The sequence below is a fragment of the Delphinus delphis genome, chromosome 13 (assembly GCF_949987515.2).
Source record: "Delphinus delphis chromosome 13, mDelDel1.2, whole genome shotgun sequence".
Lineage (NCBI taxonomy): Eukaryota > Metazoa > Chordata > Mammalia > Artiodactyla > Delphinidae > Delphinus > Delphinus delphis.
Genome location: NC_082695.1, coordinates 86334637 through 86477548, shown reverse-complemented (window position 1 = coordinate 86477548; position 142912 = coordinate 86334637). Strand labels below are relative to the sequence as shown.

The following is a 142912-nucleotide window of genomic DNA, read 5'->3' as shown; positions in this document are numbered from 1 at the left end:
ATGGGGTCAAGAAAAGGTTTTGAAACTAGAGAGCCGGTGTTTGTACATCACTGTGAACACAGCAAATACCGCTGAATTCTACAGCTTAAAAGGTTAGTTGTATGTTATGGGAATTTCACCTCCATGAAAACATTTTAATTTTTTAAAAAGAAATGCACCAATTTTTTAAAAAATTGAAGCAACTTTTTTACTCTTCCCTCTTCTCCACATCGTCTCCCTTTTCTATCTGGTTTTGGAGAAATACAGGCGTCCTCGCACTGGGGCCTCCCCGACCCTGCAGCAGGAGGGGCAGGTCTGCGTCCAGGAAGGGGAGGGAGACGCAGAAGTGACTTTCCCTCCCTGAGAGGCCCTCAGGCTCTCCCACCAGCCCGGCCTCCGCGACCCTCCCAGGTCTTCATAAAACTGGAGACCCCTTGCATCTGCAAAGCGCTTGACTCACCCCACCCAGAAGCAAAAGACCAGGGTGCTTTTATGGGAGGAACCTTCAGGGGCTTTCCGGACCGGACCAAGCGGGTCAGGTAAGGGCCAGCCGCCTTGCAAGTCTTGAAGCACAAATGCTGCCAATTAAATTAAATTATGAAACACTGAGAAAAGTGATAAAATAGTGGGAAAGGCAAAATACAAAGCAATATTCTATAATGAGAACGATAAGGGAAGATGGGAAAAACTAAATGTTAATGCGTTAGTAGGATAGAGTTGGATTTCGGATGAATTTTATTTATTGAATTAACGATGAACTTTATGGAATAAATAAGACAGGGATAAATAACTCATCTCATCGGTATATATAGATATTTACTGTATATGGACATACCACATACGTGCACACACACACACAACACACCTAGACACGCAGCAAATGACACAACCAGGAGTTATGGGGCTCATCTGCTTCCATTGTGAGGAACTCTGACCAACAGAAGTTATTGAAAATGCCAAATGGGCACCATGGAAGCGAGGGAGGACCCGCACCTGGAGTTCTGGAATGCTCCCCGGCGGTGGGCCGGCCCCTCCCATCCTCACAAGGATGCAGGTGCAGAGGGCACGAGGGTGTGGGGTGTGATGCGGGGGGGTTGAAGCTTCAAGGCAGGAGGAGTCTGTGCCGAGGTGTGGATTCTGTGGGCACAGGCCACCCTAGCAGTGACAGAATTCTCTGCAGGGTGGAATTTAGTGTTAAATTTGGTGGCTGTCATGGAAACCTCTTCTGGCACCTATGTTTTCAAAAAAGTGGGAAACAGACCAAGAACATCTGCCAGACTTCTTGCTGGGTCAGTCCCGTTCTGCTCTCATTCTAGGGCCCAGCAGCACTTGAATCTGAGGGAGGTACCATTCTTCCGAAGACTCTTCCTGTCTCTCCCGCCCCTTCCTCCACCACGGTTGTTCCTGTCTTGAATTATCCCTCACTGCTGACGCTTCTTGAGAAATGTCCCCTGCCGACATCACCCCTCATGGGAAGAGCCCTGACTGCCTCAGGTCCCTGTGCACCATAGCCCAGGGCACGTTGAAGGAGACCCCCCGCGCTCTGCCACAGGAGCGCCCCTCTTCCCAAGCTTCAGTCCATCCTTCATCCGTTCCACTGCCCAATTCCTCACGGAGCAGAGAATATCAGGGTGGAATCTGAGGGGTGATGGTGCCCTTAGTCCCACAGACACAGATAGAGGCAACCCAGTTGTCCCTCAGCTGGTGAACGGCTCCATAAAATGTGGTTCATCCTTACGATGGAATGTTATTTGGCAGTAAAAAGGAATGAAGTACTGACACACGATACAGCACGAATGAACCTTAAATATATGATGTTAGTGAAAGAAGCTAGACACAAAAGACCGCACGTATGACTCCATTTATATAAAATGTCCACCACAGGAAATCCATAGGGACTGAAAGTAGATTGGTGGTTTCCAGGGACTGAGGTGATGGGAGAGTGAGGAAGGATTGCTAATGGAGCTAAAGGGTGTTTCTTTGGGGAGCAATGAAAATATTTAGAAAGTAGATAGAGGTGATGGCTGTAAATACCGTGAACGCTCTAAACGCCACTGAATTGTTCCTTTATAATGGTTCATTTGATGTTATGTGAATTTTACTTCAATTTAAAAAAAAGCCCTTAGATTTAAGGCTCAGAGAGATTTAGGGGTTGGAGGCTAAGGGTTTAGGATTCAAAAGGGATTGATTAAGGGACTTAGAATTCTAAATATATTTCCTGTGTCATTAGGTTACCAGTCGGCCTCTCTCGGCTGCCTTGGAATCCAACGGCAGTGAATACATCATATTGTCCCGAGTTTCAAACAGCTGATTTACAAACAAACTTTTGGAATAAAATCCTTTCCTTTTTAATTGTTGAGGACCGTCTGTAATCTAGTCTCTGGAATATAGTCAATCTTGGGCTTTTGTCCTGAATTCATCGATAAAAAGACATCATAGTGGGAATCTTTGGGGAAGTGAAATTCAATTTAATCCATGTTTTCTATTTGTTAGGTCCTCCGGTAATTGGTAAATGGGGAAGAAGTTTGAAGTTCTTGGTTAAATAGAGGTTTTCGGATTATCTGTGAATTTCAATTATCCATGCTTCACCTGGCCCCCAATTAGCACTAATAATTGAGTTAACTGAATAGAAGTCATTCCCCATCATATCAGTTTAACTAGGGGCTTATTTCTTGTTTCACTAATGGAGACCCCCAAGCACAAAGCCCCTTTCTCTAACCGGCACCCATACCCCCAGCCCACAATTTGTCAAATTAACGTTGTTTAACGGGCACAAAGTTAACTGTATAGTTAATAGTATGAAACAAATGTTCTTGATAACAAAACATATGTTGCTAAGAAGTGTAACCAGAAATTTCTCAAGCGCTCTGGGTCATCCTGGCATTTACAGCCAGAAGGTACTACACAGCGGATCTGAAGCAGAGTCAGAAACCTTAACCAATGTTTTCAACTGATTTGTATTTTCACTTTGCGTTGAGATGGTTATTGTCTTAATTTCCCCCGTCTAGAATCAGACCGCTTTTCAAAGTGCTAGCTCATTTCAGCACGCTGCCCGTTTTCAGACGTGGTGTTTATGTTTACTCACCACAATCCGTGGGACTTTCAAGGTTTCAGTTTCTCTCCTTGGACACATTTGTATTTATATTAAACACAATAAATATCTCCCATTCCAACAGCCCCCTTTTGACCTCCTTTGATCTCTGAATCCCAACACCCCTAAACGTGACATATAAATTAGCCCAGCCCCTCCCGCGAGGCGGGGAGCTGAGGGCAGGGTTTCATGGGCTCTGGGCCCTCTCTGTCTCTCCAGCATCGTGTTTTTCCATTGCCATGGAGATGCAGTTCTGTGGATGGAGCACAGCAAGCCCAGAGAAGGGAAAAGTCCCTGCTAGGTAGAATTACTAACTAAACAAACGATCATGGTGCCAGGGTGCCGGGGAGGGGTGCCCAGGTTTTCCTTTCCTCCCCACAATCAGATTACAGGTAAAAGTGCAAACACTAGAGAGGAGAGGACGCAGCTGCTCTTTAAAGGCACAGCAGACACGTTACTCTGCAGAAGACACCGCAGCTGGTGGCGAAAACGTGGAGGGTTTAAGGCTCCTTTTGTGAAGATATGGCTGTCCCAAAGCCCATGTCGAGGTCTTCCCGGTGCATGAAGAAATAGAGCCCAGCAGTGGGGACTCCAGGAGAAGCCTGCTCGAACAGACGATCCATATTGTCCTGTGTGGGTGATATTGTCCTGTGTGGGTGTCCTGTGTGGGTGAATAATACCCTGCTCTCACCAACACCGCAAGCAGGCACTCGCGCCGGCAGTTTCTTTCCAGAATTAACAAACTAATGAATAGATGGTTCTTTACTATGGTTTCTAAAATCAGAAAACTGCCTGTGCCACCATCTGAGGAGCAGATAAACAGCCTCCTAACATCTGCTTTTCTCAACAGTATTTGTTTCTTTTATTTGCATTTCTTTTTAATGATAGATTGGATTTTGGTGGAAGCATCACTGATCAGTCTCTAAGGGACGTGAAAAAAACCTGGAAGACATAAATCTATGATGAGGAAGTAAATGGGCATTTCCATTTAAAGGCATCAGTGATTTTTTTTTTTTTTAGGTTGGCAATCTGCAAAGATTTTCTAAATGCAAAAAATATACAGTAGCATCTAAGGATCAATTATTTATTCTGTTACTTTGGTAAATATAAACTGATCACAGTCTGACATGGGAACTATGACGGTAGTTGGGAAATTCTCTCTTCCTCATCCAACTTTTGTGACATGTCTCGGTCACTTTTCTTGCAAAATGTAATTGAATTCTGTGTGCACTGTCACTTTTATATCGTGTGTGCACATTGCTGTGCTCTTACCAACTTCTCATTTCTATTTGATTTAAGGTGTGCAAACCCTAAGTTGTCTCCAGCGATCTCAAGTCAACAAGACACGGGGGCCGAGGTCCTCGTGTCTTATATCAGGCCTTCCAATGCCTTTTAAAAGTGATATTAATTGGCCTGTTAGTCTTAACAATCACTGAGTATTTTTTGGTATTTATTCAATATAATTCTAGATATTGGATTTTTTTTTAAGACAGCAGTTTTTCTCATGCCCAAAGACTGTTTTTTACCCTCATTTTCGACTTTCATTTTAAAGAACTAAAGTGACTTTAACGTCCCTTAGAACTTGTTTCCGGGTAACAGAGATCACAGTAAAAAAAACATGCTAAAGTCCACTCAATTTTCCTTTTCTAAATGCAACATAGTTCATTCTTTCACGTAAGTCTTTCCCCTTCGGTATGAAGACCAGGCTTCTCCTGATAAAATCCTCCTCCCGATGCCAAACCTGGTTCTTTTAAATGGGCTTTTAAAATATCGACTTCCCCGAAATCATTTCAGGGCTTTTGACAGTGCAAAACTGACATGCTTGGAGATCTATTTATAAAAGAAAGGAAGCCTCAGTAGAAACTTCTCTCTGCATGGTCTTGGTGACCTATCATAATATTAGTGCAGGCGCTCATCAGTGGGGATTTTGGGGAGACGAGAGATGCAGAAAGGGTGGTGAAAATTACTGATATTCGACAAATACTCATCTACACAGTTTAAACACCTGTTTCCTAGCAAACAGGAAAGTCCCATCTCTACTCTTGGTGGGGTTTTTTTGGTAAGATATGCATTACAGAAAATAAGAATATAGATTAAGAAAATGGATACGCCATAATCCTTGCCGTTTTCTGTCATCATGGCCCTAGTGAAATAATTATTTTCATTACTGTCAATAATGTAATTTTTAAATGATCTCTGTAACATTCATGAGGGTTTCTGATAAGCATTTTATGTACGTATGACGTGGCCTCCTGGATTCGGCCTATCCCACCAGCGTTCCCAGACGTCATATTCTAGGAATTTGCTTGCTTTCAAAACAAATGGGGGGAAAAAAGCCTCCTGAGTACTGACCAGGAGCTCTTACCTGCTGCCGTGCTGAATGCAATTTCCACTTAGCTCAGAAGCAGCTCTGTGAGCGGAAAGGCCTCCGATTCAGCATGAAAGGCCGTGGACCCCGAAACGCTCAAAAGGCTGCCTCTTCTGCACCCCAGGATCACCCAAACCTCTACTTTCTCCCACTCCCCCCAGACCCATCAGCACAGAGAGAACTCTGGCTGAATGTTCACCAAAAGCAGACTTGTCTTTGTTCAAACACTTCCGAGCGTTTTACTGGTGAAAATCAAGGGTGAGGTCTGAAGGTTCATGTGTGTGTCTCCGGGTTGATAACCTGGTGTCACTCGGTGAAGGCGTCCACGAAAACTTGGCCTCTGTGGCCGTGTATCTCAAGGCCCCGAGAAGAGACTCGGTGAGGTCAGCTCATAAGTGGCTGAAGTTTCTCAAAGGCTATTAACGAGAAATGGCTTCGGATTCTTAGAAATCGGTGGTACCCTTTGAAATTGGCATTGTTATTGGAGTAACAAAAGAAATCCCCTGGGAGCCATTTAGAAACAGTTTGTTATGACCAAAATTCCCGGTAGTTTAATTGTACTTTTCCTGTGAGCCTGTACACTGTGATGTAAAGAATGACCCAAACACTGTGCTGGGTGCGAGAGTGTGGGGTGTGTGCATGATACAGCGTGTGTCTCATGTTACTGCCGTCCTGCCACGGCCAGCGGTGTGTGCACCCTGCCTCACGGTGTGCAGTTCAGGGGACCCCCTCGAGTGCCCTTGTTCCGGGACAGAGGTGCCCAATAAAGCCATGATACCATTTGAGACAATAAGCAATTAAAAATTAAGCTTTAGGGATCACCTGTGTCCGTTATAGCAAAGAAACGGGCCAAAGAAGCCTAAAACCCACCAAAATGGCAGGACGGAGGTGGTTCGAACATAGCAAATCATCTCTGTCAAGTAAAAAAGGGACTTTATTTTGTAGGAGAAAAGTCAGCTGTGAAACTTGTCTTTTGCAAAAATGCAAAGACCTCTTGCAAAAGAAACGTCCCCTCTTGTGGCAGAGACAATAGACACACAGCTCTTTTTAGCCTTAGAGTTTAAAATGCTTTTTCCAGTTACAAAAGTACACGGCAGTGTTTAACCGTGTAATTTGGTGTGTATATAAGTAGCCTCTTAATAGGTTGCCACGAGTGAAAACTATTATATAATTGTGAAGAGCTACTGACAGAGAATGTTATTAAGCATTTAAAGAAAGCAGGCAACCACGCTGAGGTTTTCAGGAAAAATCATCTTTTCCAGTTTTACTCAGAACAAAGGGAAGATGATCTCTTTTTCCTGGGATGTGGAGGCCGTAGGTTTCCCCTCTGCTCTCATTTTAGAGGCTGGGGCCCAACAGCAAGGAGGGATTCAGATTTGGGCCTTGCAGTTCTTAAAGTTAATCATTAACTTCTCTGAAGTCTTGATGGTGTTTCAGTGGAACTACAAATATGCTACTTTTCCAAGTAGCCTTCCTTGTAATGTCCCATTTTACCCCCAAAGTCTAGTTAGAAGCACCGTCCTAATGTGACTCCCATCGAGTGAGGGAAAGACTCAACCTGCCCTTCTAATTTTAATGGAGAATTTGAGTTACATAAGATGGGTAAAAGGACCACCGAATACTCTTATACTGAATACTTAATTTGCATGTTAAAAGCTGATCACTAATCCTATATTTTAACTCTGCAAATGTCAGGAGGTATTATTTTCTGACGAGTCTGACAGTTCTAGGGATAAACTAGACTGTTCTGTTGCAAAGCCCATGAACGGATGTAAGAAGAGTTTCTGTATCAAACCTAAAGACCATTAACTAATTCATGGAGAATAAGTTTGTTATCACATTAAGACTAAGGGTAGGAATCCTAGAACGAATTGTAACCAAAGTAGAATCATAACCGGAAGACGGTGTTTATTAAAATCCAATTATAAACGTAATACCTATACATCAATACTCACCTTCACATGCTCTAGTGTGGCAGGGTCTGTCTGCAGCTTCATGTTACTGAAGTGAAATAAAGATAAGATTTCAAGTGGCCAAAGGACCATTGATTTGTTTTTTTCAATGTTCGAGAAAACCCAGAAACAGAGATCCAGCTAAGATGCCTGGAACGCAGCTAGCCAAACGATGTTTTCAAGTGATTCTAACATGAAATCAATACGACCGGCAACAGCTTACGTAATTCTGAGAAATCAGCAAATCAAATAAATAAAAAAGCTGTCTTTGGACCAAATTGTAGTTTCTAACAAGGCTGCCTACTGTGGGTTACGGGCCGCTCATTAAGCTTTTAAAGCTGGGCTTCGCTAATGCCACTTGAAGCGGGGGTGGGCCGCTCCCAGGCCAAATACGGAACAATGCTCTCCTTAAGCTTATTAAGTTTACGTTTCATACAAATGGCTGTTTGAAATGATTTGCTCATAGACGTGCACACGGCTTTCAAAATAACAGTCTTCATACCCTGTAACACAAAAAGGAAAGGAAAAGGGCAGTGGAACCAGTGACAAGCAATTAGGCTGCAGATTTTGTTTTGAAATAGAACATTTGGATCTGTTCCTCACATCTTAAAATGACTTTTAAAAGATAGTAGGTCTTAAATAAAGCTTGTTGACAAACTAATTATTGGCTGAATGCAAATGGTCGGCCCGAACTCAGGGCAGCAAAATGTAGCCAATTCCCTCCACCTCCAACACTGGATTTTACATTCTTTTAAATCTCAACAGAATTTTCTGATCTTTCTAAGAGACACTTGAAAGGAAACAGGTTATTTGTTTAAGCTTAAGTTACATTCGCTGTGTGAAAGCCAGGGACACACGGTTATCCATCACTGAGCTGGCTGCAGAGATGCAGCGTAGGGTGTAACGAGGCTCCAGCATTTTAGCAGCAGAAAATGGGCCCTATCTCCTTACCCCGTGGAAGGAGGGGGTGGGAGTGGGAGAGCTCACTCAGAAACTAAGGGAAACGCCTAAAAACTCTCCTTCTAAATCCTCTCCTCAAGCCCAAGTTTTCATCTGGGACAAGGCGAAGAGCTGCTTTCATACCTTGTAAATTAAGAGCACCGTTTCCATGTTGTGTGTTAACAAAATCAATCACATCTCGAACCCCGCCAAAGCGCCCTTTCACTATATTTCGTCCAGTTTATCCTATAAAGACGAGAGTCGAGCAGCTCAATTCTGTAGGTGTTTCTAACTTGTGCTCTCAACCAAAATTATTTTACACTCCTCCACGTAAGAAAAGGTATAGCTTTCTAAAATCTGAAATTCAAGATGCCACCCAGGACATTTAAATGGGAAAAACAAACAAACAAACAAAGACTCAGATGGGGGCTATTCTGATTCTGACTCTAAAAGAGGAAGGAGGTTTTCTCAACAATTCTCTCTAAGTTAAGGGTTCCGTGCACCAGAGGAAACGCTCCCACACCAGCGGCCGTTTTTGGCAGGAAAGCCAGCAGTGGTGGGTGGACCACGTAAGAGGATCTCTCCCCTCCTGTCCGCCCAGAGATTCTGATCAGCATGAAAACCCAGCAGAGCCGGGGCAGGAACAATACGCAGTGTATTTCGTGTCGCTCATTTATTCCACCTCTTTCTCTCTCTCACCGTTGAAGACAAGATTTTAGTGTTTTCCAAAGAAACACAAGGCAGAAGCTAAATAATTAAAGTCTGCTGTTACAGGCCCAAGCGGCAGTTATTAACTAGAGACTATTTATGCAGGACCGTCAAAGCTTCTTTTGAAATATTGAAAATGTTCCCAGAGAAAATGGAGTACTTTTTAGCGTTTTCGAAAAACGAAATATATATCAGCTTCCCAAACACTAGGCACATCTGCTCATCTGAAACTCAATACTGCTGTCGTTGTAAGGTTTTGTATAACTCACTTCCTGTCTACATACTTACACAACAGGATATTTAAATAACAAAGACAATGAAGAAGCCAGGCAAAACTACGGCACCCCTGACATCACATGTGCGCTTCTTCCTTTCCTAATCCCAGCTCTACGTGTTCTGAGTTGCAGAAATAATTAGCACACACAAGGACATCTTTAGACTAGTGATTGCCTATAACTGCACACAGTAGTGGGCAAGGAACCAGTGTTTATCTGGGCCTGTTTACGTTGCAGGGGGCTTTTTGCCTCCCAGAGGAAAAGCCACTTGTGGCCCCATTGCTCACGTGCTTCTGAGGTCCACTATGACTTCCAGATCAGTTTTCCCATCATAATGAACAAGCACATGGAGGCACATGTGGGCAGATGTTTCATGTCCCTCCCAAATCCACCAAGACTCTTGCCGTATTTAACAAATTTTAGACCTTCAACCATATTTTCATTCACTTCTTAAAATACGTGACTTTTTTTTTTTGCAAGTCAGTTGGTCTTTAATTAGGAAAACATTGGTTATTTCGACATGTCTTTTTCCTCTTTTCTACCTGAGGTTAAAATACATGACTTTTGTTTCAAGCTCACAGAGATATAATGTCATTTCAAATGTACACACTAAAAATACTTCAGTTAAAGGAAACCTTTTCCGTGAAATTAAAGTGCTCTCTGCCTCGTGTAGATCCCAGTTTCCTGGTTTGGAAATCTAAACTAAAAGGAATCTTCATTGTTTTATTACTTCCTTCATTGGAACGTTACTGAACATATATTATACATTATTTTACCACAGCTTTCATCTTGTCATTAGCGCGGATCTATTGTATGTAATCAAGTTTTGCATATGAAAGTGTAGGATTAAGTATCTTGCTGATTCCTGTGTTCCCTTTTATTGGAAAAGATGCACTAAGGGCCCCCTCTTTCCCTCAGCGTCTGTGTGAATTAAGTCAGCACGAGCACATACATTATGAGAATCAAAGCTGTATGCCAAAGACTATATTCAATCTGAAAACCAAGAACACATTTAAACAAAGAAAACAATTCTGTATAGAAGAATTCCAACTTTGAAAACTCCCAGGGGTTGTAATATCTCCACTCATCACTGGAAAATTACAAATGTCTTGCATCTGTATTTATAGATTTAACAGACTTGTATTTCAATGAAGTTATCACATTTTAACATATGCAATACAACACTTAAAAGATTTTTTCAAATATAAAATTAAATATGCTTGTGTTATGGAAGAATTGAGACACATATGAGGGTAAAACGCTAATCACCCGTCATACAAGACAACCACTGATTCACATTTTGTTACATATTAAAAAACAAATACAATATGTTTTCATAATTATGTTAATATTTACATATGCCATTTTAACTCTGAATCACAGAATCCTAAAGTGGGAGAATTTATTTAGTTCTGACTTCTCATTTTTCAGATGAGCTAAGGCCCAGAGAAGTTAAGTGACTCGACAAAGGTCACACAGGTAATCACGGCAAAGTCAGGGCAAGAAGCCATTCCTTCCATCTCTGTCCTTCAGATGCCAAGCTGTCACTCTTCACACTGGCCCTTCTCTAAATGACCAGAAGCCCAGGGAAGTAGGGCATACTTGAGAAAAAATAACTTGTCATATAACATAATACCTAGGAAGACGCACTGTCTTTCAGGCTATTAAATCCCCTTTTTGTGCAGAACAGACCAAGACCATTGGTAATGACCCCGCCATTTTTTAACAGCAGCTCTCTTGAGATACAATTCACATATCACGTACCTCACTTATTCCATCTGTACATTCAGTGGCTTCTGTAATATACAGAGCAGTGTGCAGTCATCACCTCAATCTAGGACCCCAACACTTCCATCACCCCACATCCATCAGCAGTCCCTCCCCGTTTTCCCCCAAGTCCCCCACCCCCGGAAACCACTCGTCTACTTTCTGTCTCTACTGATTTGCCTCTTTTGGACATTTCATGTGAGTGGAATCTTACAATATGTGGCCTTTTGTGCCTGGATTCCTTCTCTCAGCATACTCTTCTCAGGATCGTCCAGGCTGTAGCGTGTACGACAACTTCATTCCTTTTTTATGGCTGAATAGTTTTTCTTTGTGTGCTTATACCACATACTGGGTTTTTTTTTTTTTTTTTTAATTCTTTTGGCCACACCGCGCAGTATTCGGTATCTTAGTTCCCTGACCAGGGATCAAACTCACGCCCCCTGCAGTGGGAGCGCAGAGTCCTAACCACTGGGCAACCAGGGAATTCCCATATATCACATACTATTTATCCATTCATCGGGGGTACACGTTTGGCTGTTTCCACTTTTTGGCTGTTATGAATAATGTCTCTAGGAACATCCATGTATAAGTTTTTGTGTGGGCGTGTGTTTTCATTCTTCTTGATTATATACCTGAGAGTGGAATGTCTGGGTCACATGGTAACTCTGTGCTTAACCTTTTGAGGGACTGCCTGACTGTTTCCAAAGCGACTGCCTCATTTTACATTCCCACCAGCATTGTATACGGATTTCACCACATCCTTACCCACACTTGTCATTATCTATCTTTTGATTCTCACCATCCTCGTGGGAATGACGTGGTATCTTGCTGTGGCTTTGAGTTGCATTTCCCTAATGTCTAATGATGTTGAGCATCTTTTCTTATGTTTATTGGCCATTTGCATATTTTCTTTGGAGAAATATCTAGTCAGATCCTTTGCCCATTTTTAAATTGGGTGATTGGTCTTTGAATTATTGAATTGTCAGTGTTCTTTATATATACCAGATACAGGTCCCTTATCAGTAGGATACAAGATTTGCAAATATTGTCTCCCATCCTGCGAGTTCTTTCCACTTTCTTGATAGTGTCCTTTGTCAGTTTGATTGGGTCTGACTTATCTGCTTTCTTTTTTGCACGTGGTGTCATATCTAAGAAGACTTTGCGCGTATTCAAGTTCACGATGATTTAATATATATTTCCTTCTGAGAGTTTTATAGTTTTAGCACTTACATTTAGGTCTATGATCCACTTTGAGTTAATTTTTGGGTGTGTTGTGAGGAAGAGGTCTAATTCTTTTGAATTAGACCTTTTCATTCTTTTGAATGTGTGTGATTAATTGTCCTACCACCATTTGTTGAAAAGACCTTGGAATTTTTAATATGAAGCAGGGAAGCATGACTTTTAGATAATTTCAATAAAATGTTTGTGTGTGTGTGTGTGTGTGTGCGCGCGCGCGCGGGGAGTTTTGTGGTTTTGTTTTTTTGTGGTTTTTTTTTTTTTTTTGGCCATGCTTTGTGACTTGTAGGATCTTAGTTCCCTGACCAGGAATTGAACCCAGCCCAGGCAGTGAAAGCTCCAAGTCTTAACCATTGGACCACCAGGGAATTCCCTCCAATAAAATGTTAAAGGAAGAGAATGTAGATCTGAAGTAGGAACAATACTACAGTTGTCACACACTATTTATATCCCTTTAAAAAATCTGGGGTATTGTAAAAACAATGTAAAAACTTTACACTAACTAACTGATCTCTTAACTGGTCCTAATCTTAGCTTTTCTGCAGCCTATGACTGTGATTCATGAGCTCCTGTAGATAGCCTGACAGAATCCTGGCAGTTTAAGTAGGGTGACCTTGGACTTATTCTCACTTTCCATTTTTGATATCTTTCTTTTCCACATTGTGTCCTTCCAGGAAATGGTCTCATTCTTTCCAGTTCTCAGCCCACAGCCTCAGAAAGGGATAACGGCTCATCAAGATTTCGATGGACACTCTGTAGGTATTTTCTTTTTCTTTCTTTCTTTCTTTTCCTTTATTTATTTATTTTTGGCTGTGTTCAGTCTTCATTGCTGTCATCGTGCTGCGTGTGCTTCTCATTGCGGTGGCTTCTCTTGTTGTGGCGCATGGGCTCTAGGCGCACAGGCTTCAGTAGTTGCAGCACGCAGGCTCAGTAGTTGAGGCGCACGGGCTTAGTTGCTTCACGGCATGTGGGATCTTCCTGGACCAGGGCTTGAACCAGTGTCGCCTGCAGTGGTAGGCGGATTCTTAACCACCGTGCCACCAGGGAAGTCCTGTAGGTATTTTCACTTCAGTGAATTACTCGGGGGAAATGAACACGCAGAAGGACTAAATGAGCCCTTGGAGCACCATGGTAGATGCTCGAGGGAGAAAACTTGCTTAATTCCTCCCGACAGGAAGTGCAGGTCGTTCCTGACCTGAAGGAGAAACATGATTAGCAATTCTTTTTACTGAAAAAAAGGTGGGTTTTTGGGGATATGCATATAGTTTTTAAATGGTCAGGCTAATCTGGAAAGTTTTTACTGCGAACTTTGGTTTTCATTATTATTCTGTCACACTAGAACTGATCATTTCCTCAGTGCTGGTGGGAAGCTTGCAGAAGTAACTTGTTCTCTTGTTTCATTTGAAGACTTTTCCCCAGTGGTCTGGCGGAAGGGATTTTTGCAGGTTTTTAAAAGGTTGTCTGCGGGTGTTTATTTCTTTGAAGCCAGGGAAGGTTGAACCTAAGTATCCTACGATCTACTGTGGTACATCCGTACAAATGAATTCTGTGCATCTGTCATGTTAGTCACGTGGGATGACATCATGATATGTGGCTGAAGTTAAAAAGTAAGTGTAGAACAATGTACGCTGCAAGATCTCTTTTTTGTAAATATATATGTGTATATACATGTATATTTTCCTGTTTGTAGTTAAGAGGGTTAATCCCAGGCATTGGAGCTTGGATAAAGGAGGGGGTGGGGAGATAATCTTTTTACTGTATACACCTACATATGTTTGAATATTTCATTTAAAATGAGCATGTATTACTTCTGTAATTTAAAAATTAAAAAATTTTAAATAACCCAACTCCATAAACCATTTAATCTGGTTCTGGTGCCTTTAAAAAAAAATATCCAACTTTATTTTCAAATTTTTCTGAGATTATTTTGTTTATTTAAGGATGCTACTTATCCTTTAAGTCCAATTTGGTAACTTATATTCCTTAAAAATTTTTAGAAAGTTTGTTTCTTTTGGATTATTAAAGTTATTGATATACACACATTGATATAATTACTCTTTTTAAATTAAAAAATATTTTCATATCTTTTATTCCTAATGGTTGATTTTGTGTATTTTCTTTTTGTCTCTTGATTAGACTTGGCAATGTTTATCTGACTACTGATTTTTTTTTTAGTGTTACTGTTCAACTCAATTATTATTATTATTTTTATCTATTTCATTAAGTTGTTTGACTTTTACCGATTTTTTCTCTTCTACTTTTTTTAGGTGGATTTTATTTCATTTTTTTGGACAACTTTCTGAGTTGAAATCTTACTTCATGTAGTTTATAATAAATGTATTCTTATTTAAGACTTTGATATGTAGAGCTGTCTTTTCTTTTTTCCTCTAAGTAGTAATTTCCAATTGGTTTTTCTCTTTTAAATCTTTAAATTTATATTATATTACTTATATATGGTATTTAAAATTTTTGTTCTATTATTAATTACTTTTTTTTTCTAGCAGGTGGTTGGCTATTTCTGTATTGTTAATTTCAAGTTGTTTGCATAGTGGCTCAGAAGAATGCCTTTATGATTTCTGCACTTTGGAATTTATCTGTAGTTCCTTGTGGCTTTTTTTTTTTCTTTATAATGACTATTTCCTAACTATTTGCAGAGAGGGTATATTCTCTCTTCATTAGCTAGAGTATTCCATATTTTATTAACTCAACCTTATTGATTGTGTTATTCTCAACTACTTTTGTTTCTTTAACCTGTGATGTCTGTTAGATGTGTGTTGAGTCCCTTAACAAAGTGGACGATTTATCTATTTTCTTGACATTTTTTAGTGCTTGCTTTATATGAAGCTCTTGTGTTAGGTATTTAAATGTCCATGACTTTAATCTTCTTATAACTTTTACCAGTTTGAACTATCCCTTTTATTTCTTTTCATCATGAATTCTATTTCACCTGTTGCATCTATTATTACATTTAATTTATTTTTATTAATACTTGCCTGATGTCTGTCCTTTTATACTGAACCTTATTGTTTTGTTTATGGTTGTCTCTCATGAATAGCATACAACTAGATTTTAAGACCAATCTTGGAGTCTCACGTCTCATTTATTTTAATTCTTAATACATTTTAACTCATTTTACACTGTGTATTTTCGATTTACCATGATTTCGTTAGTTTTTAACAAATTTTCCTCCTTCTGATTTCTTGTCTAGTTGTTACTCATAAATTGTGAACACATATATTGAACCTTTCTTTTTTCCACCCAACACAAACAAAAATCTTATCATGTTTTTCGTTTTCCTTTTTTGGCCGAGCTGCGTGGCTTGCAGGATCTTAATTCCCAGACCAGGGATTGAACCTGGGCCCCCAGCAGCGAGAGCACCGAGTCCTAACCACTGGACCTCCAGGGAAATCCCACTATGTTTTTTTTTTCTCTACCTCCTGTGGCCTTGAGATTTGGGGCAATTATTATTCCAGATAGTTATTTTTATATTTCTTATAATCAACACTTAAATGCAGCAACATGGTTTTTTTTTTTTTCTGATTTCTTCACTCACCCCTGCTTCTTCTGTCCCTTGTCTTCTTTTAAATTTATTTTTTATTTCCAATTTCCTTTAGTCTGCAGTTCAGAAGAAGAATCCAGGCCCTGAGGTTGGCCAAAACTTGGAGAGGGAAAAACATAAAGTTCCAATTCTACATGTTGAGGGGATTTTCATAAGGGAGGCAGCAGATACAGAATGAGACGTCGTGTCTAGAATTAGCATTGAGACGGGCCTTGGGCCTGAAGGACAGGAGGGCAGCTGCTGGGGTAGGTGCCCTGACAACCAAGACGTGCAGGGCCTCAGCAGAAGCCTGTCGAGAAGAGGTCCAGGAGGCGTTCCTGCTCCCAGCGGGGCAGCCGGCCTGCACAGACCTGGGCTGGTGCTCCCTGACACACACCAAGCAGCCCCTGTTTATAGGCTGTGGCCAGTCAAGGGGCCCCACCGGCTGGGAGCCGAGGGTCATGTCCCAGACGCCTGGGGCCACATGGTGTTTCCCAGCCTCCAGAATCCGTGCCTTCACTTATGACACGTTGGCATCCCATCCAACACTCTCACCTCTGTCCTGCCGTCTGATGAACCACAGCGATAGAAAGGCCGCTGCCTTGACCCCAAGACCCTTCCAAGTAGGGGCTGAAGCCGGCTGGTCTCACGGCCAGCCTCTCCCCATGGTAGCATCCGCGAGGTTCCCGAATCCGACGGGGGTGCAGCGGTGTCTGACACCCTTGGCCCTCCTCTCTTCCATCAGATGGCCTCTTCACCTCCAGGACAGAGGGTACCTGCTGGGGACTCCAGCGGCCTTTCTTTGTCCTTCTCAACCTCCATCCAGGACCCCCCTCTTCTGCCCAGTGTAAGAGGCCTCGGGATTTGATCAAGTTCAGTGAGACCTTACCTCTTAATTGATTTCTCAGCCACCAAACCTTCCTCCTCATTGCAGTCAGAGCCATCTTTAAAAACAAATCTGGGGGCTTCCCTGATGGTGCAGTGGTTAGGAATCTGCCTGCCAATGCAGGGGACACGGGTTAGAGCCTTGGTCTGGGAAGATCCCACATGGCACGGGGCAACTAAGCCCGTGCGCCACAACTACTGAGCCTGCGCTCTACAGCCCACGAGCCACAACTACTGAGCCCACGTGCCTCAACCACTGAGCCTGCGCTCTAGAGCCGGTGAGCCACAACAAGAGAAGCCACTGCAATGAGAAGCCCGCGTACCGCAAAGAAGAGTAGCCTCCGCTCGCCCCAACTAGAGAAAGTCCGCAGCCAAAAATAAAATAATAAATTAATTAATTCAAAAAACCATATCTGATCGTGTCCTTCTCCTGGTTCAAGTGCTCTGGTGGCCACCACGCCTTCAGTGAAGTCCGCCTTCCTTTGCTCGGCCCACTCTGGGCTCACAGACCAGGGAGGGGCTCGCAAAACAAACAGCCAGTTCAAAATCAGATTCAGCCTGCTTTCAACTAAGAGCAACAGAAATCCCTGGCTCAAGGCTGAAACCAAAAGGGACACTCATTTGTTAAAGTCCAGGATAGGGTGTCTGCTCCAAGCCTGGTGGAATCAGGCTGCCCACACCTCCAGGGTGGGAGATGGCCCAAGGCACCCCCGCTGCAGGTGACCGCCTTGAGGGGCAAGGAGGAGAGCTCTCCTCCACCTCTGCGATCCCTTTCATCCACGAGAAGGCCCTTGGCTAGAAGCCACCCCCACCCCAGGCAACTCCCCATCACGCCCCTGGCCAGCAGTGGCATCACCTGGACATATGGAAACCAAACCCCAGCCGGGGGAGTAGGGCCACTGTGTCGGCTTAGACCAAACCGTCTTCCCAGGCAGCATTGCCCGAGCGTGGGCTGGACAGCACTCAGGGTAGAGGAAGGGGCTGGAGTGATTGCTGGTGGGGAACCAGCGGAGTCTGCAACAAATATGGGAACCAGCAGGAGGGCGGCGAGGACAGAGCGCCGTGGGAACATGTGCGTGGGTGTCTCCCGAGAGCGAAGGCTCCCAGGCTCCATCCCGGTGCAACATCTCTGTCGAAACCCCTGAGCAACTTGCAGCCCGAGAAGTGTCCTCACAGCTGGAGACTCAAGGCCGAACACAGTTCCTCACCGCGAACGTGAATTCAATACATATGAGTTGAGTGAATGACGCCTCTGTCTCTGCTCATCTTCTGTGTTTAATATGTTATTATCATTGTGATAATGTCAAGGGCCGTGACGGACATTTTAGGCTTTATGACTTGCGTGTGGTTTTACTGATACTGTGTACATTTAAAGTCAGATGTTCCTTGTATTCTTTTAGCCTCTTAAATTTTGTTTAACATCATTCATTTTTTTCTTTTTTTTGAAGACTGTTAAGGTTATCATCATATGTGCAGTTGACTTTGGCGGATAGAGTTGAGTCTATCCAGGAATTATCCCAAATTTGTGGCACCCCACTGACTGCTACATTTTGCGAGAAAATCTTGGCTAGAGAAAGAATCACCATTCTTATTAAAATTTCTCGGCGTCCGTATACCAGGGAGTGTAGAAATTATACAGAATAGAACAAGGGCATTGTTCCAACTTCAACTATCATAACAGGGCAGAGTGACCCTCACACAACAAGGAGGAAAGTCCTTCCTGTAGTACGTGGGACAAGTGGATTTTAAGAGCTGTACCCTTAGACACATAATTCTTAAAAACATCATATGAATTCAAAACAATTCGGCTTCTAAGTGATGGCACCACAAAGGAAACACAACCACTTTGAGTTTTCAAGTTTTAAAGGAGTTAATAATTTTGAGCCATTTCACTTTGCTGTTATGAGCAGAATTAAACTAAATGAAATAAACTACACAAAATGTAGTATGTGTAGCTATTATGATTCCATAGGACAAACCCTTTACTTCCATTTCAGAAGGAATATAATGGTCATCTGTTCTGGTCACAGCTGGTGTAGGGACACAGAGACTCACAAAAACAACAGTGCCTCCGTCTCTGGAAGATTAGACATTCCACAATTAACGCACTCTTTTTTTTCACTTGTAAGGAATCAGGTATAATTCTTAGTTCCTGCCTTCATATCTGTGGCGTTCTCTAGCTGTTAATTTTGAGTCAGAAAATAGGTATCTCCACACACAAAAGAGAAAAGTAGTTGTGTGGCTTTTATGACTCCACCCTAACGTGTACAAGACCAATACATACGAAACTCCCATCACATTTTGGAAATAAGTGTTCCGTGCAGTGTTCATTGAACAAAATTTGTTTTTTACTTGGTTTCTATATTTTTTCTCAGAGCGTGAGACAACCAAACTTTTTACAGTCCCTTGTATAGGTGTTCAGTATTTATTCCGTTTGGTTAATCAAGACTAAAATGGTACCGAAATGAGTAAGTAGGGTATTTGCACCATTATCGTCCCTGTAATTTTGCACAGCAAGGGAGGGTGAAGTAAGACTGCACGATGACGTGTGATGGGGGACAGAAAGACATCAGTCAACGGAAATAATATCATTATAGCTTCTTCTAGAGCAGAGTTTAATTTTTGGAATCCTTTTGTGTTGTTGGTGATTGAAAGAAAGTTTCATCAAATTTTCAATTGGGGGTACGTGTGAGCACGTCACCGCGTTTGAAAATAAGATTAAAAAAAAAGATGAAATTTCCCGGCTTTGAAAGGGTAAGAGTAGTTGAATAGTTATCTACGTAATACTTCACGAATACAGTTTTGGGTTTTTTTTTTTTTTCCCATTAGGCTTTTTTGTATTTTCTAAAGAAATGTTCTTTACCATGAGAAATATTTGTAAAATCATGTTTTAGTAATGTGTCCTGAAGAACGCAAGCTCTAGGATGGGAGTTTATGATCAGTTTGTCTAAAAGTTACTTCTGTGCTTCAGTCTAGGAAGTCCCAATATAAACTGGATAACCTCAACTGCAAAAAAAGAAAAAAAAAGTGGTGTTGGGGAGAGGTTGGAAAGTGGAATATTGTTTTCCAGCCATTAAGTATGGGGTAATTTATTTGCTAAAAAAAAAAAAAAAAAAAAAAGACATATAGAAAAATCAGTCCATTTTTAAGGATTGCTTTATTTTTACCCATACCCTACTTTAACTGAGTTATGATAACTCAGAAGGAAACTAGAGAGAGAAAGAGAAAAGCCACCAGCCGCTCCTTCTGTAGGCCCACTTTGCCTGCACGACGGGGAGACCCCGGGTTGAGTGGCAGCCCCTCCTCCTTGAATTTCCTCGCTTTTGTAAATTTGTCAGTCTGTCCATGAACTTTGTTTGAACAGAGTTTGGCACTTAATGGACGATCGTATTGTATTGTAACTCACAGTGTAACACATCTTTTCTGTATTTATTTTAAATAAAGGCTTTCTAGAAGCCGAAGGGCTTAAGCTGTAGGAAATAAAGAAGTAAGTGTGTGTCCAGACCTGCCAGAGTGCTGCATGTTCCTCAAATGCCCTGACGTCCACACCCCAGAAGTTTCAGCAAACCCAGGGCAGCCGGGAGGCCTCGCTTGTCGCGGGAGGTGAGGGCCGGTTAGCTCGTTTTTGCCGGGGAGAAGCCAAGAGCTGACAGGTTCTGGGTCTGTGGCCCCAGGGAATCCGATCTTTCTCTGCCCTGGGGAGTGGGCAGGGTGCCTGGCGGGGGAGGAACCTACGTTTCCCATCATACTGGAGAACATCTAGATCAGATATTGAACGGAAACAGTTCTTAAACATCTGCAGTTTGGGGTGTGAATCCCAGATTCGCTTAGGCTTGACCATACCAGTGGCATTTTATGAAAACAAACAAGAGTTTGAAAATCAGTGAGGATGGGGTTAGTAGATGCAAACCATTATCAATACATACAGAATGGATAAACAACAAGGTCCTACTGCACAGCACAGGGAACTATATCCAATATCCTGGGATAAGCCATAATGGAAAAGGATATAAAAAAGAATATGTCTATGTTTAACTGAGTCACTTTGCTGTACAGCAGAAATTCACACAACTTTGTAAATCAACTATGCTTCAACAACAACAAAAATAAAGTGACTTACACAATTGAAAGAAAAAGAAAATCAATAAGGAAAAATCAAATGGTTCTAGAAATGATCCCCATTTCAAGAGTACGAATACAATTTGGGATAACATTTCTGATGCCTTCAGCTGTTTTAAAACAACATATTAAATGAACATATAATTTTATAATATTGATTACATCCCCATATGGTAAGGGAGAACCTGAATATTCAGAAAGGAACTTACATTTGTCCACATAAATACACTATTAAAACAATGTCAAGTGATTGCACATTGGAACTTACATTTGTCCACATAAATGCACTATTAAAACAATGTCAGGTGATTACACATCTTCACTTTTCTTGTTCCTAATAACTCGAAGTGCAATTCCTATTTTGCAGATAAGGTAATCAATGTAAACTCTTACTAAATTGTAGGTTGATAGTTTCACCTCCAAACTACAGTGAGGAACACTGTCTGGATTTTGTTTGTTTGGTAAAAATATCATTGCAAATGCAGTCCGTTACAGACTACAATCGTTTCTTTTGGAGAAATTGTAGGAGAAATTTCACTTAGATACCAGTATTAGGACATAATGTTTTTTGGTGGAAAAATGGACTTCTCATTTTTCAGATAGTGCAAATCTTGTAAAGAATAGTACTTCCCTCTTTGTTTTGGACGCTAGGAAGCTCAGAGGAAGATCCTGCTACCTCTGACAGCATGTGGGATCAACGTGTGCTTATCTTAAGCCTGGTGAGCTGACCTCGACCCTGATTTCATTGTTTTTCTACTCTTGTTTTTCCTAACCCAATTCTCCCACTGCTGACGCTTTCCTTTTGTATTTTATATGTCTCATAAAACCAATTCAAATCCTTTGAGAAACTAAAGATTTTTTCATAGAGGTTCTCTATCCACCAGTGAGCACGTTTTCCCACACAAATATGTAGCACACGTCAGGTGTCCAGAACACAACAGTGCTTCGAGGTGAGTGACGAATGCCGACCGGGGTGACACACATGGTGTGAGTGCAGAGGATGTGATATAACTTATGCACGTGCAAACACCAATACACAGAGCCGGAAGTGGGTACTGGAGCTCATGACAAGTTCCTAAAGCTATTATGAGGAGACACAGATTTGGTTTCGTCCACCTTAGAATCATCTTTAAAGCAGCCGAGGCCATGTGCTCTGGCTGGTGGATGGGTTGGCGTAAGGGTTAGTGACGCGCTGCAGGGCGGCTGCCTTCCCACCCCCTCCCTGGCACTTGCCAGCTCTGCCCGCTGGACGGGGCCACGGACGCTGAACTTGAGCATCTGTAAAATGGGACGATAGTGACGCCTACCTCGTGGGATTATTGGGAGGATTAAATGACATAAAATGTAAGCTCTTATGTAATAAATATTCTTTGTTAAATGAGCGCTTAATCCAGTGCCTGGCTAAGGAGTAGTAAATGTGGAATGAATGAACGAAGGAATGCACAGTTGTGAAAAATTAGGATTTAAAAATATTTTGAACTTTCGTCATCGTCTGCTTTAAATGATGACTGCCTACTTGAAGTATTTTTTAAATTGTTCATTGTACTACATGTTTCAGCGATCTAATATGACTCCCTCACATTCCCAGCTCAGCTTGGCCACCGTGACGCTGGCCACCGTGACGCTGACAAGAAGAACGAAAGCTTTTCGGTGACTCAATTAGTACAATTTAGTGACTCAATTGTAGAGACCCAGCCGTTTGTCTCTTTCAAAAATTCCATCTTGGCCCCCAGGTTAAACTGCATGCCATGGGTTCACTATCTGTTGCGGGCACACCAAAACACCTCCGCGTGCCCTAGAATGGAACGTCTGCTCACTGTACGCCAGTGAGGCCCCAGAGACACACACGCACCCTGGTTCCATCCCGAGAAAGATGGACCCTCTTAACCAAAGGCTTTCCTTGGGGCCAGAAGCCTGGGGTTGCCTTAGTGCCTGGATACATTCGTGAACACATCTCAGGTGCCGGTAGGTCAACTTCACTGTTCCTTTTTACTGATTTTAATTTTTAATTTTCTGATTTTTAATATGCTTCCTCCACTTTGGGGGGATGTAGTTTGGTTATAAGTCATCAATCAGCCGTGAAACTACTAACCAGAGTAGTTAACTCAAGTTCAACGTTAGGTTTGCTCTGTGTAGTTTCAGCTGCACTGGCTTCCATTTGGGAAGAAGATGGGGCTTTTCTCATATTTCTCCTGAAACTTAGAAGGAGGCCAAGACAAGCAAAGACAGCCAGATAAGATCATCATAAGAGAAGATAAATTCTTGAGAATTGTTTTTATTGAGATTGTAGTCACTTGTTAATCAGTTTATTTGGCAAAGTTCTTGCCTGCCTGTATAACTGCTACATCTTTGTTTTTTTTTTGTTTGTTTTTTGCGGTACGCGAGCCTCTCACTGTTGTGGCCTCTCCCGTTGTGGAGCACAGGCTCCGGACCCGTAGGCCCAGCGGCCATGGCTCACGGGCCCAGCCGCTCCGCGGCATGTGGGATCTTCCCGGACTGGGGCACGAACCCGTGTCCCCTGCATCAGCAGGCGGACTCTCAACCACTGCGCCACCAGGGAAGCCCACTGCTACATCTTTTATAAAGAAGGCAAAATCGTACCTAGTTACAAGCTACAGCGTGGATGGACCTTTGGGACGTTATGCTCAGTGAAATAAGCCTGACACAAAAAAACAAATATTCTGAGATCCCACTTAGATGAGGTTCCCTCGAGTAGTCGAATTCACAGTCACAGAAAGTAGAACGGTGGTAGTCCGGGGCTGCGGGGTGGAGCAGATGGGGAGTTGTTGATGGGGACAGAGTTCCCCTTTTATAAGATGAAGAGAGTTCTGCAGATGGACAGCGGCGATGGTTGTACAACCTTGTGAATGTACTTACCGCCATTGTACCGTACACCTAAAAATAGTTAAAATGGTAAATTTTGTGTTATGTCCCTTTTACTGCAATAAAAAGTCACTAAAAAAATTGTACCCGGGCTTCCCTGGTGGCGCAGTGGTTGAGAGTCCGCCTGCCGTTGCAGGGGACACGGGTTCGTGCCCCGGTCCGGGAAGATCCCACATGCCGCGGAGCGGCTGGGCCCGTGAGCCATGGCCGCTGAGCCTGCGCGTCCGGAGCCTGTGCTCCGCAACGGGAGAGGCCACAACAGTGAGAGGCCCGCGGACCGCAAAAAAAAAAAAAAAAAAAAAAAAAAAAAAATGGTACCCAATCTTATTCAGCCATAAAAAGGAACGAAATTGTGCAATTTGCAGAGATGTGGATGGATCTGGAGACTGTCATACAGAGTGAAGTAGGTCAGAAAGAGGAAAACAAATATCGTATCATATCATTCACATGTGGAATCTAGAAAAATGATACAGATGAATTTATTTGCAAAGCAGGAATAGAGACACAGATGTAGAGAACGGACATATGGATACCAGGAGGATGGGGGGAGAGGGATGAACTGGGAAACTGGGACTGACATATATACACTACTATGTATAAAATAGATAACTAATGAGAACCTACACAGTTCCCTGTGTATAGCACAGGGAACTCCACTCAGTGCTCTGTGGTCATCTAAATGGGAAGGAAATCCCAAAAAGAGGGGATATATGTGTACGTAGAGCTGATCCACTTTACCGTACAGTAGAAACTAACACAACATTGTAAAGCAACTATACTGCGATAAAAATTAATAAAAAAAAATTGTACCCAGCCTTCCTCATCAACGAAATGTCTTGACTCCATAGTTATGACAACGACTCACCCGTATCCTGGCCACTTCTTTTCTTATTGTTCTGATTCTAATATCATCAAACCACCTAAATGCCAAATTCTGCTTTCCTTCAAACTGTCTTCTGTGATGTGTCAAATGAGATCTCACGCGAAGGTTTCTGAGCATTTATTCCCTCCTCGGTTTCATTACAAGTATATCTGCCTACCCACAGTGAAAGAGATGTTGCCGGTTCCCTTATTTTATTTTCAGTTCTCTTAGAAAAGTTTGCATCAACACGCACATGTAATCAGTTATGCATGGGGAAACATAATGAGATTTGGGGGCAGAAAAAGTCATTGGTTTTGCTGTTGTAAGAAGTATGGTGTTAGTAACAACCTATCTGTTAAGTAATTAACATACTGTGGGATCCTGTGATAAGAAAAACACTCCCTCCCTTCCCGAACATGGGAAATCTTTCCAAAGAAGAATCCTTCCTGAATTTGTCTTTCCTTAAATGAATTCTGCTCTGCGGCCTACTTCCTTTTATTCTTCCAGCCATTAGGAACCGCATCTGTGGAATTCCGTATCAGCTCTCCCGCAGCCAGCTGCTGCGAGACTCTTTCACTTAGGTTGATATTAAGAACAGATTTGAGGGCCCTCTACCTGCTGTGAGGTTCTGACGTAGTTACCCCAAACTGCAAATGGTGAGAAAACGTGCCTGCAAACCCCTGGGACTGTTAGTCCCATGATGCTTTTGCCTCAATTCTGAATCGGCACGAACGCTCTGACCGAAAGTTATTAAAGATATCTTTGTCATTAACCAAAATCGGCGCACAAGAGTAAAAGAGAAGCCGTGCTGCATTGAGAACAGGAGTAGGGGTCATCATGGAATTTTCCTCTGAGCAGAAAACCAGGACAGATTGTTAAAACGGCTGATTCCCTGGGAAGGTTAGGGTTTCTGCCGTGGGGAAAAATGAGGAAACCATTCTCTGTGTCGCGCATATGGGTCCATTTTGCACAGATCTGGAAGAGACGCTTTGCTGATTATTAAACTATTGAAAAATTCAGGTATGGCTTTTAAGGTGTATTCAGACTCGGACGCCACGGAGAGGTGAAGAAATCGTCACGGAAGTCTTTCAAACAACACGCAGGTTTCCACCATGACTGACTAAGCCTAAAGCCCAGACAGATTGACCCAAATTGTCAAATTTACACAAAAGACGGCACCAGAGAAAGCTGCTCGGTGAGAAGCTAGGAGAATCTGGACATGGATCACATTAGAGGTAATGGGGTGTGTGTGTGTGTGTGTGTGTGTGTGTGTGTGTGTGTGTGTGTATGTTTAGAAGAAACGTATAGTGTCTATTTCACTACTACAGTATTCATCACCTTCCATAGGAATTAAAATTTAAGAAACAACTGAGATAGTTTCCTACGCCACGATTAAAAATATTCTGTTGGTTAACTTCAGATTCAAGCAGCCTGAAACCATTTTGTAAAGACTATTTAAAATATAATCACAACTTTCCCTCTCATCAGGGCAGGGGGTCACCATATGTTAAATTCCATACTGAATCGCTCACGCTGATGGGCTGTTTTCCCTTCCTCCGTAATCTAAAAACAGCGGATTCTCTGAGTCTCCAGCCTCTAAGGAAGGGAAAGAGTTTAGGAAAGAACGGCAAGTTAGGACTGCGGTAACGTTTTTGAAACCATCAGTGACTAAATAAATAGCCAATTTCCATTTATACGTGAGATTGCCACCTACTCCAGACAGTATAAATGCAGCAGCAGCTGTGCTGCTCTTAAACAGCCTTTACCTAGGGATACTGGTTGACAATTTAAATCAAATGTATCCCCAATCCACTCTGAAATCTCTAAATTTAAGTTAGTTCAGAGAGCTAAATATTTTATACCTGGACTTAGGTATATGATGTCATTCTCCTTTCTCAGATATAATTTAGAAAATCCTAAGAAATTCTCACAAAGACTTAACATTAGATATTTACTAATAAGTAGTGCACTTAAAATTTTGAGCATGCATATTTAATAAATATTTTTAGTTTGTCTTAGATTTCACACTATAGTTTAGAGAGTTTCACTTCCAGCTTTCAGACGGACAAGGCCTTTTAGGAGGTTCTTGTTTTTTTTGGTATCTGTTTTTCACTTCTAACTATTCTTTAATGGAATCTCTTAGGAACCTTTCTGATCTAAATGCCCAATAATCACACACCATTGCCTGACTTATGCAGACAAGCCATTCAACACTGTTTCATTAAAATGTCATTTTCCTTAGCTTGAAGGGACAGAGTCCCAAATCCTGAACAGATAATTCATTAGACCAGAACAAGGGAAAATAAGTATTTTTTTCTCCAACTATTTCATTAACCAGAATTCTTTTCTGTTATAAAATTATAAATACCCAATGTATATCCAACCATTAATCCATCAGTCTTGCTGATTTCTCTCCACCCAAATGTTGTAATTTACCTAAACATTTCAAAATAGGAGGACTTCTTTTGGGGGATTTCAGGGATGTATATTTTGTGCAGAAGCAGTGTCCTTAAACTCTAATGGGGACTTTAAATGTCTGAAGATATTAAACAGTTGAAATTTTGACCATGCTGAATATATTGTAGGAGTAGTACGAGAACTCATATATTTTGTTTTGATACCATTTTTAAAATAGTGTGTTGACAAACGAACAGTAATGTAAACACAACCGGCTCACGAAGGGTGCTCTCACCAGTAACAAAACCGAGCTGGTCCTCAAGCTGCCATTCCCCAGGATGTAACTCTTACGGCCTCTCAAGTTACATTCTCAGATTCTGCATGCATTGTAGAGAAACAGGGAAGAAAAGCACACTATTATTGTAGAACCCGCGTGGCCCTGAGTGAAATCACATGTGGGTGATAAGCAGGCTGGAGAAAGAAGGCAAGTCATGAAGCTCACAGTTTTATGTGGAGGAGTGTGGAAGCTTTGCTCACCGATTGTTGGTCTAACTTGTCAATTTTCCACACATGGAAGTTATTAGTGCAATCCTGTAGTCTTAAATAGACCTAAGAACTTTTACCATGGACTCAAATCCATTCCAAAATACTACAAAAAGTATTAAAGTTTCAGTAGGCAAATTTTAATCTCTTTGGGGGCGCATACCTATATATGTGATAGTGCGTCTCTATATGATTTATATCCATGTAATCAGTTGCAACAGGGGCGTACTTTTATTTGTGCATTTTTACTCTGCATTGTAAAGAATTGTGGGCACTTCAATACTTTTCTGTGAATCGGGCTTAAATTTGATTGTTCAAGAATACATCGCACTCAGGCATTCAGGCTGAAACCAGCAACAATCGTCAACGACCTTTACCATGCCTGCTCTCCGAGTTAGTGCAGATCATTAATCATATTTTATGACCAGGAATCCTTCTCGCAGAGGTTCTCGGCCGTCTTGCTCCCTCCCTGTCTCTCTACCCCCCACTCCCTTGCTTCGTGGAACCGCACGCACATGCACACACACGCACACACATCACACCCCCTGCACTCACGTCGCACACATGCAGAATGGCCCACTGGCTGAGAGTCCAGCTTTGCAGACACAACTCCCTTCCTGGGTGCTGGTCCGTAGTGGTTTCTGTTGTAAATGCCCTGAGCTGGAGCGGGCCCCCGAGCTGCTGCAGCAGCCGTGAACATTAGCGAACGTTAGGCTCCGAGAGAAATGCCACCGCGGAAGGTAAGGCCTGGATCGTAGCGCGGCCTCCACAGCAGAGCCACGGCCGTGTCTTGGATGGAATCCATCTCCACTGCAGATCGTCACGAGGTGAGCAGAACACGGCCAGGAGCCTGGTGGGAGAGGGCAGCATTACTCCGCGCAGGCCACCGCTCCCTGGGTCTACGTCACCCCCGGCTCGAGCGTGCGGGGGGGGGGGGCTCCCGCTCCCACAGCCTCCCCCCTTCACCTCTCCTCCTTCCCCTCCATCTGCCCCCTCCCGCCCCTTCTCCTCTGCAGTCACCCACTCCCCGTGAAAGATTTCTGGAGTCAAATTGGGATTTCCATTCTCAGACTCGACTTAGTGCAACTAACTACGGCCCACGGAGAGTAGTAATTGGGGTGAGAAAGTGGAGTTTGAAAAAAATTAAAGTGGAACTTTTCAAGGATAAAAATAAAAAACAACAGGGATTTTTAAATTGCCAGACAGCAGAATCTTGTTCTGAAGTCTTTCCAGTGGGACCCCATCTTGATTCCGGACTTCATCTGCAGATACCCTGTGTCTGAATACCCCCGGCACCTTTATCAGGAAGTTAGGTGAAACGCACACCCTAAGCGGCTTGTAAACCACGCGCGGCTGGGACCACCGGAAGGATACCCGCCTGTGAATCTGGATTCCAGGCTTAGGGCTCAGGTGCCCGAGCCGGCTGAACATGCATTCCCGGCACGCTTGCACGTATGGATGCGTGCCTGTGTGTGTATCCGTGTGTGCGCGTAAACAGCTTCCCGTAACTGGATCTGCGGCAGCGCTAGTCCTTGGGAAGAAGGGGCGACAACTAGCCGCTGGGATCGGGATTCAGTGCTATTAGGGGAAGAATTATCAGTGTCTGAGTCATCGCGAGCCTCCAGACTTTCCCCGCAGTGTGGCAGAACTTTGTGCTGATGAGACAATAGTGGAGCGTGTGCGTTTCCTACAGGGCAGACCATTCCGGGGCTGGGGGAAGCCTCGGGCCTGCGCCGGGCCGCTGGGGCCCGGTCCCCTCCCCGCGCCGCGCAACCCCCGGAGCCCGGCCGGCGCCGGGGTCCCCGCGGGGCGGGCGCGTCCGGGGCGCGCGCGGGCGGCGCGGGGAGGGGGCCGGGCGCGTGGTGGGCCCCGCGCGCCCTCGCGCGTCCCCCGCGCCCGGGCGCAGCTGGCGCGGTCGGTCTAGTGCAGCGCTCGGCTCCGCGCCTCGGGCGCTCGGCTTCACCTTCAGAGGCGCGGGGCGTGCGCGTCCTCCTCTCCGGGCCGCCCGCCTCCCCGCCAAGGTAGGGGCCGGGGTGTAGGCGCGGCGGGGCCCGCGGGAGGGCGGGGGTCGCTGGGACCAGGCCTCGACGTGTGGAGGACCCGGCGTGCGCCGCGGGGGTCGGGGCTCCGGGAAAGGACTCCGGGGCTCGGGGAGGGCGGTTCGCTTTCCCGGTGGCTAGTTGCTCCGCTCCGCAATTCCGGGAGAGGGAAGATGCAACTTCGGGCGGCCCAGCGAGCGCCCGGGAGGTGGCTTTTACCGCAGTGGAGGGGCGGGGTGGGAGCGCGGAGGAGGCTCCGGCTTTGTACACTTCGTCAAAGGCGACGCGGGAGGAGGGGAGCTCGGATGCGCTCTCCATCCATTAGGAGACAAAGAGCAAATTGCCTTACTTTAAAGTAAAACGCTCCGGCTAATGAAGGTGGGTGCTGGGGCCTCGGGGCCCGAGGAGCCGCTTCAGTTATTAAGGGTTTGGTGGATGGGGTCGATGCCAGTGGGCACCGAGCGCTGCTGCCTCGGGGACGTGCTTGCGGGGAGGGGCGTTGTTTCCCCCCTCCCCTGGCTGCGTGCCCATCAGCTGGGAGCGCATAAGTGACCCTAACATTAAAGAAGTGAGAGCCCGGAAGGGAAGTTAGGGCCGGAGTGGGGTTGGGGACGAGGGTTCTCGCAGTGACTGAGGCGGGGTGGGGAGACGGGGTCTGCGTGGCAGGGGCTCCTCGGAGATGCACCCAGCCTGGCGTGACGGGGGGCGGAGGAGGTATTGATCGCGCTGTATACCCGCGTATATACTAGAAAAGAATACTTGGGGTGTGTGTTTGGGGGTGGTGGTGGTGGTGGAGAAGCGCCTCGTCTGCCATTTCCAGGGGGAGCTAACCTACTGGAGTGTTAAGATCAGTATTTAGATCGAACCGCCTCGTCGAGTTTTAAAGAAACTTTGTATGAATAAGTTTGTTAAAAGACAGCCGAGTTGGGCATTTAAAACAGTGGTTCATGAAGGAAGGTTGGTGTGCGGTGACAATCAGCCGTGGTGGGCTGGGGAGCCGGTGGAGCTTTGCTATTAGGGACCCGAGAGACCGAGCCTTGGATCCGAAAAATGTGGGTCTGTAAGTCAGCCTCGCTTATTATCAGCGTTAATAAGCTCCCCGCAGCAGACCGGGATGTGACCAGGGGCTTCTGGGGTTGTGTGTCTGTGTTTTACTCATTCCGCTGGGCTTACTGATAAAGAATTACTTGGTCTCCGGGTGTGCAAAGATCAACTTGCTCAGCTCTCTTTTAAAATATATTCATTCTGAGCCTTATTTAATCCAGATGCACAGAAAGCCATTTGCTGCTTCATTGTTGGTTTACATTTTTTGAAAAGGCGACTGGTGTAACCTGTGGAATTTGAAATGCAAATAAAAGCCTGTGGGAGTCGAGGCAGAACAAATCAGCGTTTATAAAGTGGAAAAGATTTAATGTCTTTGAGATCATTGCGGAGGAAAAAAACTGGAGAGGGGGAGTGATTTTTCAGGGAGTGAATTGTGACGTCAGGTCTTTTTGGAAAAGATGTTATTTTTAAGGTCTGAAACCCGGGTATGTAAAGTGCTTACAGGAAAAACAGATTACAAGATTAACATCTGTTAACATGATCGTTTATCTCCAGCCAAAAATAGGTCAGTTCTTTCTTAAGGAAACACGATTGCTGGCGCATGCTTAAATAATAAAATTAAAATAATGAGTTCATAAATTAGGACCAGCGTTTGTTCTAATCTGACCTGTGAAGAACATTTTTTTAATTTCGAGATCAATGAAAGGTCAGAGTCCCTTTTGGGTGTTGAGAACAGCTTCACCCTGCGTCCATCCCCTCCCGGATGACCCCCTCCTTTTCACCGCGCTCTCCCTGTCCTCCCCCACCCCGATTGCTAATTTCCCCTTTCATCCATTGAGGAAGTACAAAATATATTTAAACGGATATTGTCTGACGCCCCCCCTCGTTAACGAAGGCAAACTCTCTCTCGGCGCAGATGGCTAACTTTCAGACCTCTGCTGTTGTTTTACCAATAAATGAAACGGTAGGGAAGGGGAAAAAAAGGAAACAGCCTTGCGAAGTCTCCCTGCCCCCTGGGTGTGAGTGACGGCTCTCCCGGCCAATCCGCAGCGGCTTTCTCCATCCCGGAGGTAATTTGGGGTGTGAGTGTGTACGCGCGCGCGCGTGCATGCGCCCATGTGTCTGCACACTGTTAAATCCGACCAGCCCCACGCGTCCTCAGGCTCCTGATTTGCACAGTTGAGAGCTGTAGACGTGGACACGCTTTTTTCTGAGTCTTTGAAGCTAGGTGGGCACGCGGCAGTCCAAATGGAGACCCTCCAGCCTCCGAGTGTCCCCCCGTAAAGAATGGGCGTAAGAAGTGCTTTCGGATTCCAGTCGAAACCTGCAGACGGGGAAGAAAAGGAGTGATGCGATTGTGCTCCTCAGAGACTGGGGAATCGAAATGTGTGGTTCCTTCCGTCACGTTCCCACGCGGCAGGCGCGCCCTGCGCTCTTGGGGTCGGAGGGAGGGAGCCCACTCGCCGGGCGCTAAGCGTAGCCAGGTCGAGGATTGTTGAAACTGGTGTTAACTGTAAAAGTGAAGGGCAGCGTGGACCTTCCAACTTCACATTTTATTTTCTCACTGGCAGTTGATCCTTAGTCCATGGCAAAGGCTAGAATGTGACCTGCTTATGGTCAGAGTTCTGCTGCCCACCCGACTTATGAATGCGAAGGGCTGGCCGTGGCTCCCGCGCACAATGGGCACATTCACGGGCGGAGCGCGTCACGGGCCGCCACACGTTTCCTACGGGTTTAACCCGGCACCAACTTCCCTAGGAATACTGGTAGTGTTGTGTGTGGACACATGCTACTAGCCATGTAGCATCTCTGTTCCGTATTGGAGTGGCTGTGCTGCTTCGCCCTGGGACGGATGGTAATGCTGCAGGGAACGGGTTAGGGACCCACATGTGTCCCCTGCTTCCCCGAGACCCCTGGGAGGCACCCTGCTACCCGACCTGGTCCACGCACGGTGTGTCCGGCTGCAGAGCCGCGCGGAGGTCTGCCGGAGGGTCCACGGGCGACCCCGGGCGACCTTCGTCCTCTCCCATCAAGATCCTAACTCGGTTACAAGGTGGTGTCCAGAGCCCCGCGCCTCCCGCCCGGGCCATTTCCGCCCCCTAAATCCGAGTACGACTCGATTCTCTTCCCCCCGCCCCCCAATCTCTGTGAGCTCGCGGATTGAGGAATGGGCAGAAGGGGGAGGCGTCGCTAGATTAAATCATTCCTATTTCTGTTTCTCCCGCTGGTGCGGCGCTGGGCCTGGGGCGCCTGGGGAGGCGGGGGCCCGGCGGGGGCGGGGGCATTTACCTGCCCGCCCCGGGGGCGGCGGCCTCTCGCGGCCCGGCTAACTGGGGGAGGGCCGTGGGCGGGGCGGGCGGGGCGGGGAGGTGGGGGAGGGCCCGGCCCGCCCCCTCCCCCCGGCGCCCGCCCCCCGCCCCCGTCATGTGGAGCGGACGTCACACGCCTGCACTGTAACCCAAGAAGTGAAAGAGACGGGGACCCACGGCCCAACTTCGCACCGTAACAAAGGCGGGGGTCCGTGCGGGCCGGAGAGGGTCTAACTGGGGAGGGATCGGGCCGGCGGGAGGGGGCGGGGATGAGGTTGGGGGTGGGGAGTGCAGGGCCCGGGGCTGCTCTGGGGCGGGAGACTGGGGGGCCCGGCCGGGGGGTGAGGGCCTGGTCTGGGGCGGGGTCGGCGCGGGGCGGGGGAGTGCGGGCCGGGCCGGGGCGGGGGGCGGGCTGCGCTGGGCCCCGGCTGGGGCGGGGGTGTGCGCGGCGGCGCGGACCGCGCTCCGGGGGCCGAGGCGCGGCGGAGGCCAGGTAATTGGTTTCTATTTTAAACTTCACTTTGTCCTGGCGGAGGTGGGGCGGTGGGAGAGGCGTGGCCCCCGGGCGATTACATAAGTGTTCATACCTGACCTGGTGCCGGGCCGCGGGCAGCGCGCGGATTTGTGCGCGAGGGGCTGGTGGGCACCGGGCCCGGGCGTCCCCGTGTGGGGCGTCCGCGCGTGGAGTTGCTGCGTCCTGCTCGTGGGACCTGGTGCGTGTCGGCCGTGGGGACCCCGCGTGCCCTCTGGGCTGCGGCTGGAAGCCCCGGGGTGTCCGTGGTTGGGGGCCAGGCCTGCCGGCGGGGTCCACCGCGTAACAAAGGGCAGGGCTGCGGGACCCTGGGCCGCGCACCGCGCCGACCTAAGGGCAGGTCACAAAAGTCTTCATTAAACGTGCAACAGACCTGCATTTCCCCCATGAACCTGCCCGTAGGTCTCCAGCCTTGATTAAAGATGACTTAAACATTGAGGTGCTCCCACCCCGTGGCGGTGTGATAAATACCATTAAAGGTCTGACCGGAGGAGAAGCAAGGGTGGTTATTCCCCCAACAGGATCTTCGCCAGATTATTTTTCGTGCCTTCCTGTTAGTATGATCGGAGTATTTTGGTTTAGGAATGTAAGTGCTACTTTAAGGAACTAGGCATGCATGCTATTCGGTAGGATCTTTCTACTGCCGCGCAAAAAAAAAGAGCTCATTTTATCATTTGTTTGTTCCTCCTTCATTTTCTCTTGCATTCTTTGATTGTGGCGTCAAAATAGCTGTGTTATTTATATTGACACAGACTGGCCGGAATTAACTATCCCACATACCACTGCCGCGCAGTTTCCCCGCCTGTGTGCGAAACTGGAGGGTGCGGAGCTGGCCGGCCGTGCCTGGGTCTGGGAGTTCGGGTCCTGGAGAAGGACAGACAGTTTCACGAGAGCAATTCCCATGCCGTCTTGAATGGACTCTGGGAGACCCTGAGCTCTGAGCGAGACTCCAGTATTTTGGTAATGGAATTAGAATTTTGATGTGTTAAGATACAAATATATTATGTCTGGTATTTTTCTTAGTTCATTAGTAAGGCTTTATTTTGTTAAATTTGCTAATTTGAATAAAATGAAACGTTTAGAGCACATTAACATTCTAAAAAAATAACAAGCCCCAGGGATGCGCCAGAAAGCTCACTGAGAAGAATGCGAACGTCTGTAAAATGAAACAGAACAGCCAAGGAGCATAGTTGGTAGGCGCAGGATTCAGCAGTGGAAAAAGAGAGAGGAGTTTTGCTTCGTTTCATTTCCGAAAGCTTTTGTTGTCAGCGTAATCTTTCCAAATGGCTTAGTATACTGAAACTTGCTCCATCAAGGACTTTTAACTTTTGGACGTGTAACTGATACTAGTCAGTGATGATTTGAGAATAGTTTTCATCACTGGTCTTAATCCCATTGTTATTTGTAGAGGACCTTGAAAGTTGACTGACTCATTTAGAGACTAAAGTTTCCTTGGGGCTCCGAAGTCCCCACATTTCTAACTTGATGAGACATCTCAGAGACCAACGCAGAGTGAATAGAATGGGAGATGTCTGTGAAAACAGGTCGATGCTGAAATCACCTTGTCTCCACTTCCGTGAATTAAACTTTAACTTCATTTACCTTACTTGCTCCTACGTGGAGATATTTGAGTCTTACAGGTGGAGCGTTCAATGGGGAGATTAAGTTTAGCAACAATTATGTGAAAAAGAAAAGGAGACTTCTTTAAAGAAGAACTCAAAGTGGGGTCAACTCGAACAGATGGTTTTCAGCGTTACTAAACAGGGAAAAATGATAATGTGACCTAGGAATTTAAGTAGAGTTTAGTCATGGATGGTTCTTGAAAAACCAGTGCTCAGTTTATTGGGTTGCTGTGGAGTTTTATTTATTCCTTTTCCAGGATACGTATTGGTCTTATTCATAATTTACCAGAAGGACTCTTATAAAGAATTTTGTGGGAGTGGCTCTAAGTCTGGCTGGAGATTGTGTTTAGAGTTTCAGCTGCATTATACCTTAATGGCATAGAAATAGGAAACTGAAATAGAAGCTGACTCTCTTCAGCGGGAAGGAGCTTGTCCAGACGTGTGTACTTTCCTTTCATAATATATTTGTTTGCAGTGTGCAAGAGACTGCACTCTTTTGGTTTTTATTCCATGTTCGACATTGCTTTCAGTTATATCATTAAAAGTGGTATTTTGCTTATAATGTAGCTGAATAAAGCAACTCTGTTGTGCAGGAAACAAATAACTTTTTCATTGGCGTTTGATGGCCAAATTTAGCTGGAGACAGCTAACCTTTCTCGGTGATAAGGCATAGATTTCAGCTGAAGGCATAGAGCTAATGGTAGAAAGCAGAAGAAAGTGAAATGTATTTGATCAGATATCTGCAGTTATAAATATTTGAACGTAACATTCCTTCTTCAAAAGCAGACATCTTACATGCTGTAAATGTTTATACCTTTTAGCACTTGGATGGACTTATTCTGACGCAGTCAATTCTTTCAAAAAATGCATCTCTTTGCTGCCCTAACCCCTCCCCCTCAAAAGCTCTAGAGGCTGTGGGGAAAGTTCCATTAACTCTCTTCTTACTGAACGCCGTCCAGAGGATACTAGTGGGCCTGTGTGCTGCATTGCCCTGGCCCCGCTGCCTGTGTCCCCCTCGCTGTACTTACACCGGTAGAACTGGCACCCAGCACGTGGACCTGCCTTGGCTTGCTTAGCGCTGGGCACCTTTGATCTTTTCTTCCGGAATTATTAATGTCTAAACAGGAAGAATTCATTGCATCACTGTCTTTAGCTCCCAGACCCTTATGCTCTTGGTAGGAAGCCTCATCTCATTTGGGTTTGCATTTTTCAATGAATAGCGCCGTGTCAGGAGTGGATTTGTTCTGAAGTCTGATCAGGTGGTGTTTGGGATACATCTCCATGTGTGGTGGTGTAGAGGCAGGCTAGCGGGATGGAGCTCTGAGAAGGCAGATGTGAATGTGGAGTGTGGGTGTGCATCCCTGGGCTGCCATTCTGTCTGCTCCGGAGTTTGGGTACCAGCAATTTTTCGACTCTTGTTCTGCGCTGGGCTTGGTGCTAACTGGCGGCATGAGTCACACAGGTGACGGTGGCTCTCTTCTCCTTCTTGTCTTCTCCTTGGGGATGTCACCCCCAACCTTTTCCGTCTGATGACCAACAGTATGTTGGCAGCAGCCTGTTAGGGTTTGAATGTGCCTTGGGACCACAAGAGTGACAGCATTTTTTAGATTCATGCCTTCGCTGCCATCCTCTCTGGACCCAGGAACAAGTGAATTGTGTGTGGGGGGGGGGCGGTAGGGAGGTGGGACATTTCTCTTTGATGGAGGGGTGACCTCTGCCCTGAGGGAGCTGAGATCCCGCCCTACCTCTCTCACCAGAGGGGGGAGTGACTTATGGGAGGGCATATCCTCTTCATCCTCTGACTCTAGCTATGAATACCTTACAGTTTTCAGAAATTTCGACAAATTGTCACGAGCCCATTTTAAGAAAGGGGTCACATCAAATGTTTATTTAAGAAGAATTTCTTAATACAACAAACCTTATGGGAAAAATAAAGAAAAACTTTCACTATAAGTTTAAAATGTCTCATCCAGTTCTTTTAAAAGCATCTTTATTTTAAAATTAATTTTCTTCAAGAGAGGACTGTTTGAGGGTTATGACTTAAATAGTCGTAGGGAGGATACATATATAGGCACTGTAAATGCATTGCTTGTATTTGAAATTTACACTATCTGCTAAGGTACATCAAGTATATTTCAGACAGACTGGTAACAATTAGCAGTTGCAACTGTCTGTTTTGTGTATTCTTTATCCCTTGCGTCTGGCTACACGTGATTTGAACAGCTGAAGCTTTTCTTTCCAAAGCTAGTGCTGGTTGGAATATTTATGTCCGGAATGAAATGTTTTCCAGTAGCATACATCGGAATTGTAACGAAGTATAATTCTGTGGCTTTCAATATCCCTTAAAAGTAGTTTCCCGAAAAAGAGTTGGCATGTAGTCTTCAGTGCCAATGGTACTGAAAGTTACAAAGCGGAAATCATTAGAAACACAACTATTTTTAGAACCCAAACATGTAAATATGTGTAAAATGATGAGTAAAACACCACACCGGTGAGTCGAAAAGATAAACTTAAAAAGCAGCTCCCTTGGGTTTAGATACGTTTTGCAAATATATTTCAAATATACGTTTTACAAACATATTTTACAAGTATATTTCAACTGTGTGTGTGTTCATTCGGTAGATTTTCTTTCTTTTTCTCTCTGTTCTTTTGTTGTTGTTGATGATGCTTTGCTGTCAGGAATGTAATCAAGTCATCGCATTCCAAAAACTGACTTTAAGAGACATGTATTTTATGTGATCGTGAGGTTCAGACACCTCCTCAATGGAGTGTTGGAAGTCGGTTGAGATATTAATGTATTTTATTTTCAAGACTAAAGTAAGCTGGTGTTTTATTCCTTCAAAAGCAGGTAGGCTTGTCTCTCACCGTTTCTGGCACCCGGAGGACCGCTGTTGTCAGCTCAGCCCTCGGGTGCAGCTGTCTTGTTACTTCTTGCTCATTTAGGGTATGGGGAGCTAGGCTAACTTGTGGTGTTAGCTTTCAGGATGTAGTTGAAGGGAGACTCTGAAAAACTGAGGTTCTCTGGTAAAACTCTAGTTTTTTTCTTAGGCTCTAAGAATTAAAGAAAAAGCTTTTTTCGGCATTACTTGGTCTCACTTGAAAAACCCTCCCCTCTTCACCTCCTCCCATGTGAAAAGAAAGGATATTTGTTTAGGAATTTTTGTCCTTTGTCTCAGAAAAGGGCAGCATGCGCCCGTGTTTGCCATATGGCACTGTTTAACCTATGTTGCTCGGGCTGACTTGGGCTGCATGAGGTACTGATTCATTTCAGCATTCCAGAATGTTCTTCGAAAGTGAGGGCAGTGAAGGATGCAACCAGAGATGTGCCGAGGGCTGTTCCTGTCTCTAGCAGCTTCTCATTCTGTTGATATTTGAGGGCTGTGAGCAAGTGTCACTTTTTTTTCCTGAAATAATTTTTGTGGAAAAGAGTTTGACATTAAATGTTGGCTGACTGTGTTGGTTCAGGAAGACACACAGCCCAAAGTGAGCAGTTAAAACTTCTGCTGGTTGTAAATAGGCAGAAAGTTGGGCTAGTGAGACAGGACTTTCCCTGTTTCGTTACTGATTATTCTGGTGACTTTAACCTAGAGCTAAAAAAAAATGTGTGTTTTTTTTTTTTTCCCCTTAAAGAATTAGCTATTCTTTTTTAAATGGATGGATGAACCAATGGACAGATGGGTGATCCTGTTGTATAATTTAAACTTTTGTGGTGCTGTTCTGGGATTATCTAGATGTTTTCACCTTGTTTAGTTTACACGTGTTATTTTGAATTTTCAGATAGATGTGGATTTAATCACAAGGGTAGCTCCTCTGCTAGATGCCACGTCTCAGGAAGCTGTGGACGTGGAGAATCAAGATTTCTGCCTCCATTTTTAAGGTCCCGTATGGCTGTGGGGTTGCCCACCAAAGCTCACGTGTGTCCAGACAGTCTCCTGCTGAATCTGTCTCATTCGTTTTAACCATACAGTGTTTCCTGTTTTAAGGAGAGGAGTAAACACATTTATACTCATGCATGTGTGTTGCCTGTAAAGCGTATGTGGGCATATGTGGATGGGAAGGTGCCTCTCAGAGAATCTGAGTGGTGTGAATGAAGGCTGCTTTGGGTGACATCATGTATATTGACACCGTCAGTGACCCGGGGCGATTTTTGTGCCAGTTGGAGAAAATCATTCACATTGATAACCATAGTCCCACCAGATGGAGATTCATCATACCAGAGCTTTTTGTGTCTTTAGCATGACCGTTAGCAAAACGGTGATAATTTGTTCCTTTGAGTAACACCACGCGTAATTTAAATTAGTGTTACTGTGATGACCCAGCCACGTGCTCAGATGGCTTCCTTAGTTCAGACGTGGCTTTTTATGTTTTAAAACAAGAGGCAAGGACGATGATCTCATTTCTAAAACCAACTTGAAAAACACAACTATGAGTAAATAACTGAATTCCTGATGTAAGAATGCTTGCCATAGCAACGTAAACTTGGGACAGTTCTGCAGAGTCATGGGATTAGTGGTTTAGTGGTAGGATTAAAATTGGCCTCAGTAAATTACCCTGGTGACAGAAAAGCAGAATCTGTTCAGGGTTTTACAGGAAGATTGGCTTATCAGTTATTTTCTAGGTTGATGAAAGATTATGGGCTGCTTAAAATTTGAACTTTACAAAGGAAGGTTAATTTTCCTAATAGCTACACGTTTTCAAGTATCTGTAGGGATTGGTTAAAAAAAGAGGTTACAGCAGTTAGAATTTGGGATTTTTTGTGCGTGTGGGCGTCCATTGACCATCCGTGTTCATTTAGCTACAGACGTTCAGAGGGCAGTTGAGAGTGTGCATTTCAGCCCCCGGTTAAATTAGGTCTTTCCAGTGTCCATGGAGATAGTAGACTATTCTGGAAAGTGCATTAGATCTTTGGGGCCACAAAGGCACCATTTGGACGCTTACTGAGCTGTACCTTCGTGGCCCGAGCAGGTTACGGGGGTGCATCGCTCCAGAGTAGGGTTTTCATGTCTGTCGGGAGTTTTCAATTGATACTACAGGATGACCATGAAGGGAAAAATTCACTTTGCTGGTTATTTACCTTTCTTTGTACATTTATGTTATTTCTATTTGGACTTGTTTAAAAAGGCTCATACTGAGAGTTATATGTGTGTTATTTGCGGCTGACTTAGAGATGATTTGGGGGTGAATCTGGGCATTTTACAGGTACTGAACGGCAGAAGGACTTAGTGATTCGCTGAGGCCACAGTGATGGAGCTGAGCTCAAACCCAGGTTTCCTGAGTCACAGTCTGGTCTCTTCCTGGTACCCCGTGCTGAGCGCACAGAAGAAAGTGCGGTCGCAGTCTGAGGTCAAGAGGAGCTTGTTGAGAAGGTGCAGGGCTGATGGAGCTCTGCGAATGTAGACCCAGCAAAGTGGTGGGTTATTTAGGACAGGAGGGAGAGGGCTCCACTTCAGTTTCACTTTCTGATGCTTAAATCTGTCTCCAGAGAGAAGAAAAAATGTTGACTAAATTTTTGCAGCTCTCCATGGGGATATCGTGTTAGTGGGAGAACTGGATAAACCGTCCTACTTCAAGGCCACCCAGCATCACCGAACTCAGACTGGGAGGAAACGGGGAAGCCCCGTCGTCACCCAAGACCTGGCAGCTGTGGGCACCCGTTCCCAGCTCGGCACGGGGCCCAGGTACAGATTTTCTTGGGAAACCCAATGGTAACACCCTACTCTCATCACTTTTTATAAGAGAGTAAATATAGAAAGCAAATCACCAGCAGGGGATAGAAAGTCCTAGAAGAAAAGAGCCAGCAAAACAGGCAGGGAAAGGGGTCCTCGAGGACCAGCGGTGGCTGAGATAGACCCGCAGTCTCTGGTGGGCCTCCTGTCTGAGGCCGCGGCAGAGGTGAAGCGCACGCTGGTGCAGAGCAGGGCACGTGCAGGGCCAGGCTCTCATCGCGATGGAGTGGGTAACTGCCAGGTGGGCTGGGGAGAGCCACAGGGGAGACCAGAGCAGGTGGGCACCTTCCCTTGTGCACATCTTTGGTGCAGGTGGACAAGATGGCAAGGAAGAGGAAGACAGGTGGGGGAGAGGGGCAAGCCGACCTCGGTGAGACCACACTTCCCTTTTCCCTGTTGGCGATGGCAGCTCAGACAGGTGACCACGGCACCCATGGGACGGGCCGGCGGGGTCTTGCTCTGCTCCTGGATGCTGTATAGGGGATCCGTTCCCTCTGCCTGCTCCGGCAAATTTGGGAGCTGGGCCAGGGTGCAGTGAATTTGTCTTCATCGTGCAAGAGCCGCTTAGAAAACCTGTCTCCTTTGCGTTCTCCACGTGGGCAAACATAGCCAACATTCTAGGTTTTCCCTTCAGGGGAAAAATCAGTAAACTGAGACCCAGATTTTGCATTTTGTTTTCCATTCTCTGAAGAAGTTAGTGCTGAGTACTTCTTCATTATTTTCCTGACACTATGCCCTAGGTAGTTTGCTACCTTTCTAGACATTTCTCAAAATACGTAACGGCCCATGTAAACTCGGATTGTAGAGGTTTATTTAATCGGTGTATGGACATCACCCTGTATTCCCTTCTGTGAGGATTTTGGCAGAGGCTTGTGGGAGAATCTGGTGATTGAAATCCTGTTATTCGTCTGTTGGTAGGAAGAGTTTGCTTGTTTCTCCCCATTGCATAAAGGGTGTGAGGTACACACTTGAGGTCTACATTAAACATAGAGTAAAACTTAAATAAAAGTCAAGAACAAGGAAGTGGGATAATAGGTCCTGACAAGGGGAAAATAGGATTCCATATCCAGATCGTTGTGTTCCCTCCGGTGGGTAAACTTGGACCAAAATTTATAATCTGAGCTTTCTGGTCACTAAAACAAGAGTGAAACAGGGCCATTTACATGTCGAATTGACAATACAGGCAAAACTCACCGGTTCTGTGAAAAAGAAGCCTTTTCTAGCCTGGAACCCTAAAGGAGACTGCTCACGTTGATTTGTGTGTGGACCTCGTTCACAGGCCACGTGTTTTCATGTAGACGGTCTTCAGTGATGCTCTTAGGGTGGGTCTGCGGTGGCTTTCCAAAGGTGGTTCCTTGGAGCTGCCCTGGCACAAGGAGCCGAGGGCATCAGAACGCAGGACCCTGCACTGAGAGCTATTTTTTGAATCACCATGACAATATGATCCCAGGTATTGAGCATTAACAGTTTCTCTCTGTATTAGAAATTGAAGTTTTACTACCAAGGACTTATAGACGTGAATCAAATTGGGCGAATGCCTGAAAAACCAGCCCCCCCCCAAATAAATAGCTCATAAATGCTCTACCAAGGCTCATTTCCTTTCCACAAACATCCATCTCACACCCGCTGTGAGCAAGGCTCGCGCATTCTGTGTGTATTTTGTTTAGTATTCATAACAGTTAGGAAGTCATTCTGGTCCCCTTCCCCCCACTTCCTTAACCACTGAGACTCTCGCGGGTAAGGAACTGGGGTTATCTGAGCAGAGCATCTTCTGGGCAGTCACCTTGAGTTTCACCTTCCTCATGCTGTTGAAGCCTAGAGACTTTGAGTCTTGGTCTGCGCCCTCCGGAGTTGTGTCACTGTGGAGATCATGTCGTGGAAGGCCAGTGTTCCTCTTCCCGGCCCCTCCCCCTTTCTAGGCGGCCAGGGTTACTGATGGATCCCCAGGAGGAGCTGGGAGCCAGTGTCAAGGGTGCCCTGAGCTGGGGCCGGCCACCTGAGCGTGTGGGCCCCCGCTCAGCACATGGCCATGTCTGCTGTGAAGGTGAGCGGAGGCTTCGAGTAATCAATCCATCAAGAAAGAGAGTGGGGCTTCCCTGGTGGCGCAGTGGTTGAGAGTCCGCCTGCCGATGCAGGGGACACGGGTTCGTGCCCCGGTCTGGGAAGATCCCACATGCCGCGGAGCGGCTGGGCCCGTGAGCCATGGCCGCTGAGCCTGCGCGTCCGGAGCCTGTGCTCCACAACGGGAGAGGCCGCAACAGTGAGAGGCCCGCGTACCGCAAAAATAAAAAATAAAAAAAAAAGGAAGAGGGTGGTCTGGGGATTTGAAGCAGGGAAACTCCTGCATCAGCATCCAGCCGTCCAGCCAGCTAGCGGGGCTTGGCCCACCTCAGCTGCCTTCTCTCCTGGTCGGCTTAGTGAGCCTGCACCAGAGCCCAGAGGGGCCTGAGCTTGGGAAACAGGGGTCTGTATTTGCAAATCTCTAGGGCAGGCGTCGGCAGCCTTTTTCTTCCTCCCTCCTTTCCTCCCTCCCTCCCTTCCTTCCTTTCTTTCTTTTTTAAAATTTTTATTAGAGTATAGTTGATGTACAATGTTGTGTTAGTTTCAGGTGTATAGCAGAGTGAATCAGTTATACATATATATATATATCCACTCTTTTTTCTTTTTTTAGCTTCTTTTCCCGTATAGACCACTACAGAGTATTGAGTAGAGATCCCTGTGCTGTACAGCAGGTTCTTATTAGTTATCTATTTTCTACATGGTAGTGTGTATATGTCAGTCCCAATCTCCCAATTTATCCCTCCCCACTGGCAGCCTTTTTTTTGTAAAGGGCCAGATAATAAATATTTTGGGCTCTGTGGGCCAGAACTTCTTGTTAGAGCTAATTCACTCTGCCTTGTAGCAGTTATAGCAGTTGTAGCAGCCACAGACAACACGTCAGTGAGGAAACAAGCTTTCTTTGTGGACACCGAAACTTGAATTCCATGTCATTTCATGTGTCGCAAAATACTGTTCTCCCTTGGATTTTTTTCCAGCTACTTAAGAATGTAAAAACCATCCTCAGCTCACCAGCCACACAAAACAGGTGGCGGGCGGGCTGGCTTTGGCCTTGGGGCCACCGTAGGCTGACCAGCACGTTAAGATAGTGCTGCCTGGTAAATAGAACGCTGCTGTCGTTTGCAATTTTCCAGTTACCCCATGGAAGATGGTTAAAGAAGTGGGTAAAATGAGTAATGTGTTTTATTTAACCCAGTAGGTCCAAAATGTTCCTTGAACCGTAGGTGACATAAAAGTTACTGCTGAGTTAGTCTTCGCTCTTTATTTCACACTAAGCTTCGGACATCTGGCGTGGATCTTACACTAGGGCTCAGCCCGATGTGGACTCGCCCCTTCAGCCCCCGTGGAGATGGCGCGGCTGCGGGGCTGGAGGTGCTGCCCGTGCAGGCCCCCCTGCCGTCAGCCAGGGCCTGGCGCTGAGGTCCGTGAGGAACCTCCGCTCCTCCAGTTCAGCTGTTTGTAGACAAGGACTCTAAGGGGAGATAACGATACTTTGGAAGTATCTCAGTCAAATCCGAGCAGCTTAATTAAGGGAGAAAAAGTTCTTTTTTACCACTCTCAAGCCAGGAGCCGGGGTCGGGGGGCGCTGGGCGCTGAAGGGAGGCTGGGGCCTGACGCCGCATTGTGTCTGTCCCTTGGCGAGTCCCTGGTAAATGGGCCCAGCACGCTGGGAATCAGGAGCCTTCCTGTCTCCCTGTTCCCTGCTGCCGAGCCCCGCCTCTGCTGTTGCATCCAGAAGCTCAGAAGTGTTAATCCCGGCTTGCAGGTGTGTGGGAAGGAATTGTAGTAAGAGGCAGCCTCTGGCTTCCAATCCAACATCCAGTCGTGGTGCCTTTTGGCCGGTTCTGGAGCCGGTATGCCTTTACTTGTTCATCTGTGAAATGGGGTGAGATGCTGGCCTCCTCCGAGGGCCAGTTAAAGGACGATGTGCCTTGTACCCGAAAGAAAGGGAGCGGAAAGCAGACTAAATTACAGATGAAGGTCACTTACCCGAGAATTTCAGAACACGGAAGGGTGGTTCCAGTGTATTCTCTGTCACATCTAGTGGTAATATGTAAACGTATTAACTTTACATCCAGCATAAAAAAGCATTTGGTTCTTCCTACTTTTTGCACATTAAAAAAAAAATCACCTGTTTATGTTACAAAGGAGGTGAGAATTGTGGTCTCATTCAATTAGATCGATGTACCTTATATGGAGCATATTAAACCTTAAACCTGTTTTATCCTCATTTGCCACCTTTTTGCTTTGTTAGCCTCACAATATAAAGAGCAACTTTATAAAATAGAGAAACTGTTAACTTCGCTTGGGGGCTTAAAGTGTATCTGGAGTGAAAACCCTGGGCAGAGTTCATTGATTATTTTGTACATCGTTGTTGCAATGATGGTAGGACACCAACAAAATGCTCTTTGTTGGAGGAACAGAATATTTTCCTGAGATTATGCTTTTGCAGGGCCTCTCCCTGCATTCTTCATGGATGAACTCGTGCCGATCTCATTTCTGCTCCCAGGTCCTGGGGATGTGAAATACGGTTGTTGGATGAGAGCTCAGTACACTTTGAGCTCTGTATCAAAGCTCGTGAAAGTGCTGACGTAGGGGGTTTTCACTTAGGAGGGCCGTGTGGATGGAAAGGCCAAACTTCTTTTCCTCAAAATGGATCTGGAACCAGCGTGTTTCATCAGTCTTTTTAAAGTAGGTCATTTCCATGTAATACTATTAATAATAAGAAAAATGAAGATTCTTTCCCCCCCAAATGGGTAACAATAATGTTCAGAAAAGGTGTTTCTCAGAGGGAAGAATAAAGTAAGTAACTCAAAGCAAATGATCTCCTTTAAAAGATGCTTCTGGGCTTCCCTGGTGGCGCAGTGGTTGAGAGTCCGCCTGCCGATGCAGGGGACACGGGTTCGTGCCCCAGTCCGGGAAGATCCCACATGCCGCGGAGCGGCTGTGCCCGTGAGCCACGGCCGCTGAGCCTGCGCGTCCGGAGCCTGTGCTCCGCACCGGGAGAGGCCACAACAGTGAGAGGCCCGCGTACCGCAAAAAAAAAAAAAAAAAAAAAAAGATGCTTCTTTCAAGGAGCTGAGGGTTAAATACAGTGTCATGAATTTGTGTTCCTTCATGTCAGCAGTATTTTTGACTATGATTTGTATATTATTCATGTGCTGTTAGGTCCTGCCCCGGAGGACTTTACAGTGGGCCATTTTGTGAGTGTTGCAGAGTACGCTTGGGGATGGTTTGCCAGCCAGCTGGAAGGGGATTTCTAGGTATAAAATTGCAAGGGAGTCACATTGTGTTGGGATATTCATTACCTGCCACAGGTAGGCACAAAACCCTGCCGTTTTAGAAGACGGCGCAAAGCTAGTCTGTATCCCCATGTGTCTCAAGACTGCTGTTCCGTGTGGTTATTAAGTTTTGTCACGTTTCGAGGGTGAGACCTGGTGGAATTGCTTCCTCATCCTGGGGCTGGCCCTGTTCTTTGCCACGATGCTGCGGTTTACCTGCTATTCCTGCCTGTAAATCCAGGTTCAGGTCAGCAAGTTTTTTATTTAGAGTGAAGGTCACGTTCCATATCTTGCCCTATCCATCACTGAAATGCTTCTTTGGATAGTTAAATGGTGTCGAGACAGGCTAGAATTCTGTTTACTCTCTTGCTTGTGGACTCGTAGTATCAGTGTTCAGGAAACTTACCGGACTTAAAAAAAAAAAAGAAGATCGACTAGCGTTCAGGTAGGATAACAAAGTCCAGATCGACATTGTTCAGCTCTGATAAAAAGCACTGTTTCTCTTTTTCTGTTTCACTGGCCCAACAGAACAGTGCTTTGGAGACGTGTGCACGTTTAGGCAAAGGGATGCTTCCACTCCAAGGAGAAGTGAGAACTTCTTAGGGTCACCGTTCTTTAGTGTGTGGGCCTGACATTCTTCGCAGAGTTTTCTAAATTCACATGCATCTCGAGTTGGATTTCATAAGTTGGCTCTTACCTAGGGAATGATTGAAGGCCCCAGAGCCAGTCACCCCAAGTTGGCCGTACAGCTGGGGCACTCAAGAGCTTAGGCAGTTTCTACCCAGGCACGTGACATTTATGGGTATTCATCTGCCTGGGGATCTGCTAGTCAGATGGACTTCAGTATGACAATAAATGCAAGTGTTCTGATTAAAGCATCCCTTTCTTAGACAAACCATGGCTGGGTTTGGAGGTTAGTGGAAAACAGACACAGGACTGCAGGCTTACATTGAATCACTCAGGGCAGAATTTCTTTCCTGTTCACTTGCAAGTCACTTTGTTTAATTCACTTTAAGATGTCTGAAGTTGGAACTACGAATATGAGCTCTGTCTTATTTTTTTTTAATAAATTTATTTATTTATTTTTGGCTGTGTTGGGTCTTGGTTGCTGCGTGAGGGCTTTCTCTACCTGCGGCGAGCGGGGGCTACTCTTCGTTGAGGTGCGTGGGCTTCTCATTGAGGTGGTTTCTCTTGTTGCGGAGCACAGGCTCTAGGCACACGGGCTTCAGTAGTTGTGGTTCTCGGGCTCAGTAGCTGTGGCTCGCGGGTTTAGTAGGTGTGGTGCACAGGCTTAGTTGTTCCGTGGCATGTGGGATCTTCCCGGACCAGGGCTCGAACCCGTGTCCCCTGCATTGGCAGGAGGATTCTTCACCACTGCGCCACCAGGGAAGCCCTGTCCTATTTTTAACTGAGAGGAATTGTAGCAGCTGAGCACAAGTGGGGTTCCTTTCCCGTTACCCCTTAACTTTGTTTCTTGTGTACCATCCCATTTGCTGGAAGGGAGGTGATCTGAATGTCATTATTCCAGGGAATTAATATGAAGCTATACCTTTAAATTATTGAACCAGAATTAAATGTGGACAGCTGGGACCCGAGGTCCTATACTGTATTTCTCTTGCATAAGGGGGTAAAGACACACAGTACTTCACTTTGAAGACATAGAGATTTTCAGAAATAAATTATGTAGACGTTCACAAAATGCTACGAAGACACAGCACTTTTCCGTTAGGGGTGGGTGGTGTGGAATTCACGGCAGATAACACGTTAATTGATTTTCAACCACATAGTTGAGTAATTGAGTTATAGCCAAATACTTAGGGTAGCGTTCCACTTGCCTAAGTTAAACTATTCCTTTTCAGATAAGTATACAAAATGCAAAGTTCGTAGACTGCAAAGACTCCATCATCTTTGCCGGCAAGATATTTACCATCCAAAGAGGAAATTGCATTTTGAGAAAAAAGAACGTGTGAGAGATTTCACAACATGAATGTAATTTTATTTTATGCAGGCTACGATTTGTTGAATGCCTTCTAGATGCCAGTTGCTGTATTAGGCGTTTAAATCCAATAATAGCTTAATCAATATATGTAGATTTTTAATATACATATATAAACTTTAACTTAAAAATTAAAATCTGACCATGTTATGTGAGTTTTCCTGCAACTTAAAAAAAATCATTTTCCCAAATTAGTCCTTTTTTAAAAAGTGTTTTATTTTGTAATCTTTATTTATTTTTTTTGCCCACGCTGCACGGCATGCGGGATCTTAGTGCCCCGACTAGGGATTGAACGTGTGCCCCCTGCAGTGGAAGCACAGCGTCCTAACCACTGGACCGCCAGGGAAGTCCCTGCAACTTATTTTTTTTTAACATAACCTCACAACTTACTCTTTAAGGGATGGGTGGAGTACAGATGTTTGCACACCCCGTCTGTGGTTTCCAAATGCCCAGTACCCAGTGTGGTCCACTCTGACCCATCAGAAGGGAATTTGGGGTGAGCATCGGCCAGTGGGAGCGGGCCAGCTCCCGCCAGGTGGATGTCGCCCCGGGGAAGCTGAGCTGTGTTTGTCCCCGTGGGGGACTTTGTGTTGCTACCCATTTCCTAGTGTGCAGTATACCTCTGTGATACACAGTTTTGTGCGCGTGTGAGAATGTTTCTTTGGGCTTAGTTCCCTGAAACGGAATTTTTGGCAGGAAGGGGCATTTTCATGGATGGATGTGGACGCATTTCCCAGCAGGATATCAAAATGTCATTTCACAGCCCCGGCAGCAGTCAGGGACCTGTGGCTTTCTCTTTGTCAGCACTTGGTGTTATCAGTCTAAGTCTTGGGCAACTTGATAGGGAAAACACCGCATTGTGTTTTAAAAATTTAAAGCCACATTTAGCGTTTCTTAACGTTTGTTGACTATTATTTCTCTTGTGAACCACCTGTTCACTTACTCGGTCGGTTTTTCCACTGAGTTATTCATGATTTGCTGCTTTGTAGGAACGTTTTGTTTATTAGGACAGTAGCTTTGTGCTTTGTTGTTGCTCCCCAAACATTCAAATCGCCTACATCTGAGTTGTTTCGCAAAAGGTGTGTGACTGAAACTGATTTTTTTTTTTTTTGCATTTGAGTGGGTGAAGGAGTGTGTAACAATTGTTTTGATTTCTTACCTGATTATTGTAATGGTTACTTTTTCTCTTGATTCCTGGATAGATTTTGGGCATTTATATTTTATTAAAAAATTAGTAATTTCTTTCAATATTATCACACTTGTTAATGTTTTGAAGAACATTGTATTCTTTTAATTTTCCTTCCTTTGGTGGTCAGTAGACCTAATTTTCCCCAGCCCCTGCCTTTTTTTCTTTTGACTAGGCCAGCTTGTCATTTTTCTCCTTCATTGGGCTTATCAAAGAGCCAGTTATGGACTTCATTTATCAGTTTTGCTGTTTTTTTCTGATTTGTGGTTACCTTTTAAAATTCAAATTTAAGGATTTTAATTTTTCTTTGTTACTTTTTGATTTGAATATTTCACTGACGTATTTTCTTTATTTTTAAATCCTGCAGCTGGTTATACTTTCAGCTTTCTGTGTGTCCCATAAATTTTGACACAGAGGAGTTTCAGGAGCATTTTGCAATTGCCCCGTGATCTCGTCCTGCCCCAGCAGTTGTTACAGAGAGTTTAAAATTTTCCAAATGGGTGGACTTTCGTTAGCGTTGTTTTTGCTTTCGCTTGTTAGTTTTTGGTATCACAGTACTATGTATGGAGCCTGGGAGATCTGTGCTGTTTCTGATTTAAGGAACTGTTAGAGCCCATCTTTGTGGTAAGCATGCAGCCACCTTACCTCCTATTGTCACTTTAGCAAAGTGGCTGGTGTGGGGTTTGATACTTACATACTAGATTGAACTCTACTTTTTAATTCAAGGCTTCTATTGTTTTTACCTCTTTAATCTGCCAGGTTTAAGAGAGATTTGTTAATTCTCCCAGATCCATTTTCTCTCTTTTGATCTTTCCATGTATTCACTGGGGTGTTTGCTTTGTGTATTTTGTTCTCTGTTATTTGACTTTAAAGGTGTAGGACAATTTTATTCTTTGTGATTTCTTTTTTTTTTTTTTTTTTTTACCCTTAATCATTATAGTATGACTTTTGTGCAATTGAATGCCTTTTGAACCATGAATTAAACTTTTCGTGATATTTCTGTCTTCACTGTTGTTTTTGTTTGCATTTTTCTGGTATATTTTGTCTGTGTGTCCAAATTTTCTGAGTTCCTTCATTTTGGGTGTCTTCTGCACAGGGCATAGAGTTGGATTTAGTTTTTAACCCTTTCATTGAGTCTTCTGAATAAGTAGATTCATTTATATTTTTTGCTGAAACAGATTTCTTAGGTGTTCTTTCCTAATTTTTAAAAAAACTTTTACCTTGTTTTACGCTTTCTTCTTTGTTCTCTGTTTCTAGGTGTATGAATTACGCTTCCTCTCCTTTAATCCTTGAAATCAGAAGGTAGATAGAAAGTCCAATGTTTTCAGTTTTACTAGTGGTTATATTTATAACTTTTGCCTAAACCCCTGTTTCTCAATGTATCCACTTCAGTAACAATATAATTCGACTTCCTCTTTGGGAAGGGTGAAGAAATGAGTACTTCTGTTACCTTCCTCCCTTTCTTTATCTCTTCCCCTCTCCCCACACAGTATTGTAATTCCTTTTTTGGATGTTGTTTTAGTCTGTTGTTAATTTATTAGTTTACATTGTATATGCTGTCTTGCAAGAAATGTAATAATGACATGTTCATATGTGTGTCACAGTTACTTAGACTTGATTCTATTTATACTTATTTCTTTGCTTATTGGGTTTAGTGATCATTACCAGATATTTTTCGTTTTTATTTTTTTGCCTGTGAGTTCTTTGAATGTTCTTTTGTTTGGCCGGATTCCCTTTCCAAGTAGATGGGAAAGGATGGTTCTGGGGAGGACAGGAGTCCTTGCTGGAGTTAGCTTCCTGAGCAGGAGAGGGTGCTGGGGAAGGAGGGAGCCTCGAGGTGCTCGTGTGTGTGTGCGCGCGCGTGCGCACGTGTGTGAGCACGGCAGGTGACGTCTGAGAGGTTGTTAGGGGCTGTGGGTGATCTCGAGGGTGCTGGGCTCTGTCCACAGGGTAGTGGGCGTCCTGAGGGCTCTCACCAGCGGTGAGGTGATGGGTTCTGGGTGACCCCTCAGTGGTCTTCAGCAGGGGGCTCGCCGGCGGGGGGACTGAAGAGGGGGCTGTTTAGGGAAGACGGTGCAGGGCAGTGCAGAGGGAGGGTGGTGCTTGGGGCCAGACCCGTGGCTGTGAGACTGGAGAAGGGGGACCCGAGAGGGGCATTGGAGGGTGTGGTCCTGGAGACGTGGTGACGGATTGGGCCAGTGGGAGATGGAAGGAGGCCCAGTGTAGATGTGGTGAGTGCGGGACCCGGGCTTCCAGGTCTGGCCCTGGTAGAGGCTGCACCCAGACAGTGTGGTCCAGCTTCCTAAGACTGGCAGTGTCTCCTGTGCTGGGCCAGGATCTCTGTCCAGTTACATCATACAATCTGTGAGGGCATCAAATGTTCGGGAAGAGGCCTGACTGCTCCTGCGGGAATGTTTCGACAGCAGTGGCCTGGGCCTCCCGGATCCCAGAGATACTTGTGTTCCCTGCTGCCCCGACAGAAGTGGGCAGGTGACAAAGCACTCAGTCCACACACGGGCACAGTAAGGGCCAGAGAAATAATGCAGAGGCCACACATCCCGGTACAGAGAAGGGGGCTGAGGCCCAGGAAAGCTCCCTGCGAGGGGTTGCTTCTGTCTCATGCCAGGTGGCGGAGGGGATGCAGACCAGCCTTCTCCCCTGTCCCACCAGGATGCTGGTGGCAGAGCACGCCTGCCTTCTGAGTTCAGGAGGTTGAGGGTTTGACGGCTGTCATAACCTCTGAACTGATGATACATTGCGCATGCTTGTAGAATTATTCTTTAAAAGTTCTTAATAGCAATAGTGTTTTTATCTGATTCTAATTTCTTCTGGCCAGCAGGTTGGTGAGGGAGACTGTAGGTCATGTCTTTGATGTGGGTAGAATAAGGCATCTGAAAGTTGTCTTTTAATTAATCAGCTTGCAAGAATACTTTTAAGAAAATTACTTGGGAAGGAGAAAGGAATATAGAAGGAATTTTAAAAATCACGTTTATTGAACTTTATGGAAACACTGTCAAGGGAAGGGTAAGCCGTTGCAGTGTGTAGGATTTACATAAAATCGCAGAGAAGAAGTTCTTAATGTGAATTAGGTCAGAGCTTCAGTGCTTTCGGCCGAGGATGGTTGTAAAATATTTGTTACCAAAAAATGAAGTGGATTAAAATTCTCAGAATAAACCAGAGAGCACAGAAGAGGATTCGTATGGAATTTCCAGCCCAGGAAGAAGTGGGACATTCCAAAGCTGACTTATAAAAGGGCCCCTTGGATCAGAACACTGCACAGTGTCAGTTAAATGCCGCATCTAAAATAACCTGAACTTGGAATTTCTCAAGCCATTAGTGCAAAAAAGAGTCACTGTGGGAAGCATATTGTGCTGGATAGAAATATACCCTTTATGGGGCCCTTCTTTCCATATTCGAATTAGAATTGTATTCTGAAAACTTCTCATTTGCTCCAGAGCTAAGTTAAAATTGGGGGGGGGGGGGAAGAAAGGGACTCTTTTCTGTAAGTTTTTGGCCCAGACAACTCAGCAGAGAGCATGAAGTGTAACAGGGAGTTTAAGGCTGTCCCAGATTCAGCCCATGAAAACTGGCTGCCTCGTCTAGAAAAAAAATTTTTAAGCAGTTGGTGGATTCTAGTGATGACCTCACACATCTAGAGGTCTAATCCTCATTTGAGATAATACTGTTTCCGGAGCAACGTATTTTAAGTAATTTTAACAATGGATTATTGACCTCATAAGGCCTGTAAATATTATTCACTTATGTCTTGTCTTATGATCTTTAAGCGAGTACAATATTCAAGCATTTTAAGTGATTTTAAGCATTTAAAATCCACATTGTTTTGGCTTTTTACTGTGGTAAAATATATATAAGGTAACATTTGCCATTGTAACGATTTTTAAATGTACAGTTAGTGCCTACGTTGGTTTTTTAAATTAGTGAATATTAGTTGAAAGGAACATAAGACAACACCGTGATGTTTCTAGGTACAGTGTGACTTAACCTTTCAGATTCCAGGACTTGAGAATAAAAGAAGATAAAAATAGACAGTGAAGTCTCTGTTTAGTCCCAACATTAAAATTATATTTCTTTAAATATTAAAGTTTCTGGCCAGGAGACTAAAGTTACCAAAATCCCTTTTATCTGAAAAGCGAATCTCCTCCCTTGGCCCAACTCAGTAATTTTATTTAATTTCTTTTTACATTGAAAGAAAGCACTTTGACCCTGAATGCGGTCGTGGAAACCATTACTAGGTTTTTGGTTATTTCAGTGTGGACGGGAAAATATGTAACCTGAAATCGTGAGTACTTTCTTTCAACTGTCCGCTCTGTACAATACACACATTCATAGACCTGTACTAAAACTTATTTTTAAAGAGCCCTCCAACTAGAAGGAGGTAATGAGTGTAGCTTTCTTAGTAACATAAAAACAGGACAGCAAATCCCTAATAATAATAAGTTTGGGTGTCGTTTTGGGCCGGTGACCTCACTGTGCTGCACAGTTTACTAATTTTACATTTTGCAGGGAGAAGGTACAAGCTTTCTCCAGGGCAAGGGAACTTCAGCACAGCCTGACTTGACTACATCAGCTATTTATTCAGGCAGACGGAGCTAAACCTGTGGAAAGACTATAACTTCGTTTAAGAAAAACTGTTCAGGAATGAACTTTAAATGCCTCTAAAATCGATATGGGAGGTTGGAGGCGTGAGACCTGGACGTTTTCTTTCAGTGCTGTATTCCTTCTTGGCAGTGCTATACTCTGATGGTAAAGGATCTTTCATGGTTGGGGAAGCATAGAAAATGTGAAGCACTGCTGAATGCAATCTGTACACCCCAGGCCCTCTGCTGAGGTCTAAACAGGGTAGGTAACAGGGGAGTGTGGATCGAGGTTTCCATTTATTCCCCCGAGTGAGAGTTTCTGTCTCACAAATACCTAGTGTGGTGGGTTTTCTTATTGAGTGGACGTGGGCCTGTCCCCAGTCCCAGACGCTGAAGGACGCCGCCAGTCTTAATTCTGCCGTCTCTAATTTCAGATAAATGAACACATTTCTGCGAAAGTGGGAAGCGGAGATCGATGGCCCGTTTCTCGACCTTTCTGGTCCACGAGAGCAAGTCTCAGTGTCGTCACATATGCACCAGGAGACCTCCTCCAGCTGCCTGTCAGCATGTCTGGAAGTGGCGCTGAGGCCTCTATGTGCAGATGGGCACGGGCTGGGCTGCGTGTACGGCCGTCCAGGGTTACTCAAGGTGTCCCCTTGTTCTCAAGCTCAGGTCTGGAAGAGGCTATGGTGCCTCTTGGGGAGAGGCTGTCCGGCAGGACAGAGGGAGCTAGAGATGACCTGGCAGTGGCCAGAAGCACTCAGACCGCCCTGCATCTGTTCTTCCTTTTCTGTAGTTGCCCTGAGGGTCTGTGATGCATGTGGTTACCTTATCCAGGGAAATGCATTTCTCTGGTAACAGAAAAATCAGGAATTGAAGGTACTTACAGTTTGAACATGTCTGCAGATGCAGGAAGTTACTAAACTTCTGCTTTGAAAACGAGGCTGCCCATCAGATTGCAAAAGACTTTTGAGGCTCAGACTCTAAATTGATTTGACGTGTCGTGTCTTTCTGAAGATCACAGCCAGCCCCGGGGCCAGGACCTGGCTTCACGTCCCCTGGCCAGCACGCTCTCTGAGCCAGTTGTAGCTTGCAGTCCCTGGCGGAGAGGGGTCACTTCTGCCCCCGGTGCTCAGAGGGGTGGGCCTGGGCAGAGAGACTGGTGGGAGATGTTTGCTTTCACCGAAGTTGTTTGTTCTCTGAGGCGAGAGAAGCGGGACCAGCGGTCCTTCCATTCCTCCCGGCCCCAGGTTCCAGGTGACGCTCCCCGAGACCCAAGGTTGCTTCTCATGGACTCTACATCCCGGACCCCAAGGCCTCACGTCTGAGCCTCCGGCAGGCCCTGAACTGGCCTCTGTTTTAGTTTCTCCTTGGAAATCCAGTCCTCGGGCCCTGCCCCGTCTGCCCAATTGGCGTGTCGCTGCAGGGCCCACGGGCCGGGCTCTGCAGGTTCCCTGGGCCTCCTGCCATGGCCGCAGCACATGGTAGCCTCCTGTGTCCCCGAGAGTCTGACCTCAGGTCCTGCCGGCAGGGAGGGCCTTCATCACCTTTGCCTTGTTTGCCCACTTGCCCCCTGTTCCCCCATGGTCCCCTCCCCCGGGGCCCGCTTCCCTGCCAGGGCCGCCTTGCCAACTCCGGTCCCCAGATTCGGGGTGTTCACCCCGAATGTCTCCCGCGGCCTCTGGCTCTGCCGCAGCATCTCCTTCTGGGCGTCTGCGGGAGCCCCTCCTCCATCCCTGCCGCCATGGTCTTGATTTCCCTGGAACCGACCGCATGCACGGCCCCGCCTCCGCCCTCCCGTGGGCCGAGCACCTGAGCATGCAGGTCACCGGGCGGGGTTCTCTTTCGGGTCCTCCTCACGCTGCCCGGGGCTCTTAGGGTGAAGCCCGTGTGAGGGGGAGGGTCCGCGTGTGGACGGTGGCCGTCGTGCAGGAGACTGGGTGGTCTGGGCTGGGCGGGGGCCAGCTGCGCCCTGGAGCCGCAGGGCAGGAGTGTCCCCCGGGTGATGTCACCGTCCCTGAGTCAGCTGAGAGGCAGCAGGGCCCCGGCAGGGGCGGGGGGGGGGGGCAGCCACACAAACGTGCACTGTGCCCGTCTTTCAGCAGGACCCTAATAGCAATTAATGTAATCAGTGTCACACATCAAGGATATGGAAGGAGGGCTCCCCTGATGGCGCAGTGGTTGGAAGTCCGCCTGCCGATGCAGGGGACACGGGTTCGTGCCCCGGTCCGGGAGGATCCCACGTGCCGCGGAGCGGCTGGGCCCGTGAGCCATGGCTGCTGAGCCTGCGCGTCCAGAGCCTGTGCTCTGCAACAGGAGAGGCCACAGCAGTGAGAGGCCCGCGTACTGCAAAAAACAGCAAACAAACAAACAAACAAAAAGAATATGGAAGGAGCTTGAATTAATATTCGCTCCCAAGGGACCTCGGCAATTTTCAGCAAGGCTTAGACGAGTCACAGGGGACAGGGAAAGTCCGAGAAGCAGCGGTTGGAAGCCCGGGTCTGTTTTGAATGCAGAAAGCCTCTGCGCTTCTAAAGCTTGAATCCAGGGTGCAGTGAGCACAGGAAAGTATAGGCAGAACCGGGTCTCTGCGGTCCTCCCCGCTGCTCAAGCTTGTCACGTGCCCCCAGCTGTGGAAGCCTCTCCCTGCCTGGTCCTCCGTGGGCCTTCGCCCTCCCACCCACATCTGTCTTCTCCGTGTCATCTTCTCTGTTCTGCCGTCTTTATTTCCAAGGTGTCCTCTTAAATATCCAAGTGTGGAGCTCCACCCTCTGCCTCTCCCCAGTCAGAGCGAGACCCCCAGCTTCCCTGCCCGCCCAGCCCTTGCCTGGCCACCTCCGTGCTGTGTGACGTTAGCAATGTGCTTGCCTTCTCTGTGCCCTACTTGCCTTATTTGTAAAGTGGGGAGAATGACCATAATTACAGGGGAGATGGCATATGTGCTGAGCTCATGCCTGGTACCTGGCAAGCCCTCAAAACATGTTAGCTGTTGTCTGTCCACTGAGTGGCAGCCTCCGTGGGGTGGTGTTCAGGTGCCTGCAGGGAGATCTCGGAAAGAAGCCACAGGGACCCTCATGTTGCTCCATGGAGGCGGGTCCATCGTGTGGTTGGCTGGACCACACCAGGGGTGCTCGCATCTTCCTTTGTTTGGAGGGACCTGTGTCTTCCGCCTCTCACACGCTGGCCTTCTCTTTACTCTCTCTCTAATTTGTTTCAGTTATTTATTTTTTTGCAGATAGACAACATTTCATTTAAATGAGACAGCCTTTGTAACAGCATATGCTCTCTACTAAAATGTTTTATTTTGATTTTCATGGGTGATTAAATGGTTTTCTGCACAGCATGCAAGGCAGTGTAATTTTATTTTAAATTTTGGACTAATTCTAGATTTGCAGAAGGTTGCGACAATAGTTCAGAGCGTCCCATCTCCCCTCCAGCCAGCTTCCCCTGATGCAACACCTTAGACAACATCAGTGCTTTTGTCAGGCGGGCAGGAACTGCGGTGGTGTGTCACTAGGGGCTGACTTCCGGGCCCTGTTGGGATTCACAGTTCCGTGAGTGTCCGCCTTCTGCCCCAGCCGGGTTCCCCGCCGCATCTGGTGGTCACTTTTCTCCGGTTGTGACGGTTCCTTGGTCCTCCTTCGTTTCTCCTGGCCTTGGCAGTTTCCAGGAGGACCCGTCCGCTGTCTCGTAGTTTGTGCCTCCGATTGGGTTTCTCTGATCTCCTCCTCCCCGTTAGAGCTGGGGACGCTTAACATCACAGCACGTCAGGGGTCAGTCTTTCAAAAATCGACTCATGCTTCACGGTCTTTCCGGCTCTGCTTCCTTTGTCTTTTATTGCTTAATGGATCTACAGATGAGGGTGCAAAGCGCCTGCCATCAGGGCGCTGGCCCTGAGATTCTCCCCTCTGACCGTGTGTTCAGCCGAATCTGGAACTTTCCTCCCAGGTGCCACGGGGCATCACAGTCTCAGAGCCGTCCTTGATGTGGACTGGCTCCCTTGGCCCAAGGGAGATGCTAAATAAGAGTTTTTAAACGGCCTCTTTCTTCTTTGAGTTTCCTTGACTAATGAATCATAGCCAAAGAGTAAAATCTTTTATGTTTCCTCTCCCTGTTCACCTGCTATGTCCAGGAACAGGGAGTTGTCTCTGAACACATGTGACTTTGAGATATTCAGTTAAGGAAAAACTGTCAGAAAAAAGTTCATGCTTAGTTTTAAAAACTCAAACGTTGAAAACAAGTCATCCAGCTGGTGTGAGATAATGAAGAGCCTCTGGGCACCTAGAGAGCCTGGTCCTGGCCGGGGCCTCTGGGAGATCCCCTGATGGTGAGGCAGCAGTGAATACACCACCGAATGTCGTTCGTACACCCCGTGCTGCTTCTCTGTATTGCTGATGCTGCTTAGACGATATCATCCTTTCTCACTGGCCCTGCTGCATCGTCCTGAGGGGCCCAAGATACATCTCAGGTCTTAAAACATACGGCCACTAAGTAATTTCTTTAAAAGGGGAGAAAGGAAGGGAAACGTCTCAACCTCTTCATGAGTGAAACGACCAGGTCTGGGGTGCAGGAGCGGCCTTGCAGGCCCCCCATCAGCTACCCTGCTGCGGGGCTCTGCACTCCTGGACCCCCGGGACCCTGGTGCCTCCCAGCAGCCCTTCCTGGACGCCAGCCGCTAGCTCGTGGGATGTAGTCTGAGTTCCGGCTCCTGAGCCCGGAGATGCCAACATGTTACGTGATCATGTAAAGAAAGGGAAATTACCAGGAGCTTTTATTTCCAGGGATCCTCGCCTGCCTTTTTCATTTATACAATAGTATGTTTAATTTATGGTTAAGAAGATCGACTTGCATGCACTGCTTGTGGCTCATGCAGCAGAAATACCTCATTTTAGACGTTAAAAGGTGTCTGCGAGTACTGTTTTTAAAGCTCGCTGTCAGCCACCTACTGCAGAGGTCTTTTGAGTGCAGTGAGGACAGTAGCACACCCCAGTCAGACTCCCGATCCGATGCTCTGCCTCATCAGCACGGACGAGCAGGATGAGGTATGGAGATGCCCTGAGAGCCGAGGTCCAGGACAGGCAGCCCCCCGGGTGCGGTGTTTCTGGTGGGGCTCAACCTGCAGGGAAGCACAGTGTCGCCCAGGAAAGCACGTCCTCGGGTCTTTGTTGGTGATGTGTGACAGCCTGCATCGGCGGACAGTCAAGGTTAGGAAACGAAAGGCCCTGTGCATTTGCAGCAGTTTATTTCTTTCTTAAAGAAAACCAATAGCAAACTTTTCTTAAAAAGGTAATTATTGATACTGTAATACCAACCGTTGATCATTTCAGACTCTGAGAGGCCGGGAGAGTCCTGTCTCTTCCCCAGAGCACCAGCGTTAGATGAGGGGGCTTATTACTTCATTTAACACGTTCAGGGCAAGTCAAATTTGGTTCAATTAGAATTCCTTCCTATTTAATCCGTCGGACTTCTGTTTCGCAGACCTGGGATTGAGGGCAGGCTAAGCACCGAGTTGTTACTTTGACCTTGGTGTGGGAACGCTTTTCCCGGCTTAGCTGGAAACGTGTTAAAAGGAGTTTGATGGTAAATAGAAAAGTAACCGAGCATGAACACCTGATTGCGAAGCCCTTTTATCACCTCCTTTTTATTAGGACCAATTCAAGAGCAAAACTCTTCAAGACGTTTTCCCTGAGAGGCAGCTGTGTAAGCAGATCTGCAGAGCGTATGAGGACTTTCACTTTTATTATCTGGGAAGGCGTTGCTGAAGGACGTTAGTTTGCATATGAGTAAGATTTTTTTTTTGCCCACATTTCCACAGCTTGCTGCTCCTGGGACGGTATTTTTGGGCAGAGCGCTTCCGAGATGCAGAGAGCTGACCTTTCCCTGCTGGGAGGAGCCATCTCAGTGCGGAAAGCAAGAATGCGATCATTTGTAGACTTTGGGGTGTTCCTGTTTCCATCTTTGGTTTTTCGGGTGGTCTTTAACGAGAGGAGCTGTAGGTCTTTCTCTGCACCCTGTGTGCCCCGACATGCATGGACTCGTGCCTTTGTGGCTTCGGTGTTTCCACCTAAACAGACATTCTAGACACTTAAGTGTGTTGAGCCTGCGGTTCCTGATAAGGAGATGTGCGGTGGTGACACTCTTTTTCCTCTTTCTCCAGTAATCGTGTGGATTGTCCTTTGATGAAAGTCATGAAATGGTTTGATTTGAATTTGTACGAAGGAGTCTCTGGGTTTGAAGAACGGAAACCTCAGGTGACGTTCCTCCCCCAGGAGGATCCCACGCGGTGCCTGGCGTGGCGATGGGCACGTGACTCCGTGTGGCCACGGCAGGCTCACCGGGGAAGCCTGGATGGCGCTGCTATAAGTTTAGAAGCCCGAAGGAAAATACTAAATGTGATTTTAATATGAAAGATATTACGATGCAAAATAGGAAAGGGAGAGCTCATACGGTTTCTTTCTGGATTTGGGGAAAATCACTGCATTTTCGGTGTCAGAGAAGGAGGGAGCAGACGTGGGATTTGCACGTGGAGCCCTTGGGGGCGGGGCGGGAGGAGGTTCCTTCTGGCGTCTGCGTGCCTGGGGTGAGGGTGTGGGCCCGGAGCGGGGAGCCGGTGAAAGCACCTGAGCCCCTGAGAAAACTGTGGACCCTTGTAACTCAACACGACGCAGATTCTCTTTTTGAAAGTTTCTTTCGGCGTGGCTTTTCCGTAAGTGCTTGTGACATCAGGAATCAGAGCTACAAGGGATAATTCGCTAAATGATCTATGATTGAAGCATCTGGAGAATGCGGTCCTGCACACGTGGAGAAGTGCAGGGTGCACACGTGCTGGGTGAAACTGACCCAACATCAGTGGGTATCCTTTCAAACAAATAGCTGTGCTGAACCTCGGGACTTGAAGGTGAGTGAGAGGTTTACCTCCTCAGAAGAAAAGTGAGATTTCCTGTTTGTTTCCTAGCGGAGCCGTGTTTTCAGAGCGTGACGTGGGGAGGAATTATCCTGATTGCAGGACAGGATGAGCTGTTCTTAGGAAAGGAGCCTCCTTGTGTTAAAACAAAAAACATGTTGATTATTCTTCTGCACATCACTCCTTAAAGAGAGCATCATGGTCTTACTCTCGGTTCTAATTTTGAAGGGTCTCCTGTCACTTACTTAGCTTATTTAGTATAGTTTCCCTTGAGAGACTGAAGAACTAGTTTGAGAAAACGCCCATTAACTGAGAAAGCAGTTAGGGTTTGCTTCTCTAAAATGCAGGCAGGTTCAGTTTAAGGAGAAAAAGCTTAAGTGTTTACAAATCCTGCAGCTCCTTACTGAGACCTTGCCAAGGAGAAAGTTCTAACGTACAAGGAACTTATGCAGATTTTTCTTGGCCCCGCCCCTCCCATGGTGTACTATGCACTTACCTATGAATTCTCAAATATAAGCATCTTCTGTTGCGTGTGTGGCACCTTGCCGGCAGGTCTCCGTAACCTTCCCGTGAGCCCTGCCGGCTTAATTCAGCGGAAGGACAAGTGTAAGGCCCGAGTGTGGTGGCTTTAGCTCCCCGTGGCCTTTGCAGCCCCCGTAACTGGGCACCCTTAGAGCGGCAAAGCCGCTTTGGAAAAAAATAAAAGACAAAACTCAGAGTAAATGTAAAGCAAACCGAAAGCAGTTTTATGGTGTACATCTGTACGAATCACTTGCTCATATGATTTTAAGTGTAGAGCTGAGAAGCCAGCAGTACTGTAGACTCAGAAGTCACAGCCCACGACTTCCCTGGTGGCGCAGTGGTTAAGAATCCGCCTGCCAATGCAGGGGACACGGGTTTGAGCCCTGGTCCGGGAAGACCCCACATGCCACGGAACAGCTAAGCCCGTGCGCCACAACTACTGAGCCCTCGCGCCTAGAGCCCGTGCTCTGCAACAAGAGAAGCCACCGCACTGAGAAGCCGACACACCGCAACGAAGAGTAGTCCACGCTCACTGCAACTAGAGAAAAGCCCGCGCAGAGGCAACGAAGACCCAACGCGGCCAAATAAATAAAAATTAAACAAACAGAAAAGAAGTCACAGCCCGTATCCACCCCGCAGTGAGTCAGTGAGTGGTGACCGCGTGGGGGTGTGTAACTAGGGTATAACTGGTCCATGGTTCTGAGGGTCCCAGTGAAGATGCTTGCACATCCCGGGGCACCCCTGGCTGACGTCACGATATGCCCCTGTGTGTCTGAGGGCCTCGAGGCCCCGGGCTGGTCCCTCGTTCAGGGGAGCGGTGGTGCCTGGGGCGGCAGCTGAGGAACCTGGCAGTTTACGTGACTCGCCACCAGACATCTAATCGTCCTTCGATTTTGCAGCTGACCAGCTTGCACTCGGCTATTTATGGATAGAAAGAGGCTCGAGCTTTGGGCCTGTAGTTGAACGAGACCCCAAATGTGTTTTGTTCCTCTTGCCTATGAGTCCCATGCGATGGTCCAGACCTGGCTTTGGAGCGCGGTCCCTGAAAGGGTACAGCTGCTCGTCGTGGGTCCAGAAGGGTGGAAGGGTGTTTTTGTTTGTTTGTTTGTTTGTTTTGCGGTACGTGGGCCTCTCACCGTTGTGGCCTCTCCCGTGGCGGAGCACAGGCTCCGGACGCACGGGCTCAGCGGTCATGGCTCACGGGCCCATCTGCTCCGCGGCATGTGGGATCTTCCTGGACCGGGGCACGAACCCGCGTCCCCTGCATTGGCAGGCGGACTCTCGACCACTGCGCCACCAGGGAAGCCCCTGGCGGAAGGGTTTTGCTAGATGGAGGCTGGCGAGGCTGGCTCAGAGCGGGAATTAAGGGAGTCGTGCTGTTGGCTGTGAGCCCGCTCCGGAGGGGAGGGGAGCCAGAGCATCTTCCTCCAGGAACGAGGGCCTGTGACTGGCATCTCAGGTCACTGGGACCTGCATCCTCCTCCAGTGAGGCAGGAGCGGACTTCAGTGACCCGCGTGCCCGGTCTCTGGTCGGGAGACGGGAGGTCAGGGCGGCCTCTGATCATCAGCCGTATTTGTCTGGTGACATAACAGAAGCTCCTTCAGACGACTGAGCTGGAAACGCGTACTTCAGAGCAATTGCATTTTGTTTCGTTTCATGTGAATTCTGTGGGCAGGCCATGCATGTCCCGTCGTTTTCTCCCCCAGGTCTGTGCTCACGGGACACCTGTGTGTAGTCACGTGGCCCTGTTGTGCGACAGACTTGTGTTGACCTGTGTCCTGGGTAAACGACACGAAGTTTATGGGTAACTGTCTCTTTCACCAAACAGGTGTTGGCAGGGTTTGTGTCGGTGAACTCTAGGGCCTGAGTAATTGTCCCTAACCTGGATGTCACAGCCCCTGAGAACACGAGAGCCGCCGCCCTGGCTTTTGGGTCACCTGCCTTCACCCCGGCACCTGTGCCCACGCGGCCCCTCACCTTGTCTGTTGCCGCGATGCCTGCAGGGCTGCTCACAGCACCTGGTGGAACGGGGCAAGAAGGGCTTCTGGGGTTGGATGTGTAGCAGCCCGTGGAGGTGGGGGAGTGAAGGGAGGGAGGGGGCACCGGTGTGACGGAGAGGGCGTCCCCAGCACCCTCTAGTACGACCCTGGTTCCGGGCCGTAACCAGACACATGATCCAGCTGTGGTCGCCGAAGCGGGGTCCTGGTCTCTGGGTTCCTGGAAAATGTGCCCACTGTTCCCTCTCCATTCACCGCAGGCCCGCCCTGGGCTCATAAAGCGCGACACTTCCCAAATAATCCAGGCTGGGCTGCCGGTGGAGAAATTCGATTTCAAGTTCGATATCTTTTCTCTCCAGGGACGGAGGGGCCAGGAGCTAGGAGCTTTGGAATTCAGAAATGTGCCTGGTTTTATTTTATATTTACTGTTTCCAAAAGCTGTTTCTGGGTAAGATGCTGTGGCTTAGAAAGAGCCCGTCCTCTGTTCTTGCAAGATCATTTAGGATCACTTCAGGTGCAGAATTTTCTTAGCTTTAGTAGCTGAATCACACAATAATGTTATTATGGGGAATGAAAGTGGAATTTTGCTTGTTTATTCTTTTATCTTTGCAAGGAAAGTATAGATAGTCTTTTATCTTCAGAAATTAGAACTTGCAGTGATGTGTCATTAACTGTGCTTGAAAATATATTTTTAGACAAGCAAGGCAGAATAAATCCTACAGCCATGTGCTATCACGTTCTTGTCAAGAATTGCTCTCGGTAAACATTCTCTGATAGATCACTCTCCTTAAGAGGCTGAACTACCCAGCTGCTTTCAAAGGCGCTGCTTGGGTTAGTGATAAACCAGGTCATGTTACAGTAGTTATTGCTAGTCAGGGATCTGGAAAATTTAAACTGATTATGGTGTGTGCGCTTTATCTAGTAAAGCATTTGGGGAAGAATTTGTCCTTTTATAATTTTGATCCTCTTCCAGTATTGATTGGTGTTGGTACAATGGCAAACAAAGTCTTAAATAACTTCTTGCATGATATATACCTTTCTGCTGTCCTACCAGAATGGATTCAATTCAGTCAATCCCTGTATTCTTACCGGAAATGTTTGGGAAGCTGTTGCTTAGCGTTTATTAAAATTGATTCTTGAAGTATTTATCCGCTGTGTCCTCTTCATGAAGGGATTTCTGGGGCCTGAGTTCTCTGCTAAACAGAACTACCTTGGAGGGTAATGTTTAACAGAACGGTTTATGGTTTACTGCACATAATTACCTCCTTCTGTATTCCTGGACACAATTCTTTCTTTCACTTGGTGGTGGGGACTTCTAGGTGCTTTCACAAAAAGCACAGAAGAAAGAGATACTATTGAATAGGTGTTAATTGCGATCTGTTTTCTTACACTGGGAGAGAAATGTTGGTTTTAGGTAAGAGGCTGGAAAAACAGGTCGGTGTATGCATGTTGGAGGTGAATATTGCCCTTTGCTGTTGATTTACATGAAATGAAATACAGCTTATTTCTAGAAACAGATTTCAGTTAAAATATATTTACCATCAGCTAATACACATTTCAAGGAAGTGTTCCATAGGAAATGCAATGCAGTGTTTCTGCCCATGACTCTTTCGTTTTCACTGCTGGTAATTTCTAAACAACCAAAAAAATTAAAAACAATTTAAATTGGACCCCGAATTGGTGGCGGTTTCTACACGTTTGAGGTTAGGCTGAGTAAAAACCTATAAGCCACTTTCAAACGGGATTTCTCCCTGCCGTTTATCTAAGGCCTTCTGGTGTTCCATGTTTGTTTTAAAAAAGAAATTGATGAGTCTTCATTTTCTCTGGCGTTCCCCGAGTTTTCAGTGTTTCTGAATGAGTGGAAACGTTGGCTTTCATCATCTTCGTGCAGGATGGAAAAAGAGTGAAAGTAAAAACCTGTGCTTTTGTGGTTCCCGCACTGAATAGCAAGTGATTTTCTTCTAGTTTTGTAAAGCCCCTTGGTGACGACAGATTTCATGGAGCCGCCCAGTTTGGGGGAGATGCAGTTCTGAGCTTCTGGAAATGCGGCTCTTAATGGAAATGTTGACAAGATCATTAACTACGCCGGCAGTGCTGGCCCCTCCAGGAAGCTGGACTGCCAGATCTCAGCTCTTTGTGGTGGACCCAGGGCTCCAGCAGGACACCTATCTGCAGAAAATTACAGAGCAAGCCCCTGTTCCTGTGATTTTTCTTTTTTTCAGAGCAAGCCCCTGCTCCTGTGACTCTTTTTCCCGGCTTTGTGAAGTTTCCTTTTGTAAGGACAAATAGATTGATAAGGCCACTACTTAATATGAGACTTAGGAACTAGTAAATAACAAGTGTCAGTAATGTATTCATTTTGGAGAGCAGGAGAAAACGCAAGTAAACGCAAGTAAAAAAAAATCTTCTTTTGAGATTAAACAAAATCCATTGCCTTTATTTTCACGTGGATGCCTCTTCATTAAGTCTCCATACCATTTTGGGTTTTCCAGGATATGGAATCGCACGCCCCCCCGTTTATTCTTGGCCTTTTCTGAATGTGATCAAGAATTCTATTTGTGTATTCATCTGCTTTCCTTGTTCCCCTGTAAGGTCGGATTTGACTACGAGTTTTTGTATTTTAGTAAGGACGTGTGGGCAGCTTATATATTAACGTTAATTTATATTTTCTTGAGCAAGTATCTCGGTGTACTGCCCAGTGAATACATACGGGTTACTATTTATACCGTGAGGAAATGTTCTTCTCTCTGGAGCTGAAGATGGCCTCTCTCTCTGCTCAACCAGGAATTTACTGGGTTTTTGACACATGGTGGTAAACAACTTCATCAAAGATAACCAACTTGTGGAATAACGGTTAGGTCCTCTCTGCATGTCTGCTATGTACGGAGCAATGATTCCAAAGCTGTGGTCTGAGGCACAGAATGGAAGCGAGTCTTGCTTTTAAATGATCGCGGAGTTTGCGCAATAAACCCTTATCATGGACGGCTAGTTACATTTGGGGACTCGTGTTGGCACTCGCATTGATTTATCTGGGGGGCTAAATGATTGAAAGGAAACCTTTGTTTCGGAAGATGGACGTTTGTCACCACTGTTTCCGTGCTTTGTTCACATCACCTTGTGTCCTGAACGAAGCCCTTTTGAGGTTTACCTTTAAAATGAGTGCTTCTGGCAGAAAAGTCCAAGCACACTGTTCTCCGGCTGCTGGGAAACAGGTCTGCCGGGTCCACTTGAGCTTCCCCCATACTCTGGGACAGCGGGTTTGTGTCCTTCTGCCCAAGCGAGGGAGGCGGGGCGGACTCCCCCGTGAACGTTGCGATTCTGGTCGCTCGCGTTCGTTTCTCCTTACGAGATGGAAACGGGGTCTGCGCTATAATGGATTATTGATTGGTGCTGCCGTCAGCGCCCTGGCTCTCCAGGCAGTGAATGCACCACTTCATGGGGCGGCTCGGACCCCGTCTGAGGACTATAAGCCTGGGACTGTTAATCTGGGGCAGATTGGCGAGTGGGGAGAGGAACTCCTCATTGTTGTGGAATTTCTCCCCATTTGTTCACAGAATGGGCTTTTTGTCTCCGCAGTAGATAAGCTTGTGCAGGATGTTAATGGTGCATTTTAATTCATGGCTCATAAGACCACAGTGTCACTGGGAAGGCCCGTTGCATTGTCTGCTGGAGGACAGACGGGCAGTATGTGAAACTGACGGGCAGCACCCACGGGCCCTGCAGCCTCACTGCCTCACGGCCGCCCTCAGGAGGTCACTTCTTAAATTTTATGACCTGCCTTCTGGGGCCAGAATATCCTGTAAATATCTTGCGCCTTCCGCCTGCCCTGAGCTGTTTTCTTTGTAAGGGCGTCTTCCCCACAGCACCGATTCCCCACATTTCCCGAATTCTCCTGTTTCCCCCCCACCCGGGACAGTGGCCCCCCTGTGGGCTCAGCTCAGCCCCCATCCCTCTGACTCCCGGAAGCCCCCCTCTCCCCCGGTGACCAAGGGAGAGAGAAGGAGAGAGACCACAGGGCGTCAGGGAAGCCGAACTATCTCTTAGTATCGTGACGTGGTTAATTAATGAGCTAGAATTGAAGAGACATATTTGACAAACAGCACGCGCATCAGGCTTTGCTTCTGTCGACAGAAGGGCAGCAGACCCAGTGTGGGAAACGCCCCTTCCAGCTTTCCTGCAGCCCCTCGTGCCCCGCTGAGGTCTGCAGTCTCATCTGGGTGCCTTTAAAGAAACTTGCACAGTTGTTTTGTTATGCAGATTACTCTAAATATTAGAGGTTATTTCAAAAAAAATCAGCCTTCTGATTCCCTTTCCAGGACATGACTTCGACAGAACTGAATTCGATGGTTTTGAGGGAATCAGTACAAAACCGTTTGGCTTTTGCTTTGTGTTGGTTTACTCTACAGAGCAGAAAATGCCAAGATTTCCTGTACAGTCAGAGCGATGCTTACTGTGTAAAAATACAGGATGCTACCTTTTCCCCCTGACAACGCCACATTTAGTTGGTCAGAAAATGATCGTTTAAACTGGGGAAGATAAACGCCGGCAGCCTTACTGGAGTTTTGCCCTGGGGCGCGATGGGAGGCTCTCCCCGAGCACCCACGTCTTCATGGCTGCTTCATTTTGGCTGCGATGGCTGGCTTTGCACTGTCTGCACCAAGGCTGGGCCCCATGGAGCTCTGGGGAGATCCCTTGAATGTCCCCGGGGCAAGCCTCTGAAACACCAGCAAGCAACCTCTTAAAATACTGCTTTCATGTGGACCGTTTCATATCATTCAGATGATTTTTCTTTCTTTGACTTTCAAATACTAGAATTTAACAAAAGGTAATTTTCCCAAAGTGCATTCCTTAGAGACTTTTGAGCTTCCTGGGGGCCTGGAGAGGGGGAGGGGAGGGGAGGGATGGGGATGGGGGAGGGCCAACCGGGCTGCCCCAGAGCAGCTCTGCTTCCCATCGTGCTACTTACTGGAATTGCAAGTGGGAGTTATTTTTTAACTTCTTCTGTGAAAAACATTCCAAACCCATAAAAATGGAAAGAGTAACTAATGAACGTCTGTACACCCACCATCTAGCCCTAGCAGTTGTCAGCATTATGATATATCTGCCTTCTCCTCTCTTTTGTAAACCACCTCTAAAATATTTCATTACACATCTCCAAAAACTAAGAAAGTCTCCTGTGTTACAGACCTAACGAAAGTAATAGTAATTCTCAAATATGGTCTAATACCCAGTCTATATTAAAGCTGACTTTGTCTGGAGTCTTGAGCTGGGACAGGTTTGAACTTGTGTGCTGTTCGTGGAATACTTTGTCATTGTATTAGACAACTTCTGTGGTGAACCTTTAGGGCCCAGTGAATACATACGGGTTACTATTTAGCCATTTCTAACATAGCTTCCTAAACTCTTATTTCCTCCTTTTGAGTTTATTAAACCAAACAGTGTCACTGCGAGTGACTAGGTATCTTTGGGTACTGCACTGACATCTCATTCATTTATTTAGCAATTATTAATTTATAATAATACCTACCATATATTGGCCATTTGCTGTGTGCTCAACATTGCACCTTGCACGCATTACTTTAAATCTCACAAAAATACTGTAATATAGTTCTCATTACCATCATTTACATTTTATTTTTTTAAATTTATTATTATTTTTTGTGGTACGCGGGCTTCTCACTGCTGTGGCCTCTCCCGTTGCGGAGCACAGGCTCCGGACGCGCAGGCTCAGCGGCCATGGCTCACGGGCCCAGCCGCTCCGCGGCACGTGGGATCCTCCCGGACCGGGGCACGGACCCACGACCCCTGCATCGGCAGGCGGACTCTCAAACACTGCGCCACCAGGGAGGTCCCATCATTTACATTTTTAAAATGAAGAAATGGACTGGGAAACTGAGAGGTTGAGACACTTGCTCCCAGTCACACAGCTGATCCCAGGGAGTGGCAGAACCGAGTTTGGATCTCAGGTAGCCTGACCTCGGAGCTCACGGTCTGGACCACCTCTCATGGTGCCGCTCCCTGCTTGGCCCTGCGCTGGTGTCAGGACTCAGTGGTACTTGGTGGGTCTGCCTTCACAGAGTAGGATGCCTCACACACGAGTGACCAGTTAAAGAAGCGGTAATAGAAGCATGTCCAGGCATGAGCTGGGACAGGGCCAAGGCTGGGGCACGGGGACCGTGCCTGACCCGGTCACAGGGCCAAGGGGGTCAGGAAGGGTCTCTTAGAAAGGCCACACCTGAGAAGGTGGACGGCGGGTGGGACCCGCATACCTGAGGGTTCCAAGGTGGGAGTGAACGCACGTCCAGCCGGGGTGCGGGGCAGGTGCACAGCCATTGGCTGGGGGCCCAGGGACCCCAGCAGCACAGGGGTTCAGGGCCTTAGAAGCCCCCTCGGGGGAGTTCGGGCCTCACCTTCAGGGTGTGCGAAGCCTCTGAAGGGTTGAAGTCTCAAGGTCGCCCAGCTCTGCATTTGGGAAGATGATCTGGGTTTGAGATGAAGGGGAGCGTGTGGATTCAAGTGTGAATTGGAGGTCCAGCCCACAGGATGATGGGGTTACCCCTGGGTGTGGGTGAAAGGGCTAGGGGTTGCTCTAAAGGCTAGTTGGGCCCACACCCACCTGGGTTTCCCTGGGGAGACCCGGCCACCCTTGGCCAGGGCAGGTCATCGCTTCCCTCCGTGCTCTGCTGCTGTCCTCTGTGTGGTTACGTGTTTCTTTCTGACGCCTGGGTCCCTCGAAGCCAAGACTGTTGCTTAGTTATCCGAGCCCTTAGGCCTCATGAGTGGCCTGGCGCCCAGTAGCTCTCAGAGATTGTGATGAAACCCTCGTTAACTCGCCCCACGACCGTGCCCTGGGGCTTCCACCGTGGGAGCCGTCACGGGAGGGCGTGCGGGACAATGATGGACTGTGGTCCCACGTGGGTTCTTACAGATCTGACAGCTTTGTCACAGGGCTTTTCCTTCTGGTGTGTGTCCTGGATCCCAGCCCTGCAGGGCTTGTTCTGAAAGGAGTTACTGTCGGCAGGTGGAGTTAACCGGGTCCTTGGAGCTGTTTCACAAGGTCACCAGGGATGCTGCAGGAAGGGACTTTTCTGCCTTCTGTTAGGTCCAAGACTCAGTTCCCAGGTCCTCACTTACAGAAGTGATTTATTTGTTGAAACCTTTACCCGCAGATTAAATGTTTCCCAAATCCAGTGAGTGTCAGCAGTCTTGAGAAAGTCAACTTTTTTCATTTGTGCTGTGCAGGCATGAAAACAAAGAATCAAAAAGGAAGAATCTCTCTAGGTGTGGCAGTGCCCTTACATATGTGCATTTAGACCTGGTGCTTTATTTATTTATGCCCTCACGTGTTGATGTCTTAAAGTTTAGCTGCATATTTTATTTTCAAAAAGTTTATATTTTGCCCTCTTAAACCCCTCCCCCATCTCATGATAATGCATTTTATGTTATGAATGCAGATTTATATTTTCTGTAATAAACATCTTACTTTTTCCTGTTGTTATAATTGTTATCATAAAATGATATAGGCAATATATATAAATATTTATGTAATATGAAATTACCTAAATTTTTCAAAAAGAAACTTACTTCCAAAATTATGGAAGGCATTTTACAAAAGTAGCTTCAAACTGTTTGTCACGTCCCTATGAGACACACACACACACACACACACACACACACACACAGAGGGAGAGATGCATTGGAAATCTATTTTAAAACCCTAATCCGCAAGCCATTTTTATGCCTAAACAATTAAATTACAGGCTTGTCTGGCAAGTTCCCAATTACAGCCTTGGAAAAAGTTTGTAATATAATAACAAGAAAACTGTGGTTCATTATGGGCAAGATATGATTCAAATGGGGCTGTGCTCTATGTGTGTATATACATGGGTAGTATGCCAGCTGAAACACACGTGTGGATTTTCTCTCCCCTCTACTTCCTAATGTTTGTGTTGCCAGAAGACTTTCTTTAATCGCTCTGGTCTGAGTAAAAAGCTAGCATTTACTTACACGTTTTGTAAGGCTAGTTATCTTTAGGTTAACGTGTTTCAGGAGAAGTTGGAACACCAAGTCTCACTCGACGTGCGTCTGCCTGTGAGAATAAAATGGGGACAGCTCGGTACCGGAATGCATTTGGCTCAAACCAGGTAGTGTGACACTTCATCGCGGGGCAGTGTTTGGATGACCACCTCTCGCCACCAGAGACCCCTCCGGGCTCACAGAGCCTGGTGGGCTTTTTTTTTTTTTTTTTTTTTTCAAAGGATAGCAGAGTCAGTGCTGTGGATTTTGGGGCTAATAAAGTTCCCCTAAGTCTTCTAACCGGGGCGGCTGCCCTGCTGCATTTTCACATTGGAAGTTCTGATGACACCATCCTTGTTCTTTTGGGGAAAAGGACTTTTGTCTGCAGCTGAAAAGAATCATCACGAAGATCTGTTGATTTGGCCACTGACTAAGGAAAGCCAGTTGTGGGGAATTCCTTTTTGACTGTTTCTCTAAAGGTTTGCAAGAAACTTTGCCAGTCGACTGTGGGCTTCAGGAAGGGGGCCACTTAGTGGCCTCTTTCAAGTGGAGCCGGTTGTGTTGATGTTATGATTTCCTTAAGATAATGGTGTTTTGAGTTTAAGTGGTCATTACCCTTATGGTATTGTTCCATTTTCCCCCTCCAAATATTTTTAAGTTCTTGAAAAAGACATCTCCTGTCATCCTCACAGAGAATGACAGCAGGGCTCAGGGTTGAAAGATGGGGGTGGGCAGAGAAGTGGGGAAAAAAAGAGAAAGAAGAGCTGGTTGTGCTGATTCGTGGGCACCCTGAAGACCGTTGCTTGAGAATTTTCCTATAAATTGCAGGGCTCTGCTGCCTTTGTGAACTTTTAAGCAAGTTTTGCAGGAAGCCCAAATAAGAAATGAAAAGTATATTGTCTAGTGTTCGGGTTTCTTGAGGGGAAGTGTCTAGGCTTTGGCTGGGGGTTTGGGGGTGTTGGGGAATCAGAAATTTTACACATCAAGGCTGTCATGAGGATATGGGATGTGGATTTCTCTAGTAGCAAAGATGGCAGCGCTAAGCCTTTTTAAATGTGCAGAAGAGACTGAGGTCCCCCATGGGAAGAAGGGGGGCTGTGCTCACATCTCATCCTCTTTGCACTTTGCTCTGGGCTCGTTCAGCCGGGCTGCTACCTGGTAGTAGAAGCGAGGCCCCGTTGGGCAGGTGTTTTATTGTCCGTGGACTGTTCGCTCTGCACTGTGACTGGGGGTCTGAGTGGCACTTGGAGGAGGTGCCTTGCAAGGGGTTTTGGTGTCACACGGCTCCCTCATGTCCTTTCCTGACTCTCGGCACCTGACAGGTGAGGGCACGCCTGGGTGTGAAGGACACCTTCTGAAATTCACACGCTGGCAAAAGGGGGACGGGACTCCCGGGCTGGGCTCTGCGCCACACCTGGACGGCACGCAGGTGGGGTCTCTGTGCGGATCCCCAGCGCAGCTTCTTGGCTTCCAGAGCCCTTAACTTTCTACGGCTCCCAGCAGCACACCACATGGCAGGGAGAGTAGCAGAGAAGGAAGGGAAACCCACACAGAGTGCTGTGCCCTTTTGTGATTTGAACAACTCTTCTCTCTTGACAATTTCATTTTATTTCCAGGAGCAATTTGTAGGTTGCCTTTTATGAACCTTAGCTAGCTGAGCATTGGCGGGGTTTGGGATGTTTAATTCCCCTGAACTGGAGAAGTTCTGACATTTAACATCCTTTATGAACCAAGTTAGTGGTCCAGTGAAGTCTGTCACATTACTTAAGAGACACCAATTTCTGGTGTTGTAGTTGTTTTTTCCTCTGTAAATGTATTCTAGACGGTTCTTTAAACTCGGAAGATTTTTGTACCCAGATGAGGTCACTACGTTAAATGTAAATAGTATGTTTCATTTATATTTTTATATATCAACTTCAACATTTGGGGGACTGAAATAAGCCCTGGGATGGCCCGGGATGCATGCAAATCATTTGTCTTATAAAATCATCATGAATAATATGCAGGTCGTCTAAGACCAAAACAGCTTGAAAAAACAAATTAGCTTAAATTGTCATGAAGAAGTCTTCTTGTTCACCTCATTTGTTTATCCAAGTTTAGGGGAGATTTTGTTTATTTATTTTATTGGGAGTTTCCCGTCTCACTTCTCTCTCCCTCTCTCCTGGGGTGTGGGAGTGGCTCTGTACCCCTCGGTGTAAAGAGTAAGGAATATCTGTGAGCAGCTGCGCTTCCTGCTGCTTTCCAGAGTTTGTTGCTCAGACTGAGTTGGTTTCTTTAGGTGCCTGGGAAACTTGCTAGCATGAGGCTTTCTCGAAAGAAGTTTGAGAATACGTCATCTAAATGAGATTTCTGCCTCTGGCGTGGGTCTCTGGGAGGAGGCATTTGGAGAACAGGAGTTGTGTTGTTTTTTCAGAAGGCGTCTGTCCCTCGTGGTGAGTGGAGGAATAGAGTGTCATCTATTGGAACCCCTGGGGATGTTTGGGTGACACCCTCCCGCCCCCTGCCTTCCACCGTCAGCATTCTTCTCTGAGTCTGCTCCGGGGAAAACATGGCAGGTCGGACCACCCAGAGCAAACAACGCGTTGCTGCCTGGCCTCCTCTCTGAATAAACCATGTGCGTTGTACACTGTCTGCTTGACAACCAGAAACACATAGCTTCTTCACATTTTGTTGCTTTTCAAACATGAGTTCTTAGTGTGCATGAGGTTGAAACTTTGTAAAAAATGTGGCTTCCTTTCTACATGTTATAGCTTTTTTAAAAAAGAACATCTGTCCATCTGGGTGCCTCTCTGTGCAAGTCTGGAGCCCCCAGGAGGGAGACCCTCAGAATCATTAACTCAGTTACTTCTGTTTAGAGATAAGAAGGATAAACAGACTGGGCCCCAGGGGCCTGTGTGCCCGGCTGTTCTCCCCAATGCCCCACCCCTGCTTGCTTTTTTTAAAAAAATTTTCACTGAAGTATAGTTGAATTACAGTGTTGTGTTAATCACTGCTGTACAGCAAAGTGACTCAGTTATACATAAATATACCCATCAAAATACAGTTCAGAAAGACACTCTACCTCTCACATCCCTTCTGGACTGTTTTCTTTATTCTCCGTATCGCTGAGTCAGATGGAAAGTCCTGAGATAGCTGCTTGTCAGTGTGTACCGTCTTGGGCCTGTTTGGCGTTTACAGGCATCTGGGCTGGCTTCCCTGCAGCCCAGATCGTGGCCCTACCCGTGCCCGGCACAGCGCTGGGCAACCCCGTCCACTTCCCCTTCGCCTGTGCACAGGTGAGGGAGGCGCCCAGGCGTCTGGAGGAGCAGCCCCGGCCCCTCATTCTCCAGGGGGTGGATAAGCATGAGAGCGACAGTGACCCCACAGTGTGACCCCTGCTCCTGCTGGGCTCAGACCCCGCCTCCCATGTGAGGACCTGCCGGGGTCGGGAGGGTGTCTGCACTGGGGTGGGACTCGGCCCTGCGGCCAGTGCAGGAGAGAAGGGACAGGACCAGGTCGGGAAGGGCACGGTGAGGCCAGCCGAGGGGTTTGGGCTTTATGTTGTGGTGGCAACGGCCCGGTGGTCACACACCCCTGGGAGTGGTGTCCGTCGGGGCGGCCACCGTGGGCCGCCAGGTGCTGGAGCAGCAGCTCAGGCCCAGCTCTGGAAGGACCGCAGGGTTCTGCTCCTGTCCTTCGTTGCCTCTCTTTCACTAAATCATCTGTGCTTCACCAAGATACAAAGATGCATTTGTAAAGCGCCTTTTCCGGCTGTGAACGCCCTCCTCGCAGCTCACGTGTCCTGCACGTGCCCCCGCGTTTTGCCATCCTCCGCCTGGCCTGGGTCTCTGTCCTTCATTCTCAGACGCGCTCCTGTCCCGTCGCCCATGTTCCGCACACTCCCACGAAGTCCCTCACCACAGTCTTTCCTTAAACACTGGATATCTTTGATAAAAAATTATTCTAGTGTGCAGTCATTTACAATGATTTATTTTAATGATTTAGCACACAATTATTATCAGTCATTAATTGTTTAATTACTGATTTTTTAAAGGGAAGCAGCTGCTCGTACGTCTGTTTAAACTTTCGTGGGTGCTTCCTTCCTTTAATTTGGACGGGATTGGTTTTCTGAAGGAGGAGCGTGCAGATCGCGGTCCGAGGATGTTACCGGGCCCCTATTTATGAGGGGAAACCTGGTTCCTAAGATCTCCGTGTCTTTTCTGTTCCAGGTGCTTGCTGCCCTCTGCCATGCTCTCCAGGTAAGACATGCCCCTCCGCGGGGCAGGCGGACTTCTGCAGCCGGCAAGCGGGAGGCTCGCCTGAACATGGAGAGATAAGACGCAGGCCCACGTGACCGAGCGCCGTGCCCCGCCCCCCCGGCCGGGCGAGCCCTCGTCGTCGAGATGGACCGCCCCCGAGAGGCCGAGACGGAGCTGAGAAGGGGCCCCAGCCCACCCAGGGCCAGCAGGAGCCCCGAGGCGGACGGCGACAAGGCGCTGAGCCACAGCTGCTGCATCTGCGGCAAGAGCTTCCCCTTCCAGAGCTCCTTGTCCCAGCACATGCGCAAGCATACAGGCGAGAAGCCCTACAAGTGTCCCTACTGCGACCACCGGGCTTCCCAGAAGGGCAACCTGAAGATCCACATCCGCGGCCACCGCACGGGGACTCTGATCCAGGGCCACGAGCCCGAGGCGGGCGAGACGCGCGTGTCCGAGGGCCTGGACGGCTGCGCCAGCCCCACGAAGAGCACCTCGGCCTGCAACAGGATCCTGAACGGCGCCACCCAGATGGACAGCGGCAAGATCCTGCTGAGGAGCAGCAAGAAGGAGGCGGAGGGGGCGGCGTGCGCGGCGGAGGAGGCCAAGGCGGCGGGGGCGGGGCAGTGCTCCTTCTGCAAGAGCAAGTTCGAGCGCAGGAAGGACCTGGAGCAGCACGTGCACCAGGCGCACAAGCCCTTCAAGTGCCGGCTGTGCAGCTACGTGACCCTGCGGGAGGAGTCCCTGCTCAGCCACATTGAGAAGGACCACATCACGGCCCAGGGGCCCCGCGGCGACGCCTTCGCAGAGAACGGCAAGCCTGAGCTGCCCCCCGGCGAGTTCCCCTGCGAGGTGTGCGGCCAGGCCTTCAGCCAGACCTGGTTCCTGAAGGCACACATGAAGAAGCACAGGGGCTCCTTCGACCATGGCTGCCACATCTGCGGCCGGAGATTCAAGGAGCCGTGGTTCCTGAAAAACCACATGAAGGCGCACGGCCCGAAGGCGGGAAGCAAGAACAGGCCCCGCGGCGAGCTGGACCCCATCGCCACCATCAACAACGTGGTGCAGGAGGAGGGGATTGTGGCCGGCCTGAGCCTCTACGAAGTCTGCACCAAGTGCGGGAACCTGTTTACGAACCTGGACAGCTTGAACGCGCACAACGCCATCCACCGCCGGGTGGAGGCCGGCCGGCCGCGGGCCCCGGTCGGGGAGGGCCCGGCGCCCGGCCCCGCCGACTCCCAGCAGCTCTTCCTTCAGTGCCTGAACCTGCGTCCGGCGGCCGGCGCGCCCGCCCGCGGGCAGGCCGGGCGGCGCGTGGCCGAGCTGGACCCGGTCAACAGCTACCAGGCCTGGCAGCTGGCCACGCGGGGCAGGGTGGCCGAGCCGGCCGAGTACCTCAAGTACGCGGCGTGGGACGAGGCGCTGGCTGGGGACGTGGCCTTCGACAAGGAGCGGCGCGAGTTCATCCTGGTGAGCCAGGAGAAGCGCAAGCGCGAGCCCGAGCCCGGCGCGCAGGGGCCCCCGCGCAAGAGGGCGGGAGCGCCCGGGGACCCCGCGCCCGGGCCCCCGGATCCCCGGCCGGCCGCGCGCCCCAGCCGCCGCGCCGCCGCCCCTGCCGGCCATGGCAAGTCGTCGGAGTGCTTCGAGTGCGGCAAGATCTTCCGCACGTACCACCAGATGGTGTTGCACTCGCGGGTGCACCGCCGCGCGCGCCGCGACCGTGACCGTGACGGCCCCGGGGACCGCGCGCCTCGCGCCCGCTGCGGCTCGCTCAGCGAGGGCGACTCGGCCTCGCAGCCCAGCAGCCCCGGCTCGGCCTGCGCCGCCGCCGACTCCCCGGGCTCCGGCTTGGCCGACGAGGCCGCCTACGAGAGCGGAGAGGAGGGGGCGGCCCACCCTGCACCAGGTGAGCGCGTGCGCCTGGGTGGTCCAGGCGCGGGTAAGGTGGGCTCGGGTGGTCCCGGTCCCGGTAGCCCTGTGCCTGGGTCGCCTTTGCCCAGGTATCCCACGTCCAGCTGGCTTGGGCTCAGGTAGCCCTGTGTTTGGGTCGCCCCGTAGCTACGTGGCCCAGGTCCAGGAAGCCCTTGCCCAGGTAGCTCACGCTCAGGTGGTCCAGGCTCAGGGAGCTCTGTGCCCGATGGCTCTGAGCCGGGGAAGTCCAGGCCCAGTAGACCGCTGCCGGGTGGCCCAGGCCAGGTGGTCCTGGTTCGCCCATCAGCCATGCCCAGGTAGTTGAGGCTCAGGTAGTCCTGTCCCCGGGTGACCCAGGTCCAGCTAACCCTTGCTCAGGATCTCATGGTCAGGGAATCTGGGCTCAATTAGCCCTGCCGCCAGGTGACCCGGCTCCCTGGTTTCCCAAGGCCCACATAGTCTTGGTGCTCAGGTAGCCTCCTACGTAGGTGGCCCTACAGCCAGGTAACCCTGTGCTTGGTGCCTTTTCCCAGGCGTCCCAGGCTCTGGTAGACTTGTACTCAGGAAGTCTGCGCCCAGTGTCAGTTCCACTTGAGGCTCCCGTTTGATGACTGCCCATAGTGTTTGCATAAATTCACACCTTTGGCTATGTAGGTGATGGTCTCTCTGGGGCATCAGACATTTCTGAACAAAGAACAGGTGATGGACCCCCTCCAAGATGTGCCCTTCTCTCCTCGCCGTCAGCTGGGCACACGTGCTTTCCTTGCTCCTCTCCTTGCACCAGACAGCCGAGTGAAAGAGGAACTTCGGATTGTGTGCAGTCATAATTAATCTTCTCAGATTCAAGTAACCCTATGGGTTTAGAGATGGCTAATCGGAACCAGATTACGTTCCAAACTGCAGCTATGTAAATATTTAAAGATGCTTGGCCAACTTTATTTTCATCATTTTCCTATTTTTTAAAAGAAAATTTTAAACATTTTGATATTTTCTTCATAATTTTTTTGTTTTGGGTAATTCTTTTAAGTGTAAGGTGATGTTTCAGTTACAGACTTGTAACTTTCTCTGTCTAGCCAGGAATGGTTTTCTCTTCTCCCTGAAAATTGGTTAATGGATGTTGCTTTTACTGAAAGGTCAGAGGCAATAGCTATCCGAGTGCTTCAGCTGGGCTTTTTATATTCTGTAGTGAGGAAGACCGCCCCTGTGCATGTCTTAAAAAACTCCACAAACATATGTCATCTTTCCCTTATTAAAGATTTAGCCAGTTGTCCTGAACAGAGTTTAATTATTCCAGGTCTATACAACGTTTTGTGTGAGCATCTGATACACTTAAGTATATGTGGAGTCAGTAAAAGTGTAGAAAAAAGTTGTTTCTTTGCTCCTATAAGGGCAATCAGTCTATGCTGAATCTGCACATGTGTGTATGTAGGTAAATGAAAATAACACGTTTTTAAAAATAATTTTAATTTATTTTTGGCTACGTTGGGTCTTCGCTGCTGCTCACGGGCTTTCTCTAGTTGTGGCTCGCGGGCTCTAGCGCGCAGGCTCAGTAGCTGTGGCGCACGGGCTTAGTTGCTCCGCGGCATGTGGATCTTCCTGGATCAGGGCTTGAATCTCTGTCCCCTGCATTGGCAGGTGGATTCTTAACCACCGCACCACCCTTTTTTTATTAATTTATTTATTTTTGGCTGCGTTGGGTCTTCGTTGCTGCTCACGGGCTTTCTCTAGTTGCGGCGAGCGGGGGCTCGTATCTCGCATTTCGTTTCTTAGTCGTTTACCTGTGGGAAAGGAGCAGTGCAATATACCGTTCTCTGCAAATGCGGTGCTAGTTCTGTGAGCTTTTTTGGGTTCTTCTAGCAGCTTGTCACGTAAGATGTGGGGAACCCATTTGTGACCCCCTGGGTGGCATTTTGGAAGATTAATTTTTGTTTTTCCTTTTAAAAAATGTTGACAACTATGGATTTTACTGGTCACATTCCAGTTGTACTATGGCTACTTTTTGGAGGACATTGGAAATATTAAAGCTGCCGATGATTGTTTTCCTACTTTGAGGACAAATATTTTTAATATTTGGAAAAGCTGTCCTTGCCCGCATCTATCATGATGGCAGGTAAATGGTTAGTAATAAGCTAATTCAGTAGTGCTTCTAATGTCACTGTGTGGGAAAGATCAAATTACGTTCACTGTAAGTTGGCATTTACTCTTTCTGTTCCTTCTCAGGTTCATTAAATTTTAGAGATTATCATTTACTTTTTAATGAGATTGTATCTCTTTTCTCTGTATTAATCAACTTTTTGAGAAATGTGAGATCTCAGGTGATTCCATAACAAGATTATATATGGTGTGGATGTAACGAGTTGACAACAGAATATCGTAGCTTATTGAGAGACTAGAAAAAGAAATTTATGGCATGACAGTGGCATAAAATGTTGAAGAACATTGTAGGTCTGCACGGGTCACTTTTTGTAGCCCCAAAGGACAGTAGCTTTCCTCCTAAAAACACAAACGTTATATCGTGGCAGGCCTTTAGTGCTCTAGCTGGCATTAAATCGCTGCTTCATGGATGTCCCGTAAGGAGAGAGATGTGTTATATGGATTTAATACTCACAGAGCAGTCTTGTTAGCAGGGATGGGCGAGGCCTTGGAAGCAGTTACTTTGCAAGAGCAAATGGGTACGTTGAATCCTCTATTTTGATCTGCAGTGAGCCTTGCTCTCGTTAAAAAAATGCATTCAGCTTTGGAAAATACTTGCCTTTCTTGTCACTAAAAGATGATTTAGATCTTTAAACAGTGACATGACTCTAATAAATTCTTAGAACCTTGGTGGGATGACCGGTTAAAATGACGAGAGGAAACATGTAGAAATTGAGGGACGGAATTCTCAGAGGAATGAGTCCCGCTACTTCTAGTAGCAAAGTTGACCTTAGAGTTCAGATCGTTGTGCCCCTTCCAGTAAATCCCCCATTGTGCCATAGTTTCCCCACAGATTTTTTGACGTCCAGGCGTGGGTTTGAATGCCGCTCCTGGATCTAGAGACCATTTGCATTATCAGGTCAATTGAAAGAAACTTGCTTTTTTCATGAAATAGTCTTTGTCGAGTGTTGCGTCTACTCCTTTGGAAAGCTCTGATCGTCCCATTACCTTTATTTCCACATAAGACCGGCTCCCAGCAGCCCTCATTACAGACTTAAAATAGTCTAAGAGCAAAGTTGTGAATAAAATCCAATAATTTACAATGTGTTACGGAGCTAGATTTCAATCTTTATTGAGAAAGTGACGTGGCACTGATAGAAAGGACCCTTTTGGAGTTCACAAAAATTAATCCTTTTAATTAAGAGGAGCACTGAAAGGGCATTTAGTTGAAATTTAGAAAAATTAACATTTTCAAACAAAGCAGGGTCATGGTGCTCAGAATTTATTACTGAAGACGGGTCAACGGGCCAAAGCGCAATTCTGCTTATAAAGCGTTAGGATGACTTAGGAGTGGTAGAAGCCGGCTGACTGTGTCTCAGAGGACTCTCTGCATCAAGTCCCCGTACTGTAAGACGTGGTGCCCTTGGGAGAAGCCCTGCCTGGTGCTGGGGGCCTTGCCTTGACGCAGAACCCATTCCTACTGTTTATCTGCATATATGCTGTTTCGGCTAAAAGTTAGGTGACTACCCCGGGTATTTTTTTAATTGAAGTATAATTGTTTTACAATGTTATATTAGTTTTAGGTGTACGACACAGTGATTCAGTGTTTTTATAGATTATACTTCATTTAAAGTTGTTACAGAATAATGGCTGTTTCCCTGTGTTGTACAGTATATCCTTGGTTTTGACTATTATTTGTTATTCTGATTTCTATCGCATCAAGCGTATTGTCTGTTGAGCCCACCCTCTCTCTATATCTTTGGATACTGATTGTAACTTTATCGATAGTAAAACCCCAAGTTTTGAAATTGCAATATTTGACTTTTTTTTTTTTTTTGCGGTACGCGGGCCTCTCACCGCTGTGGCCTCTCCCGTTGCGGAGCACAGGCTCCGGACGCGCAGGCTCAGCGGCCATGGCTCACGGGCCCAGCCGCTCCGCGGCATGTGGGATCTTCCCGGACCGGGGCACGAACCCGTGTCCCCTGCATCGGCAGGCGGACTCTCAACCACTGCGCCACCAGGGAAGCCCTGTTTTATTGTTTTTGACTGACAAACCCTATGGCTCAACCTAATAGAATAAAACGTTCTTAGAGCAAGCGCCGTAGTGTTGCGTGTAGTTGGAAGAAGTAAGGAGAGAGTTTTCGTAATTTAAAAATATAGTCAAGGGAAGAAAAGACAGTTAGAAGGAAGACATGGATTTATTTCAGAAAGTCTCCACTTTCTCATATCTCTCCACTTGCTGCCACCAGGCCACAGTCTCGGACGTTAGAGCTCATCTTCTTTCTGTCGTCATTGCAAGAAGAGCCACAGTGTTTTGATTATATAAAATGTTAGTTGAGCACGTGCTTTGAGACTGACCGACAGTCCACGTTTGTGTGCGGCGGGTCAGGCTGTGGTCATGCAGCTCTCCAAAAGGTTAACCGGCCAATCTTATTATTTTTTTTTTGATAGGCCGTGGACGGTCATCAGAACAGCTTAGGGAGGAAATGTTACACGTCCTCCCATTGAAGCAGGATTTCGGGGGAATCAGGGACAAAGGTCAGAGTGTGGAGTGTGAGGTGGGCCTGGGAGGGGTGTTCGCAGTGGCGGCCGGGCCTGCTGGGACGGGAGGCTTTTATTGTTGCTTATTCTTAGCGTTTACTTTGCGATCGAGCAGGAGCTCCAAGGGGACGGATTCTCCCCACCGTCCTTCTGGTGCAGGGCGAACATGTTCTGAGCAGGGAAGCTGGGACCTGTTTGCAGCCCCGCCTGGTTCCCATCTCCGATGCTCAGTGATGGGGAAGGACTTTTATCTTAACACAGGGCTTCATCCATGCCTCCCCCCCCGCCCCACCGCCCAAGAGGCTAAAAATGACACCACAAAGAACGAGGGGTAGGAGACCAAGGAGGAGAGAACATGAATAAAGTGAGAGGATGGGAAATAGAATCCGTGTAACTGGGGGAAAGCAGCAGGCACATCTGGGAACAACCCGGTACAATTACAAACCCTGTGATCCTGAGCGGTGTCAGTCCTACGTGGTACCGGGGCCCCCCACTGAACAGGAGCCTTCGGAATTGGTACAGGTGAAATCAGGCGGTCAGCTCTCCTCGGACACCGTTCAGTCCAGCTCGCCGGGCCCAGTTTCCTCATCACACAGGCGTCTTGAGCGATACCTAATAAATGTCCGTACGCAGGCTGGTCGGCCACTCTGGAAGTGCCCCGGCCGTGGTGATGCTGGCGCAGGTGCCAGGCCACAGAGCCTGGGATGCTCTCTGCCATGTGCCAGCCAGCGGCTGGAGCACAGCACCAGGGTGGGGACCGGTGACAAGGAGAGTCCGGACAGCAGAGGTGGAGATCAAGGAAGAGCTGGTTGATTCCAGATTACAGAAGAGGGACCGTAAACGGCAGACGGATGCCTTTCAGCCAGATGTGAGGGTGACACCACCCTTAGTGTTTTCTACTGTCCTGAACATCGAGGAGTTGACTTAGTTGGGAATAAAGTGAGACTTGAAAACCCTCCTATTAAATTCTTATTCAGTAGGAAAGTGCAGTGGATTCTTTACGAAAAGTATCCAGGTGCACTTGACAGCCGACGGCAGAGCGCCCTGTGGTTTCGTCAGCATCTTAGCCACCGGAAGCGTCTCCGTCAGCACGCGCACGGAGACGACGGTGATTATTCACTGGCCCCGTGGTCCCCTGATACGCCTCCGAATTATCCAGGGAGATTGCGTTAGGATGAGAATAGTGCCTTAGAGGTGTGCTTACTACATTCTGGTTCTTCAGACATTGGTCGTCTGTGCCTGGCGTGCACGTTCAAATTTGCTGGAACACAGCGCTGCATCCCCGACCTTCCAGAAGGAACGTATTATGCTGTGAAACGCGTGAGACTGTGGAGATTATATTCCGGATTTTCTTCCTGACACTGAGACAGACACGTGGGATGCACGGTCCTCAGCGTCGTTAAGCAGACACCATGCAGACCCTTTTGTTTGTTAGCAAAGTTCCAACACTTGATTCGTTGTCTCTCTGTCTCCATCTCTCTCCTTCACACAAGATAGAATCATAGAATTTTAGAGCTGGGAATGGTCTGCCCCCCCCATTTTAACAGAGAGGAAACCAAGGCATAGGGGGAGTCACTGTAATTTGCCCAGAGCCTCCAGGTGTGTCTGTTGCCCGAGGACAGCATGGTGGTGGGAGGCACGTGAGCGGGGTCGCCTAGGTTAAGGTTCTCCTTTCGCACGAGGTAGCTGTGTGTCTTCAGTCCTCAACCCCTGTGTGTCTGCTTCCTGGGTGGCACTATGGGGGCTGGGATCGCCACCAGCAGGGCTGTTGCCACCGTGTCCCTGTTAGGTGCCTGGCATGGCCTGGACATCCTGTCCACACGGCTCTTGTTGGTACAAGAGTTAGAACCAGAATCAGGGTCCACAGGGTCCGTCTCCCAGCCTAGGAGAGGGTGTGTGTCCTGGCTGGTCACTTGAGGGGCAGAAGCGTGTGGTCCCAGGATGGCTCAGGCCCCGTCCAGGGCTCCAGATCCCCAGTCTCCACTCCCACCCACCCTGGAGGCAACGGAGATGGAGGTAGCCCTGCCGAGCTCTGTGGAAGCCCGTGCTTGGCGGCGTGCGGTGCCGGCTTCACCCTGTCACCAGGAGGCTGCCTGCCTGCGGCAAATATCGAGTGGGTGCCGTCTGAAGGCAAAATTCCCGATGTTCCTGGAGTCCAGGAAAAACGCCTGCACTGTGTTTACAGAGTCTTATTTGATGTGCCTGCTTTCCAGTCTTTTCCGTCTCTGCTTCACATCCTAAATCCTGTTATTTCTGTCCTGTTGCCCCGCTGCACTTAGTTTTCCCCAGTCTGCGGTATGGGTGATGCTGGCTACGATTTTCCGCTCTTTCCCTGTGGTTCACATGTCAGGAAGAGGAGCTTGGTCTCCTCCAGTTCAGACAGGAGCCTGTGACCTCTCGTGTGAAGCATGAGAGCCCTCCTGGTAGATGTGACCCATCAGTGGTGAGTAGAAACAACGGAATTTGGGTCTCTCACCCCAGTCCCCTGAGGTGTGGCCTTCCATGTGAAGAGGTGGGTTGAACTGATTTTGCTTCTGAACCGTCAGGTGCTGATCAGTGGGGGTGTGTCCCGGTCAGCTCTGCAGGGGGATGACCTGGGCTTTGGAAGTGAGGTTCACACCTGCTGAGCCGGGGTGTCACCCCCGAGACGGTGCCTTGTCCCTGCTGTTGTAGACATGTCATTCCAGCCAGCACTGACGCCCCTGCCTGTGTTTGTGATCAGAAGCGTGATCATAATGTTTGTCTGGACCGGTGGTGGGGCACACCTGACAGCACCCCTGCTTCCTACCGTTGGTTGAAAGTGCCCAGGTGGCTGGCTGATCTGCTCAGCCCTTTGATGCTGTCATTGCAAGCAGAGGAGTTCCCGCTCGTGACACTGGCTTCCTGGGACCACAGCCGTGGCCCTGACCTGCCTCCCCGTCTCCCCCGCTGCACCTTCTCTGTGCCCCGAGTGCCCTGCCCAGAGCTCCCCACTCACCCTCTGGGGGCCCGAGCAGCCCGTTTCCCCGGCGAGCACATTGGAGGCTGGAAGTCCCTCCCGCCCGGACTCTCACTTCCAACCCGGACCCACTGTGTTCCTGGAATTGCTGCGTCTCTGCAGTTTCGTGGCGTCGGCCTCGTGCCTCACACGGTGGGCACGTCCCTCTCCTGGGACTGTGCTCTCTGTGGGCAGGGCCCAGGTGTTCGTCCTGGCGCCCCGCGGTGATCTTGACTGCGCAGTGGCCGGCAGCCCCACCGGGAGGGGTCGGTTAGGTCCATCCTCCATCCGCGGTGAACTCCCAGGAGAGGTATGGTGTGTTCCTGGGAGGGGCTGAGCCCTGGGGCAGCGGGGATGCTCACCAAGTTGTCTAGTCGCCACGTGTCCGTAACAGTGGCAACGACTAGTAATAGTAGCCATGGATTAACCAACAGTGTTTAACATGAACTTCTTGTGATCCTGCAAAGTTTTTAAGTTGAAAGGGCCGCTTCAACGCGAAATAATATCGTGGCCTTTTTGGATGGGCTGGAGTTAGTTATGCTTGGGGTGATTTTTGGTGAGTTTGGTATTCTGCAAGGAGCCTTTCTCACGACTTCTGATCCTGCGTGTTTCCTGTGGGCGCCGTGATTGGGGTCTGCGTCCCGGGCTCTTTGTGAACCTTTATCACCGGAGGAGCAGAAGCGGGCTCAGCGTTTGCAATGCTGGACGGCCGAGTGCGTGGCAGCTGGTGTGCGTGCGGTCAGCTCTGACCCCGCTCACGGTCATGGCTGGCTTCCCAGGATGTGGCGACTCAGGTCCCCGAGGGTTTCCCACCTCGCTGCCAGCGTCCCCATGCCTGGTGGCCGTATAAGGATCGGGAGCTGGACGCCTCGCCCACCCGACCGCCCTGGGGCTCAGGGTCCGCGTGCCGCACGTGCGCTTGGGCTGATCCCTGACCCGGGCCGGGGCTGTGACTGGAGGGTGGGCCTGGTGCGCAGTCGGTGGCGGACACAGCTTTGGCGCTCGAGGGCCCAAGACCGAGGCAGAGCGGGGACCTGCGGACTGTCTAGGGATGGTGTGGGGCGCTGGGACTTGGAGCCCTTGGGCGAGTCCTTGATGTCTTTCCAGGGGAGTCCTCGGTGTGCAGATGCTGAGAAGCTGCAGAGGCCCTGTGCCCTCGCCCCCAGCCCTGGGGTCTTTCCTGCTGAGACAAGCATCCCTTTCCTGCTCCTGCCTTGGCCCAGCCCACGGGGAGTCTGAAGTTCACAGTCAGCGCCCGTGACCTCGGAAGCAGCCCCGCCCAGAGCTCAGGCGGCCTCTTCTTTCAGGATGTACCGTCCTTCCCGTGGCACATGGCGGCTCAGCCGGCTCTGTACCGTGGGCGCTATCCATTTGTATCATCCGTGGTCTGCGTGTTCATTGTGGGTACAGTGAATCATTTAGTTAGCTGAGATTCTCTTTTCTCAAGCATTTAGGTTTTATTCGGTAAGTGTTTTTGTTGTGTACGTGTCTCTGGCACACGTTCTTAATTTTTTCGTTTGTAAGTTTGTTTTTTTTTAAGTTCTTAATTTCCTGTGTGCCTGACCTATTCTGAGGCTGGTTTTTCATGAAACCTTCGTAGGCTACTGATCTGATCCAGTATTTGCCTACACGCTTTGTCTAAGCCTTTGCGTATTAAAACAGATTGTGGTTTCAGATCTATATTTTACTAGAGTTGAAAAAGCTAGGGATAGTCTTCTCTGGATTAAAGATTAGAAGGTCCCACCTTCATTACTGGAATTTTACCGGTATCTGTGTGTGCGGTCAGTGTAGTCGCATCCGCTTAAAGGATGCCTTGTCTTCTGTTTTATTTACAAAGGCAGCCACTGATTTGAGAGACGTTTTTTCACAGATTAGTAAGACATTTGGGCTGACTCTGGCTGCCAAATATGTTCCCCTAACAATGTGTGAGATCTGAGTATTACTCATGTTCTTTTTGAGAACTCCAGAATAATTACTTTCAGCACTGTGACTAAACTGTATTCCGGTTTTACTATGACTACTCTGTTCACGTAATAACCTGATTGGTTACTGAAGTATATCATTTAAAATGATAACCCAGCGGTACCCTCTGATGCCCGGTTGGTCATCCTATAGAAGATGCCACGGGCTCAGCAGAAGCTGAGCCTGATCTCTGAAACCTGCTGGGGAATGGCAGCTTCCGCCAAAATCACGAAGTCGTGTTGTTCCTGCAGACAGTAATCCAGTGATTGAAGAGTCTGTCAGTGGACTGGCCCGTTGGAGAACACCATTTTTGACGTTGGAATGATGGTCAGTTTCCCAGTCTGACTCCTAGGTACCGTAATTGCTTTGATTGAAAACTTGTCTGTGATGTTCTTGGTTTTTTAAAATTGATTTCTGTAGAATTCATGAGATATGATTGATACAGATTAATCCAGTATTGGACTTGAAATGCATAGTAATGGGGTGGAGTGAACATTTTCATCTTTAAGAAATATGATTTGGGGCTGTTTTCTCAGAAATGATGAAATTTGGTAGGGCATGGCCATGAGGTTGAAAACAGGCATTAAACCCTTAAAAGCTGTTTTTCTTGTAAAGCTCCTTGGCTGACAGAGGAGTGTCATTACTAGCCTTACAGTGCAGTTAAAATGTGGCACTGGGGAGGTGACTTACAGAGTTCCTGAATTCCAGGTGTGAAGAAAGGGATTGCAAAGTCCTGACTTGGGAAATTTTGGAAACTCTGAACACGAGGTTCTGGACAGGTTGTGTGTCAACACCAACGAGAGAAAAGAGTCTCTGCAGTTTCCATGGTGACAGCCTGCTCACAAGTCAGAAACCAATTCTTGATATGTTTTGAAACCCCGGTTACAAAAGGGCATCGTGCTTGAAAGTTAGCTGGGAAGAGATGAAATCGCTTACACGGAGCTGCCCGGTGAGCTGGACAGCACTGGGCAGACGTGATTCTTGGATCCCTTTTAAATGTCCACATTTCTTTTCTGTTCTGGGTCCGAATTTCTTGGGTTTTCCTTCTTGTGTTGAAGATCTTTTCCTCTGAGTTTAAAGGTCTGGTGTATGGGGGGTGTAGTACAAGTTCGTAGAAGTTTTTGGAGCAGTGCCGCATCTGGGAGCCTCCCAGAGCAGGTGCACAGGGCAGGTGAGGGGCCTTCTTTCCTTCCCGCCATCTGTTGGTCCAGCGTCAGCCGCGCCCACCCAGCTGGCCACTGGTCAGCTTCATCCTGTTCAGGCTCCTCCCCCTCGCTCCTCTTCCTATCAGATGGGCAAAGGGGAGTAAGGAAGTGGGAGGAAACAGGACATCCGCTCGCACCCAGTGCTCAGCATGCACGACCAGACTTGATGTAGGGCAGCAGTGGGCACACGTGGCAGTCTGTCCAGTCTCCCAGGATCCTGTGCTTGTTGTCTTGGCTGTGTCCCAAGGCCAGAGACAGAATCCCAGACTGTGACCAGTGCGCCCGGAACAGATTGCCGTGACCCTGCCCTTGTCATTCCCACAGGCCTCCTCCTGGGAACCTCCACTGCTGCCATCCCCACCCCCAACTCTGTCCCTCTGTCCTGGCTGCAGGGGGCGTGTCACTTCGCAGCTCCCTCGGATGCCCTTGGTGGGGGGAGGCCTTCCAGGGCAAGGTTAGGGTCCCCCAGACCTGGTCTTCTTGCCTGAGGACTGATCCTACCGCTACCCCAGCTCTCCTGCCCCCCAGTGAGGAGGGGAGAGGCCAAGGCTACCTTTGTCCAGCCCCGTGCCCAGGCTGACGACTGACTCTTCTCTGCTTCTTTCCTCCAGAGCCTGTGTCCCCGGCCCCCATGGGTCACGGGGGCAGTGATGGAGGTGGACAAGCAAGGGCTAACATTTCACGGGCCGGATCCCGGCTGGCACGTGCAACTGATGTTAGAATTCTGTTCATTCTTTGCAAAACGGACAAGTCTTTGGTGAACACGTGGCGAACAGTCCACATTCTGCAGCCGTGCTTCCCCACCTCAGCCACTCAGGAGATGTTTATTTTGTACCCTCAGGTCTTTAAAGAATATTTACGTACACAGTGTATACACGTGCGCCATTGTTTTTCTCGTTTTGATACTTAATAAGATCGTTTTACTTGTTTTGTTGCGTGATTTGCTTTTCTAGCCAACAGCATGCCTTGGGAGTCGGCCACATCCATGGAGTGTCTCCTGACCTGCGTCAGACGGAACGTGATCGTAATTTATTTGCCTGTGGATGGACATGGAAGTTTTTTCCCAGTTTTCATTACAAGTAGAGCCTGCAGTAAACGTGCTGATAACACTTAGGAGAATTTCATGATACGTTTCTTTAATGAAATTGCTGGTTTGAGGGGTTTGCACATTTCATATTTCAGAAGATTTTGCCAGATAGGTTGTAACATCCTCACATCCACCAGCAGTTTATGAGTTGGGCCCATGGTCCCAGACCTTCAACAATTCTGGGTGTTATAAAGGTACTAAAGTTGCTGCCCCAAAGGAAAAATGTTATACATTTATTGCTTTGATCTCTGTTTTCATAGTTTCTGTGAGAATAAGCATGTTTTCATGTTTGTTGGTCATTTGTATTTCTTGTGTGATATACCTGTTCACGCGCTTTGCCCATTTTTATAATGCGTTGTTTGTCCTTTTCTTACTATGTTATAGGAGCGCTTCATATGTTGTGGATATGAATCTTTTTGCTTTAAATACTGTCTCCTAGTTTAATAAAAGACTTTTTTATGAAGTCTTTTACTGCAGAAGCTCTACAGCTGCCAGGATTGGCAGTTTTTCCCTTTACGGTTCTTCAGTTTTACACACCACTTAGAAAGGCACCCCCTACCCTACTGTTAAAATATTTCCATTGAATAAAGCTAGTTTGCCTTATGACATTTACCTTATTACACATTGCGCTCATCACGTGGGACTTGTGACGTATTCTGTGAGACGTTTGCACATTTTTTCCATATTGCTCTCCAGTTTTTCCAACATAATTTATTCTGTCATCAGTCTTTCCTCCACTGGCTTGAAATATCCTATTACACACGAATGTCCACGTGCTAGCTTCTTCACCCAGCATCTGGAGGCTTGGTAAACCATCCTAACCCAGTGGGGTGTGGGTGTTAGCGGGGAATCTGAGGTGGAGGTTCAAGGACGCTTTCTCCGGATCGTGACAGTTATAAGCGTTGAAGCCAAGTGACTCCAGACGTCAGGAGCTTGTTCTGTTACGCTGCTTGCACTGGCTGGGCAGAGGCAGGTAGGAGGGACCAAGGAGGAGCCGGTGGGAGGCTACCTTGCACCTGCTAGAGCCGTGCCTGTTCTCTCTTTCGCTCTTGGACAGTCCTGAACCTCCCCTTCCCAGCCATGCTCTGCCCCAAAGCCCAGCCCAGCAGCAGGGCCTCGGGCCGGGGACTGGGGGTGGGATGTCTTGGCAACCTGCCCAGAGAAGGTGCAGGAATGAGGGGCTGCAGGTAGGCCCTCGCTTGCACGGGAGGGACCTTTGGAGTCACCGAGGCTCCGAGAGGCCCCATCACAGTCATTAGTTAAGTGCCTGCCCTGTGGTTTGGGTCCTTTGAAGGTAATACTGGCTTCTCCTCTGTATTCCATGCATACATTCAGCTCTTCTCAGTAAATGAGCGATACTGCATCTAGATGAGAAGTAATTTTCTTCATGATACATAACGTTGGTGTCTCCATCAGCGTTCACACGTTGTTTTTGGACCGTGCGTCTAATTCACACAAGTGTTTCCTTTGAAGTCATTCATGTAAATAAAGTATTTGTTTAGTTGAGAACACGTTAGAGGTTTAGTAAATAAAAAATTTAAAAAATTTCAGATAAACATCGAATACTTTTTTTTTTTTTTTTTTTAGTATAGGCACGTCCCACGTAATGTTTGAGACATATGCTAAAAGCTACTTGTCCTCGGTGTGAAATTCACACTACCTGGCTAGCCTGTGTGTCACCTGGTGCCCGTCTCTGGGTGAATCTTCCGGCAGGTGGTTATTTCAGGGCACCCGGGAAACATCTGGTCTTGTTTCCTGGCCTGCTCGTTGGCCGACCAAGGCCTGTTTAGCAGCTCTGTTTACTACTAGATGGAGGTGCTGGGACCTCAGGCTGTGAATGTTCGAAGGATAATTAGCTGAGGGAGAAAAGGGGAGGGCCTTCTGGTAGAGATACCTCTCTTTCTATTGTTTACGCGCGTTAATACTTTGAACACGTGCATTAGCCATGTTGAGGGTCAAAACAATGCTGGTGGAAAAAGAGATTCAAGAGAAAACAACAATTGCCTTTAGTCTCTTTGTGTGATGAAAAAAATCTTAGCATTTTCTAACACAGAAGATATTCAACAAAGCACCTGGAGCCAGAATGACGTGACACATTGGAGTGCACCACACAGCACGGGGAACCGTGATGCTGAAAGCTACTGAAACGCGTCCTAGAGAAGAAGAATACTGCAGGGGTTGCTTCTCTGGCACAGACGTCAGTCATCAGGACGGGAAGTTCCGTTCTGTTTGGAATTTGGTAGCTTCTGGGCTGAAGCTGGCTGTTGTCTCTTGGGTCAGTTCTGTTCCGTGGTGGGTGTAGTATTGGGGTCACAGCTTTGCCCTGACTTTGTGGGACCCTTGCAGATGCCCCAAAGAATCTGCTAAGAGTCAAGGTGTAAAAATAGAAGACTCCAACCTTAACCGCTGAAACTTAGCTCACACACACGGGCCTGTCTCCTTAATTCAAAATAAAAAGAGACCCAAGACTCCTTTAGATCCTGCTCTAGACCTGGGCTCTCCAGATGTAGAGATGTGTCTTGTAATCTCAGTGGTCTGTGATCTGTAGCCTGTGATTTTCACAAATAATAGTCAATAATGACTGATGACTGACTACCCCTCCCCCAGAGCAGCATAAGGAATTCGGTTCTAGTCCTGAAGTGGTTTATTTACTGGATGTATTTCTTCTGATTCTGAATTGATTTTGCCTGTGTGTGATCTACCCTTATTTAGTTTTGGTTAAGAGAATATTCCGTAAATATGTGAAGCAAAATCTGGCAGATCACCACTGCCTTGAGAGTCCTTTGTCCCGGGTTTGAACTGTTGAAGAATTACTGACTTATCAGTTGTAGATTCCACGATGCACATGGAAACGTCCCCAAAGCAGTGGGTTCCTCCCATCCCTCTGACGTCACAGAGTATACAGAGAGCTCTGGAGTTCATTTTAAAAGATTGGTCTGTAATTGAAATGGAAGGTTCTGGAGTCTGATGTCACCTTGAGATGAGGCCTTCCTGAGTCAGCGGAAGGTCCTGACTCACCTGAATGAGGTTCAGAGGTGAGCATCCAGACATCTGCCAACAGATGTCTCGTCCTGTCGTGTCGCTTACCTGGTGTTTGAGGCGAGGTCCTTCCAGGTCACATCAGGGGAGCATTTGTGGGAACGTGCAGGAAGGACGGGGCTGCATCTCTCTCCCGGAGGGACTTGAGAACTGCAGAGTTTGATCCCTGTAACCTCTCCTTTTCCAGCCCGTAAAAGGGCTTGTGGGTGTTTTCCTCCTGGGGATTCTTCCCTCGGAAAGAGCGCACGTGAGCCCTGGTGTGGAAACGTGTTTTCGCTGACCTTTTCGGAAGGGGACTCCTGGCATCTCTGAGTGTATCCCAGTCTAAGCCTTGAGATGCGCTCAGCGCAGGGTTTCCATGCCGACGCCAGTCTGCAAGATGATGCAACATTTGGTTGCAGGACTGCATACGAGTTTGAGAGGACCGCTTGTGTTCTTTCATTAGGTAAAACTCCACCAACCAATTACAAACGTGAATTATCTCTGCGAATCCTCAAGATTTGTGCAGAGGAGAATTACGTTAGATGGTTTTATTTTTCCGGTTTGATGTATTTTATAATCTGAGATTTCCTTCTCGCCTTTACTGCCTGCAATTTAAACTCTTTGGCTTGTCCTTTTCTTGGCAGAATTGGAAACACACCTTCTCTTCCTAAGGTCACCCTCCTCGCTGTGGTCTGTTTGCGCAGGTGTGTCTGGTCCACGACTCCTTTCCGTTTAGTCGCTGTCTGGGTGTCTCCTGTCCTCACCTCGCCATAAACGTGGAGACACTTCTCCTGTAGTCTTAGAACTGCCTCGTACTTAGTCCTTTCAATTCGAGACCATACTTGTTTCGACGGTTGCATTGACCTCCACTTCTGATTCCTCGGTTTCCAGAAAGTTGGTCCCCAGTCTCACGGTCTCAGGGACAGCCCTGCTTGTGTCTGATCCCCAGTGTCTGCCTGGGTCCACAGCCGGGCCCTGAGGGCTGAGCGGCGGTGGCGGGGGGAGGCGTGCGCGTGCTTCACCCTTGACTCCTGAAGGGGAGGATGCTGAGACCTGCCACCTGGAGCCGCAGCCCTTTGGGTGGACAGACACCACCTAGGGGGTCGGGATGGCATCATGCCCTGGCTTCTGTCCACGAAGTGTCCGCCTCGGCCTCGCTTGGGCCGTTTCCCCCACACCCGCAGCTGACAGCAGTGAGTTACTGGGTTCCGATCAACGCCACCAAAGACCAGGTTGGCATGATTAGCATGTATAACAGCTCGGCTGAAGTTGGCTGGGATTTACTTTATCTTATTTTTTTTAATTTTAAAATTCTGTGGTTTATGGGTTTTTCTCTTACGAAGAAAGAAAGGTATTCATTCAATGATCAATTTGACAGGGTTAATCCGTAGGAGGTCAGGACGCTGGCAGTCTGTCACAGATGCCCAGAGAAATGCATGTCCTTGCTTCCCTATGGCCGATGGCTTTTTCTTTCTCTTGAAAGAGCATGTTCTTCATGCATTTCTGTTTTTTTTTAATTAATTTTTATTGGAGTATAGTTGCTTTACAATGTTGTGTTAGTTTCTGCTGTGCAGCAAAGTGAATCAGCTCTATGTACACATATATGTCCTCTTTTTTGGATTTCCTTCCCATGTAGGTCACCACAGGGCACTGAGTGGAGTTCCCTGTGCTGTACAGCAGGTTCTCATGAGTTATCTGTTTTATACATAGCAGTGTGTATATGTCAGTCTGGTTGGGATTTACTTTAAATTGCTCAAGTAGCCGTACTTTTACTTAAAATAGCAATAAGCAATGATAATCATTGATTTTCTGGTGCATTAATCAGTTAAGAGGAAAATAAAACAACCCTGCCTTCAAAAGGCCAAAGTGACCCAGATTGATCCATGCATGAGACAGAAAGACCCATGATGGCTTGGGTGCCAGACCTGCCTGGTGACTAAGATCTATGGAAATGTCTTCAAAAACTTCTTTTTCTCTTGAAAATACATGTTCTGTGGCACAATGTATATACTTTTTTACTGTAAGTAAGACAAAGAAAGGTGAAGTGTTGCCAAAATATAGGCATCCCTCTGTAGTTTAGAGTAGTTCTTACATAATAACTCCATCGTGGGCTTGGGAAAGTTTCATCGGATTTATTTTAGGATGATGTCACCCATCGGTCCTGCTCGGGTGTTTTGAAAAGACACTGGCTGTTTGGAGAGTAGGGAACTCCAGTGCCCCGTGTGTCCTTCAAGCCAGCCCTTGCCTTGAGCTATCCGGCAGGTTTCCGTGAGGGCAGAGTGAGGGACGAGGTGGCAGCTTCGCCAGCACAGACCTCACCAGGGGCTCGGGCTGGATTCTGTTCCGCTCTGAGACGGGGTGGAGCCCGAGGGCTCAGGGCGTGCCCCGCCCCGGACGTGTGACCTGTCCCTTAAATCAGGGAGCCTGGACCTGGGACCTGCCAGGTTTGTGTCCATCCCCCCACTTTCTGCTCCTGTGCAGCCGGCACGTGGGCCAGGCCCTCTGACCGGGCGGCCAGGAAAGCAGTAGCAGCCGGGCCAGAGCTGTGCTCTTGGGGGTTTGGCCCTTCCTTTGTCTCAGGGCTTATGGAAGCCTGAACGTCACCTCAGGCTACGTCTCCGTCCCCCTTTCCGACGTGCCCCGGCCTAAACTCGGGGTGACTCCTAAGCTGTCACCACTTTTGAACATTTCCGAGTCCGTGGTCTCTCTTGACGGTGGGACATATCCGTGAGAATAGTGTTTCACTGACCTTGGTAGTGTTTCACTTGACCTTCAGAATTCGGAGTTCTCCTGCCTCTTTGTTCTCTTCTATTTATCCTTTTTCTTGTGGGGGGCAGGGAATCACCAAGTTTTTTGGGGTCTGTTATTAGCATCTTCAAAAGATCGCCGTAATCTGTGGAAGTTCAGTAACCTTCAGCGATTGTCAGGTCAAGTACCCGTTTGGGGGAGACTCTGGGAATTTAACTGCCCCACATAAAACTTTTTGAGAAAAAATGCAATTTTATTTTTGAACAACCGGTTTATATGTACTTTGTTTTTTAGAATGTAACACTTTCAGGGGGTGTACCCCCCAGCATTTTAAGACGCATAAAGGCATGTGAAGCGTAAACTTTTATAGCTACAGGAATTGCTTTTGTGTCCAGGCTCTTTTGATCATCTCTCAGATTTAGAAATTACTTTCTTTAGGTATCTGCTGTTTTCCATAAAATAGTGTAACCCTTGCCCCTGCCTCCACCTTCCCCACATGTAAATAGTCCCCCAAACAGTGTGTATGCCCTTAAAATGAGAACTCTACATGACCGTAGCTTCAGCTGGTTGGGTTTCTCCCACGTCTAGTATTTTACCGATTCTAGCAGTTTGACAGGTTACTTTTCTGGGACTCGGGTATGTGGTAAGGTGCCCTGTACCGAGATGAGGGGGTGGAATGGTGATAGGAGGGGGGCCGTAGGTGAGAGGTGCTTTGAAGGGCTTCACAGCGTCAGACAGTTGAGCAGTTGTGGTTGGAGATGGGATGCGCAGCTTCCTTAAATCTCAAGCCCAGCAGAGATCTTCAGGAAATGAGAGCAGCAGTAAGTGACTCCTAAGAATGAAAAACTACAGAAACGCAGGTATTAGACAAATATTAAACAAAAAGCATCCTCGCCCCTGGAGCTGTTGGCCGTGTCAGGGCCACTGCGGTACCTGGCTGCCATCGTGCTGACCTGGCCGGGGTGGTTGTTGTCTCTGCCAGGCTTGGGCACCAGGTTACTGGGCTGTTGGTCCACGGGGCCTCGCACAGCCCCGATTCCTTGGCATTTGGGCACAAACGAATGTAAAAAAACTGTGGTTACGAGATGGTTCGTATTTTTAGTGCGTATATTCTGATGGACATTCCTGGACCGTTACGTTACGCACAGTGTAATCATCGTAGAAAATGCAGATAAGGAACAAGGAAAAAACAGTGACATCCTTACTCAGAGGCCACCATGGTTGAGTTTTTGGTCCAGCTGTGCCTTCCTGTGCATCTCCTTTGGCTACACTCTTTATACACGAACACATTTATATCTTACAGGAGTGCGTGTACGCATACACCCGCACGCGTCTGACAAATAATAGTTCTGTTACCCGTTTTTAAAAACTTGATATATTATTAGCTTTTATTTACAGTTTAATGTACAATTCTGGACAGTTGGTGCCCACGGGGTCTTGGAAGCTGGAGATGTGACTCATTCGTGGCATTCAGAGACAGAGGGGACAGCCTGTGACTTCACGGGTCTTCTCCCAGCTGACGGGCTCTGTTTGTGAGACTGCGTGAGATACCCAGGAGCCCTGTCGAAACGGGGTTCCAGCCCCTCCTGGACACCGGCTCTCCACAGACTTTTTGTGTCTCTTTTCTTACCTGGGAAACGAGGCCTCGGGTCCCATCCAGACCCCCTCTCCGCAGCCCCTGCTTCTTCTGTGTGACATTTCTGTAGTTGCCTCAAGCAGAAAGACATTTGTATCTTCACTTAGTAGCAAACTGGGTCTGTCATCCTTTGTTCAGTTTTTGACACACAACTAAATTCTTTATATTTTTAAAGCGATTGTTCCTTTTTCTCTTGCTTAGCACTATATTACAGGTTTTCAAGAGAAAATAGAGATTAATTACCTTTTTTTTTGCGGTACGCGGGCCTCTCACTGCTGTGGCCTCTCCCGTCGCGGAGCACAGGCTCCGGACGCGCAGGCTCAGCGGCCATGGCTCACGGGCCCAGCCGCTCCGCGGCATGTGGGATCTTCCCGGACCAGGGCACGAACCCGTGTCCCCTGCATCGGCAGGCGGACTTTAAACCACTGCGCCACCAGGGAAGCCCTAATTACATTTTGAATGAAATTTTTGCTAAAGCGTTGTTGTTTTCACCTTAACTCTCACATGTAAGGCTAGTCCAAGAAACACAATCTTCTTTTTCCTTTTTTTTTTTTCCCACATATGAGGCCAGTTTATTTCAGGCGGGGATCTGAGTGAGTTACTGTTGATGGAGGATGTCCTTCTCAGCGGTGAAACCATGCATTGGGGACCCCAAAAGCATTGGGAAAGAGAAATTCTAAAAGACTGTATTTTACTGACATACTTATTTTATTGATACCAACAGACTGCTTATAATTTACTTTAAAAAATTCACAGTTGTATTTGACCCCTAAGCGGAGAAACTTGCAACTTGAAAACTAGCAAAATTGTAGGATTTCACATTTAATAGGTGAGCACCGTTTTGTCCTTTGAGTGTTTAAATAGCATTTCTCTTTAGAGATGTAAATATTGACCTAGGAACTTCTGAAACGTATGCAGAAACTTAGTGACAGCAGTAATTCCATAAAAGGAACTATGCATTTCTTTCCTTTCTAGGAATCATAAAATCTCCTATGCAGTATTTTCTCTCATTGAAAGCTACCAAGTTAATATAATTAATTACATCCAAAAAAGGGATTAAAAAATTCCTTCAAGTTTTATTACTTCTTGGCTTTAAATAGCAGAAAAGTGTCAGATGTGAATTCTGAGATAACAGGTTTTCACTGAGGATTACTTACTGGGATAGGTTAAAGTCATAAAGAATTGTCCTTGGAGTATGCACTTATTTAAATACTTAACAAAGCGCGAGTTAGAGAAATGGAGACACCGCTTGCAGATATCCTCGGTAAAGACAAAAAGTCATGAATGTTTTCAAATTGGGTGAAGGCAGAAAAGTTTTCAGGTCTTGAACGTTCCGGATTCCTGGAGTCGTCCTGACGGCTTTGGTTTCCGCGTGTTCATGGGTTAATAAAATGCTGAAAGAGCTGGGAGCGTCGTGAAGTGAAACATTGAAACTGTGCTCCCAGATCTCTGCCCTTGCCGGGGACAGCGCGAGCCTGTTCTTTGAAGTCAGGAATCAGGGACCAGATGAACCACTGGGTAAGTTGTTACAGAGTGGAAGCATTCAGAGTTCAAAGGCATCTCGCGGAGACCCTGTGCCAAGTTTCATTTCAGAACTTTACAGCAGCCATCGGATGGTGGCAAGCTGCGAAGCATTGTGAAAATCTGTTCATTTCTCAGTATCCCAGGCCGTCCTGACCCTGTGCTCTCCAGGTTCTGTATGGAGGTCTTTGGGGCTGTGTTGGCCAAGCGTGGGGATGGCTGGGTGGACATCCCTGCCTGCATACTTCTTCCCTCTTTGCTTGCTGATTGGAAACTGGAGATAAATTTGGAGGAAGGAGAGTGGAGAAATGGAGTACATGTTTTTTTATCTAGACTCAACTTGGGAAGGAGGCAGTATGTAAGACGGAGGGAAACATGTATCTTCAGAAATACTTTTTGCCAAAGATGAAGACTTTCCCCAAGTTTTCCTTCCTATGGCTCTGTAAGCCTTGGTCTCCACTACTGTGGAGGTTCCGTGTGTAGTTACTTCCCGTCAAAGATGGCTTTACATTGACTGTTCAGAGATGTTTCAGATGAAATCTCAGGGTAAGTAGTCTAGGAACCGTTGCCTTCTGTTTCTTAAGGGCTATAGAGAATATGAATCGCAATTTCCTAATCTGATACTTGGGCTTGGGTTACATCTTATGATTTGAAACAGGGTTATATATTTGACTAAAGACCAAAAAGCCCCAAACAGTAAGTTTGGAAAACTTGCAGATTTTGGCTTTGGTCACTCATGGGCAAATTCAGGGCCGTTGACGTGGTCTGAAGCATGTGCCGCCTTCCCAGACCGACTGTCCAGGTGCCCACGGAGCTGGGCCCGGGGGGCTTCCCAGCTCCGCCTGAAAGAGAGAAGGCCGTGCGTCTCCTGCGCTGTGTGGGACACACAGGGGACCTCTCTCGCTGTGGAGCTGGCCTCCTCCGGACGGACTGAAGTGTGTTCCAACTATGAAGCTTTCACACCTTTCATAAAATGTCTTAGTGCCCTGTGGTTTCCATCCTTCAAGTTTTGTCTGTCTTTCCTGTGGGCCTGGCCTTCCCTCTCCGTGAGATGCAGTGATTCAGCACAAGGTGTGGGAAGTCAGTCTTTCCTTCACAGTGTCCGTGTGTCTGGTATGGAGGGATTATTGCTGGCACAGCTCACGCTGTTCGTGGAAGTTAACAAGGAACTTCCAGGTGTTGGAGAAGGTTGCTAACGGCGCATTTACTCCTTTGCAAACCGAGCTCCTTGCTGGTTGGAACTGAAACGGCTGCGAAGACCTTACCTTTTACAGTCGGGCTGACGCTGACTCTCCCAGCAGTGCTTTGTTGAGGGACCGGAGCGAGAAGCTCCGAAACAAGCCGTGTCTTCAGGATGCGCTCACGCGGTGCGTGTGTGGGGTGTGTAATGTGTGCATTTGTGAGTGTGACTGGTGTGTGTGTTTGTGTGCGTGTACATCTGTGTGTGTGTACGTGTATCGCTTCTTTTGAGAAAAGGATTCAAGGCCGGACTCTCTGTGTGTTTAGTTTCAAATGTTTAGTGGGAACAGGAACGGACACGCACGTTTATATCATCCTTCTCATGACCCGGCATTAAAAAAATTAAGACCGTTATTTAGGAACAAAACAAGAATTTACTGACTTATTTTACCTTTCACATAATTAAATGATTCTAAGGCAGTTTGGCAAGACGAAGAGCACTTTAACAAGCTTCGGAGCTCATGTAGTAGGTAAACCTTATTTTTGGTGAAGACAATCTAAGAAAACCTAAGAAAAGGTAACTTTGACTAACAGTTCTCAGTAGGTCGGAATATAGGTTGGGGCTCAAACACTGAGCTTTAAAAAAGTCACCAGACCCAGGAAGGCTGTTGGGTGCCCACCGCCATCCCCTGCCAGGGTACCTGCCGCTGATCAGCTGACTCTTAAAACCTCACATTAAACTTGAGGGGTGCAGACTTTTAAAAAACTCCCTGAATGAAGAAAATCATAGCTGGTATGCCGACTTTGCCTAAGATTATTTTTTTCAATGAAATCTTACTTAAGTACATGCTAGCGTGCTATTCATGAACAAAAAGGGAAATGCCTCGTTTCAGAAGAAACAGGGTTTTTATCCCACAGCGGGATTGTGAGCAATGAGTAGTGCCAAAAGCCAAGCAGCCGTAAATGATGTAGTTTATTTAAGTACTTAGGAATGTGTGTGTGTGTATGTATGTGGAAGTCTTTCAGATTCTATTAGAAGTACAGTTTTAAAGTGAATTGGTTCAGAGTAAGGGCAGAGGATAATGTGGTTTTGGTGATACCAGTTTCTTCAGAAAACCTTTTTGTTCAAATATTTAATTTTTTTAAATATAAAAGTTAAATAAAATTCCTTAAGCTACTTGGTAGTTATATAAGCTGTTTAAATAGTGTATCAATTTGAGAAAACATTTGACAAAACCTTTTAAGGGAACAGATGTTCACTAATTTCGCATACATAAATGTTGTGTTGGAACATTTTCGTCCATGGGATTTCATGAAGATTTTTAACTCGTTCACTAATATTACATCATTCTTTAAATACCCGTTTCAGTTTTAGTTTGATCCAGTCACACTTAACCCATGCCAGAAGTGGGTTAGATTGAGAAAACATTTTCTATCTTAGCATAAAATCAGTTTCTGTGGGGTGGAACCATGGGGGGGGGCCAAAGGGGGGGGCGTTTGGGGGCCTGATTATTTGAGAGAGTGAAATCAGATCGTGGTCGTATGATAGAATAAACAACGTAGGAACGCCTCAAAAATAGTAGAAAATAAGAGGAAAAAGCTAAGCAATTAGAAATTCCAGTATTGTACCATTTAATTTTTTTTAGAAATTTGCAGTTTATCTTATTCATACAATTCTTTTTTTTTTCAAAATTTGGCTAGAGAATATTTTATTTAGAATATCAAAATCATGCTATAATCCATACCAAGCATGTAGCATTTTCTTTCTTTTTTTTTTTTAACATCTTTATTGGAGTATAATTGCTTTACAATGGTGTTTTACTTTCTGCCGTATAACAAAGTGAATCAGTTATACATATACATATGTTCCCATATCTCTTCCCTCTTGCATCTCCCTCCCTCCCACCCTCCCTATCCCACCCCTCTAGGTGGTCACAGAGCACCGAGCTGATCTCCCTGTGCTATGCGGCTGCTTCCCACTAGCTATGTACCTTACTTTCGGTAGTGTATATACGTCCATGCCACTCTCTCGCTTTGTCCCAGCCTCCCCCTCCCCCTTTATTCATACAATTCTAAACAATGGGCTTAGTTGGTTGATTCCTATGTGGTTGCATAGAAAACATGGGTCCTTTTATTTCTGTAGTCCTGCTATCTGTCTTTCGATTGATGTATTCATTCAACAAACGTTTATTGGCTGTGGGGCTGCAAGGAATTAAAGACCAATAACATGGGATGCTTATTGTTAAGGAGGTTAATGGTCTTGCAGAGAAGGATATGTAGTGTATTTCTATTCAGCATGTTCAGAATTTAGGGATATGTCAGTACGTACCCGCAAATTTTACACACAGACACACACATGCTGTGTGTAAGATTTAGGTGCTAAATTCCACTTCAGGTGCTCCAGAAGCAACTTTACATGTTTTCGGCCAGGTTTGGGTGCTTGGGGTTGGGGGAGGGCGGAGAACGGGGCCAACTTCAGAGACAGAAAAGCTTTCCTTCTGAGTCTGAACCTGCCTTGTTTGTGGTCATTTACACAGCACGTCATGTTTCCAAACCACAGCACTTGGCTTCTGCCTTCAGTTCTTCACGGACGAAGACTGGGTTTCCAGGTTCTCTCTTCCCAGATGGGGAATCTGGTGTCAGAGGAGGGACTCTGCGAGGAGGGGTACACGGCGGGGGCCACCGGGCTTGACCGCTGGTGTCATTGGTGGGATGGCGCTCCGGGCTGGGGGCGCGTGGGGATAAGGAACGGTGGACTCGGGGTTTTTAAGACACCATGAGAAAGAAGACTGAGAAAGAAACCCAGGTTCTTGGAATACGAGTGAACTGAGTGTGCTTTAGGCCTCCAACTTGCCTGCAACTATGTTCAGAAGACTTTGAGGTGGAAGGGTCTAGAGCGACCAAGGTGCCACGGGTCACCTCTGTCATTGCGGCCGCATCTTGGCAGTGGGCTGGCCTCTTGCCTTCTCCTCAGGGGCCACGCCCTCCCTGTTCTCGGCTGGTCCCCCTCTTTCATCCCCTTATTAATCCCGCATACAGCAGCTCCGGCAACAGGAGTTTGAAATCCGTGGCCCCTTTCTCGCCCGGGCTGACCCTATGGGTCACCAGGTCAGATTGCAGAGTCCAGTTCTCCTGAAGATTGAGGCAGGGTTACCAGGCCACACACGTGCCGTGGACGGTGGGGTGACAGTCCAGGAGTGCAGGCAGTGGCTGGGCACAGTGGCCCTCCTCCTGTCCCGTTGGGGTGTCCCTCGAGGCCCCCTGCCCCTCCCCCTCCCCCCATGTCTTCCACCCACCACGTGGAGCCAGAGTTCCCTGCCCTGTAGGCACTGAGAGCAATAAGTGTGAGGACCCTGGCTCCCTTTTCCTGCTCTCAGGAATGGGGCCCCATCAGGGGACAGTGAACCTCGGTGTCACTCACTCTGAAAACGATTGATGACATCGCTGCAACGGTGCCCATCTGCCACTCCGCCTGGCACCTCTGGGCTACAGTGTGTTTTGTTGTCTCCGACCCGCTTGGGTTTGACTTCCTTGGGTCTCAGACACTTTCATCTTAAGGGATTTTTCAGGTTCTTTTAAGGTTAAGATGACCTACCTGCTTTGCTAGCTTCGTTATCTAAGTACCTGATAATACAAAGTGATACGTAACATATTTTTAAAAACGTTTTATGCTGGAGGTGGTGCAGGTGTGCAGATGGGTTTCCACTTTGCCTGAGCGCAGAAGATGCCTGGATATTACAGGAGGGCCACCGCCTCGCATCCTCAGAGCAGACAGGAGATTCAGAGCTCTGGAGCTGTCTTCTCCTTTTATGGACGGAAGGTTAACACTGGGTTTCAGGCCTCCCGAGTCCAGAGCGGCCCTTTCTTTGTGACTAAGGTACAATTTTAGAACTTGCTGAGTTTGGTGCTTTTGGCTTTTGTATTTTGTCATTACTTTTGGAGTTCCTAACACTTCTGATTTCCATCGTGTCCGGGGGTTAACGGTGCATGACACGTGTTCAACAGTGATGATTCTGCCTCATCTCCTTACTTTTGCTGCCGCTCTCCTAATGTCGGGGAGCACGGTCTTGTTTCTAAACTCTGATATCATGATCCTAAAGGAAGAGTTGAATTTAGAATGAGTCTTTCGATTAAGGAATACTTAGTTTAAGCTGCGTCCCACTTGCTTAACTCTTTGGAAGTTTTCTTGCCTGAAATAAGTGGTGTTTGATGCAAGTCTGTTGTATTCGGATTTGGGGGGAGATTTGTCTAGAATAAGGCAGCAAAGAGGCCCAGGCCGCGACCAGTGTGCTGGGGGATGTCTACCTTGGGCGTATTAGGAAGGCGGCTGAGCTTGAGGTTTTCTCCTTAGGGCGCGTGACCCCTAAGGCTGCTTGGTCCCACACGCTGATCCCCCAGCCACGGGAGGCTCCCGTGCGGGACGGGAAGACGGATCGGGCCTTTGCGTCATTGGAGAAGTTCTGTTGGATGGTGCTGGCCCGAGGGATTCCATGTGCTTCTCAATTGTCCCGGGGACACGGCCTCTAAAATCCAGAAACTGTCTTGGAATTCCAGCTGCTATTATTTCTTGTTTGACCCCTGAAAGTTTTCTCTCCTTTTAGGATCCCAAGTTTGCGTCACTGGAGGTGAGATGAGCACGCTGCAGCCGTGTAGTCGCTAGAGGGTTGGGTGGATGGATGTTTGCTCTGTGACGTATTTAAACGGATACAAGCTGAACTTGTGATCAGCTCCTCTGGGGGGTGTTTGCTGATGGGGTGTGAGCTGCATGCCCTGAGACATGGTGAACTGGGGGAGAGGAAGCCTGTGTGAGAATCTGAGTTGAGGATTTCTTCTCCTCCCCTGTCCTGACTCACAGACGGCTGCCTACAGGTGGATGATGGTATCGTTGACTGCAGAAATTCATTTGCAAGAGAAAAGTTTCCCTTGTGTCAAAATGACTTGAAGTCTTCAGAGTCACAGGTTCCTCCCTCCCCCAACAAAGCAAGGCAGTCTTACCTGTTAGGGCTCAGTGCAGGACATAGAAACCGCACCAGGTATTTCAAGCAGGAAGGCATCCAGTACAGGGAGTCACAGGATCCTTGGGTGGGCTGAGGGGCTGGTCTAGGCTGGGCCTCCTGCAATGGCACCCAGACATTCCAGGATTGTCTCTGCTGGAAGAAAGATGCCCCCTGCCCCGGGGGGCCGAGACTGGCTCCAGATCCGCCGGGGCCTCTCATTTGGGGACCTGGAGCATCAAACGCGGCTGCAGGGCCGTGTGGCTCCTGGAGACTGGCCCTTGGGGGTGTTTTTGGTGTCATATTGGGTGTGATTCACCCTGGTGTGAATGGTACTGTTGCTACCAGAAAAATAATTTCTCCTCAGGTGGTATTCAAGTGCCTGCCCTTTTTTCCCCCTCAAAATACTGCTAACTTCAAAATTATCTTCTTAGCGCTTTTTCCTTTTTCATTTCCGTTGGCGAACGAGTTGTGCCAGTGGTGGCATTTACTATAGTCTTCTGAGGGCAAGGTTAAGAGAGAGAATTTTATTCATTTTGATTATACATTTTAATTAATTTTGATAATGAAATTTTTGTCATTAAATTCGGTCATGAAAATTTGGTCATCGGAGCTCTCCTCTAGTATCCTTGATCTACAAAGCATAGAATTTTTACACAGTGCACACCCATGCGGAGGAAACGGGGGAACTGCCCCATTCAGGAGAGTCTCAGCCTAATTGTCCTGAAATCTTTTCTCTCGGTACTCTCCTCTTCAGGCTGTGTATTTGTTTTGATTTGCTTAAATTGGAAGTAGACATATGTTTATGTATCTCTACTCATTTGCTGTCTATTCCTCTGAAATCACAACTTTTATGAATTTTTTAAATTATTTTTTTAATGGTCACAGTGATGTTTGCCAACTGATTGTGAAAAGCTATCACTACAGAATATGGGAAATTGTAAGACACAGGGTCTGTGGCCAAAAAAATTCTCACTGAATGTGTCATGATTTTTTTAATTTTTTTTATTGAAGTATAGTTGAGTTACAGTGTTTCAGGCGTACAGCAAATTGATTGTCGTGTGTGTGTTTGTGTATATAGATACAGGTATATATGTACATCTTCTTCTTCAGATTCTTTTCCATTATAGGTTATTACAAGATACTGAATAGAGTTCCCTGTGCTGTACAGTAGGACCTTGTTGTTTATCTGTTTTGTATATAGTAGTGTGTGTTTGTTAATCTCAGGTTCCACATTGGGATTCTAGTTGAATTTTAGTATTCCACAGCTCTCTCTTGTCTGAAGGTTAGACAGATGAGGGTCTCTGTCCCTGTTCATGCATTTTGCCTTGCTTGTGAATGGGTGGCTGGGCCTTGTTTAGCGGAGCTACTCGCAGTGCATTGGGTCCCAGTGTTCATGGTGACCTTATTTCCAGGTGTTAAGGAGATAGATTATCGAACGCTGTTGCTAAATCTTTCATAGGAGAATCTGTCTGCCGAGGTAGCCCCTTACAGGGCTGCCCAGGACAGCTCTTTAGAGATTGTTTTATAGCGATGAGAGAACAGAGACGGTCAGCCTGGAAGCACGCACAGCTGTCAGCTTTGAAGCCTCTTCTCAGACTTCTCTTGTGCCCTGCCCAGCTGCCCTGGTCCCTCTGGGTTTTGGGGGATGACGTTGATGCAGCCTCGTGACCAGTGCCCTGTGGGCTTCCTCGTGGCGACGGCAGCCGTCCGCACCGCCCATCGTGAGGCGTTTTCCACTTCACGGGTTTTTTGACGCCACCCCTTAAATCTCAGGGTGAGCTGAGTCACCCTCGGTCCTGGGTCCACCCAGTTCCCTGGGAGCGGGTCGCACAGGGCTGAGGGTCCCGGTCACCGGCTCACAGCCTTGCCAGGATCCGCCATCCGCTTCGGACAGCAGCGTGTGGTTAGGGACGCACATCCTGACGATGACAGCAAGGTCATCTTGACGTGTGATGCGAAACGGAACGCGTTTTCCCCTCCTACCAGTTTTGTCCCCCAGGACCCAGACGACTCCTCACCCCCCGGAACATGCGGCCTCGTCTCAGTTCTGGTGACACGCCTCCGTCCTTGTCACCCCGTGAATTCGTGGGAGGGCGGCCAGGCCAACTTGGCACCAACGCCGAGGACGGGAGAGCGCCCGCAGGGCAGGGGTGTCCCGGTAGAAACGGGGGTAGGAGGAGAGCGGGGTGGGGACAGCTGGGGGCCAGAGGGCCCGACCTGCAGAGGCACGTGGTGGCGCGGGAGCGAGCGCCGCAGAGGCCGGGGCAGAGGCTCCGTGCGTGTGTGCAGGGGGCACGGTCGGGGCTTTGGGGGGTGGCAGCGCCTGCTTCTTGACCTGGGTGCGGTTACGAGAGCGATCGCCTTAGAGTAACTTATTGAACCGTGAACTGGTTTTGTGTATTTTCGGAATCTCTGATTTATTTTACCATAAAAAGGCTCAAAGAGTTCGGGGGGCATGGAGGTGTTGCCTGGGACGGCACGGTAGACGGGGCTCGGCTGGTGTCCGCTGCCCTGTGAGGGGACGGCCGTCAGGGGCTCGTGTCCTGCTGATTTGGGGCTCAGCCCCTCACAACGGAGGCGTCAGCGCATTTGATAGGGGGGCAGCGCAACTCTGAGTTCACACCTGAGCGCCCTTGCTCGGAACCAAGAGAGCCTGGGTTCCAACAGGTGGGTCTCACTGCCGGGGGGACCCTCCCAGGTTTGGGTGTCAGAGGCTGCCCAGGCAGGGGCCAGGTCGGGGCAGGGAGGCGGCCGGGCTGCAGTCTCACCTGCATACTTAGAGCTCCACGTCTCTGACCCTGAGAAAGAGACACCCTGTCTGTTTCAGGATCGTCCGTGGGTTCGGGTGGGACCCGCCGCTGATGGTGAAAAACAGGGTGTTCCTGACACCTGGGCATTTGTACGTCACTTGGGTTGACAAAAAAGTTTCAGCAGAAGCCCAGAAATCCTCACCCATTTTGACAGGTTAGCAAAACCGTGAAGGGTGGAAGCCAGTCATCCTGATGGACCCCTGGCGGTCAGCAGACCCCTGGCCTGGTGCAGTACTAGGCTCGATGTGTGCCCACCGCCCCAGGGGACTGCAGGTGGGATTCCAAGCCACGGGGAACGGTCTTTCGACCCCAGGGACGTGACAGGCCTTTTCCTCTGTGAACCCAGTAATGAGTCTCTGCAGTTAAAGTGACACGTGTTCCTCATGTGCCGTGTGGGTGAGTCACAGACTAACAGACAGATATGTAAAAATACGGAAGGATTTATGACTGGGGTTGTCCGTAGTGGGTGGACGCTTCATTGTGGTTTTTAAATGAACCGTGAGGACACAACAGCCTCGAGTGTCCGGAAGGTAAAGGGGACGAGAGGCTGTCCTCGTCACCCCCCCACGACATCTCCCACCCCTCCGGCGGCGTCCCACCCCTCCTTATCTCCAGACCCATCCGTGTCGTACCTCTGAGTCTTTCCTGGGTTTTCTGCCCTGCACACAGGGCTGCAGCGGCTCCACATGCGGCCGGGGTCAAGTCTGAGCTGGGGCCGGGGCCCCTCAGCCTCTGTGTGTGACGCTGGCCGCATCGCTTCGTGGCCAGGCTGTCCTGGGCGCTGGGGGTGCGTTGCAGCCTCTGGGCTGCTGATCCGTGGGACGTAGCGTGAGCGTCCGAGGGGGGTCCAGCATGAGGGACCGCGGGGGGCTGCCTTTGATTGTGGTGCCTGTGCAGACCCTGCTCCTGGGGGCGACTGCGTCCCCTGTTGCCTAATGGGTTGCGCCGTTGCCGTGGCGCTGGGAAGCCATTTCACCAGGCGCTTCCAAGGAAAGTTCGTATCCGCTGACCCTGTTCCCGCCTGAGCTGTGGCTTCGGAAGATTCGCAAGGAGCAGGTGGCAGGTGTGTATCGCAGAGTTTGCTGCCGGGGGCTGTGAGGGTGGCTGCACCGTCTCCTGTGGCTTAACGGATTCTACGGTCTCCTTGGGACCATGGTGCACACGCATGTACCCAGGGGCACACACATGCACGAGCACATGCACATGGGGGTGATCACGGGGTCACTGGGGTTTGAGGGGGTAGTAGGGACGGTGACCGAGGGTCCCCTGGAGCGGTGGTGAGGCCGTACACGGAGCATCCCCCGTGCCCAGCGGGCAGTCAGGTAGAAGTGGTTGGCCTCCGAGGTCCCTGCTTCGCTCACGGCATTCGCTGAGCTGTGTTGCCATCCAGCTCAGGCCCAGAAGTCGGTCCGTGCCTGCTGGGTGCTTTGCAGAAGCTGCTGGGCGGGAGAGGAAGGCCGAGGTCCTCGCCCTGGCCACCTGCCCCCGCGCAGAGCGGAAATGGGGCGATTTCGGCCCCAGGGCTGGTGCCCCGGCTGCGTCCAGGGGACTCGTGGCACACAGGCCGAGCGTTATCCTTGACTGGTGCCCAGAGACCCGAGGTGACCCGTGTGGATGTGTCGCCATGGAGCTGTGGTTCCGAAGACACAGCGACCAGGACGAGTGGCTGTGTAATTGTTTCCCAGATTCTAAAGATAATAGCCGTTTCGTGTTTTGCAGTTACGTGTCTTAGGTTTGGTGAATGTGTTTTCTAGAAATCGAGACGTTGATCGACATCTGAGTGGAGGAAAGAAGCGGGGGCCCTGGGTTCCTGCTTGTGCGGCTCGTGGTGGTGCTGAGCTTGGCCACTTGAAGGTTTTCAGGGTGTGGATTGATGCGCTCAGCTTTTAAACTTAGCCCCAACGCACACACACGTCTTCTCCTTTTAAAGAATGGTGTATGCATTGGGTTTTGAATTCTGGACTTTGTAATTGTCTGGCTGTGGGAAAGGGAGCGAGTTCTCAGGACTCGGGGTCACGTGGGCAATTATCTGGTTGGACAGTAGCTGCCCCCGGCGGCCCTGCAGCCCAGATACACTGCCGTTCTCTTGTGGGAAACCGCGTGTGTGCGTGAGCCTGTGTGCACTGCGTACATGCCTGTGGCTGGGCGTGCCTCTGCGCACACGTGACTGTGTGTGGCCACGTGACTCTGCACGTGCGTCCCCTTTGTGCCTGTAAGAAGCGAAGGCTCAGGACGGACGGACACAGACAGGAGAGGGTGCCGGCTGGGCCTGGTGATTCCCAGTGCAGCCCCGGGATGGCTTGGCAGCTCTGCAGATAGATCACATTCATGAACACGCTACATCTTTTTTTTTTTTTTTTGGTACAGGGGCCTCTCACTGTTGTGGCCTCTCGCGTTGCGGAGCACAGGCTCCGGACGCGCAGGCTCAGCGGCCATGGCTCACGGGCCCAGCCGCCCCGCGGCATGTGGGATCTTCCCGGACCGGGGCACGAACCCGTGTCCCCTGCATCGGCAGGCGGACTCTCAACCACTGCGCCACCAGGGAAGCCCCACGCTGCATCTTTGAATGTGCTTTATTATGGCTTCAGCTCTGCCGCCAGGATCAGTACATCTTTTCAGTCCCGTATAAACTGTAAGCTGCCGGCATCTGGAGAGACACGGAGGTTATAGATTAAGGGGGCTAGAACCCCAGCAGCCTGTTGAGGGTGTTTTTTAGGTCAGAGAGAAGAGAGAGCGTCAGTGGCTGCCGTTCTTAAAAAGGGGGTTTAGGTCACAGAATCTAGACGTTCAGACCAGTGGTGACTTTGCAGATCACTTCCCATCTTACGTCTTGCTATTGTCCAGTCCAAACTCAGTGTTCTGGGGAGGATCCGGGTCCCTGTCCCCAAGGGGCCTCGGGAGGTGGGTGCAGAGGGAGAACGCAGGTCACAGGCACGGTAGGGAGGGCAGAGCAGAGGACATGGGGGAGCCTTCCGGACCCTGGCGCGTGGCCGGGCCGCTGCGTTCATCACCGCGAGTCCGCTTGTTCACTGGCGGTTTGATGAGCAGCAGCCCTCTCGCCGGGGGAGGCTCTCGTGAGGGCCACGTGTGTGCTCAGCTCACTACTGAGTCCAGCGAGAAGCATCGCAGTCACGCCTGGGTTTTATACAAAGAGCGAACAAGTTAATTAGTATTGACCGAGACGGCACCTTTAGCGAGTGGAAGACACGGGGTGAGACGTGACTTGTGTCCTCAGAGTATGTCCTCCGAGAGCCATCCCCCACCCCTGGAGTGGCCATCGCCCCCTCCCACGCGTGCACACACGCAAGTGCACACCTCACTGTCAAGGAGCTGCCCACACTCAGCTGGTGCCCAGAGAATGCCGAGCACGCCTGAGTGCAGCAGGGCCTGTCGTGGGCTGAGTGACAGTGGTGACCAGTGTGTTTGCTGATCCCCCCCCCCCCCCCCAGATATCTCTCCAGGCGGGTGGGCGGGAGGGATCCCACAGCTGCAGTTTCCCTTAGACGGCCTCGGATGGGATGCCAAACCCATGGAAGCAGAGGGGCCGGGTGGAGGGCCTTCCCTTTTGAGTTCAGCTGATAGAATTTGACGGAAAACCCTCTACTTAGCTTTAAACATTTTTAATTCATAGATTCACAGCTCCCACTTAGCCAACGAGCTCCTGGAAAACAGTCACAGAAATACGATATTGCAACTGCTTCTCAAAATAGAAATATGACTAAAGGACTGAGAAAATAAACGTTAGTAATTGGGGCTTTCCTGCGATTTTTCTCTGCGGCATTGCTCCATCGGGGTTGTAATTCTTTGTCTAGACTTTTAAAAAGCTGGATAAATTGAAGGTGAGCTATCAGTCAGGAGAAAAACCAAAGATATGCAAGAAAGAGGAATACAGGTATTTCCTCTTTATTAAAAAAAAGGGGGGGGGGAGAAAGTGAAAACCAGAGAGTGAAGAAGTTCGTGAAGAAGAAATGTATGTATGCTTTGTTTTTGCATTTTAATAGAAAACAGTATAACTACAACCCCTTGTTCAGCAGCAGGCCTGGGCAGCCTGCCCAAGAGTCCAAACAGTTTAGTGACGTGATTTGGGAATATTTGCTTAAATTATTAAGTAAAATATAAAGTAATTCTTGCCACTAAATGTCTCTGGGGGAGTGAAACATCTGAGATTTGATATTTATAAAATAGTTTGAACTCTTTATGTGAGCGATACAGAAAATCTCTATTTTATACTCACTTATACATTTATAACCATAAAAGGCTAGAGAAGCAGCTTCTGGTGGGGATGAGATGACTAGGCAACAAGCTGGTGCTGCTTAGTTAACATTCTCCGTGGTTCCTTCCCAGGCTCACGGCTTCCTAGTTCACAGTTAACTCCGTGTGAGGTCAGGACCATCCTTGTTGCACATCAGCTGGCGCCGTAGGAGGAGGGATGCTGGACCAGGCAAGATGGGACGCTTACTGTATACGGTCAGCTTCGTGAAATAATAAAGGGTTAACTTGGCGGGCGTGTAGATGCCAAGTGCTCAGAAATCGTGTCCCCAGAACATGTTGCCCACCCTCAGTCTGAAGGCACATATGACAGTGCCCCACGAATGAAAAGAATTTTGGTTTTCACGTAGACAGAGTTCTGTGTGGAAGGACATCAGGCCATGTCGTGCCTGTCTTGGGCCGGTTCCCCTTTGAAGCACCCCGGTCTTCTGTCCAAAAATTGGACCTTTGTAGGTGCTGCCTGTAATCGAACCCTCACGGTCTAATGGCATAGACAGATCGTTTCACCTGAGTTAGCCAGATCGTCCAAGTATATCACTAGCTTACAGCTCTCCACACGTTAACCTCTGAAAATGCTCATGAACAGACACATCAAGAGCTTTTGATGAACGACTCTTACCCATTTCAGATACATTCGGTACTTGCGAAGCCCTTTCAGAGGAAATATGCGCACAATTGTACTGATGCACACTTAAAGCAAGTTGTCGGTGTACCTCTTTGGCTGACACGTACCTGTTGTTCATAAGTCATGCCTCCTCGGTCCGTTTCTGAAACCCGGGACGCCACGCGGAGCGCAGGCGCCGGCAGTGGGGTCTCGCGTTGGGAGCGGGCGCCATCTAGTGGTTGTGTCCGCACACGGCGCCGGAAGCCGCGGTTCCAGGGACAGCCCGGCCAGCACTGTGCCCCAGAGTGGCCTTTGTTCTGCAGGTCAGCACGTGCTTGGTTTTACATGTGAAAGATTGTCCTGATAAAGAGTCCCAGTTTCTTTAAAAAGGGTCATTATAATTTGTTTGTAAATACACAGAACTCGGGTTTTGTATCTCGGGATAATTAAGCAGCAAACTTTCCAACCACGTGAAAGCTAGTTTGTGTCTGTTGTAATTGTTTTTACGTTGGAGATTTACAGGGTGACTTCTCTGCCGAAGTCTTGCTCCGAGCTTGGTCTCTTAAAAGGCAGCTTGTGGAAGAAAAAACGAAGACGGTTTAAGGGACGTGCGTTTTTTGTAGCGGTTGAGGAGCTGGTGTACCCGTCCTGCCCGTTAGGAAGCAACAGGGCTGGAGGGTGACGCAAAAGAAGCATCGTGTGCTAAGCTTCCCTGGGCTGTTCCTTGCTGCACCTTTTTAATGACATTTTAAAATCTAAAAGTTATATAAATGCCTTCTTTCAACAATCACTTCGGCTCCAACATACTTCTTTATAACATTCTATTTACTTTCTCTTTGCCTTAGTAAAGTGGAAATGTTCATTACTCTTCAGAGCGTGGTTTGTAAAGTTTTGTTTAATGGTTTCTTTTCATTTTTACATTTGTTTGAATTTTGTCACGTGGACAAGTTTATACTTTCTGTTAGGATTTGGGGAGTGAAGGAGGGTGTATAAAATGGACAGTAGCTGTGAAAATAGACGTGAATTCTGTTCACTTCAGCATGGATTCGATTTAAAAAAAACACACAAATGACCCGAGTGACACATTTTTATGGTTGTATCAGTGAGGAAGCAGTAAGTTCTAGATTTCTAGAATGTGATTATGTATTATGGCAGGACGGACTACCCTCTAGTTACTGGAAGCTTGAGTGGAAACGCGAGGTATTTGATTAACCTTTAAAATGTTGGTTTTGTACTCTCTGAATAGGAATGTTCTTGAAAACATTATTCCCCAGATTTCAAGCTTTAAGTGTCCTTGTGGAACGGTGGTTACACTGTTTAGTCAGAAGTCCTGTATTTAATCTGTGTTTTTCTTCAGAAATCAAAATCCGGCTTGCAGAGTGCTAAGAGATTTACATATTTTTCTATTAACGCAAATAAATTACAGTTTTGTGAGTTATTTATGTGAACAGATTAATTATTTAAAATGAAAACTCCTATACTGTATTCAGACAGACAGAAAAACAAGCAGGAACGATTTAGGGAATAAAATATTGGTTCATTTATACAAATTTTAAAACATGATTATTCAGTTGTCACTCATTGTTCTAGTTCTGTCTGGTTTCCTTACTGAAACTTTGTTATTATTATTAATTATTATAGTTCATATTATATGTGTAATGAGTGAGAGAGCTTTGAAACACTTCTTTTAAAGAGATTTTTCTGACCATAGAGCTGAATAGTCCTTGATAGATACTGGGCCATTAGAAGCAGTTTCTGTATTATTCTCTATGGAAACAAAGCCTGTCCTTTTACAAAGGGTGAAGTGGGGCAGAGCTGGGACTTTCACTTTGGTACTGGTGTTGTTCCTGGGCCTGGAAGCCCTGGTGATTTCCTTGTTTGCTGTAACCCCTCCTAAAGCTGCCTCGCAAGTAGGTCACTTGGTCACGTGCTTTTCTGGGTGTCCCTCTGTATACGACCAATAATAAGAGCGTCTTTTGCCCCTTGGTTATTTTCCTTTATTCTCCCAGAAGGAGAACTTCCACATTGAACCAGCCCGGGGCAGTGCTTTTCAGCGTTTCCTTTGCTTCACTTGCACAGAAAGCTTATTAAACCGTGTTTGCTAATTGAAAAGCCCCATGGGTATTGCAGCTAAAACGTTTTCTTAAGTCATTTCTACATTGTATCCAAGACATCCTATGATAATAATCGTCTTCATCACATTTCATTGAGGTTCAGTGTTTCTGAGATTCTTTTAGCTGAAATATCTTTCCAGGGACTCTTTCCACCCCCAGACACCTATGCAGTTTTCTCTTTGTTAATTTCTTGTGTTTTAATTGTCTCAGTTAACTCTCAAGTTTCAGCTAAATCTCGATGCATAATGGCTCTCATTTCTGTTAAAACATCATACCTTTTATTCTGCCCTGTATCTTTTTTTGTTACCAGCTTTCCCTTTTCTTTAATTTTTTTATTTTTTAAATTTTTAATTTTGGCTGCGTTGGCTCTTCGTTGCTGTGCGCGGGCTTTCTCTGGTTGCGGCGAGCGGGGGCTACTCTTTGTTGCGGTGCACGGGCTTCTCATTGCGGTGGCTTCTCTTGTTGCAGAGCACAGGCTCTAGGCGCGCGGGATTCAGTAGTTGTGGCTCATGGGCTCAGTAGTTGTGGCTCGCGGGCTCTAGAGCGCAGGCTCAGTAGTTGTGGCGCATGGGCTTAGTTGCTCCGTGACATGTGCGATCTTCCCGGACCAGGGCTCGAACCCGTGTCCCCTGCATTGGCAGGTGGATTCTTAACCACTGCGCCACTAGGGAAGTGCCCCAGCTGTCCCTTTTTAAGACAGGGTAAAATAAAAATCAGAAAAGAAGGGTCTTGTGAGAAACATTATTTAAAAACGGATGTTCTTGCTGTCACAACAAGTTTTCGGTAACTGATAATATTTGTTATAAAAGTTACTAGGAACTCACAAATATTAAAAATAACCGCTGAAGTCTCAAAATTACTTTTAATCCGGGAGTTCTTAATGGTGAGAATTCTTCAGGCTTACAGTACTTGGGATATTGTATCTTGGGGAGAGAGTTACTGTTTGTCCCATATAAGGCTCAAATCACGAGAATAATTTGGGTTTAGGCTATTTTCTGTCTCGAGAACCTCCTTAGCCCCACTCCCCGTTCATACACTCGTGTGTGGAATTAGTTTGGTGGGTCTTTTCAACGAAGAGGAGCAGCTAGGAAGGGGCAGGAAGAGACGATCTCACGGTCACAGCCGCTGGGGTTGGGAGAACCAATGACCTGAACGCGCAGATTGCTCTCAGCCTTGAGCGCCAGCTGCCGTTTGTGGTCATCACTACAGATGTTATTACATCCGGGTTTTAATTCAGGGACGGGGCTGCTGATGGAGTCTCATACTCAGGTCGTTCCCGGATCCCTTCCTAGGGCAGGAGGAGGGGCCGCAGGGGAGAGCATCTCTTCCTGTTTCCTCTGCAGCTCGCACACTTCCTGGGGCCACGCGCTGGTCCTGCGGCCGTGGGGCATGAGGCGCTGGGGGCGGGGAGGCCCTGCGAGGCGGCCAGGCGGCCTCTCCAGCGGACCAGGGTCCGTCAGTACTTCGCGAACTGCCTTACCTGGCCGTCGTTTTGAGTTTTCCTGCATTACCGTGTTCTTGTGCATCCTCTTTGGAGAGAAGGTTCGTCTTCTAGAATTGCAGGACCTGAAGGCATCTGGGGTCCAATATGAAAAGTTCTAGAAACTTGCTGCACACGTGAGGCTCAGTACTTCACCTTACGAGCACCCAGCCCAAATATGGGTAAGCTTTTGGAAAAGTCAAGTTAGGTTTCCACCACAGCATCTGATTCTCCCCCAGCAGTTACTGGACAGGGTCACCTCCATCCCTGCGGACCCTCCCCAGCCGTGGACGCGGTGGGCGGGCGACGGCTGGATGGCCGGGGTAGGGATCGGGCTCCACCAGCCACAGCGAGGCCTTGTGGAAGCTGTTCCCTGCCCCAGTTTCCTTACCTGCAACGCGGGGGAGGGCAGCCTCACCTCCTGGGTGTGTTGAGAGAGGTGATGGTGGGTGTAGCTGGCTCCGCTGGGCTGCTGGCTCCTGGGAAGGGGGAGTCCTCATCCCAGCCCCGCGCTGGGTGTTCCCGGCTGGACGGCAGCTCACCGGCCGGAGCCAAGACGCCTCCTTCCCCTTAAGGGCAACAGCCTTTCATCTTGTGCCCAAGACCGTCAGGAGACACCAGGTCCATGTGTCCTTCTGTCCCCTGAATGACCAGTGTGGTAAGCCTGTCCAAAGAGGGAATCATGGGCTTTTACGGTGCTATTGCTTTTTACCTGTGTGGTTCCTGCTGTGAGCCAGGCCCTCGCTGCCTGGGGACCCCGTCAGGGCCACGCCACCCCTAGACGGGGCCGGGCGATGCTGGCCGGATGGTGAGGTCAGCCATGACCGGGGCACCGCGGCCGGTGTCTGGCATCACATCCCGCTCGCCTACGGGAACCAGGCTGGCGGGCGCCGGGGACCAAGCCTGGCCAGCAGCGGTTGACCCTCCCTGGTGACGTAGAGCCGCGTCTCGCAGGCGGGACTGGTGACCCACATTCCTCCTGCTTCCTCTCGATCCCACTATAGACGTTAGTAGCTGATAACATCCTCTGAGATTTGCTTAGGTTCCTGTCAGAACGAGTCGTCTGTGTTCACAGCGTAACTAACTGGGGTGAGAAACTGGGGAGACTGGTCAGGAATCAGTTGACGGCGGGGACAAGTCAGTCTATGAAGCTTCTCCCTCCATACCCAGGACACAGCTGCCTGTAGTGACCGTAGGTTTACTGAAGGGTCCGTCGGGACACTCGTGCCAGGGGAAGGCCCACCGTAAGGCATGCAGGGTTTTGTGCTGCGTTAGTTTCTGTTTTGTTTTTGTTTCTGTTTTGAGAGTTTCTGTGTTTTTGTTTTGTTTTGTTTTAACCAAGGGTGGGAAGCGAAGAAATTATAATCAACATAAAAAGAGAGGCAAAGAGCCACAGTCATACAGTAAGTGGACAGACTAAACCAAGATGAGCTGATGAGGTGACATATGATAACCGAGGACTTAGAACTGAGGCTCTTCTTGTAAAAGTGCCTTCAGTCCCCAGACTTGAAACCGTTCCCTGCTGGCCCAGCCCACGTTTATGTGTGATGCCTGAACACGTGCTCCCCAGAGCGAAGTGCTAACTTGCTACTTTGAAAGTTATACAGGAAGCAACGACAGAGCGTTTTCTAAAAAAAGAAGCGTGTTTCCCCTTTACATCACTCAGACATACCTGTGCAGAATCCACCACATCCGAGTCCACTGAATGGAAAGGAAAGCAGTGAGGCCACTGAGGTGCCTGTGAAGCCAACGGTTCATTTCTGGTGGTCGCTGGTCCCTTCTGCATAATCCTCCCAGCCCTGGAGTTGAAGGGAGAGAGAGGCAGCCTGTGGACCCCGGAAGGCCGGCCCCTCCCCGCCTGCTGGGGGCTGACCTCCAGCCCCACGGCAGCTCTGTCTGTCTCGGCCTCTCCTGAAATCCGGTTCTCCGTGACTCCCGGTGATTTGTCCTCTGTCGACCCCAGCGCGCCTTGATCGTGGCCACAGTTAGAATCACCCAAAGGTTTTTTCAAAAAACGTGCAGACCCTTCTTCCCAAAAGGCTGGTTTTTGGTCTAGGCACTGGCCGTGGGTCTTTCTTCCAGCGATGGTTCACGTCCTTTGCAGATGATTCCAGGGGGCAGCTAGAATGCTGCTGGATGAACTAGCCTCCCTCCCTCCCTTCAGGACACAGGGACTGAATGTCAGAGTTTGTGGTGGTCCAGCCAGCAGCCCTCTGTTTCAGGTGGCACAGTCCAAGTTCCTGCAGTCATTCTCCACATTACTTGGTTTCCAGAGACCTCCCTCCATGAGCCTGTCCTGGACATGCTTTTGACTCTCTTAGTATGGGGCTCGGAGCTGAGACTGGGCTCCTCCAGCTAGGTGCGCACCGTTGGTGCCCTTGCCTCCCTGGCTGTGGCTGTGGCCTTACCTTGATATATCAATAAAACCCTGGGCCACGGAGACTCACACTGAGCTTGTGGTCCCCTAGGAGCCTGGACTCTCACAGCACAGCCCTTAAGCCAGACCTTTCACTTCCTGCACTTTGTTTCTTCTCGTTAGTTTTGAGCCTTTGTTCCATCCTGTTGAAAACTTTTGAATCTGTCTCTCTTTTTTTTTTTTTTTTTTTTTTGGTGAAGGTTTTGGCTCTCCCTCCTAGCTGAGTGTCAGTCCTGGGTCTGATACCTTTGTCCAGTCCCATTTCTTCATCTAGGCCGCCAATAAATGATGGTGGGGCTGTGGGAGGACCGATGCTGTAGCATCCTTAGGAGACCTTCCTCCCTGTGGATTCTGGGCAGGGGTGTCGGGTCAGCTCCCAGTGCGCCCCATCCAGCCACATTTCATCTTGTGCCCAAGACCGTCAGGAGACACCAGACCCATGTGTCCTTTTGTCCCCTAAATGACCAGTGTGGTAAGCCTCTCAAAAGAGGGAATCATGGGCTTTTACGGTGCTATTGCTTTTTACCCCCTAAACCAGAGATAAAATTTTGAAACGGTACCTGTTTTATAAACCAGAATACCGAAGCTCACAGCATTGATCTAATCTGCTTTCTCAGCAGGTCAGTTGAAAAGTGTGTTTTGATCTGTGTTAACATGGCTACACACTGCTTCCTTTGCTACTTGGTGCAATTTAAGACCCATGCACAGAGGTGAGGAGCTAGGGAAGGCGTTTCAGAACCCTCACGCAGGTGTGCCGGCCCGCTGTGCGGTGCGGGGGTCCTCGGAGCCGTGTCTCTCAGTTCCGGTACCGTGACGGAGGGCCTGCTGTAATTTTTCACTTGGTGTCTTGGTCAGAGGTACTGGAGGTTCTCGTGATGTTTGAAATCCTTTGTGGGGGCATAACCTCTGGGGGCTCTGACAGATGTGCTCTGAACACCTGCAGATGTGTAGTGTCAGGTACAGTGGCCCTGTTGTTTCACCTAATAGGCTTTGGTGTGTGTTCTCATAAATCCATATGCCTTTAATGCAGGAAACACTAGGTCCCCCAAGCCGCCGTCCTGACTCTCTTTGAAAATGTAAAAGTGACTTTGATAGACTGAGCCTCAGCCTGAATTAAACAAAGGCCAAGACAATCCCCTGCATTTAATTCCAGGTTAAATGCCCTTTTTATCCTCAGAGCTTTCCAGGGCCGCCTGGTTTGCTTTCTGAGTAACGCTAGGTTCCCACATGACAGGCAGGTATATCTAACTTTACTTAAGTGTTAGCTTTTCAGAGCCTATAGGATCAGAAAATGTACTCCTCTTTTGTCTTGTTTCCTGAGCAATTCATACACTACATACTGGTAACATTTCTTATGTGGACGTAATCCTTTAAAGTTGCTTATAAGTGGCTGTCTACCTACTAATTGAAAATGAATATTTGTTACTGTGTTCCTTCAGATCTCTGGTAAATGCCTTCTGTGAAGGACACTTTCCTGCTTTCCTGAAGATCCCTTTGGAATACACTTGTTTTTCTTCCTTTTTTTTTTTTTTTACCAATTTGATGTGATTACTGTCTTAACTCCAAAAATATACTTAGAAAAATTTTGTTTTATTTTATTTTTTGTTTTTGATTGAAGTATAGTTGATTTACAATATCGTGTTAGTTTCAGGTATACAGCACAGTGATTCAGTTATGTGTGTGTGTGTGTGTGTGTATTTTCAGATTCTTTTCTCTTATAGGTTATTACAAAATATTGAGTATAGTAAAATACTAAGTTTAGAAATACAGTAAAACATTGAGTATAGAAAAATTTTAACATTCTGTGTAAACAGATACCTACATTCCATGAGAATGTTAAAATCTCTAAAAAATTCTTATTTAAAAACCAACAGTATTGGGCTTTCTCATAAAAGAAAACCTAAGATTTTAGTCCATCCCCGCTATGATACCTGTAATGAGAAAAAACACCTCTGAGCTCGTACTGATGGGAAGAATCCACGCTCTGTAGGTCGGAAAGGTTTAAGACACCCAGAAACGTTTGTGCACCTTCTAATTGAAATAAACCCAAGGTCGTCAGTGCAGACTTCAAGTGGGTTTTTTGTTAAATCGTGTCGAATCCACTTGCAGTGCAGTCTGGTCGGGGAGAAGCTTTGCAGCCTCGGTGCCCAAGCTCAGGGAGCCTGGCTGCACTTGGGGTGATGTCGCCCGCACTCACCCGGGAGGGTGCGAGGCCACCCCGTGGCAGGGAACCCGTGCCCGGCCAGCTCCCCTGTAGAAGGCTCCAGGCAGACCCCACAGGAGCGGCAGTGGGCGTCCCACCCAGGGAGCACCGTTTCTCCCGGGCATACCCCCTGGGAGGCGTGGGCATGAAGACTGTGACTCACCCCCTTCACTCTCATGCCTCCAAAGGAAACTGTTGGTGTCCAGGTTTGGGAGCTGAATGTTGGACTTTACTAGACAGTCACGGGGGCCCATCCTGAATCGGCCCGTAGTTTCTGAGGCAGCTGCAGGATCCCTGCGGGGAGAGCACGCTGTTTTCCAGCCCTGCCTCTCTGTGACCATGGGCTGAGGGGTTCTTTGAAAGCCACGGAAAGCCTTATGCTGTTATAAAGAATTAAGTTTTTTTTCTGGTTTTTGATAGAACTAGTCCCCCTCTGTTGACTAGCAACAGTGTAGTTATATGTCACTAGATAGGCAGCTATGTTATTTTCCCCTGTAGTCTACTGAGTCGTCTAATTGGAAAAGAAGCCCCACCCCAAATAGCGCCATTTTGCCCTCAAGGTTGATCTGCTCTTCACAGAGCTTGTTGATCCAGGTCCTGGATCGCACCGTTCCTGAGACCCACACGCTTCCCTCCACACGTGCACGTGGCGGTTTGGGTGTGCTTCTCTGTCTTCTGTTCTGAAGAGAAATGGTAACGTCACGTTTTCCATTTCGATCCTCCAGGGACAAAGCCACACCGCTGCTGCTTTCCTGAAGAAGTAGCCTCCGCTGCGCTCTCCAACGGAGACCAAAGTCACACACTTGGAAATAACCCATCGGGAAGAGCTGCCCGGGAGCCCAGCGCGGGGATCACGGCTTCTGTGTCCCTACTTGAAAGCAGTAGCAGAGACACTTCCAAGAGAGCGGAGCAGCCTAGGTTTTCTGTGGACTTAAAGATGCCAGCATTTCACCCCAAGCAAGAAGGCCCCGGCTCCAGGGATGCTGCGGACTTCCCTTCGCATCCCGCTCAGACTGCAGACGTGCAGCTCCCCTCTGAGAGCCAAGCCACCCACCCGAAAGAGAAGCTGTCTGATTTGCACAATAAAGAGGATTCCGGGGGAGGGAGACGGGCGCCGGCCCCGGACCTGGTCCCGCTGGACCTGAGCGAGCGGTCGACGAGGGATGACCCCAGCCGCAAGGAGGGGGCCTCCTCCCTGCAGGCAGCTCTGGCCGTCCACCCGTGTCCTTACTGCAGCCACAAGACCTACTACCCCGAGGTTCTGTGGATGCACAAGCGCATCTGGCACAGGGTCAGCTGCCACTCCATGGCCCCCCAGTGGATTCAGCCCAACGGCTACAAAAGCATCAGGAACAACTTGGTTTTCCTCAGCCGGAGCGGACGCACGGGCCCCCCGCCTGCCCTCGGGGGCAAAGAGTGCCAGCCTCTGCCCATCTCCCGGTTCACCCGCACTCAGGTGCCGGGCGGGGCGCCGGGCCCCAAAGGGAGCCCCTCGCCCCTGGGGGTGCCCACGAAAGCCGCCGGCTTGCCCAGGAGCAAGGAGAGCCACCCCGGGGGGCCCTGCGCGCTCTGGGCGGCCGGCCCCGACGGGCATCGGCAGACCAAGCCTGGCCCTGGCCCCGGCCCCGAGCAGCCCGGGGCTCCGCCGCCCCCGTCCAAGCCCAAGCAGGAGGCCGGCCCGAGACCCGGGCCCGCGGCGGGCAGCGGGGGCTTCAGCAGAACTGCCACACCGACGCCCACCGTCATCGCCCGGGCGGCTCCCCAGCCCCCGGCCAGCAGCAGGCAGGGCGACAAGTATGGCCTCCCCCCGGCGGGCGCCGGCCTCGGTCCCCCAAATAAGCACAGTGCCCTGGACCCGCCCAAAGCCAAATTCAGCCCTCAGCCTCAGGGTCAAGCACACGGGAAAGGTGACGGGGGCCCCCCTCTACCTCCCCGAGAGCCCCCCGCCAAGGTCGGCTCCAGAGGGACTGCGGCCTCGCAGGCCCAGCCCGTCTTACACAACATCAAGCAGGAGCCTGCGTCCGAGGGCCCCGAGAAGCGCCTGGACATCCTCAGTATCTTTAAGACGCACATTCCAAAGGACTTTGCTTCTCTCTACCAGAGCTGGGGCGGCAACGGCCCTGCGCTCGAGCACAGAGGTAAGGGCTGCGGGCCCTCTCCCCGCCCGCCCTGGGGGCTCTGGGACCTCACGGGGGCGCCCCTCCTTAGAGGGGCGCAGTGCTGCCCACTGGCTGTGTCTGAGCCCCGGCGCAGTGCGCCCTGGCTGCTGTGCCTGGCCTCCTGCTGACGTCCCCGGCACACCCAGCCACGCCCCCTCCGCGCCTAGCAGGCTGCCTCCGTGGCACTTACCCACTTGGCCATTTTATCTTATTTTTGTTCTTAGTATTTTTGTGGCCACACCCACAGCTTGCGGGATCTTAGTTCCCCGACCAGGGGTCGAACCCAGGCCCTCTGCAGTGAAAACGCTGAGTCCTAACCACTGGGCCGCCAGGGAAGTCCCTCCAGTTGGTTATTTTAAACAAGGATCAGTAGATGTTCATTGTCTCATGCCTCTATAAAGTAACCACTTCAAATGCATTTGAAGTGGTTACTTAAGTTTTATCTTTACACGTATATAATTTTAAAAGCGCACATCAGTACTACAGCATTCGTTAGCAGAGCCTTTGCAGAATGTGAATGTCCCTTACCAGCTTTGGGGAATTGACTCACATTTAAAATTCTGGAAAAAATTATACCTCAGATCATTATCTTCCTTTCCTCCCAGCACCTCGGTATTAATACCTAATAGGAATAAAAATTAGGAATTGTCAGCGAATTTCCACAGGCTCCGTTGAATGCCTGCATGGGATATGATGCCCTCGTTCTTGATTATAAATTGAAGGTAGCTCTCAGTTAACATCCAGAACCCTGGGAAGTCTCAGTATTTCCATTAAAAAATAAATAGACAAAAACCCCTGTGGGGCTCCGGCTCTCAGTTACCTTACCTGGGTGGTCCTAACCCTTTTTTGCATACAGCCGTACACCAAGCATCTGTAATTTATTAAAGTAGGGTACCATTTCAGATGAGTTGTGAGATCCAGTCCCTCAAATTCCAGGAGCTCAGAAGCACCTTTGGGGACAAAGTTCAGATCGGGGGAGTCACGAGTACAGAGGCACCCGATCCGCTGTGAGGGATGCCTGGTGGCCGTGGTTCCCGGCAGACGGATGTGCGTCTCTCAGTTCCCGGTTTCCTCCTATGACTTGGAACCTGCCCAGCTCCATCACTGGTGCCACGTTGGTGTGGCGAGGAGGCCTTTGGTCCATGTTGACCCTTAGAGAAAAACGAAGGTGTTTTTCGACTAGCAGAAAACTCAGGCGTTCCACAGGCTTAGAGATTTTGCCAGTGGGGTCCTTACCCCAGGTGGTTCTGGGGCTGTGGCTCAGAGACAGAGCTTCTTGAGAATTTCTAGAATGAAGCGGAGGCCTGGCTGCCTGGAGGTGGTGGAGGCTTTCATTAAGATGCGGTGCACAGGGCGTGTCCTGGTTAAGGCTCTCATCCCCTCCCCTGTGCTTCAGGTGCTCTGGGCGCGCGGCCCTTGGTAGGTGGGGAAAGGCTGCTACCACGTAGCTTAGCGTTTCCACCTTTTTGGATGTTGTTAAGTTTAGTGAGCTTTCCATGTTCTCAGCAGTGTTTCCCAGTCATGCAGATTATTTGTTCTGAGATGGAATAAACGTATATCGGTTGGCCTTTCGGGATCTCACGCCAACCTCAGTTCTCTAGATACAGGTTTTCGTGGACCCTAAAACAGAGAGGACTTAGATATAGATGATGGTGAGTTTCGTGGGCGCCATGCTCCTGGTCACCTTCTCCCCTCCGTCCAGTGCTTCCTGGAGTCTCTACCCGGCTGCAGAGTGAGTGGAGTCTGCACCAGTGTTTGGATGACTTCCACTTAGTAAACCAGACTTGAACGTCATCTGTTACAACCCACAGCTTGCCCGATCACAGCTCTAAACCTGCCAGTTCGCACCTAGTAAGCGGCCCCCGTGCCCACTTCCTAAAGGCTCTTTGTGCTGCGTGTGGACCTGCCTTGTTGTTGCTTTTTTTCCCAAAAAAGTAGAAGTGAGTTTTAAGTTCAGGTTTAGAGAATTTCAGACGACAGACTTGGAAGTACAGGTAACCTGAAATGTTTTCCTTTTCTTTAAGATTTTTTAAATACATGGTTCTAAGGCTCCCCCCTCCCCTTAAACAGAGGTTAGATATTTATCTTCTAAATGTGGAAAATGCTAAATCGTCCTCACAGCGTGTGTGCTGTTCTTGGATGATGTACTCTTCTCGTGTCAGGTGTAAGTGTGCAGATTTATGGTGTTTTCCCTCACCCTGGTTTGGGTTTCTTAGGGGAAGTGCTTAAAATTTTTTGGCCTTGGTGTGTGAGTTCATAGGTGTGTTTTGAGAACCGAAGCTCTTGGGTTTGGGGAAGAACTGAGGTCAGCTGTGTAAATCCTGGTTGGCCTGCCTCAGTTTACCTTGAATGCCCCGCCAGGAGGGACTTGCTCCCCCCCGGTGGCCCCTTCTCTCCCTCATGGACTCGGTTTGGCTCCTGGTCTGGACTTGGGGGTAGTTTAGAGCAAGCCCAGAGCTCTTCTCATCCCCGGACCATTGCGTCTTCAAACCCTGTCCTTTGCCTCTCCTGCATCCCTTTCCTGGTCCAGCGGCGGACGGGTATCAGTCCCTGCTTGGCCTACGGGGGGCCTTCGCGGGTTCCTTTCTCCCTTGAGTGTTTGTTTATGATGCTTTGAAAGTGTCCTGGCTGCAGGGAAACCCAGCAGGTGTGGCGAGGTCTATTTGAGGGGTGAACAGAGAAGTGATGTTTCCTGTTACGGAGACGCTGCGTCTCCTGTTGCAGCCTAGAAACTGCGTGCAGCCGCTCCCAGAAATTACATTCCCGACATGTTACTGAATTTGCAGTAACTAAACTCTCAAGGTTTTGGTTTCTACTCCTTGCTGAGCACCCATTTTTTTCTTGAGTACATATGTGGTTGACTTTGGCATCAGGAATTGAGAGTCTAGAATCTGAGCGAATTCATCTCCACTCCACGAGTCTGTCAGCAGTTTGGGGGCTCACGCTGTCCTCTGATGCAGCCTTGCTGTGTTTCCCCGAGGGGTGTCGTCTGCGAGTGAAGATCGCAGCCTCCTCACGCGGGCCGTGGGTGACACGTATCGCGGTAGGAAGGCAGAAACGTGCAGAAGGGAATCTTGTAAAGGAAGAGGCACTCACCTGTTGTGGACACGACATCCTTGTGGTGCTGGAGGTGTGATCCTGTGAGTCTCGAGGGAGGTCCTGTCTTGAGACAGAGAACGGTGCTCTCGGGCGATGCCTCTGAGACATCAAGGTTTTGTGAGGTTAAGAGAGGGAATCCTCAGAGAGCTTTTCCCCACCTGTGTTTTGACCAAATGATGTTTGTGTAGAAATGAATAGTCTGGAAACTCTGCCAAAAGAGAAAAGACGTTACCTGGAAACGATCATCGTCACTTCCCTTAGGGGCTTGAAGCCTAATCCTTTAAGGATTAAAAAAAGCTACGTTTCCTGTGATCATTCTGCTGTGTAGATCGCAAGTCTGGAAACAGGTATGAGTGTAACGTGAGTGGTTTGTTGATAGAACAGTCATAAAATAGTAAATTATCTGTGTTTCCAGAATTTGTGTCCAGCCTGTGGTAGAGGATGATTTGGATTTTAGAATTTAAAAAATCGAAAATAAAAGAACAGGATAATTCTGGATAGGATAACATATAAGGTTTTTCTTGTTGAGACTTTAAAAAAGTCTTGTATGCCCAAGACATATTAATAGGATGATGACAGAAGGTTTGTACTTCCTTTGTGTGAATCTCGGAAGCATCTTTGCGGGATCCTTCAGTTTCCTCCCTCCCCTGGCGGGGGCAGCGTAACGAAGTCGAGTGCATGTTGGCAGGGCTTTGGAGGAGAGTCTGCAGGTGCCCCCAAAGACCCGTCAAGGCCTCTTCCTTTCCTTTTTGAGCCCACTTTCTATACACAACTTTACTTTTGAGGTCAGGGTGGCAGAGCTGTTTGCTCACCAGGTAGCCTTCAATTCAAATGAAGTTTGTAACCTTTCTCACTAGCTCAGAATTTTGAAGTAGCTTGGGCATAATATTATTGACCATAAAGGGCAAGGGTCTTTTCTTTAAAAAGTAGGGAGACAATGATATGATAGAATGCATGGGAAGACGATGTGTGTGTGTGTGTGTGTGTGTGTGTGTGTGCACGTGTGTGTGTGTGCGTGTGTGCTGATGCATACCTAATGAATGGGGAGTGGGTGCAAGGGCTGTGCTTTCTCTGCTGCTAGTTTGGGTGGGAATTACCTAGAAGAAAAAAGTATGATAATGGCTTAGTTTTGACCATTAGATGCAGAGGCCACATGGGGGAGTCGTCATCATCGGTGGGTGTCCTGGGGGCATCCTTAGGACCTGCACTTAGATGCAGCCCCATTATTCTTGGGAAAATCCAGGCAACCACAGCGGCTGTCAGAGAGGGTCTTCTTAGGAGCCCAGCTGGAGGGTCTCACAGCGAAAAGGAGGGAGCAGCAAAAGCGAGGATAAAGTTGAGATTTTCCTGGACCAGAATCAGAGGAGGGAGGGACCGCCCTGAACGGCTGAGTATGTTAGCTGTTGATAGAAGCCGTCTTCACGCTGGCTGCCTGTGGTCAGAAGAACTGGGGTGTCCGGCGCACTCAGGAGCCCCGGCCCCCCCTCTTGGGCCCATCGGTCAGGCATCCAGGGACGCCCTCCTCAGCTTTTCCTCCCCCCGACTTGGCCTGGTCAGAACTCCAGGAGAGAGGAGGCGGGTGGTCTCAGCACATGAGCCCGCGGCTCCTGGGGTCGCGTGGCCAGGTGACACTTCCCGTGTTTTACTGGGAAGCTGACACCCTGATCTTTTACTAATGACAGGGCACGAGTGGGTTAAAATGTGTCATCATTCTCCTCGCATCCCTGAAGGAGGTGGTGAAGAAGCTGAGAACTTTGTGGGCAAATTCTTCTCTTTCTCGGAGACTCACATTCATGACTTGTCCAACGAGAAATCCACCATCTGCCCTACAATTCGTGCATTTCTTTGACTGTTATCTCCATAAACAGTACCTGTAATGTAGAAACAATTTTATATCATTTGTATGTGTTGTGGCTTCTGAATGAGGACAAGAGAATGATACGGTCTCAGCTGTTTGGCTAAGACCCTTGGTCATCCTTTCACTCAACTTTTACATTCAAATGTCAGACTTCAGGTGTGTAAACACTCAGCTCAGGGAGCGTCATCTAAAAACATTTGTGGTTAGAGGCATACCTTTTTCTAGTTAGTATTTTTGTTTTCCCGTTGAGTTGAGCTACCGTTGAGCCTGATGGGAAGGTTAGGCTCAGGGAGGTCATTTCAGAGCTACTGTTACATGAAAAATGAGGCTTTTCTTCAGAGAGATGCCCTCATCCAGAAAAGGCAGACAGACAGGTGTGAGTCTTCTGCGTCCCTTTTCTAGCAAAAGCCGGACATCTTTTAGGGTCAGGAGGGAACAGGAGGTCGGCACTCTAAGACCGGCCTCCTTCCTAGGTGTCCCGTCTGTGCTCTGCCCGGGATGCGCAGGACACACAGGTAAGGGGCTGGCAGGGGGGGTAGGTGGGGATGGCGCAGCTCCCAGGCGTGTGGCCCAGCGTCGCCTTGGGGGCAGGGCCCAGCCCTGCTTTCCTAGTCCCTCACTTGGTCTGGCCACATCACTCCATCGGCCGGATGCGGGCCACCAGCTGCCTGGGTCCCACACACCTGAGGGCGCGTCATGAGAGTGGAATTTAATCCTCTCTAATCTGTGCTCCCTCGCGGTCCTGCGTGTGCGGGCTGTCCGGGGGCCTGGAGGTGCCTGCCATCAGGACACAGCGGAGGGGCTGACGATGTTTTCCTCTCGCCCCCTTCCTCCCTCCCCCGCCCCTGCACCGCTGCCCAGGGACACTCCGGACGCCGGCCCACCAGGGAGACTTGGTCTGCGTGGAGTGTGGAAAGTGCTTCCACCAGTCTAGCCATCTCCGGGCCCACACGCGGGCTCACACAGGTACCTGCCCGGGGGGCCCTGGGGGGAGGCAGTCTCTGTTTTCCACAGTCGGTGACAGGTTTAGATTTCGCCCGGGTGAGGTGAGGGGTCAGGCCTTCTCTCCTGGGATGACACTCTAGGCTGTCCTATCCGGCACCTGCACCTGAAATGATTTTTCCTTTGCATCCAAGTGCTGTGTGGTTTCATCTGAGATAAGCCTGTCTTGCAAATGCTCCACTTTAAGTAGAGTGGACTTCTCAGAAGTGCACGGGGTAATGAGTTACGCTGCCACCAGGACGCACTGAAACCCACGTCCCCCATCGGCATGACACCCGGCTGCCTGCTTTCCTCCTCGGCACCAGCTGGCCTCTGTGGACCGGTGGGTGCCGAGTGGCAGAATTCCTCGGCCTGTTTGTCAAGAGCTTGCCTGAGATGGAATCGGGGGAAGCAATGTGTGTGTGGTGGGAACACCACACAGCCAGGGCGAGGCGGGGCCGGGGGTGCTTTATCCCAAGCGTGAAGGACGCATCCGTACCCGGGTCGGGTCTGATGCAAAGTGACAGGGGCCAAACGGTAAGTGACGCAGGAGGAGGGGCCCTCTGCGCGCGCCCGGCTAATTAATGTTGTCACTGATGGGTCTCTTTGGCGCCGAAGCCTGAATTAAAAAGGGCACCGGCCCCAGGCAGCGTTTTCAGTTTCTTACAGTAAGTGTTATGGTAAACTGGTATTTTCCGGCCACAGGCTGGGCGCTGGGTCTTTTTTTCGTTGTTTTTTTTTTTTGCACAAGTGCTTAACCTGTAAGGGATGCGTGTCGCGGGGCGTCGGGAAGCTAGCGTCCCCCTGCTAACGCACGTACTTGCTCTCACAGTGCTGTTTGAGTCTAACGGCCTCCGAGGTGCTGAAGCCCACGCCACCTCCGCAGATGCCCCCAAACAAGTAGGTCTCCCGACTCACGGGTGTGTGGGTTTTCATGTCGCGTAGCTGGGAAAAGGGGTGTCACGATGGTCGTCACAAGGGTACCACGTGGTGTTTTACCAGATGTGTAAGTAGCTTTTCGTTGCTGTGAATGAGAGCCCAGTCTTGCGGGACAGTCTGTGGGTGCCTGATAATCACTGAAGGTGGCGCAGGCCGTGAATGACACGGTCGGGGTCGATGCAGCCGCGTTGGGTCTTGTTGTGGGTGACGGAATTGGTAGAGACCAGAAAGTCATACTTTTCCACTCAAGATGTTTTGCTTGGAGGTTAGCTTGAGAACAAGTTAGGCTTCGTCTCTTGTCTTCAGAACCGTATTTTTTTTTTTTTTTTTTTTTGCGGTACGTGGGCCTCTCACTGTTGTGGCCTCTCCCACTGCGGAGCACAGGCTCCGGACGCGCAGGCTCAGCGGCCATGGCTCACGGGCCCAGCCGCTCCGCGGCATGTGGGATCTTCCCAGACCGGGGCACGAACCCGTGTCCCCTGCATCGGCAGGCGGACTCTCAACCTCTGCGCCACCAGGGAAGCCCTTCAGAACCGTATTTTAAAAAAATTTTATTGGAGTAGAGTTGATTTACAATGTTGTGTTAGTTTCACGTGTACGGCAGAGTATATCAGTTATACATATATCCACTCTTTGTTTAGCTTCTTTTCCCATATAGGCCATTACAGAGATTTGAGTGGAGTTCCCTGTGCTGTGCAGTAGGTTCTTACTAGTTGTCTATTTTATATCTAGCAGTGTGCGTATGTCAGTCCCAGTCACACAGTTTGTCCCTTCCCCCTCCCTCCCCTTGGTGTCCATAAGTCGGTTCTCTACATCTGTGACTCTGTTACCACTTTGCAGATAAGTTCATCTCTACCATTGTTCTAGATTCCACATCTAAGCGATATTATACGATTAATATTTATCTTTCTCTGTCTGACTTACTTCCCTCTGTATGACAGTCTTTAGGTCCATCCATGTCGCTGCACATGGCATTATTTCAGAACCGTATTTTTGAATCACTCCATAAGAGGCGTTCTGCTGAGTTTGGTGTTTCAGGGCCTCGTCTTTGTCCTGATTTGATTCTCTGTCTAATGCACGCCACCGGCTCGGCCATAATGCGTAAGATACCCGTACGCGTGTACATAGAACGTGGGTCACCGTAGACGTGTGGCCTTAGTGCATTCAATCTACAAAAGGTGGCCAGCTTCTGGGCACGAGTGACTGTGGGATGCGGTCTGTAGCTCTGAAGTAAGGGGGTACACGCCGTCCTAAGTGGTCTGTGCCGTCATCCCGGGCTAAGAGCATGTGGTTGCAGAGCTTTTCTTCCTCTCTGCCCCTGACAGGATGTCACACCCGTCCTCGTTCTCCCACAAGCATTTTCTCCATAACCTTCTTGCTTTCTGATTGGTTGCCGTAGAAGGTTCTGTAACTGCAGCCTCTCCCCCTTGTAAATGAAGAGGGGAAGGTTTCCTTGCTGCCAGAACAAACGTCCGGGATCTGGTCCAGGTGGTCAGGTCCAGTTAGCACACCCCGCCTGGACACGTGTGGGATTCACGGTCGTTGACAATGATGACGGTGACATAGATGACAGAAGAACCTCCAGAAATTCCAGTCCGTTTCTCTAGAAGAGAATAGTGAGCGATAAAAACACTGCCCAGAGCCTGCTGCTAGTTCATGGTTGAGCTGCCCTTAGGATGGACGGTACCTGATCAGAGGCTCTCGTTTTGTTTTTTATCGAATTTTCAGAATCCCTATTTTTTTGTTAAAAGCCTTTTCTTCATATGTCATGGACAGAATGCCTTTCCCTTCGTTATAGTTTTTTAGTAAGTGACTTCTCTCTCAATAAAACCCATAGTTTTAGAACGACGGCTGTTATTTCACGATGCTGTGACAATTGATGAAAAAAAGAACATCTCACTGAACGCAGAATTAAAAGATTTCTGGACACATGTGACCTCAGCTCGAATTAGGCAACACTCTCCTTTTAAACAGAAGTAAACCCCCCTTTCGACAAGGCGCACACGGGGACGTGTCTGTGGGTTGTAGCAGCGGCAAGGTCGTGCCGTAACTGGAGAATTACATACTGACGGTACAAGTGAAGTCAGTCCAGAGCATTCCTGCAGGCACAGCGGCCGGTTCAATCCGCCTAAGATTCGGCTTTTCCAGAGGAGGGTTTGACGGGGCCGGGAAGCACCAGGCAGGTCTCTGAATAACAGTGAGATTCCTCAGGAGCACACGTCAGTTTATCTGGTGCACAGGGACTCTACCTAAGCCTCTTTGAAAGGCTCCTGGTACAGGGAGAAATAGATCAACAAAGCAAGTCACTAAGACTCTATTTTAAATTAGTTCTTTGTTACTTAGAGTTATGCTGGGAATTCATCACAGTCGTTACCCATTCTTGGGGATGAAAGAGAAAAGATGTATCTGTATTTTCGTCTTTGTCTCTGTAAACCCAGGTTCTGCAGTTTTGTACTTATGACCAGCCCACCTCTTAGTGTCACGTGTACAGTGACTCAATACTGTGGTCTTAGGAGCTCTTTACTCCTGTTGCAAGGCCTCCGTGGGTCAGCTGTCCTGCTCTTCAGTCTCCTGACCGTGTTGTCAGGCCCGTGGCACCTAAACTGAGCTGGACGTATACACCTGTCGTGCTCGCATAGTCGAGAGACGGCCTCTGGAAGTACTTTTTGTCCTCTGTCGCATTAGAAGGAGCTTTTGTTGATCAATCGCTGAACATGTTGGTTCTTGAAGGAAATTCTGTTTTCTTTAACGTATTTTGGAATTCAAGAATTCTCATAGAGATGTGTCTGCCAGGATAAGTGCGAAACATAGCAGTAGTAGCTGTCGGCTTATATCTTACTGTTCTCTCTTATTCTGGAGTTCTCACTGTTTACAAAAATCCCAACTGCTGTCTTAGATTCAGAATACGATCTAGATTCATAGGACAATTCTGTGGTTATTTATGTCTAGAACGGGACTCATTATACTTACCAGCCATGTTCTTTTTCATGTTTAGTGTGCTTTACAAACAGTAACTAATTAATATTTAAATCATTCTTTCCTGTGGGCTTTAGAAGCTGTGGATCAGGGGAGTTTTTAAAATCACACAACACTGTATTCACGCATAAATTACTTGATGTAACACTAACAGTTGATGGACTTTTATAGATATACATAATAGATGTTAAATTATCTAAGGGAAACAGTATTTGGGAATTCAGTTTCACAATAATCATTTATTCAGTCGTTAACAGCATTTATGGCGCACCTCCTGTGTGCCAGGCTCTGTCACATTGGTGGGGATAACGAGGATGTTGGGGGACAAGGTAAATACTTTTCCTGCTTTCATGGTTCCTGAGGTCCAGTGGGTGGTTTAGATAAGAAAACAGGGCAGAGAGGTGCAGCGCTGTGATAGGGTGAGGGCCCTGGAACCAGGCTTGGGGCGTCGAGAAGACTGTGCCAGGGTGCGGGCAGCCGGCAGATGCCCCCGCCAATACCCCCCGACCCCAACCCCAGAGGTGGAAGAGATGTCTCGTTGGAGGAATCGTATGGGGGGAGAGCTGGGCGGGTGGCCAGGCGCTCAGGACATGAGCCTGGGGAGACACACCGCCGTTGGGTACCAGCGCTGAGATGTGGGAATTCCATCCCGAGGGCAGTGGGGACCCTGAGCCGGGGATGACGTCACCAGTGTGTCTGTAGGAGAGTCGGGTTAGTCTGGGTCGGGGATGGATTGCGGAGGTTCCGGACAGTGAGCTGAGCCCTGCTCTGGAGGTGCTTGGGGTCATCCCAGCGAGCCCCAGAGGCGGCCCGAGCTGGGGTGGGGCTGCGGAGAGCAGATGGGTGTGTGGATGTTTGGTGGCAGGAAGAACTTGGGGGTTGGATGCAGGATGGGAGGGAGGGGAAGGGGATGGAGTGGACCCGGGTGCTGGCTTCAGGCTCCAGCTCTCGGGAGGAGCCATTCCTGGAGCCTGGAACGTGGCAGGAGGAGCCGGACAAAACCAGTTCCAGCTGACCTTCAAGTCAAGTTTGTGATGCCTCTTGGCGGGCGCATATGTGGGTTTGAAGTGGGTTTGATCCTGGTGGAGAGCATATAAATATTTAATAGCTCTCAACGTTGAAGATCAGCCAGTTCTACTCCGAGGGACTCAGTAGCCTGAATTGTTAAGATGTTGGGTTATTGAGTAGGAGACTCTAACCTAGACCTCAGCTCAGGCAGGTGAACTTCACCTGAGTTTCCTCATTTGTAAAATGATGACCACAGCAGCACATACTCCTGTACTTGCTGAGAAGATTAACGAGGATGGTGGACTGAGCCTGGCAGAGACCAGACGTCCAGCACGTTAGCTGTTGTCAGTTATTCCAAGAGTGAACAGTTGTCCTGAGCAGCTGGGGAGACACGGGCGCCGTGTATATGTACGGTGCACATGCGTGTAAACATGTAGATGCACGTGTTGATGCCTGTGTGGACGTGCCCATCGTGGACCGTTGTGCTCAGTCGTCACGGCCACTCCCTCTTCTCAGCATCTCCCTGCTTTGTCAGAACCTGGCCGTGTGCTTGTAAACACCCTGGTTTTGTCTTGTTTTGTTTTACAGTCTAGCTGCTAGTCGTGCCTTAAAGGGAAGATGGGAGAGCTCTTAGCTTGAGAAAAGTGTTGTCAACATAAACGTAATTCCCTAGTTTGCTGCCTTGTGTTCAGACGACATCATGCTGGCGGGCAGACGCCATGTCTGTACCCACAGCCATACAGCAGCTGCCCTTACTTTGCTGTATCTGAATTTCCTATGTGAGTTAATCCTAATGTTATAATATACATATGTCGGAGTGGATTAAATTCAGTTAATTTAGTTACTTGAGGAGGAATAAAAGTTTCCTTTTTTGTTTTTGTGTTTACAAGGTCATACATGCAGTTTATTTATTTCTTCTTTTCTATTATGGTTTATTACAGGATATTGACTATAGTTCCCTGTGCTGTACGTTAGGACCTTGTTGTTTATCCGTCCTATATATACTAGTTTGCATCTGCTAATCCCAACCTCCCAACCCATCTCTCTCCCACACCCCTCCGCCAGAGAGTTTCCTTTTGATGTGTTTTTGGTCGTGGTCTCTTTTCTGCACGCACACTGGCTAAGCCCCTTCTGTGTTACAGGCTTGCACTTGAACTCGGAGATCCCAGAGCAGTTTCTTTATCAGCACATTCCTCTGTTGGGTGGGGTGGAAAGGATTACCGACTCCTTGGAAGTTAAAGGTCTGGATTGGGTAATAGGGTATCGGATAGTTTGTTCCTGGGCACAGTATCTATTCTGTGGGCATCCCGTTCCTTTGCATTTGTTGTAAAGGGTTTGAGCCCTGGCAGCCAGGAGCCCTCTTCATTAGTGGAGCTTCCCTAGCTGTGGGGATGAATCTTCCAGCCCTGGGGAATAAAGGCACCCGCTACTGGCGCCTGTTGTATTAGGAAGATAATTCTGATCGTAAGAGAAGCTGATGTCCCAAGCAAAACTCTACGTAAGAGGAGGAATTCACGTATAGCATCATTTTCAAGATGCTTTGCCATAGATTTAACACAACTGAACATTTAATTTCTAGTAGTCGTCAAAATTCATCATTAGAAAGAACATTTTTTGAAAATAATATGCTTTTTAAAATATTGGTATCACTGCGCTATGGATGTTAGAGAAAAGAGTAGGGGGGGTTTCTTTAATGTTGTGGAGAAATTTATTTTTCCAATTGTATTGGTCGTTAAATGTTAGAAATTAAATAATGGTCTTTCTAAAACCAAGAAAAATTAACCCTCTCTCCCTCCATTCCCCTGGTTTTGGGACTTAAAAGTCCAGACCGTCTTTTGCTGAAATATGAAATCTGGTGTTACGACTTGTTTGAATTCCTTGCCAAAATTTATAGACTATGATTAATAGTTTATTATTCTAAATGTTATTTTAAAATAGTTAAGCTGGAGAAATAATTCCATTAATCAAAATAAAGGGAACTGAGGAGAAAAATGGCAACCTAATTTGTCTCATTTTTAGCTACGGAGATTAGAATGCAAACGATGGAGAAATCCCATAGGCTGGTATATTTGAATCTATGTATGATCTGTTTTCAGTGTCACTTTTAGATTCTCAATATCACAGATCGCATTTCAAAATTCAGCTGGTTTGTCTCAGTAATTTTCTTACTCATGTAAACCAAATGTCTTGAAACACAGTATCCGTTTTCCCACTCAGTGTAACATAAGGTGAAAAGTCGTGACTATAACTAGTGATTTATCCAAAATGACCTGTCATAACGCGAGTCCCAGCTACCTGTTGGCTTGTTGGGAAAGGTCCTTGCCAGTAAGATGTTCCCTGTACATCGTTAAGCGTTTAGCATCACCACGCATGTCTAATGCAGGCCTTGGTCCACGGAGGCCGAGAGACTCACCTGTGTCCCAGAGGATATAGGCTTTTGTGTGTGGGGGTCACTTACTCCCACACGTGAGCACATATGCATTCCTTTACCTTATAAGACAAAAGGGGAAGAAAAAGTAGGCCTCGTCAAGTTCCGTAAGTCACTATTCATCCCTGGAACACTGAAGCGCCTTAAAGAAAGATAATATTTATTTCTGAATAAATATTGTTCAGTTTTACTGAAGAGTCCACAATTCACACAGCTGCAATAAAGAAAACCCAAGTTTCCTGAAAGCGTGCTTCTCATTTTCTGCTGCCTCTTTCTTTGTGGGAGAATAAAAGCAACTTGTTTGCGCTCAGATATCATGTGTCCACTTAATTTAAGTATTTCTGTGACTCCTTTCTTCCATGGCTGCATTTTCCCCTGGGCCTCATTTCTCAGATGAATTTCAGTCATTTCTTAAAAACCCTATATAGGACTGCTGTATTGAGGAATAAGGTGTTGGTCCCAACGAATCGGAAGTGAAAACAGCTCTCTTAAAAGTGAGATGCTGTGTGAACACATCGCCTCATTTGTAAAGAGAAACTTGGCATCTGTGCCTCTAGATCTGTGGACTGAATGAAACAACCTGGTTATTCGGGTTAGCCAGATTTTTCTGTCCCTCTAAAATACATAGCTTTAAAATTTCCTGAGCCTGCAGTGTAAAACTTCAGTCCTTTACGGACAGAGGGCCATCTTCGTGCTTCTTCTCTAACCATCCTTTTTCCTTCTTCCAATACAAGTCTGTGTATTCTGGTCCAAAGGAAGGGAAATCCAAGGAGGTGCCTGGATTGTGTATACAGAATCTGGACACACACAACACACGTGTTCATACACATTCCTTGCCCATTTATGGACTCCCCAGCAAGTCTGTTTGCTACATACTTCCTCAAAACGTTCAAGGCCAGCCACCTAACAGCTAACAATAACTCCTGTTTTTCTGTCCGTAAACACAAAGGCCATTTTCCGTCCTCGAATGTATCTGGAACCAGTTCCAAATGAGCCCTGTCGATGATGGATCTCCCCACGGCGTGATGTCGCTGTGCAAAAATGCAAAACATCCTTCTCAGTTTACTGCAGGAAATTCACCATCTACTTAAGGAAGTTTTATCACCTCTCTCATTCCGTTACTGTTTCCTACATTTCAAATAAACTACTGTCCGTACCACTGTGCCCACTCCCCCCAGCCCCCCATAAAATTTTGTTGAGTATCTTTCTGACTTCCGCTAGATGTCGACTGGTAGGTGTCGTGAATGCAGAGCTAGTTTTACGTAGGAGTTTTCTGAAACTATTAACTAAAGAGAGGCACTTAATTCATTATGTCAACCAGACCCCCCCCAACACACACTTATTTCTAGGGTTCCTGCAGGCATAGCTGGAAACCAGTTGGAATTTCACACGAGCGCTGCATTTTATGTGTGCATGTTAATTTCAAGCTGTCGGTTTTACTTCATCGGGACTTTAGCTGAAGGTTCATGCAGTTAAGTAAGATTCATCTTGCCCTGTCGTGTCCTCAGATTGTAAGCTCCACTGTTCAAACAGCGATGCTGCACGTGTCGCGCGAGAGCCTTCTCTGAAATCTTCGGCTTTCCTTCATGCTCGTTTTCATCTTGCAGTTCCCTTGACTGTAGAATAACCCTTTCTATTTTTCCAACGTGGTAATTATTTACGGAAATGGATGGACGCTCCCTCGGGTGCTGACAGACCTATGGGAGTGCTGTACTTCTGGTTCATATGGCCCCCAAATTCAACCCTGTTCTGGTGCTGTCATTCACCTGTGAACCCCACTTTGTATTACTCACGGTGCATTGTTGTTTTGAGTCCTCCGGCCCCATCTGGCCATCTTTGTAACCTTTCCTCCGGAGCTGGTTCAGGCACTATGATTTGCTGTTCTTGCATGCGGAACAGAGACGGCTAATGGACCTCTGTAGATCACTGGGGGTGATTTTCTCAAGCTGCCTTGGAAGGCAGGAAGGCACAGTGCAAACATATTCTGCTCGTATGCAGTGAGTTAAAGCTGAAGCCAGGGGTCTCTGCCGACCTGACTCAGTGGCTCTGTGAAGGTTGCTGTGGGTGCTCTGGGCGTTGCTAAGAAAATTAATAGGAAAAATGCACTTGGAAACCAAAGGCAGAAATGAGCTTTTCTCTTGTCTCTTTTTTCCCCAGGGGAGAGACCATTCTAATGCAGATACTGTCCAAACAGTGCCTCTCAGAAAGGGAACCTAGAGACACGCTTTCACCATCCCTGGTGCCCCGGGACAGCGTCCGCAGTTCCCTTGTGGATGTCCCGACCGTGACCCTGACCGCCCCGTGGAAGAACTCCCAACCGGACACCTCAGATCCTGCAGCCGCTGGGCGGAGCGGAAGCTGAAGGGAGGGCTTCTCCTTGTTACACGTTAAACATCAACAAAGATGCTCGACTTAGAATTACGTGTAGATATTCTATATGCATATATGTGCTCACCGACCATAGTCCGTATTTTCTTATAATAAACGGTGGAGGTGGGAGCCACGGTAGGAGCGCAAAGCATCGATATTGTTCAAGACAGGTTTGAGACACTGGAAGAAGGATGCTCGTGTGTGTCGGACAGAGTGAAGCAGCCAAGCACTGAAACAGGAGCCGCCGCCGCTGCTCAGAGGCCTGTTGGAGGTGACGTCACAACAGACGGCGGAGGGGTCCAGGTTGACGGAGTTTTGACGCTCTGGCCTCTCCTTGTCTTAGTGGGTATTTAAAATAGTGAATAAAAGAGGAAGGATGGGCCTTGAGGTGCTGTGGAAACAGGCTCGATGGGGGGCGGGCGGGTGACAAGGTCCTCCTTCCTCAGTGGTCCCATCGCATCCCCTTGGGGGCCCTCTGCGTTTCCCAGGTGTGTCCCTCTCTCCCATCTGTGCTCAGTGAATCCGGCAGAGGAAACACATCCGTGGGAAGGCTTTTGCTGTGCTTGGGAAAAGAGAGCTGGTTGAGCACTAAGCAAAGCAGGCTTCTTTGTTTATTCTCAGGACCTTTTGGTAACAGGGCTACATTCTGCAAACTGCTTACAACGGAAGACTGCCTGTCTTAACAAATGATCTAGCCACTGAACCCCCCTCGATTTGGACCCTTTTAGTCCTAGCGGGAGGATCCCCTGAGCCCAGGGGGGGGCCCAGGTCGCCGGGGTCCTGGTGCTCTGGGGCCTCCTGCGCCCCCCTCCCTCCCTGCCTTCCTGTCCATCTGTCCCAGCAAGTAGGCGTCTTTTCTTCTTGGGCCGGGGGGCCTCCATGGGACGAGTCCCTTCATTCCCAGAGCGTGGAGGCCCCCCGGCCCGTGGGTCGGACAGCTTAATATACCTCTTCCTCAGTCGCGCAGATGCCAGTTTTAGCGGTGGGGAGTTAAGGGCCGTAACAAAGGGTCTTAAACCTTGCAGTGTACGCAGTTGAAATTGTATTCCACAGATACAGATATTTTCTTTTCCGATTACCATGACACCGTGTGTGATGGTGACGTTTCTGAGAGTGTCAGACTTTTGCACATAATGATCTTATGCATTATCAAAAGTTACTGCTGCCTTGAATGAAAATGTTCTGTGAAATTTTTTGCAAAAGCTTTACTAGGTTTTTTTTAATTGTGAAATTTTGTAAAGGCAGGAAATGGATTAAAACGAGCATATGCTAAATATATTTTTCAAAAAAGCAATAATTTTACATGTACAGAAATTATCCTAATCTTTAATACTGGTGAGAGCGACAGTTTACCTAATACAGTAATGGATTAGTGCAGTTTTTGTAGAAAATGGGCTTCTGATACAAAGACTTGTTGAAACACACACACACACACACACACACACACACACCCTAAAGTGTGGTTTTCCTGTTCTAATGATTCGTTGAATTTTATTATTATTATTATTGTTGTTGTTATTGTTGTTGTTGTTCTTAGTTAATGTTTGGGTGTGGATTCTCCTTGTTACTGAATTTAAATTACTTGACCGTTCAGGTTACTTTGCAACATTTGCAAACAATGCAATGTAACTGGCTAGCTTCTATCTATAAATATATATATACATGTATATACACACGCATATAGCTGCATGTATGTGTGTGTATATATATATAACTTTTTTACTTATTTTTTCCTGATATTCTTACACCGGATATGTACCAGAATGATCTGTCGTGTTGGTGTCATTAGGAATGTCCTTGCAGATACGATTCAGTGACTGTCCTCTAAAGTTATTTTGAGCAAAGTTTCAGAGCTACATTCCTCTGTTCACCCTAGCAATCGACATGCCTTTCTGTTGACTTCCGTTTGATCACTTCCATAGTCTCCCCACAGTGATGGTTTCTGCATCTTCTAGCTTTTATTTTCTTGGCTGACAGCGAAGGGTGACAGTTCAGGAACGCACAGGGGCTCGTGATTCGGTCTGTTTCTCTGTGTTTTAGTTACTCAGAGGAATTCTGTACCCAGAGTGACACGATCGTGTACGTTCTTACCGTTTCAGAGGCGGCCTTCAGAGCCGCAGGTGTCATCCCGGGAGACCCCTTTGCGGGGAGCATGGTGGAGAGGGGCGCGTCCCGGGGTCCCGTTGGCCGGACACGCGGCCCGAGCCAGTTGGAATACTTGTTTCCACCCGGAGCACAGAAATAAGGTTTTCCCTGAATTCAGCAGACGGGGTCCGGGGCGGGGGGCGGCGGGCGGCGTCCAAGAACACCACCCTCCAAGGCAAGCCGTCTGGGGGCCTGACTGTGCTTCCCTTCTTCCACTGAGCATCAGTATTGTATTGGTTTGTCCATGTGTTTATGTCAGTTTGACCATAGTATTTAATACAATATGTGTTTTTCTTATTTATTTAGCCAATGTGTTTTGATTCACTTTTTCTCGATGGATAATTTCCACATGGTCTCTCTTGTAAGTCACCCTCTGACTGTTACAGACTTTCTACTACCTCTACCAATCTGCTGTTTCCTTGTTTCTTAACAGGATTTGACAGTGTTGGCGTCAATGTAACTTAGACAATAAAGGGTTTGGTTGTCTACACTGCAGCTTCTCCGTGTGTCTCCCCGCCCCCGCCTGCACACTCCTGCTGCTGGTCTCACTCCTCCCCCTCCCCTGCTCGCCCTGTTCCTCGTTGTTGTAACACAAATAATGAGCTTAGAGACTCTTTCAGGTTATTCACTCATATTCCTTAACTTGAAGAATGAACATTTAAATTCTCTGAAAACTCAGCTGTTGAAGCATCTTCTCCGGGCGTTGGTCAGCCGTTCTGTCGCTTTTCTCCCCTGGTTCCTGGAAGGCCCTGGGACCATCTCAGATGGAGGCGTTTCACCTCGGTTATGGTACAGTACAGATTTTCAGGCCAAGTGGATTTTGCCTTTTTGGTTTTGAAAAGTATTCAGTGCTTTAAGAGATGCTTCCCAATATTTACTTTTATTTATTTTGTAAACCAAGAAAGACACTAGTTCCTTGAAACGAAGGTGCTCCAGGAAATGGCCCCGGGGATGACATATGCCACTTTGGCAAGCTTACGGAGCATTGGTTTTGCCCAGGATGTCGAGAACCATCTTCAGATCTGGCCGCTGAGTCACAGGTTGTGTACAGCGTCAGGCAGACAGTACACGGAGGCACGTGCACACGCAGGGTCATCGTTTGGCAGGCCTCTGGGATGTGGCCTCGGGCCCAGCAGGTCGCAGGTGACACCTCCCTGCTGTTTCCCAGGCACCTGGCTCAGGTAGCTGCACCTTCTTTCCAGCGGGAGATAGAGTGTAGCCCACAGGGTCACAGAAGGTGAATGGCAGTTCTCAGTCTGTGCCTGGAGCGCCGCGCACCTCCTGGGTGTTCACGGCCAGATTCTCTTTACCGACGTGCCGTCTTGAAAACAGGCAAATCACCCCCTGGGGGGTGTGATCGACGCACAAAACAACGAATGCGTTTGTACAACGTTACTTTTCCACTTTCAGAATGTCTCCGTGTCTGAAGCAGCGTATGCTGTTTCACTGCTTTTAACTCGGGTGTGTTCTAATCGCAGGACATTTTATACACTGAGCAAAAAGAAAGAGAATAAAAAGATCACAGGCCAGGACTTCAAGTGATGGTTTAGGTGCCCCGTAGTGTGTCTGTGTGGAGCGACGGAGGGGAAAATGTTCATTCTTCAACTTTGCTAATTATGCTTTGAGGCAGTAAAATGCGAAAGACCATAGAGTTTGTATTTCTTTTTTAAAATACAAGTTATAACATTATATTTTGTACTCTTTATATTAGAATTTGTAACTAGATTGTTGTATTTAACTCTATTTCTGAAAAAATAATTCAATGTTTCAGTTGTGTGATAAAAAATATTTAGAGAAAACATATTCATTCTATTGGAAACTGAAATCAATAAAAACCTCTTGGAGTTCTTGAGATCTGTAAGACCTTTTTCCCCTGTTTCAGGAGGTGGCTTAAATCCTTGGACAGCCCGTCCGGATCTGTGGTTTGAAACTTTCTGTTGGCTGTACACAAACCCAAGTGTTAGTGCACTGTATGTATATAAGCAGAAGAGTTTTTGGATGATTTACAAGATGGTTCATCTAAAAAGATGCCAAGATGGCCGCAGTATTTTTTTCAAGTCTTCTGTGGACTCCAGGACACGCACAGTTCTTTTCTTTTTTAGAGGTGACTCTGCATTTCTCATTTTCCCCGGGCACCTCTCATTTCCTGACGCCAAATACACACACTGTTCTAAGACTTGCAGTAGATTTACTGCTTAGATGGCAGAAACAGGACTTGGGGGCCTCAGATGCACTCACAGAATTTTAATGTAAAAAGATAACACGTGTTTTGAAGTTAAAAGATCTGCGTCCCAATTGGCAGGAAAAGGAAGGGATGGGGTGAGGACCTGAATGTGGCTTTCACATTGTGTCGGTGCAGAAAATAGAGCGTCCAGGCCTGGGTCACTGGTGGCCCCTTCATGCCCCTCCATTCTTGGATGAAAACGCCGATTTGAGGAGTTTGTGGAGGGCCTTGTGAGTTTTGTAAACTGCAGAACCAACCTGGCACGGGGGAGGTTTATGACTCAGTTTATCTAGAACCTCTCTC

The 142912-nt window shown here is 48.1% G+C and overlaps 1 protein-coding gene across 7 annotated transcripts; it reads left to right on the top strand.

Annotated features, from left to right (window-relative positions):
- The first annotated feature begins 29462 nt into the window (after positions 1–29462).
- ZNF516 (zinc finger protein 516) lies at positions 29463–140525 on the top strand. Of its 7 annotated transcripts, none has more exons than XM_060029239.1 (6): positions 29463–29563; positions 75582–77514; positions 121148–122560; positions 128400–128504; positions 129352–129419; positions 138028–140525. In XM_060029239.1, exons 2-6 carry the CDS (start codon positions 75756–75758, stop codon positions 138085–138087), a joined length of 3405 nt encoding a protein of 1134 aa, XP_059885222.1. In that variant the 5' UTR covers positions 29463–29563; positions 75582–75755; the 3' UTR covers positions 138088–140525. The 7 variants fall into 7 exon arrangements, with proteins under 7 accessions (XP_059885222.1, XP_059885220.1, XP_069397435.1 ...); XM_060029237.1 differs by lacking the exon at positions 29463–29563 and adding an exon at positions 33074–33142; XM_060029236.1 differs by lacking the exon at positions 29463–29563 and adding an exon at positions 49636–49959.
- Positions 140526–142912: the final 2387 nt, after the last annotated feature.

Excerpts from the sequence above, each read along its gene's own strand:
- ZNF516 (XM_060029239.1), top strand. The coding sequence starts at position 75,756 with ATGGACCGCCCCCGAGAGGCCGAGACGGAGCTGAGAAGGGGCCCCAGC. Across the intron at positions 77,515-121,147 it reads GGCGGCCCACCCTGCACCAG|GGACAAAGCCACACCGCTGC; the intron begins GTGAGCGCGTGC and ends TCGATCCTCCAG. Across the intron at positions 128,505-129,351 it reads CCACACGCGGGCTCACACAG|TGCTGTTTGAGTCTAACGGC; the intron begins GTACCTGCCCGG and ends TTGCTCTCACAG.